The sequence below is a fragment of the Rissa tridactyla genome, chromosome 1, assembly GCF_028500815.1.
Source record: "Rissa tridactyla isolate bRisTri1 chromosome 1, bRisTri1.patW.cur.20221130, whole genome shotgun sequence".
Taxonomy (NCBI): domain Eukaryota; kingdom Metazoa; phylum Chordata; class Aves; order Charadriiformes; family Laridae; genus Rissa; species Rissa tridactyla.
Genome location: NC_071466.1, coordinates 171,418,236 through 171,562,414, shown reverse-complemented (window position 1 = coordinate 171,562,414; position 144,179 = coordinate 171,418,236). Strand labels below are relative to the sequence as shown.

At 41.9% G+C, this 144,179-nt stretch overlaps 3 protein-coding genes and 1 long non-coding RNA gene across 12 annotated transcripts; all 4 read right to left on the bottom strand.

The window, feature by feature from the left end:
* Nucleotides 1-44,574: 44,574 nt before the first annotated feature.
* DUSP6 (dual specificity phosphatase 6) lies at nucleotides 44,575-49,795 on the bottom strand. The gene is made up of 3 exons (XM_054187782.1): nucleotides 48,869-49,795; nucleotides 47,784-48,221; nucleotides 44,575-46,375 (listed from the first exon to the last, which is right to left on the bottom strand). The coding sequence occupies exons 1-3, from the start codon at nucleotides 49,269-49,271 to the stop codon at nucleotides 46,068-46,070; spliced, it is 1,149 nt and encodes a 382-aa protein (XP_054043757.1). The 5' UTR covers nucleotides 49,272-49,795; the 3' UTR covers nucleotides 44,575-46,067.
* A 21,542-nt stretch (nucleotides 49,796-71,337) lies between these two features.
* LOC128903903 (uncharacterized) lies at nucleotides 71,338-74,899 on the bottom strand. Its single transcript, XR_008464295.1, has 3 exons — nucleotides 74,722-74,899; nucleotides 71,934-72,058; nucleotides 71,338-71,535 (listed from the first exon to the last, which is right to left on the bottom strand). It is a non-coding gene; the product is annotated as an uncharacterized LOC128903903 (long non-coding RNA).
* Nucleotides 74,900-88,307: 13,408 nt separating this feature from the next.
* POC1B (POC1 centriolar protein B) lies at nucleotides 88,308-143,365 on the bottom strand. Of its 9 annotated transcripts, none has more exons than XM_054208404.1 (12): nucleotides 143,192-143,365; nucleotides 142,887-142,971; nucleotides 133,958-134,129; nucleotides 133,102-133,281; nucleotides 131,709-131,816; nucleotides 130,695-130,810; nucleotides 130,161-130,294; nucleotides 129,329-129,397; nucleotides 125,920-126,072; nucleotides 116,766-116,852; nucleotides 91,432-91,656; nucleotides 88,308-90,206 (listed from the first exon to the last, which is right to left on the bottom strand). In XM_054208404.1, the coding sequence occupies exons 1-12, from the start codon at nucleotides 143,204-143,206 to the stop codon at nucleotides 90,102-90,104; spliced, it is 1,449 nt and encodes a 482-aa protein (XP_054064379.1). In that variant the 5' UTR covers nucleotides 143,207-143,365; the 3' UTR covers nucleotides 88,308-90,101. The 9 variants fall into 9 exon arrangements, with proteins under 9 accessions (XP_054064379.1, XP_054064400.1, XP_054064389.1 ...); XM_054208425.1 differs by having other exon boundaries at nucleotides 91,432-91,614; XM_054208414.1 differs by having other exon boundaries at nucleotides 142,887-142,968.
* Nucleotides 135,763-142,600, bottom strand: GALNT4 (polypeptide N-acetylgalactosaminyltransferase 4). The gene has a single exon (XM_054208390.1). It carries the CDS (start codon nucleotides 142,352-142,354, stop codon nucleotides 140,603-140,605), a length of 1,752 nt encoding a protein of 583 aa, XP_054064365.1. The 5' UTR covers nucleotides 142,355-142,600; the 3' UTR covers nucleotides 135,763-140,602.
* Nucleotides 143,366-144,179: the final 814 nt, after the last annotated feature.

Here is a 144,179-nt window from a genome sequence, read left to right as displayed (position 1 = left end):
GGCTGAAATAACTCAGAGGTGAAAATACAAGATTTGTCTGTTGCCACTGTGCATCTAACACAGGTGTGGTAGCGGTGAAACTTGCCATGTCTCCAAATTCAAAGAATGCCAAATACTTTCTATTTAAATAGAGTGTTTTCAAAAACTTCACCAAATACGAGTCACTGAAGGAAGTGGCAAGAGGAGGGGGGGTGGCCATGAGATCAGGCCAGGGAGAAAGAAAGGGAAATTTGGACTATTAGAGAACAGGACAGGAAGAGTGAAGTCTGAGTCTGGATGAGAAGGAGGAAGTTAGAAAAGAGAGCTATAAGTAAGATGGAGTTACACATGTCACAGAGAGAAAGAACAGAAAGGGCCAGTGGGACTGGGATTTTGACTGGAAACCAAAGGACAGGAGGGGCTTTACAGCAGGCTCATCCTCTGCTCCAAAGACTAAAAGGGCACCTTTCCCCTGTTGTCAACAGAAACACAATTTTAAAGCACAGGTTTCAACCTTCCCAAAGCTAATTTGCATAAAACCCTGCCTATTTCATACCCTAACTGCCTGGTACCATTTATTCTATTAGCTCTGGAGGCTCCATAGGCATCTGCCACCAGAACTAATTTGTCTGTCTTCCTGTTGTAGAAGACAGTATAATACTAGATGATGGAATTTCACCTTGTCATTTTCTCAAAAACTAAGAAATAAAAAAAAAAAAAGCTGTATCCCAAGAACTTGAAGAAAGCAGAACAGCATACTCAGAGAGTTAGGAAGGTCCAGATGATTTCCTTGAGCAATCATACACATTACGATAGCCAGGAATTAGATGACTATACATTACCATATTTGCCTGAAATGCTTCATCTATCCTTGCCTAAACTATCAATACCATTTCAACAGCAGGTCTTCTGTATTTCGGTTTTCCTATAGTTATCCCCCCAAGCCTTATTTAGTGCTTACCACTCAAGATCTGTGAATGCAGAATAATTAATTGGCTTACCATTTTTTTTACGGCTGTCATCACTGTAGAAACAAGGTGTTACCTTTCCTTACACTGATATGTAGGGGGTGGGGGGAGAGTTAATTTTCCCTTATTTGCTTCAGAATTGTGGCTCAAACTAAGGTTAAAAACTGTCTACCAGGAAGGACTTTTCACCTGAGACATCTGCAGCCTGACTTTTTAGCCTACTTAACAACTCCGGATGTGAAGCCCAGCTCCCCTTGACTGTATCTGGGAGCGCTCAGCAGGCTCACATGGGTACACAGAAGATGAGGAATGTAAGTTTGGAGGCATCTCATCAAAGTTTGGTCTGTCACCATGTGTAAAGTCTCTGGTAGAGGCAGGAGTAGAGTTCCATTCTGCTACGAAAAGTCCAAATATCTCAACCATGGCCAGGTTGTAGGTACCTCAACTATGAGATTGTCCTTGCTGTTTCTGATGTTCTCAGCTTCATCCACTGCGCACCTAAATTTCTCCACAACTGAGGCAGGGATCTGGGAGAGTAGACTGCTCACTTTACACTCCTGATCTGTTCCTAGAGAAAAGCCTAGTAGTGTATGCTGTTTGGGGCAGGGCTCCTGAAAAAAGGAAATGATTGTGTAATTAAATATCATATTGAGCCATATACAACTTTAATTCTGTTTTAGTCTGCTCTTACAAATACTCAAATTTGCCATCTAACTGATCTTTTATTTTGTTTTCCATTGAACTAAATGCAGAAGAATGCAAAATTATGTCTGAGCGTTTGTATGAATTATGCACATCTCCTATTTCTTTTTTAATTAAGTATGATTTCAATGAATCTTCAAGATTCTAAAACATAATACTGGACTAATATATACCTTACAAGTGTCACTACACGATATGTACCTCCCACCATGCCTGAAATCTGTGTTTTCTTTCTCTTGCTCTTATGCTTTGTATTTCTTTTCGGTTCTTGTTTAAAATCCCAAAACATCTACAGGAGCTCCTCTTACTGCAGAGCATCCTAGCTCTTACATTGGGTGGTCTACCCCATTTTATCTGCCCCACATAGTTTATATGTTCATGCACCTTTGGTGGCAAAGTTTTCTCTTGACCACACTCAGTGCTTGGCAGAGTGCTGAGCATATGTTCCTCAAGTCACATAAATAATCCATGGTCATTTGCATCAAGCACTATAAGATAATGGCATCTGAAGGGATGCTGAGCAGGTTTGCAATGGGCATTACAGATGCTTTATCTCATCACGGCCCAGAAGACCTCAACATCATCGGTTCCTACTGTAACCACTTCTATGTAGATGTGACTCTAGCCCCCATAATGGCAGTGCCTGTGGAGTTTAGGGGAGATGTCTTCACCACTTTTCCAGTTTGCTCTAGCCTTCTTGCTCTGTATTCTGCTCAAGCTTGTGTCTGTCTTTATCACAGTTTCCAAATCTGAGAACAGGAAAAGTTCTCATTGTCGAGCTAGAGGAAAGACACAGACAGGCTGCAGGAGAAAGCCAACACATGACTGCTGTAGCAATACCAGACTTCTCCAAATAGCCAACAAGTCCATTCTAACAACAGTATGTAAGTCTTTGCCTTATTCAGAGTTTTCTCCTGTGTGATTGTACGTCAAAATTGGCAAGGGCAATCTTTGCGTGGGAGTATTGTGGGGGTTTTGAATTAAATCGCTTGAATTCCTTTTTTTTCACATTATTTTTATTTTCCAGAAGAGTAGGTGGGGAGACAGTCAAGCTGGGTGGAAAAGGTGCTACTGACTCATAAGGATGAGAAATAGCCAGCCTTAAGAAGGCATTCTGGATTTATGCTTGCTGATTCATAACTTCCTACATACATGTGGGGAAAAAAGTGTGGATTCTGCCCTGAGCTATAATCTGCAGGAAACCCGCCCTCCCTTCACAAAGTGAGACAGTAGTTTCAAAACTGTAGGAGGACTTAACTTCAACTCCCAGAATATGTTCCCATGAAAAATGCTTAGAATAATGGCCTGAAAACACTATGCCCAACCACCAAGTCCTTCTTTGCCTGCTTTCACAGAGAAGTCCAAAACCAGTTAAAACTCAAATTTCACAGTTAAGTCATCAAGTAAAACAGAGGTAGTAACCAAACAAATAACACAAGATGGTTGAATAGGAAAGGCACTAGGGGTTTTGTAGAGAACTGCTTTTCTTTCTCCATGCCAGTGCTACTAGATTGGTTCTTTCCCATATTTCCCAAGTAATTTAATAAGACAACATAAGAAGAGCATGAACAAAAACAAAACCAAGAACAAGAAGACAACAAATAAATAGGTACAAAAGGTGTTTCATTTCAAAGGGACTTAATTCTCTATTTATATCCAAACAGTTTATTGATTAATTGCATCATCATATGGCTGGTTGAAGGCTGAAGAAGGAAGATTCCGTAGGGGAAAAAAAAGAATTTTGGAAAAAAATTGGAAAGACTCACATTCTCACTGCTCAAAACTAAACGTGTATCGCAGATCATGTGAAACATGAGTAGCCACAGATCTCAACTTTCCTTACTTCTTGTTCCCTGAATATGGCTGCACAGTGGACATATCCAGCCAAAGGCACAGTCTCAGTAGTGTGCAAGATATCCCTGAGCTAGAAATAAAAACAAGATATTCCCAAGACCATGGACAAAAAGTCAGATACTGTGCCTAACATCTTACAGGCATGGCCACTCAAACTTAAGTCCTTTGTTAAAGTTGACTTGTTCCTGAAAATATGTGTTCAGGGAAAGATGATAATCAGACAGTTTGGTGTTCTGAAATCAGTTTCAGCTATGTAATATATGCCCATGGGAGCAGGGAAAGTTAAATCCAGACAGGCTTAAGTAAGTACTATGAAATTACTATATCCTTTTTCAGGACTCTGACATACACAAGTTTGAGCTTTCTTGTATTTCTGATTCAGGCCAGAATGAGGATCGGAAAAGGAAAATAATAATAGCAATGAGAAAAAGAGTCGTATTTGAGAAGCTGAGATGCGGAAAAGATTTTATGTAGCTTGTGCTGGCAAATTCAAGGCATAATTTAACCAGAATCGTCTTCAACTAGGGAAAACTCTATGAAGCAATAATGTGAGCAATGGAAAGCATTTGACATTGGTGGAATTATAGGAATGAACAAAGCAGAATTTGGCTTAAACTGTTTAAACACAGCGCTGCCATGGCAAGCGATTACGCAGGGCACAGTGTCAAATTCACAGACTTCTCTCATATCAGTTTATTTTACTCAGAAAATACTGTTTTTACAACTGTCCTTCTTGGCAAGCTTTGCTGTCACCTAGAGAGTAAGCAGACGAATATCTGGGTGATAATGGCCTCCAGCCAGCAGAAGAGGTTGTAGTCAGTGGAGGTGCCCTCACTCCAGAAGCCTTCAGAGGGGTGAGGCATGCCTTGACAGACCAGATGTCTGTCACCCTGAAGAGAGTTCATTGTTAACTAGATGAAAATGATACAGTTGTAATTGTTTTCCACCCATTTCCTAATACCTGCACCTCTTCCTGGTGTGATGCTTGCCCTCACACCAGCCTTGGAGGTCCTAAGGCCTAAGGAACACAATGGGTCATGAGCAGGCACTGGCCACTGCCACCTTACGGGGACATGGGGAGCAAACACCTCACTGGGCACCCACCAGGAACTCCATGGGGATGTGAGCACCCTGCCAGGATGTGGGGCCCTCTGCTTGGCATGTGGGCACCCACGAAGCACCTCACAGGCACAAATGCCTGTTCTCTTCTGCCTCGCATCCCACCACACATGGACAGCAGCTCTCTCTTGCACTGCTGCCTTTCATGTTGCCAAACCGCTGGATGCACACTCTAGCTGGAGTTGCACAGGGACCTAGAGAAGGCTCTCCTCTTGTTGCCTTTTTCTTGCACCTTTTTCTTGGAGTGTTGGTGACAGAGCTCTTTCAGGTGGAGGTGGTAGACATGCCTCGGGCTCCTGACCAGCAGGGTGGTGTTGGCCTCCAGCCAGCAGATCATGTTGTAATCTATGTAGGTGCCCTTTCTTCAGCAGTCTGTCCCTATGGAAGATGATGCTGTCCATCCTCTTCCCTGGAAATGACAGGGTCAGTGGTACAAGGAAGCGGGTGGGGACTTCGGGGACCAAGAAGTGTCCTGCTGGGCTTGTATTCCTCTGGAAGAACTCTAGCCTTGCAGGGCTTCTCCAGGCAGCACATTGGGATAAGGAAACCTCTAACGGGCCCTGTGTCGTGCTGGGGGCTCCTGGAGAGTTTCAGCCCTGAGGCTTGACATATCCCTGGAGAAGAGGCAGAGGACCTCTTGGGGCCTGCTGGGGCTTTCTCACCCACATCATTGTGTTTCGTTCTTTCATTGCAAGCCTTCTTGACCAAGGCTGTTGTGGTTCCCTGCTCCCCAACCACCTGCTATCTTCCTGTGTGACTGATCTCAAGTGATCACCTATCCCTGGGGTCTCTTCATATTTCTCCAGAGGCCAAGTTCAATCTGAGCCACGCAGAGCAGCCACACAGTTTCCCAGGCACTGCAAAGCAGCCAGGTCATGTCTACCTGGACAAAGTAGTCCCAAAGCTGGCCCAGAGGGTAAGGCAGGTTGGAGCCCATCCTCTCTGCACCAATGGGTGGTTGTTTCAGGCCCTCGGCAACATCTCTCCTGACCCTGACCCAGTCCGTAGGGGCTGCAGAGGCTAATGCTGCTGGGCCCTTCAGAGGCCATGCTCTCTGCGACAATGGATACTTGCTTCAGGTGTTCAGGAAGGACATCCATCCCGACTCTGATGCAGTCAGGGAGGATGCAAAGGCCAAGGCCACCAAGGAACAGAGAAACTAAGCAGAGGGCCATGGTTGGGGAGAGGAACTGAACTGAGCATCATCCTGCTCTCTCCTGAGGAAAAAAAAGCCGTACACATGAGCTGGCTTGGGCTGTCACCCTGAGCAGAGTTCAGGCAGTGACCACCAGTGTCCACCCCATGCTTCTGAACTTGCAAGGGTTGACGAGGACCCAATCTGCAGAGGGTCCATGTTAAAATAAAGTTTGGATTGCAACAACAACTTTTTGTGTCGTTGTTTTACCAGCAATCCCAAATAAATCTGCCCGTCCCCATAGCATTGGGTGACAGAATTAATTGGCATAGTCAGGATTCTCGGGTTAGAACGACAACTGATTTCCCTGATAAATGGTATCTGTTGCAAAAGGGGTTTATGGAAAATGGATGGCAAGATCCTAAGTGGGATAAGGAGTGACTAAAGGCAATAAGCCACGATCTGAAAGCCATATGGAATGAATTCAGTAATTGGAAGTATATGTGTAAAATAAAGACAGACAGAGGGATGGAAGGGATGTGCTGGCTGTTAGCTGCAATATGGAAAACTGAGAACTAAGGAGCTGAGAAGTTAGAAGAAGAAATTAGAAAGCGGAAGAGCGAATTTTCAACAAAGGATTGAGAATTAAAGCTAAATTAAAGCCTGGCAGCGAGTCTGGGAAAAGGGCACATCTCGAAAAACAGTGCCACAGGGTAAAGAGTAAGCAAGAAAACACCAAGAAACACTAGTACAAGGTAGTGATCTAGACCCCATAAAAGTCTGCACAGCTATGTATGATAGTGACTGGAATGGAGACATTTAGAATAGACCAGATGGATCTGATGAGGAAGTAAGTAAAATAAGTGACTGTGACGACTTGACCCCTGATTGAACAAGAAATCACTACTGATGACCCACTTGGAGACAAACTGCAGAGATGGGATACCACTAAAGTTCATGATTGTAAGACAGATGATCTGCAAAAAGTTCAGATAATGTGCCAAGAACAACCTGGGGAATCAATAGTTGAATGGTTATACCAGCTTTGGTGTGATAGGGCGGAAAGAGTGTCTGTTTGCAAGAGGCAGAAGATTTAGACATAGGCCCTGGAATTTTCCTCACTCTCCGAGAAGATGCCACTCAGACCTCATGTACTCTATCTATTAGATGAGGTCCATTATGAAGAATGGATTGAGGAATCCACGTTCTCTTGGCAGGGCCCAGATGAATCACAGGGAGCATTGTTACAAGCAGCTGTTGTAACATTGCATTAAGCCAAAGCCCAAGGAGATGAACCTAGTCCTTGTGACGTTCCTGCTACGTCCTTTGATTTGAGATCTGTTGGGAAGAGGGCCAAGGGGACACGAAAACTTGTTTTTATGCAGATATGTCAGGGGCTACTCCTTTCCAAAAGTGCTCTGACAGACCATTTTGCAAGTGCAAGAACTGAGCCCTGACCATCAAGATCATTAGTCATCTTGGCCTGATCTGGAAGTTGAATGAGTGCTCCACAAGACCAATGGACTAGTCCAATCAAACAAAACAAGACTGTTAGCGGATTTACCAACCAAACTGAGAGAGAGCGAGCCACACAAAATGAGTGGTGGTGCGCCTGTCTAGATCAGGGGTACACTCACAATTTACTTTATGTTTATAAATGACAGGATGAGAAGAAAAGGCCTTAAGTTGCACTAGGTGAGGTTTAGATTGGATATTAGGAAAAAAAATCTTCACCAAAAGAGTTATCAAGGACTGGAACAGGCTGCCCAGGGAAGTGGTTGAGTCACTGTCCCTGGAGGTATTTAAAAGATGGATAGATGTGGTGCACAGGAACATGGTTAGTGGTGGACTTGGTAGTTAATGTCTGGACTCTATGATCTTAAGGGTTTTTTCCAATCTAAATGGTTCTATGATTCTATGAAATACAGAAGAGTATTTGGGTCAAAATTATGGTTTTAATTGCATCTGTGTAAAACTGTTACTCACAGGCTCTTCTTCTGAATCAGAAGGTCATGTTTGGCCTGTGGGAACGGGAATTTAGAGCCATTGTCATCCCCCTGGAAGATTACTGGGCAGCCTGCTACAAGTTCTGCTGGTGCTTTTGCAGTCCCCAAGGAACTGCATTTTTTTTGAAGTTTGATATAGACTTGGCTCCTGTCACCATTTTAATGACCAGTCTTTTCCCGTATGTAGTGACTCTTGGAGCAGCTAGAATAGAAACTTTGTTTGTTAACTGCGATGAATAGCTTTATGAATGAACACAGCGAGAAGAATCTGTGGTACCACTTCTATTCTGCAGTTTCACAGAACCGCATTGCCCTTTACAAAGGGAGAAGGTCGTAGGCAAAATGTGAGGTACAGATCAGGTTTGCAAGTTGTCACAATATCTGGGATTGTTCAAAGATGAGGTTTTCTTTCAGGCGCCTCTAGATAACAAATTATCTTGTTTACTTTCATCACGCCAGATGTCACCAAAGTAATTTTGATGTTCAGTGGCTAACATGAAAGATTTACAGAGTAAAGCTGTGCCAACAAAACATTTGAAGAGCACAAGGGCTGCTTCAAAAATAGACATGGATCAATAGCAACAGAGTTCATTAAGACAACAATTTCTTTATTATGTTAGGAAAAGGCATGATAGTTTCATTAGTAATAAAAGGAAGACTCCCTAAAAGTTTAAAGCTTACTGTATTAGTGTGTATATTACTTGTAAGGAATTGGTATTTAGGCCTTTTTCTTGGCTTTATCCTAGTTGCTAGGTAACAGAGTTGCCTGTGACATGCTAATCTTTAACAATCGAGATGTAAGAAAATTATATCCAACAAAGATACCTATGAATGATTGCTTTTTTTTCAACCCCACTCTAGGAAATAGAGGAGCTGGGAGAACAGTTCTTGGAAGAACTCTGTTACGGAGGTTACGGAGCCCTCCGCCTGCTCCCCTCCGGTGAAGTTTTAATATCACATGACTGGAAGAATAAACTTTTTTCCTCACATTCCCTGAAAGAGACTGAAACCAGCACAAAGGCAAATGATCACCCCGTTTGCTCCGCTGCGGTGGGCGCTGGGCTCCTGGCACCCTGCCATTCTCCCAGTCACCTTTCCAACCCCGAGCGCCTTGTCCCGCCTGCCCGCGGCAGTTCCATCAGGCTCCATCCCTCCACCCCCTTGACCATGGAGCAGAAAGGAGCACCAAGGTCAGGCAGCATGGCTGCAATTTTGCTCCCTGGTATCCAGCTGCCAGCGTTGAGCTTTGAGATTTACGGGTGAGGCAGGCCGCAGTGGATTTTTCTTTCTCCCCCATGCCCTGGTGGACTGTCAGTCGCTCATCAATGCAGACAAAATACTGGCAGAAGCAGGTTTTAATGTCATCAAGCACAAGTCATTAACCTTAACTAGACAAGAGGAACAGCCTTCAGGGATCCATTGTTATCTCTAAAGGAGACGGAGGAAATGAAAATGTGACGTGTCTCTGTGGGGTCTGTAGATCTCCGAGTTCATTTCTTTTAGTGCCTTAGGAAAGGAAAACAAAGATGGATTTCAGCTTTTAGTGCTTTGCTACTAAGATTAATGGTTTGTAGCACTCATAACTATATTATTCTTGTAACAATAAGAATTATTATCTAACGGTTTTCGCATTGTGCTCCTGTTTTGCTTGCAGCTTTGGTGTATCTGTCACACACCTGCTTGGTTGGAGCAAGAATAATGACTGGTTTACTTGACAAATTCCAACTTTCTGCTGGCAAAGAGTGAGTGCCTTTCTGAGGTAAAGGGATCAGCACAGTATTTTGAGGGCTAGCTCTTCTGTTGATTGCTGGGACCTCGTTCTACCCCTTGTTCGTGTTGTTTACAAAGGTTTCCACAAAGGAAGGCAAACTGATTTCAGCAGACTTTTCATCCCTTAACTTGCAATGAGACATCAGCAAAGGCATCAGATTAAGGCCATCTATGACCAACTTGTTGAAAATACTGAAATGTGAACTCCATTTTGTCCTTGTAATTGGTTACAGAAATCATATGTATCATTTTTGTTCCACAGATATAGCACTGTAAGTCTAAGAATTACAGTACAGTTACAAAGACTTTTGTAATTCAGATAAAAAGAATTTCATCATTATTTTTGGAACATCCTGTATGTGAGGATGCATACCTATTTACAAGTAAACAAAAGAACTGGGGCAGGGGGGATGGAAGCCAGATCTTTTGTATCTGTATTTATGTATTTGCAGAGATCCTTAGCTAAATACCTAGAGGATGTAACTCATGAAGTGCCAAGGTAGATTAAGTTGGGTATTGCAATACCTGTGCTGTTTCACATGCCTGCGCCCCAGAGGAAAATCCCAAACCCAGAGTTAGGCATTTACCTCTCCTAACCAGCTGACATTCATTAAGATAAATCCCGGCTCTGATTAGGCAGTTACATAAACACAACCAACTAGAAATTGCACAGAAAAGTGTCTCAACTCACTCCCTTTTCTGAAGTTGAGTTCCCACTTCAGAGCTAACAGCAAGCACCTCCAGCCCCTTGGGATCTGGAGCCCACATCTTTTCTCCTACAGCTCTCTTTTAAAGAGCTGGGGAAAAAATTACTCTTTTTGTCTGTCTCCCTGCAGGAGCATGAGATGAAGATCCCTCATCCCACAGGCTCTTGCCGAGGAAGTGGGAAGCTGGGACATGGGTCTCTCCTACTCTGCCATGGCCAAAACCTCACCCATCTCCTCAGCTCCTTTTTCTCCTCTAGACCCCCAAAAGGTTCATATAAAACATGAAAACATCTGCGCCGCCTGTGGTCTCCAGGAGGTGCAGTCAGGGCATTGCTGGGGCTCTGCCTCCAAGGCTGGACGGTCCAGGTGCCTGCAGAAGAAAGTGGGTAGGGCTGCTCCTGCCAAGGCTGCTGGAGACAGCCCTGTGGGGACCAAAGGACCTTTGAAGTCACAAAACCCCAGGGCTTTGTGCTGTAACTTTAAGTGTTAACCCAGGTCACTGGACCTCCTGACAGCAGGATGGCAATTTGAGTTTTTAATTAACATCCTCCCACACTCTAACCAGTCAGAAGGTAACCACTGAATTTGTCTCTTTATTTTGCATCTAATCGGTACTACTGGCAAGTTTGGGAGAATTTATTCAGGTTGTCATAAAAACTAAGTACTGCAAGAAATTAGGAATACATCTTTATTGCTTCCAGATCAGGCTAAAAATACACAAAATCTTCCCAGTTTATAAAAAATTATTGCAGGTTTTTCATTTCTTCCTAGCTTAACATAAAAGGAAACTCAGTATAAAATCTCTTATGTGCATCATTTTATACTGCATCACTAAAACAGGCTGAGCAGATCTGCTCTATTTGAATTATACTACATTTTTATGCATATTGTCCAAGCAGATAGATGAATAAATATACACAGAGTGAATCACACATGCACTACTTTTTTCTAGTCATAAATACATCTTCCTTTCGGGACTATTATTTTCTTTTATATAAAGCTAGTCTCCCAAAATAGACAAATTTTCTTTAGGTAATCAGAATGACACGGAGCGAAATTCTGAATGATTTAACAAACTGCATAGAGCCATTCAGTCTGATTCTCCATTGTACGCTGCAAACGATGTAAAATGAAGGTGAGTGAAATCATAGCCTGAGTTCTTCACGCTTGGCTTGCGGAGAACAATTGCTTGAAGTGAAAAGTCAAAGACACTGGGCTTTTGGCAGAATGAGAAACGTGGAAAGGATTTTGCCCGTTATGCCCGTTATGATATCGGTAAATATATACGATTCCCATGACCGCAGCTGCTGATTGGACAAAAGTTGCAATGAACAATAACGGTGTCATTTTGCATTGTCTGGATCTGCAAGAAATTGCCCATTTGAGGGCCTGGGTTTTTTTAAGTATAGAGTAGGAGAAGGTAACATTTTTCAAGAGGTGACTTATACACTACATTTCTTTTTTTCAATGATGATTTCCCACTTAGATCTGCAATATATTTGAGTAATACAGCCACTAGAATCTTTCAAATTTATCAATAGGTACACTTACCTATGTATCTGCCCAGATATATAAATATGTCTGTCTATCTATCTAGAAGTATCTATCTGTGCATAGATAGATAGCCACAGGATTTACAGGATGGCATGTACACGTGTATCTATCACCAGGCAGGCCTGTACCACACACATCTTCTCAAACATTCAGAATAAACTTCAGAAACCTCACAGCCTGAAACCTATGGGAACACTCATCATTTCAAGCTTACCACGTCACCAAAACTTTCTTTTCATTTATCACAAAATATTTGCCACTTTTTAGCAATAGATGTAATACAGTGGCTTTATTGTTATTAATAATTATTCATACTATCTGGTGCAAATACACACAGTGATTATAATCACAGATTGGCCTGCTCACATCTTACCTTCATCTTGCAAGAGATTGAGCGCTTCTTACCCTAATGAAGCTGTTATACAATTCCGTATTTCTCATAGATTTATAAAAGTCCGGTGGTACTAGCTGATGACATCATTCTAAGGGACCGCTTAACAACTTACTCAAACACCCATTCACAGTAGTTACTATTAAAAGTGTCATAATTCAGCTTCTTTTGTAATGATTAGGAAACTTTCCACACCCTTTTTCCTGGGTCTAAATCTTGTTTTCCAGTTTTGCACTTTCATGAGCCTTGAATATTTGTCCTCAGTTTTCTCTGGAACAAAGGAAAAACAGTGATAAATTGGCTTTAAGGTTTGCCCTTAAAATCTTACACCTCCTTTGCCTGGGCACAGGAGGGTCCCAGTGTAGCCTAGGCTGTCACAGGGGACCTGAAGGAAATAAAGCCATTTGATAGAAGGCAGTGTTTTTTGAAGCAACACAGGAGTCGGTTGGTGAAAATCACGCTGACCAACATGCTGAGTGATGTTCATCCCAGAGGAGCTCCCCTAGGCACAGCTAGTTCCTGCATTGCGGATTAGTGGATCACAGCAGAAATGGTAGGTGATGCCCTCCAATTGGTGGCAATAATTTACCACGACTTGAAAGGGCTAGATTCTTTCCTGAATGAATTGGGAAAGATTTTTGTTGTGACCTGGAATTATGTCATGCAACTATAAGCCACCTTCTTCATGACCTGGAAACAGCCTCTATCACAGAAGTTGTTCAGAAGATGGGGTCACTCACGATGCACTCTGTACTGTCAAAGGCGCCAAAGCAGTCCTAAGTGGCCAGCTGCATGACAAAACAGGAACTGCACAGTGCCTTCATTGTAACCTAGAAAATTATGACAATCAGCATGGAGTTTTTTGTTGATTACCACTGAAGAAAGCTCAGTCACTTGCTCTGCCACACTCAGCTTTCACTTTCTTTCCACACTCGGGAAGTGGCTGCAGCTGGAAGGACTGAAAATATTTTTATTTTGCAGGCACCACTTGTAAGTGCATGCTTTGGTGGCCCTTTGGTCTCAGGAGACGTCAGATGACTGTGTACTGTTACACCAGAGGCTCAGAGGAAACACACAATTGTTATGTACTCCCCAAAAAACCAAAATCCTCCCCAAAAAGCCCTTTGCAAGCACAGAGCGTAGAGCTACAACAGGGACCGTCACAAGGAAAATCACACCCACTCTTCGGCGCCACTAGAGCACAGCCAGGTCTGTGCCTCCCAGACCTCATCTTTACAGACCTCCATTCTCCTTGTATAACTCTTCTATCCATCACGTCCATTCTCTGTGCCTTCACACTGTCCCCTTTTCCCAGTCTTATTCCTGAGTGTTTTCCACCAATCTCTCTCCTCAATTTCGACTTCAACGCAATTTTCTGTGATGCTTCGGTTCCCCTCTTGGGTCACCCGACAACAGCGAACACAGAGACACCAGACTTGTGAATCATCATGGAGATGCGCGGAGCGCTATATACCTGCTCTGCTAATCTACTTCTTTCTAAAAGCAGGCTGAGATAGTGATACTAATAAGGATTCAAACATCTGAATCATTTGAAGATTAGAAGCTGTGCATAATTCAGTGTTCAGCTCCGAAGAAAGACGAAGGGAGTTGCAGCGTTATGTCCTGACATGCACATTCACACCCACACATCACACATCTCATGGGTTTAATTTCAGATTTAGGTGAATAAAAGGGCAGTCTGTAGCTTGAGAGATGCAAAATTTGCCTCTATTTCTAGTACCCGCATAAGGCATTCCAAAAATGAATAAGTGTAGTTGGGATGAAGGAGTTTTTCCTCTTAGAGAATAGGCTTGTATTATTTTTTCTATGATTAATGACAAATCCATCAACTTGACTTCTTAATCACCTAGTAATAACCAGTCAGCATTCATACATGATACTGGACAAAATAAAATTCAGCAAGGAACCAGAGGGTTTCTCATGTTCCTTAGGGGAAAATTATTTTAAACACTCTGGAAAGTACTTTTACCTTTTGCCTTTCATTTGCTTTGACTGATTTTGAGGCTTTCATTCCCCTAATGATGACTAGAGGCAAAAGCAGATGACAGAAGGTTCTCACGTCAAGCAGAGCAGGTTCTGCTGATCACAGAAAGGAGACTTAATTAAAGCCCTGTCACTAGGATGGTGCAGTTATTTGTCACACAGGAGCGACTCCTCTACACAGAAATATTTGTACAGTCCGCTGGTGGAAGTTCAGGGACAAACACCCAGCTCTGCATCTGCAGGCAATTTTCACAGCAAGCGTTGATGTCAGTTCATTGTGAAATTTGAATGCACCAATCAATGAAGTAACAAACTGAAGTCAGACTATTGTTCCCAGCAGAGAGAAATTTCTGTCTTGAAGGAAGATAAGTATTATAAATCCAAAATAATCTGACCCTGGAAATATTTTTATAACATGCCTGTGAGTCTTTTAACTCAGGTTATCATTTTCTGATGAAGAATGAGATAGTTCCCACCCTCTGAAGTGCGAATTTTAAATTGATTCTTCAACTTAAGTAATACTGCAACTAGTTTGAACTCTTCTTTGAATTTTAAAAGTTTATTCCCGGTAATGTATTCGACACCAATTTTGAATAGCCAGTTCAGAACCTGGAACAGTCAAAAGTTTCTGCCTTTGGAGCAGTGGAATGCTACATGTATAAGAATTGCATATTAAGGCTGTGTAATACATTGTTCTAGTTACCATGACTACCTCTAATAAATGTTTGTATACCTCAGCAGTGTCTACATCCAGTTAAAAACCCTTTATTGACATTCGCTTCCTGCTGCACTTGGCACAATAAACTGAAGCCAGGAACAATTAGGATTTTAAAGGAAACAGATATCGCATGTTCACACTTTCAAACCTGTTTTTTCAAAATCCCAGGTGGTTAGAGTAGCACATACACAATTAGACCATGCACAATGATCTCAGTCATTTATGGAGCAGCCAGTGGGAGGGCTGAGGCCTGATCTGTGCATACAAACACATGCTCAGGCAAGCTTTAGTACCCGGCTAGGTAGTGTTAGTTGTGTTAAAGTACAGATTCCTGTGCAACCTGGAGCACAAAAGGTTTTGCAAGTCCTACTTCGTGTCTAATTATTTTGCCTGGGAAATATCACAGGCAATGGATACAAGTTGACAGTGGACTTGTAGCAAAAACTTCTTCATGAGAAGGGCAGTGCAGCACCGGAGCCAGGCTGTTCAGAGGAACAGGAGATCTCCATCCTTGGAGGTTTTCAGGACTTGGTAGACAAAGTCATGGCTGACCTGATCTGATGGTGGCAACAAGACGGCCACTTTGTATGGGAAGCAGTACACACTGACCACAAGTTTCTTCTAAGCAGCACTTTAATGACTTCTGTCTGTTTTTTAAAGATAAGAGCCCCTATTATGTGAAATGGGTGGTGTAAGTTTCATAGTCCCATACATTCATACAGCTGTATACACGCACACATAAGCTTACACAAACAGCAACTGCAAGTCGATATGCAACCTGTACTTTTAAGAACACTAAATATGCATGCATTTTCATTCATGCCTCTGCAGACAAGTAAGTTCCAAAACAGGACTTCTCAATATCCGCTTGACATATGTGTGTGCATTGTTTTTTTGCTCAGATTGTGGTTGTGGCCTCCGTTGGGGTTTGCAAGATGATTCAGGGAAGGGTGGGTTGCAAAACGTAGAGCGCAGCTGTCAGCAGCAGCTCAGGTCCTCCAGGGTGGAGGCATGAGGGTAACCAGCTGCTGCAGACATTTTAGCTGGCTCTTACTCTCCTGCCCAGGAGGAACCGAACAAATGTCTGCTGGCTCAGGAGATGGCAGAAAGATAAGATAGAAGCGTGTCACGTTTTCTAGGGGTTTGAGAGATACTGATGTTATCTGTCTCTTGCAGTGCAGAACTTCGGAGTTTTGAGGCTGGATGCATTGGATGGGTTTATTAGCATCAGACTCCAAGCCTCCATAAGGGTAGGCTGGTTTTGACGACTAGACCAGGCTGTCAGTAAGGTGTATTCAAAGAGGAGCAGCTCTTTTGAGCAACCTCAATAAATCTTTGGGTATCTGGAATGCAAGGAGAAGGGGAATAGGCCTCTGTGGAATAAGGCCAATCTTCCATTAAGTGAATTCTGCTGTGCTGGACTGATGCTAATTTGCAGTGTACATTTTGATGGGAAGAAACCATCATTTTAATTGAAGAGTTGGTTTTGCTCTAAGTCTTCAGGCACTGCAATGCCACTTGCAGAAAAATTAACTTTTGGGCCACAATTTGTTGTTCTTTAGTCAAAAGCAAAAGCTTCTAAAAGTTTGATAAAGTCTACTTTAAGAATAACAGAACGGGCATTTTATCTGCTTTCAGAAATATTAACTAGCCTCAAAAGACATCTAAATTGTAGATTTAATCACCTGTGTACAGAGTTTACAGAAAAGGAAACAAATCCTGCAGATCTGATATGTTTAGCACGCTCACTGCCCACAAGACTGGTATCCAACGTGTCTCTTTAAGGATCTGGTTTAAGGTTTCCTTATGTAGAAATCTTCCAGCAACCAAGTAAGCAGCAGTGGCAAGACAGCTTAAAAATTGTTCAAACACTGTCTAGCATTTACTCCTGGGACTGATTTGCAGCACTGCATAGGAATACATTGTTAATATATTTGTAAAATTCAAAATTTACTTAATATTAGTGTCATTGTTCTAAATGCTATTTGCTCCTCTCTCTAAATCCTTCCTCACAAATCCTTCTGTTTCCTGTCCTCTATTCCCAGCCAAGATAACCCTTGCAAAAGTGAGCTGGGACTCTCTGGGGCACACCAAATCACACACCTTTTCGTTCACCTCTCCCTGATCCCTGATATTTCTGGCTCGGCGCAGTCCTTCCTCTTTCCCAGACCTCAGTTTTCCAATACATCCCACCTACCTCAGCTGGTTTTTGGCAGAAGGGGGATGGTGGGAACTGGCAGCTGGCAAGCAGCAGCTCCCAGCAGATGCGCAGCACAGGGAAGGAAGGAAATTCTGCAGCAAATGGTGCAGATGGAGCCTGACCCCATTGTGTTCACTTGGCCCTGCTATTCAATGAACAAATCCTTTCCTTAGCCCTGAGCAGGTCTTTCTGTGGCTGCCACAAACCCAAGGCTGGTCAACAACTCATTACCTAACCGGACACTAAGAGTTTGCTTTCTTAAATGTCAGACGTGCCACAGGTTTAGTCTGAGGAACAGTAGCTTCTGCACATATGAAGAAGTAACCCTTAGAAACAGTAAAATATTGGGAAATTGCTAAGAGTTACTTTAACAAGGTGTTAGGTAGAAGGCATTCCAGATGAAAATGCCTGAACAGCTTTTTTTTCTTTGTTTTGATAAACACAGATATCTTATTGCCACGGATTCCTCACAGGCCAGGTGCACAAGCATATATTACACGTAATATGCAACAAGCTGTGCTAGCAAGAAAAAAAAAACCACTAAAAAGCCTAAAATCTATCTTCAAAAAAACATCAGAAAAGAGTTTTAATATTAAATTGTAGTGTTACACCCTCGTAAAATTGCCTCTAAGACAATTTCTTAAATGATGTTTTCTATTCAGCCTTAACCTACAACTTCCTGTTTACTTGGAATTGTAGTATGTCGTTTATTTTCAGCCTCGTGTTTGTTTTCTTTTCTTTTCTTTTCCAAATTATTTCAATGACTTGTAAAAGCTGATGGGGAAGTTCGTTCCAAGAATGAAGTTAATGAAGGCAGCAGATTTTGATTCCATACAGAGTTAGAAAACTGTGTCCATGGAAACAAAAAGAGAAGTAAAACCTGCGATTCCCCTTTTCTTCTCTTCTCTGCTGTATGACGTGACGAGAAATAACCAGTATAGTGATATCTGAGGACAAATATTTTGTTGTAGCAACTCCAAGACATGAGGTGCCAGGAAACTAGCATCAGACAAGCTCCAAATGATGACACATACTAAAAGGTAACACCTGCCGTTTCCCCAACTACTGTGTCCTGGCACGCAGGTTTGCAACGAGTATCCCTAAGCTATTGGATTGTGGTTTGTATTGGTTTTCCAGCTATTGGTTCTGTATAAAAATAGAGATTAGTTTTGGTACAGGCTTGTGGAAATATATCACGATAGCTCTCTAAACCACCAGTTAATGCATTACCATAACTTACATGTTGCTAATGTCCCAAACATGGTTTGGGAGATTATCTCCCTCACACAGCTACTTACGTTTTCTTTGTTGTTGTAAACTAGAAGGTCACAGCACATTTTGTGATCGTATGTCAGAAAGCCTGATCTGGGGTGGCTTTTTTCTCCAACTATGTTTTTCATCTTCACAGGTTTTTTCATTTTCTAGTTGTGAACTGTGTGCACATACTAGTTCGCTCAGGCGAATGCTGTACTTACAGTAGATATTTTTCAAATCTTTGTTTAAAGAAACGCCATCTTAGCAGGATAACTCCCCTCTCTTATTTCCTTCTCACATGATTCCCAACAGCCTTTTAACACCTTCTTTTCATTTACAAAAGTGGGCCTCCCACCCTTTTATTTTCCCAGAGAATACAGACCTGGTTTCCCTACTCTTTTCTAATAGGTTGGTTTTTCTGTATTGCTCTTGAAGCAGTCTACTGCATCTTCTCTGTTGCCACAAATATAAGTTAACCCCCTCTACTTTAACAACTTGTGGCAGACCTTTCATTTGAAACCTATGAAGGTTTATATCCATTTGGGAAATCTGGAGGAACGATTTAGCAAACATAGTCACAGCTAGGAAACATGAGTCATGTTGAGGTAAAATACACACACGCACTCCCCCACATACACACGCATACTAGTCATGAACAGAGCAGTTTGATTTAATTTTAGTGACCAAAAGCTAAGCCTCATCACTTACTCCAGGTAGGGTTTTCCTCTCAAAACTTTCAGTTCTTCCAAATTGAGACCACAGGGACAAAAGGCCCAAACTACATTTTGACCAGTGTTCTTTGACCACAAGATTACTACAGAGCTACTGTTTTTCTCTTTACTTTTTCAACTAGTCCACCCAGTCCAGCCATTCCTTCCTTCCTTCAGCTGTATCGGTACCTCCTATAACAGCAACCCTACTCGTTTAAAACGCAGAGCCCATTTATCCAGCTGTAATCCCTGATTACCAATCTGGTAGTGATCTGAAGCCTGACTCTATCTGAGAATAATCTGAACGACCAGATGAAGTACAAATTCAGCAAATGGTCATCACAAGAACATCAGTAAGGTCGTCTCTGATTTAAAAATCACTCTTTTCTCATTCATCTGCCCAACTGACTAGAACTGAGTAGGAGATACTGAGCTATAGCAGAAGTGATGGTAATTTTCCATTAAATTATGCTGGGTAGCTTGCGCTAACTTCATTGGAAAAATGCCCTGTTACTTCGTCCTAGTCTCAAAACATCCCTAAAGCTGAGTCTAGAATTGGCAAGGCCTCAGATGTATCTTCCAAGTGCACCAAAAAACCTGTCTACCCCATGGCAGTGATTAATTTCCTTTGCATAGACTTCAACATATATCTTTTCCTGAAAGAAACAAATGAGACAGATACTTATGCTGTAGCAAGAGCACATCTGGCTAAAAATGCTCCACAACCATACCTCTTTCAATTCTGAGCAACTTCATCTTTTAGATATCTTTGTGATACCTTCTACAGGAAAGTTGGTGTCTGTTCTTTAATGGAGAACACCCAAACACTTTTTCACACTATTTGAACATATTTAATGTTTAACCTCAGAGGGTCATTGCCTTCATTGCAGTGTCAGAGACACCCAGAGTGGGTGCTAAAAAACACCTCTCCCAAACTGGAAGCAGCATTAGTTATGCTACCACAATGCTCCTTTTGGGCTAATTAGCCCTGATTCAGGGGCACAACACTGTGCTAACAGCTGTGCTGCTGCCAAGGTCCCCAGATAACTCCTGCAGAGCTAGCTCATATACCTGTGCTGTCTAGACAAACCCATAGTGTAGTTTTCTCACTCGCACTCCATAGAAAACTTTTTAGACGTCCAGGATTATGAAGTCCTTGGCTTCCCTTTAAATATCTTCCTGGCAATTCCTCCAATTAGTCATGCGTGACTTCATATTTAATAGCTATAATTAAATCATAATTTATCCTGTGCTTTAACTGCGATCTACATGAACAGCTTTGCTTTCCCTAATAGGATAGTTACTCAAGTCAATAGTTTCCTGGCTTTTTTCCATAGAAGCGACTCACATGGTAGAAGCAAGATTAACTTCTGGAGGGTGCTGAAACATCCCTCATTCCTAAGGACAGTTAAAGTATTTGAACTTGTTTCTTTGCCTGAGGACAACAAGAAGAAATCTTCCTAGCACAAGAGCTTTATTATTCCTCCTAATTTTTGCTTTTTTCAGGTCGCTTCTGGTAACATATCAATTTCTTTGAGTAATTCTGTTTCCTATGGAGGAAAAAAATCTTTCCTGTATCTACTCCTTTTCTTTTCCTTATATGGTGAAAATTACTGTAATGTTTTAGCAATGTCTTTACAAACAAATTGCCACCTTTTGGAAGTCTGATAGCCTCTTTCAGATGTTTCCTGTTTTTTCTATAATAAAAATGACTGATTCATTATTGGTTTCTGTGCAGTCTTGCTTTCTTTTGGTACCACCTGGTTTACAGCTATGCCACTATGTCACTGCTAAGGTGACACTCTGCTTAGGCTGACTGCTAGAAGGAGAGACTGGTCCTGCCTAAAGGAGTGCAAACAGACCACACGCATGGGGTACCAAGGGCCAAACACACTACAAACTTGACTGTGGCTACTCAGAAAAGTCCACTGAGAGCAAAGGGAGCGGGGCCATGTCTCAAAGCACACCCAATACCTTAACCCATAGATCATTCTTTCATGGTGCTGCTGTGCTTTTTTTTCCCCATTTTTCTGTCCTTAAGGTCATTCCAGATTAATTCCAATGCTTCCCTTTATCCTTTGACATTTGGGCCCTGAATCATGATTACAGCAATCTGAAAAACAGCTTTCAAATCTACCATTATTAATCATTTTCAGCAAAGGTACCAAGCACATAGAACACAGGCTAAATACAAGAAAAGCTGAGCGTGCTTGGGTTTTATTCTTGCCTTTTTTTTTTTCTTTTTTAATCTTGTTAGCTGTTTAAAATTAATCTCAAATTACTCATCCATCTCTCCCCTGGCTGCTGGAAATGGATCCTCTTCTAATTTTTTTTCCCTCCCTGGCCAGTTCTGTTGCTTTTAGAATTCTCTTTCATCTTTCTTTCCCCATCCTTGAACAAAATGGTTAACACTATTAAGTTAGAGATTTGCTTAGGCATGATATATCAATGTAATCTTGGTTTACTGGGATCTTCTTGATCAAGGTCCATATTATAACTTTCCTGCTGACTTCCCTAATATCCCTTTGTCTATCTAACCATTTAGCAACAATTCATCATGATGAAAAAAATTTCAGTTCAAACGACACTTATTTCCTAGTTTGTCATAAGTTCTTTATTTTGAGACTGTGCATCTTTCACTTTTCAGTCATTTTTCTACATTTTTTTTTGCTATCTATAAAAACATGATTTGCTTGAAGTTGTTTCTTTGGCAGGCAAGGAGCGGAATATTAAAGTGTAAGAACTGATGTACTTTGGATGATCAAGTGTCTATCTAGCCCAATCTACCAATCTTGATAATGGCTAGCAAAAGTTGTTTAAGGAATAGCGGAAGCATATGCAATTAATTCAGTGATCTTTGCCCAAGGTATCCAACCTGCTTCTGACAGTCAGCTTACAGGCTTCCTGAGCCAGAGGTTCCATCCAAAATAGCTGGTAAAAATGTGTCTGATCCTTTTTTGCAGACATATAAACCTCTGGCTTCCAGAATATCCTGTGGCAATGAGTTCCACTATGTATATATGGGCTGCATGAAAACAATTCCTTTTTTGTGTGTGTTTTAAACCCAATCACTTAACTGGGCATGCTTTCATTTCCAAATTGCTACAAATAATGAATCATGATTTCAAATTTTTTATTCCCTTTACCATATAAAATAATAGAACTTCTTTCATAGGCCTCTTTTTTAAGCTCAAAACCTCAACTATTTAATCTTCCTTTATCTAGAAGGAAGTGAATAATCATTTCCAAAATGCATCCAGGAACGTCTTGAGCAGACCCGCAGAGTATTTGATTTGGGGACTCAGGTTCCAAGCACAACCTCTCATTTATAAGGTGATGGTGCCCTGCATCACTCTCCAGCCACCCATGGGGCTCACTTTTGGACTTATTACAATGTTCTTAAAGTCTGAAAAGCCTCAGGTTGCTTTGCAGCTTATCCTGTCAGAGGAGACTTACAGCTGTAAGCTGTGCATCAGGGTCATTTAGCAAATATATGTAAAGGGAGAGCACAGCACAACATGGAAAATCTTTCAGATCAGCACATCCGGAGCTGGACTGAGCTTTTGGGACATTCAGGTAAGCACCCAGGCAAGCACCTACTGAGTACTCAGCCATCTCTCTGTTACCACATTGCTTAAGAAAAATGTGTAATTACTCCAGCAAGCCGTTTTACACGATATGTAGGCAGACTGTCTGTGCTACACTTTAACAGCCTCTAGCTATAAATAACACTATTAGGAAAGCACATTGCCTTAGATGGAGAGAAGAGAGATAATCACCTTTCTTACTGTCTAGAAATATATTTAGATTTCATGTTTAAAGATTAAAAATAGACTCAACAAATGCATTCAGTTTTAGACATTGGGTTAAGCTTCCTACCCAAATGATACAATTGACACAATAATGCCAACAGTTTATTAGAAGTTTTAAAACTCATTAAAATGCTGGTCAAAAATCTGAGACCTTAAAAGGCTCTTGAATTAAAAGGTGAAAATTAGGGCTGCGACAGATTTGTTCCAGGAGGTAAAACTCAGGTGGCTGACACAGCTACTCCCCAGCTGTGTACACATACCACCCTCCTGATGGACACCACTGCCCTGAACCTGGCACAGATGAACCACCACGGATTTCAGCACGGGTTTCCACCCAGTATTGAGGCTGCTTTATGTAAAATGCCATCCTGCAAATTCTGTCTGATTTTGAGGGGGACATTCTGCCTGATTCCCTGCCATGACAGGGATGTTACGGGCTAAAGCAGTGTCCCTGCTGTCCCTGTTCCAGGATCAGATGGTGGGGCTACTTGGAGTGTCCTGCATTGTGCTCTATCATCTGGAGCAAAATAAAAAAGCAGTGACTGCAGCCTATCGCTCACGTCTTTCTTGCTCTCATACCTTCAGTTCCTCCTTCTTTACGTGATGGGAAGAAAGACCCCGAGCCCTGTGCCCCTGTTTCTGCTGTTGCGCCACTGAGCCCATTCTCCGCTTCAGGCACCACTAGCCCATAGACATACTGGCCTGCTGAAAAGGCTGACTGTCCCACCTGGTAGAGCCTAACCTGCAAAGTCTGAGAGCCATTTGCCCAGTGAGCTTCTTCCCAGGAAGCTGTGTAACCACACAGCACGCAGCTCCCTGTGGGTAGCCACTTCAGCATACCTTTTGACCCAAGAAAGCTGACATAGCTTTGTGGTAAGCTAAATGAGCAGGTTTTCACTGGAGCCAGATTAACCCAGCCACCCTGTCCTCTTGCAGTGTGTGGCCGTTGATGCCACAGCTTTCACTAGCATTGTTAGGGTGCATAGAAAGTTCTGTGCTGAGTGTCTGTGATGGACACAATCAGGACCATTAGAGCCCTTTACGTTATTTCTTTCAGTTTGGTCCATTGATGGTCCAAGCAGCCTCAGAAACAGCAGCTTTGCTTCTGCCAGCCTGACCTGTGACCAGCTGCAACCAACAGTGGGCAGTCAGGTGGAATTTTACCAAGCGGATATGCATGTGTCTGTGGAAAAAATTAATTGGCCAGACTTATCAAACTACCTATCAAACTGGGCCAACTAGGTTGGACTTCCACTTTCTGTTTGTAGAGATGCAAAATAAATGCATGCATACACTGAACCACAGCACCTTAGCAAACGAGCAGAGGACATAATTGGCCGGCAGCCCATGCAGGATATTCATTCACACAGGATACCTGCTCCAAACACTCCTCGCTATAAATTTTGTTTTGGTTGTTTTCTTGACAGAAGGGCTATCCCACACCCAGGCACTCCCTATATGTTCTCAGCAAAGTTGTAAAATGAGCTCTCTGAGTCAGAAGCTACACGTTGTGGGTAAATACACTTGATAACGTCCCACAGCCTCCCCAAAGGCTTACGTTCTACAAGGATATCTGGTGTGGAATTTCATTGGCATGCATGGTCTCGTGTGAGTGCCAAATCCAGATGAAATCTCCCACGTGGGATAAATTATTTTGATAATTTATGAAGAGTATAAATAAAGTAAAATAATCTGTATTTTTGTCTTCATCATTTGGTCCATCCGAAATCAAATATTTGCACCTTCTATTGATTATCACATACTTGCCTCTGCCCATCATCTGTTCACCTAGCCAGAACAATTGGTCCTTGGTCTTCATGCCTTTCCAAACTTCATAGTAGCTGGTTTATTATGGTCATTCATCTCGATTATTTCTCCAAAAGGAGAGAATGACCACAAATAGAGATGTGTCTAAATATAGAAACACTGAAAACATAAAAAGCACCTTTATGTTGATGGTTTTATCACATGTATACAATATTAACTGAGTAGCTGAGAAAACAAGTGACATCCAAGTTAAAAACAAACAGCTTCATTATAAATTGGGCAGTAAACAGACAGCTGGCTTCTAAAGGATATTCTACTTCCTGCTGCTTTCCACATACATAATGTTTACTTTAAATTTCAGCGGGCTTATGCAAACTGGACAGCTCTACAAACTTCTGATTAGATTGTTTAACTTTCTGGCGAATGAGTGGTACAAATCCTTCTCTGTGGCAAAAACCCAGAAGTCAAATCTATTGCAGACTCTTTCCATGCAGATTTGGCTCCTTAATTTGAACTGCAGAAGCTCAAGGTCCTGGTGAGATGGTGAAGAAAGAATCATCATCCTTGCTTACACACAACATTCAGCCAGTGGATAATATTTGACATGTGCAAATTTTGTTTGTTTGATTTTCAAAACATCAACTTTGTGATTGCTAAACAGGGAAATTAGAAGCTTCGTAATAAGATCTTTCTCCAGTTAAACCAATTTCTCCCTAGATGATGAGGCTGTTACCACACACTTTGATCAAATGCAGCGCCTCTAAAGCAAGGTGAGTTAAACAGTCCTTTTGCATAAGCATTTCTTATAGACTTTTTTGAGATTAGTTTTAGTTGCTATTAATTCCCATGAATATTCCTGATCTAATCTCCTTTCCCACTAGGGGCATGACCCAGCTCTTAGCAAAATAGATGGGAACCTTTCCATTAATTTCAGTGGGAACTAAAGTGATCCCTAAAGATCAATTAGCAGATCATTGTTTAGTTATGTGCAAAGCTCTGCGAGGGATGGATTTTACAACTATTTTGTAAAGGAGCCATCCAGAAACTGGAAGTTTGTTTCCTGTAATTCACGGCCCCAACGGGTAATGCAATAGAATGCATTATCAGTGCTAATGCGAGCACCAATATCTAGACAAATATCTCATTTAGTCACTGCCATCAGGGCTCTTGAAAAGAACACCCCATAAATTCTTAATGATAAGTACCTAAAATAAGTGTCACTGAGACACACTGGATCAGAGCAGAAAATAAACAAGGTATCATATTCTGAGATCTTTTTAGTACTGTGTAATTACTACACCTGAAGAGACTACTGTCCTTCTTTTTGAAAGAAATATTTTTCTAAAGGTGACATTTACATAATATGTAAGATCATAAAATAACATCTCTCAATTAGAGTTGATATGGGGAAATCAGTGCAGGAAAAAGTTTGCGTCACTGTTTTGTACTGTTTCCCAGCTTAGACAGTTAAAAACAGATTCCAATTTCCAGACAATCCACCTTTGTCCAGAACCAAATGCCAACACTTCTTGTGTTTTTTGTTAAATCAGTAATAGTATCTAAATAACATTTTCAAGAAATATTAGTTAGAGATGTGGAAAACAAGGAAGAAATCAAATAAAGTGCAATGTGTTTACCATGCCAGGTTATCCAGATATCTTTCTGTGATAAGTGTATTTCAGGACGAACAAAAGGTGGGTAAATCATTTGAGGAGTATCACTGGGAAATTATTAACTCAACACAGAGGTTTACTGCAAATAATGAAGAGAAGGTAATGGGCAACGTTGAAAGGAGAACCTCTGGCTAGAGGAAGACTAGCAAAGGATTTTCTAAAGATCAGACAGGGCCCATCTTGTTCAATACTGTCATCAGAGAATTTGGCACATTTCTATTGGAAATAGGAATGAGCTAATGAAAGCTGGTGACAATTCTTACTTGAAAGTATTTGTCATCACAGTGAGGGAGCAGGCTATTTTAAATTAAGAACTGGGCAACTTTGAGGTCTGGAGTAATAGAAATGGCATAAAATGCAACATTATGTTGGACTCGGTGACCTTAAAGTTCCTTTCCTAAATGATTCTGTGATTCTATGATTATGATCACAAAGTCTTTCAATTACTAATAAGAAGATTTTTTGTTAGAACACACTGGTTGGAAATAAATGAGAGAGAGAAATAACTGAGAGCATCAGTTTCTCACAGGATGGTTATGGTCCCTCAATGTGATCTGACTTTGAAGAAGGCAACTGCAATCCCCATAAATCCTTTTTCCAGGAGAGAAAAGAAACTATTAATGTCATTGTAATTGTGAAACCTCCTTTGTATATAGCTCTGATTGCTTGTGTTCAAGAAAGATGAATGCAAGCTGAAAGAAATATAGTGAACGAAGTAATGACAAGCAACTGAAAGTGCTTAGCTTGTCTAGCAAAACAAGAACTGTGAGGTGATATGTTTGCTGCATCTCAGGGGTAAAACAGAGGAGAGCGGAAAAATAGTAGAGCTAGAGGACAATGTCAGGATGATTAAGGCCAAGTATAAACTGGCCATGGGTGGACGTACCCTAGAAATTAAGAAAAATCTTGTAACCATCAGAAGGTTATGACTTGGAACAGCTTTTCTCCTACAAGTGTGGGGCCATACTTTCGCAGAGGAGCTTCATGAGTTTGTAAAGAAGATAATTTAATGTGGCCTCCTGAGATAGCAAAGATTTGCACTTCCATGCTAAAGTTTTATATACATTGGTTTCAGTCTTCACTTCACTTAAAACCTCCTGGGGTGTTTTTGATGAGTAGATAGGTGAATCTGGGTGATTGAGGGGCCCAGCTGTAGTTTTGTCACCAGCCCTTGAGGCTGATGACTGGTTGCAGAGAGTTCAAGAACAGATTAGCAATCAGACTGTGCGCCAGAGGTAGGATGGTTGTAATCTTTGTCAGAATATTTTCCCTTACTGCGGCACCACATGGTATAAAACACGCTGAAGAGGTGGAAAAAATTCTTTTTTAATTCCCTTCCCCTTCACCCCATATTTACCTTAATAAATGCAGCCCATTACACTGACTGATGTATAAGTATTCCCAAAGGGAGAAGCATGGTAATTCAGATTCTTGACTTATTCCTGCTGACAGTTGAATTTAGGATTATTTTCTGTGAACATTAAAAAAGTTTTCCACTGGTAGAAACTATAGTGATAACAGTGTTTCTTCAATAAACACTTCTTGGTGTCACCAAGGTTTCTGTTCAGATCTATAGTTCTTCTAGGCGTCTGTGTGGCTTAATTGTAAAAGCAAGAACCGTCTCAGGTTGTTGGAATGATTCAGATACCAGCAGTAATTTTTGTACAGTTTACTTTCATTAGCAATCTTCCCTTTTGCTGAAGGAATGCCGTGTGCTAACCCTCATGGTGTTATGCAAAGTGCTGTTACCTTTGTTTTACATGTAGGGACCTGAGAGACTATATGACTCACTGGGAAAAAAAATATAGAAATACTGTGAAGAAATCATGAGCAAGATCTCCCAAGGCCTGAAGTAGCATTCCAGCCATTGAATAACCCTTCTCTTTCACCCTAGAAAATTTCAGCTGAGGTTACCAGGGGTTCCTGCATGTGAAAGGCCAATGGGATTCATGCCTGGAATAGAAAGTACACAGTGAAGCCACATGTATTTCTAGTCTGTGCAGCTGAAATGACAAACAAAAAGCCATCAATACTTCCTACGACACAGAAGAGATGTGGCTACAGAAGGACTCTTGGCACTCAAGCCCGTTAATTTTGGCTCTCTGAATAAAGGGTTGTGCTGTCCTGCAAAAAAAGGCATTCTGTTTCTGTTGTAAAAGGGGCTGTGTAAGAACAGAGACAGGCAAATACACAAGAGAGCTTAAAGAAGGAAACCTCTGACGCACTATGTGTTTCAGATCTTTATCATTGATTTAACTTGTCCATGGCAAGGAGCTGTTGTTTATAGACCTCATGTTCCTCTCTGATGAGTGATTTGGGCTGCGTTGATTTATAGACTGAATGGTCTGACTATGTTTTTGAGTTATCTGCTCTGCCTACTTGCCCTCTAGAAGCCACCAAGAAGTTTTTCCAGTGAGATACTCTCTGTGGCTTCTTAAATTTTGGCTTACGCCCTCTGTTCAGGCTTAAGCACCTATTAGAAATACAGGATAAAGGTACACCCATGATGCTTTACTTTTAGGGACATGAGTCTGTCAGATACCTGCACATGCAGTACCAGCTGCTAGTTACACACCTCAGACGGGTAATCTAAACTGCCCACTTACTGAGGCAGTCATTTAGAGTTAAGCAATAAGAAGCACCAAGATTAGGGTTGTGTTTGAAATCACTTTTTCTTTGAGAGTTAAGGTCTCTGAGAGACACCTGCAAGGAAAGATCTTGCGGTTCCTCAAGGAAACCTCAAGGAAATATCCTTGAGGTTCAAAGCCCTAGATTCTCACCTCTGGACAGGGTGAATCTGCACTTTTTCCTTATGTGGTATCCCTAAAGAAGGAAACGATCTTTTTTATTATGGCCTAGTGGCTGTAGTATCTTTCTTTTTGTAGTATCTTTCTTTTGCCTGCAGAGGATGAGAGTCATATCTCCCCTGTAAAGTGGGATTACATGGGTGGGCAGGTTATCAATCAGCCTAAAACTGAGGAGACTTTTCTATCCTTCTGCTAAAGTATGAAGCAAAGAGGTAAAGCCTGGTGAGAAAGAGAAGGAATGACTCCATGGTCCTAGTCTCCTTATAGGAAAGCTCTGCAAAGTGACTGCTACTAAGGCACAGCAGTCCTGGTCCCTTTTTGAACAGTGGCATCACTGGCAAAATAGATGGGTCTTCCTGCGAGTTGGGTTTGAAATTTCTCCTGCTGAGAAGGGCTTTCTAGAGAAGAAATATAAGCCATTACACAAAAGCTGGACTCCTAAATCCCTAGCTTTTCAAAAGAAAGTGGCAAGCAATGCTTTTCTGAGGGGTTTTATGCTACCAGCGTATATTAAGGATGGCCTGAGCATAAGGTGTTTCCCGAGGAACTTAGATGATGGAGCAGCTATTGCTGGTCTCGGATGAGACCTGCATGTCCTTTTGCTCAAAAGAGATGTCTGTGACAAAGCACAGATATATAACTCTAGACACCAGGAATATTTCAGGTTAAAGAGATAAGCACATACTAAGGTCAGCAGCTTTTTCTACTAACAGGGTTTTCTATCATGATTTTAGGTTTAGAGTCCTCAGAAATTTTAGAGTCCTTTGTTCCTGCTTTAGGATTAAAATCCTCTGCAGGACTTAGTCCTTGGTCCAGTCACATGCATTAGCTGTAAAGTCCAAAAGCAAAACCAAACATGAATTGTCAGCTTTGTGCACACAAAAATACTCATCAAAACTGCAAATGCAAAAGATCTCTGGAGGCTGTTACTCTGGATATGAACCGTGTCAGATTTGGGACCCTGATGACTTCAGAGGCATGTAACTGAGAACAGATCTTCACCGTATGTATCTGAATGACTTTGCTTTATATGCATTATCATCAGTTAACTCACCCCAGATGACTTAAATATTGAAGGTGTAAGTGAAGCTAAAGTTGTAAAATAGTGTGTAACACCACATTTTTACATACCCAAAAAGCTTCTTGGCTTAATTGTTTGGACTCAACCCGTTGGTACTGGTGATATCATGGTATCGGTGTCTCCCAGACACTGCAGGGACATTCGTTGTGAGTACACCAACCTGGCAAGAAGGCATAAAGAAATCACATTTAGAGGAAGCTCCTTGTCACCCTGATCACACTACGTTTTGAGAAAAAGTGGCAGAAACCAGCTATGAGGAACAGCTTTGCCCTGCTTGGCAGCTGCGTTCTCTGTGCTGGCTGTCGGCAGAGCTCCAAGGTGATCTCACCATCACCTTCTCTTCAGCCTCATTTCCTGAGGAACTTGAGCTTCTCTATTCATGCTGTCTTTCCATTTGTATTTCAGTTTGTCTGTCATTCACCTCCTACTCTGGTAGCTTTTAAATCTGACAACTGCTGACAATCACATCAGGCAAAAAGGGAGAATTTCCAATGGGAGATGAGTTCCTACAAGCCTTGTGAAAACCAACAGGTGGGTAGACGAAAGCAACTAATGCAATTTAGAGAAAAGAGAGACACAGAAAAGGTTCAATATGAGCTCCACAAGACCTTCTGGCTGGACAATCACCGTGCATGCATCTGCTTTGTCATCGGTGTGTATACGGGTCGCAGCATCTGCAGCACTGTGCTACCTCAGCCTGTAGTTAAGGGATACAGGGGCGAAATGAGGTGAAGAAAAAATGAGGAATTAGAGGAAACAGGAGTAGGTAAAGATTAATTGAGGATGTGCAGCAGACGTGAGGGGACTGGGGAAGTCTTACAGACTCTTGAGAGAAACTGTGAATATCACGGGAAGGTCAGATGAAAATCCATAGGAAGCTGGTCTTCCTTGTTCTTCTTCTCATGAAACAGGATATGTGACGTATTTAAAACTGAACCAGTTCAAAGTATAGTGGCAAAAATTCAGGCCTTCAGAGTACAGCCAAGCTACAATTTCATTAGATACTGTCTTCACTCCAGATTAGGCCAATTTCGACAACAGATGTAGCTGCGCCTGTGCAGTAACTGTATTCAGAGGGAAAAGGGACTTGCAGCTAAGCTTGCGATGAAGGCCCTTGCCGTGTAGCTCCACTGCTGCAAAGTGAATACCTGAGTTTAAACTAAGGAAACATTGGCTGCATCGAATACTAAATGTGGGTTACTTCCAAGCGTAAGCAATAGCCTTGCCATGGATGAAACAGGCCTCCGTCAGAAACCAACAGACGTCTCCACTGTCACAGACTTCAGCTTACTGCTTGCTGCCATCTGATCCTCTCATCATTCATGCTGCATATATGCTCGCTCACTCCCAGGCTCCCTTCTGAAGCAAAATTACTAGTTTCCTTGGAGAGAAAGCCTGGACACAGTTGACAGAATAGTTTGCTCCAGGCTCCGCTCCAGACAGAAAAAATGGACTTGGACTGCAGCAGGTTTAACTCTCTCAGCCCATCACACTTGTCTGATGTTATTCCAATAGGCCTTGTGTCCTCAAATCCCCTACGTGCTGTCATGGCACGCCACAAGCAGGCAATACATACTTTGAATTAGTAAATCACAAACACTTAATAACAAGCTCTCAGGGACACACAGGGCCAGAGGAGTCCAGGTCCAAGCACTATCCCGAATCTGGCCACGCTGCCCTAAAGAGAGCAGTTACTCCTGAGCAACATGGATGGGAGTCATCTTGCACCGCTTGGCCGAGGGTCAGAGACCACCCTTGGGGCAGCTGCCCTGCTAGCACAGACGCAGCCCTGGAGAAGCCAGGGCAGATGCCGGAGCTCCCAACAGGAGGACTTTGCTGGGCTCACATCAGGCTTACGGCTGGAATTTGAACTATTCACACTGATAGGTGCCACCCCTCACCATCAGCTTTCACTGGGGAGACTCCGGCGGCCCCTCCAGCCCTTCTCCTCAGAGGCCAGTTAAAGTATTCTCTCAAAATAGATAATGAGGTAATAATTTTATTTTCCTAGTTGCTTAAGGAGAGTGTTAGAAGAGTTAATCCAGGGATCAAAGGTCTTTGTTAGCAGAGAGTCTTTTGAATCCCATGTGTGCTGGTCACAAAAATAACACAGAAAGTGTACAGATCTGAAAATGACAGCCAGGAAACCAAACCAGCCGCTACCTTCTAATGGCATTTGGTGTGTTTTAAATGTTTGGGTCAAGTTTGATTTCACTGGTTTATGTAATTTGTTGTGGGATTTAGCCAGCTGCTGAATCTTTTCATGCAAGTAAAACTTTCCAAAAGGGCTTTAAACTCCAGTGACGAGTACGGTTATTTGTATGTCAACTGCAGCTTCTATTTATAGGATGATGAAAATATCCCCCAATCAGTAGCTCTCTAAGAGACAGGCATTTCATAAAAATAGATTATAAAAAACAAACAAAAAAGGAGGCATGTTTTAGGTTAACAAAAACATCGGTATTCCAAACTGTCCTCATAACCCGTATATTTGAGACACTGATAAATTCACATGGTAAACCCATTCAGACACCACACACCAACTTTACATAGGATAAGGAATTTGGGTATTCAGGGAAAAGGAGTATTAATATATCCTATGGTGAATAAACACAAAAGTAAGTGGAGGCTTTTAATGACTCACATAAAATTAAATTAACTGCTTTCTGTGATACCCAGTAGAGCTTGCGTGAAGGCACTTACCAGAGGTGTATGTGCTTTTAAAGGGTGTTGATTTAAGACCTGATTTGTTTGAAGATTGACTTGAAAGAATTTCAAAGGATGTAGCTTAATTAAAAATATTCCAAACTTTGCATTCCTTGCAAAACCTTTTGACCTCTCATGACATTTAATGCTTGAAGGTGAGGAGTTGACTGACTGCTTCTCACTTCACCAAAGGCACTCCTGATCCTTCCCCCCATGCAACAACCATCATTAATTGTTGATAGGTGCTCATTACACCAACCTAAACCGGACATCTAGAGAAGTGGCGGGTTAGTATGTTGCAGGCAGCTACTGCACTGGGGGGTAATTTTTCCAGCTGTGCGTCAAACGTACCTCCTCCTTTCAAAGACCCCAAGAACAGAGCGTGCCTGCGAAGGTCTGCGCGTCGCAGCCATTGCGAAGTCTGGCATTCCCACCAACGGAGGAATCAAATGGAGCTATCCATTAACACGCCAGCGAGGAGTCATTAGAGGGACTCCGCTGACCCCCGCTGCCTCCCATGACGGATGGCCTGCTGTCACCCCCTCTGAGGGGGCCTCTCACCATGCAGGCTGTTTGCATTCAGTCAACACTTTGCTTTTATAGGCCTGTGGAGCCAAAGATTGCTAGACTTTTGAACCCCAGGCTAACTTCTGTCTGGCTACAGCCTCATTTTCTGGAGCCAAAATCTTTTTTAACAACTACACAATAACAAGTAATTAGGGTAAAGTCTGCTAATCTTCTCCTTTGGGCCTGGAGGTTGTGTATTCAGAATCCGTTGGGGTGAAGGTAGAATTACTGCCATCAAAGCCTGAGGTTACTTTGTAAAAGGGGTTGAACTCTAGGTCAAGGAAATGTTAACTGGACAAAGAGAGATCAGGGCAGATAGTGTTAAAATTAAAACTGTCCTACTGAGATAATGCAGAATTGACTGCTTTTGCTCTGGAAACTAGCTGAATGCAAGACGTGAAGGGAAGGCTAGAGGTTTTCTTTCAAAAGGTGAAAGCATAGTTAGCAATAAAGGATCTATTGACTTACTTTCATTTGGGAATTTATTTTAGTCTCCTTATTCAGTAAGACAAAAGTAAAAGAACTTATTCTTTACGTCACGTTGTATTTGGGCCACCCTATTTCCTAAAGCTGTTTGATTTACTGAATTAAATAAGCTATTTTTTAAATATCTTCTCTCGCTCTCTCCCAAAAGCCCCAGTGCAAAATTCATTAGAAAAGGAGAGGTTTCTGCTCTTGACTTAAATGTCCTGAGGACAAATGGGACTTGCTGGGTGGCTGGAAGGATAAACAAGCCCAAACTCACACGTACAGTGGAGGAAACATGCTCCAGAAGAGAGTGGTGTCCATCTAGTGTCCCAGATATAGCACGAGGCTGATTTTTGTGCCTCCGCTGCTTGCACATAATATAGGTTGAGGAGAGATTCCAGTTTTTCAAGGGATTAGAGCCCAACCACTGAAAATCTTTAAACATTCAAAATAAGATCACAGATTTTGCCTGGAAATCCGTCAGAAAGCAGGGCAGCCCTCATTCCACAGCGTGGAGTCACTCCAAAATTAATTCGGCTCGCTGCCGTCAAGGATAACAAATACGCTGCTACCCCCTCGCTGGTATCAAAGCTGACAGCTCCAACAGGATCGGCGGCACTTTGTTCTCCCTCGTCGCTGCGAGCAGGCCTTTGCCTGCTGCTGCCAGTGGATTTTGAGTCCCTATATGGGAGCGGAAGAGTGGAAATGTTGAGGCCAGCTATTTCCCATGCCAGGTCCCGCTGGGCTCTGCCACGGCACCCTGGCCGCCTCCCTCGGTTTCGGGAAATGGACGGAAATGCTTCGGCTGACACAGGCAAAGGGTATCTTTGGAAATCCTCAGTGTGTGATGGCAATTAGCACAGCAGTGGAATTACCTCGCAGTTCAGTTCTCAGGGCAAAGATGCATTTAATGGTGCTGCAATTGCCAGCTGGATTAAGCCAAGCACAATAAAGCAGATACGGCTTTCTGCTTCCAAGCTGAGCTGTCAGAAGGATCCTCTTGTGGGTCCTCTGCAAAGTTGAAGGCTCACAGAGTAGCTGGTACCAGTATCATCATGGCAGAAAAAGTGTTTTGCACAAGCCTAATGGTAGCAAGAACAACTCTCAGCTCTGTGGTGGGACACCTGAGAGCACAGGGATAGATATCTCCAGCCCCCATCTTCCTCCCAAGGAAGCAGCATCCTAGAGCTCTCTCCTGTGCTGTGGACAGAAGGAGACTTTCCAGTCTCTCCAGAAAAAAAAAAAAGACAATAGCCAGTCTTCTTAAGTTCCCTGTCATTTTGTTGGCGTTTCCCACGGGTTTTAGGAACCCCAGACCGGCATTACCTTCAGGAAAATGTAAGCTTTCTCCATACATGAGCTAAATGAAACAGGTCTCATCAGTAATAGCTTTCTTTTGTGATGGGTAGGTCTTGAATATATTTTCTTTTAATTATATCAGAGTAAAATAAATTAGTGGTGATGACTAATCATGGACACAAAGCGTTTTTTTTTTTTCCTTTTGAAGCGTTCTTCCGACATGGAGATAGAAAATCACAAGTGCATTTTTATGTTAATTATGGCCATGTGAATTATCCTGGATAGATGGCACAACAACAATGCTAAAAACCACCAAAGCGAAGGGTGCCTTCTTTTCTGAAACCTATTACAGTAGCAGTGTCCATGGTGCAACAGGCATTGGGATATGTTTCTTCAAGGATCAGATTGGAAGTAACTGCTCTCTGCTGCACTAGCAGCAACACAAAATCTAGTTAACTTTTCTCTGGTTTAAATGCCTCACAGGCTAAACTAAGCAGTGTAACTGCCCCATGAAGCAATTCTGTATCTGTGTGAATATAACAAATTAGTCTTTAGTCAGATACCTCAGACTGAAATGCAAAACTGTCTCCTAATTCAAATGCCTCCATCCGTACTCTTTTCTGGTTTAACTCTTCAAAATGGCATTTTGCGTCTGCGGTAAAAGCGGCCCATCAAAACACCATACAATACTTCCTCAATTAGGACAGCTTTTGATTTTAGAATACGATTTATAAGCATGCGTGGCTGTTACACAAAGGTCTGATCAAAATGGGAAGAAAAAGTAGACAGAAAATGATATTGCAGAATAAAAGCCTTCTTCCTTGAGAAACTTGTAGGTTTGCACACGGTTGTTACCCTGTGGGGTAGATAGCAAGCCAGTCTGGGCAACTTGCAAACTTGTTTCCTTTAGGAAAGAAATCAAGTGTGTGAGCCTAGTATGCCCTCTGGTACAATCCCCTTTTAATTCTTGAAGATTTTTTCCATGAACCCAACAGAAGTTCCCATCAGGAGGCAGTTTCCTTGCCCAGAAACCTCCCAGCCAATTTTTTATCTCTCCAATTAGCTCCATGCCCAGACACTGGGTCCATAGTTGGGTTTTATAGCTAAGCCAATCTCAGCTCAAGCTAATGTCAAAAGATTCAGTTCTGTCCATCCCCCTATCGCCCCTAATTGCATCCTCTGATTCCCATCATTACACCATGTCTGATACTTTTCTGACCTCATGGTGTGCTACATCAGGGCCAGATCACCAGAAGAAATATTGGTAAGTTTTGCAGAGCGGCAAGTGCTTTTGACAGCAAAGGAAGAAACAAGAGGACACAAACGAAAACTGAGAAGAAGGAGAAAGGGAACAGACTGCCTTTTCAGAGGCATCTGATCGTCTGATTGCCTGGCCTAGCATCGGACTGTACCCTGCATCCTGACTGTCTGCTCCATCTCAACGTGATGACCATGACTGCTTCCCTTATAGTCTGGTGACTTTTTTCTTTCCTGTACAAACAACGGCTTGCCCATCATATTCTTGTTCTTGCACGCACAGGCCAAGCAGTTCAGTACCGCTGAAGCTTTGTCACGCATTCCTTGCCTCAGGCCATAACCCATGTCTGCTTCCTACCATCTTTGTATAAAAGAGCATTTATTAAGTTCTCTGGTACTGTGTCCGAAAGAAGCAAACACGCTGTCTTTAGACAGGTCTGTGATTACCAACAGATCAAAGACCTGCCTGACAACCACTGTGACTTCTAGGCAGGCACTCAAGATACAAAAACAGCTAGAAACTTCCACACGGAATGAATCAATCGTCATCGTCACTGTAGGTAGAAGGTGCAATGAACAGAATCATTTGACATTCACTTTGGAACAATACAGGTTCCTTTCTATGCTTCTTGAATAACAGTAACTCACATTTATAAGAATACATTAGAAAGTCTATTTTTCCTTTTTTTCCCCCCAAGTAATGGCACTCATACACATAGCTCCTAGGCCTGATTCATCATGGTATTACTTCAGCTTTATTTCAGGGCCTTCATTTATAGTGCTGCAACAACACGAACTATGAGTCCTGTCTGTGATGCTCTCAAAAGCAAAAGGGTAAATGGACCTTTTAAGTGGCTCATGACCTAGGACTGAGTTGCCTAAGTTCCCTGTTTGATGCTCCTCTGTAGGACCAGCTCAACAGGGCATGAGGGCTCTGTACTTCCCAAAGAAACTGCTTCATCCTCCCTTATGCTGAGTAGTCAAAACACAAGGGCATTTAGCTCATTAGTTGATTCAGAAAATTCTAGTAATATGAGAAATTGCCCTGCCCGAGAATTCCTGTCTTCTTCAATCATTAGTCCGTATTATCAATTATTATGCATCCTGCAGTGTGCAACGTGTTTTCACAGCCAAAAGAATGCCCCAGTGTCTGATTTTGCCAATAGTTAAGCATGTGTATAACTTTACTGACAGGAATAAGCTCATTGAACTCTGTAATAAGACTCAGCAATACAAGGATGTAGATAAGAACTGTCATTCTGGAATATAGCAACATGCACATTATTTAAGTCAAGCTACAAGTCCTGGCTGTGCAGGACTCAGGAAAAATGGGAAATTTTCTCTTGACCACAGATAACTACCATATTTATTATTAACATCACAATAATGCCCCATAGCTCTAACCAGCTCTCATTAGCCAAGGTACTGTATAAACACACCAGATGATTAAATCCTTGCCAAAGGAAGCTTACATACACTTTGAAGCATAAAAAATGAGAATCCTGTTAATTTTATTCCACCATAATTGACAGGGTCTTTTAAAACCTTAATGCTGTAATAACAAACTGAGGGCTGGAGTGTGCTCTCCGCTACTCTTGTGTAAAGCCATAGGAATGCCATTCATTTCGATCTCGTCAGAGAGGCTGAAATATGTACTGCTGCCAGGAAGCAAAAAACACTCTTAGAAGGATACTATTAAGGTTGCAGTGTCAAGCACTTTGAAGATTACAGAAGAACTTGTGCGCCTAGCTGCCACCTGAGGCACCTCGAAGCATATAAAATCTAACTACGGATGAACCCCAGAAAGAGCCACATTTTCTCACCTCTTGCCATTCCAGCAACATCACTGTGGTACCCTGCTTTCTGTCAGATGACGTGCATTTTCTCCTCTGTCTAACCCCAAAACTGTTCTTAGATGACTGATCTCATCCATATTTTGCCCAGCGGAAAACAGGGATGTATAGTGTATTTATACGGCGCAGAACAGAGACACTCGAGGTAGCTGTGATCGGAACTGCTCAGGTACACAAACAGTATAGCTGTGCAATCAAACTTACCGATTTTGGGGCAGACTTACTGCAGAATCCTCTACCCCAATGACACAACACCACATACCCCCTCCTTCCTCCCAGAGGCAGCAGTGACGGGGGAGTCCCGCGTCCCCTCGCTGTCCTGGGGGAAGCCCGTGCCCTCCCTGCTCGGTGGGGCTGGCGTTTCCACCGGCTGCTCAACACCAGCAGCCGCTCAGCTAAATTTTATCACTGCTACCTGATAAAGAAAGTTCAAGATGCAGTTGCTTGGCACGTGCAAATCGCAATCTTCCAACCCCTCAAATCTCGGGCAAACCGAGCTTTTCAGGGAAGCAGCGCCAGGCACATTCCCGACACACCCTGCCAGATTTCGTCTCCCTTTTCCTCCAGGCACAGAGTGCCAAAGCTGTTCAAGGAAACAGTAACAGATTTTGTTACACAGACAAAAACCAAGGCATTTTCTTTAGGAAAAAAAGGGCCAAGTCTTTTAGGATGACATTTTCAGAAGGATATTCTTTTCTTTTCATCTTTATAGATCAGCCCGGGGCATTTATGTTCGAGTCCAAACAAAGTCTAGCAAAGTTGTAAACAACTGAAAAGAAAGTCCTCTTATAGAAGAAAGCACTGGTGCACCTTAATAATAGACATTGCTGTCTCCTCTGACAGTAATGTGCAAATATAAAAAAGCTTTTGTTCGCATACAGTAGCCTGCAAAAATCCACTTAAAAAAAAAAAAGAATGGATGAGGGATTGTAAAGGTGTGTGTGAAAGACTAATTTGTGGCTCCTGATTTGTATTCCCAGAAATCAGACACATTTTGTCTGTATTTGTAACAAAAACATCCTGCACAGAGTCCAAGTGTTACTGAATTCCTAATGCTCAAATGGAATATGAGCTCAGCGCTGGGCTTCAGCATGGGCTGAATTTCAGCCCTGATGAGAGGTGCTGCGCTACATTTCTTCACCAAGAGCAAGGTTGGCCTAGAAACCCCGCAAATAAACGTGGAAGAAATACTGGCACAGAAAATGCAACTTGGACGCTAATCAATCGAGCAATAGCTGAACTCTCATTGATCCTGAATTATTATTTTTTTTTATGTGTTAGTAGGTCCCCAAGACACTAAAATTATCATGTTTTTAAATGAGGAGAAAAGTTCTTTTTCACCGCATTGAGATGTTTTGACTTTCTAGCTCTATGACTAGTTCAGAATATAATAATATTACTGTATGCAGGAAAAAAGGATGTACAAAAATCAATAATGTCCATAATGGTCTCTATATAGAGGCAGATAATGTCTTCAAGGGGTTCAAGAGTATTAGGACCACCAGTCTGTGGTGGAGTCTCTACTGGTAGCCTTGGCTGCTATGCTGATTTACATCATTTGAGTGTCCAGGCCAACAACTGAACAGTTAATGTGTTTTCACAAACACTAAACACTAGTGCTTCCAGCCTGTTTTTGTAAGGACATAATTTCCCAGCAAAGGGAAAAAGCGCCACCTTTAAACTATAAAGAACTTTTGCCCTGAGTAAACCAAGTGTCAGCCATCAATCTGTTTTTCAGATGGTTTCACTTGCAGATGGGAATTTATTTCCTACAGAGTTGAGGCCAGCGGGAAAAAAAGATGAAAAAAGAGACTTCCGTAATGCCCCAAATCACAGCTTTAACAGAAAAACAGAGAAGTTCATTAAAATGAAAGTCTTAGAGTTAAGCAAGGACATTGCCCGTTTGGGAAGGTGGAAGATCTCGGCAGCAGGACTTTCCAAAACACTTGTGCCTCCAGCGAAATGAGCAAAGTGCTTCACCATGGTCTCCACATTATGGTAAACAGACCTCCCACATAGTATCATTTTATGTCGCTGGTATCTGCAGTGCTGGAACAGCCTAGGAATGGGAGAGCGCCAGCTTTTCTGTGCGCTTCCTGCGTCCTGGGGATCGCAGCTGTGAAATAGAGCAGGGCACGCTTTCCGCTGCATCTCTCAAATATAGTCCTGAATGCGACTTCTGTCATTAAGAAATATTTCCTAAACAGACTCCATACCCCCACTTTCCATCTGATAATCATCTCCTTGTGTTTGTGGTAAGTCAACATCCTTCATCTTTGCCTTATGAGGAAAAGCTATGGCCACGAGCGCTCCAAAATTCCCTCAGCGCTTGCAGATCCCTACGATAACAAACAACAGAAAGCATCTAACATGCTTTTTTCCTTTCCTTACAGAGACAAGCACTTTACTCAAAAGAGAGCGGCTCCCATACCAGCTTTCTGCCTGTGCTATCTACTAAGTTACAGCACGTGCCTATCTCTCAAATTTGGCAATGAAGAAGGAGACACATGAGGCAGCACCACCCGTTGCTGGCTGTTGGGAGCAGGGAGGAAAGGACAGAGTTTCTATACCCCAATGTCACCACAGGCCATGAGAAAACACCAGTGGGTAGCCTGTATTTCCCTTTGGCTATGAGGCGTCCAGAACAAACTCAGCCACCTTCCTTGAGCGCAGCATCTCGCTGGAGTCCTGGGAGTCACTCACATGCGCTGCTGCGTGATGGAGGGGTCTGGCCCCAACACTTGTGTTCCCGGGGTAACTGAGCAATGCTGAACACGCACACTCAAGGTCTAGGGGGGCACTGAACTGAGCTTAGCAATTTGTTCCACCATCTTCACTCAGGCAAAGCGTTTGGTGATTTATAGCAGTGCGGAGAGAGGGCCTAAGCTCTAGCCTTGTTAAGTGTTCACATGCCATTGTTTTTCCTCGAGCTCTGAATAAAGTGTCATCACGCTTCTCAACAGGGAAAAAAATTTTGCACAAGCTTTTCAGAGGAGCTGAAGAAATGCTCTCCAGACACACAATTGTTAAGCTCGGCTTCAGTTTTGCTAGCCGAGCCGCCTTTGGCGGCCACATTTTCAGTCTCTCCCCTCTTTCCTCACCACTCCCCAGTCCTCAGAGGGGCGTCAGTGGCGGGGTCAGTGGCCTGTGATGCAGGACGGCCCCGAGGAAAGGCTGCTTCCTCACGCCCACCTTCCCTGTTAATAGCGGCAGTGCTGGCTGCTGCATGGAGAGGGCCCAGGGAAGCCATGCGGAGCCACAGTGACAGGGAATGGAGATGGGGAAGAAGGTCATCTGCTAGGAAATGGCAAGAGGACAGCAGTGGTGTTTTCTTACTTCTTCCTCTCATATACGCCTTTCCTATAGCTCACTACAACTGACCGAGTCCACGAGACTCATCCTGTTTTTCTCTGAGAAAACAAAGAGGCTTAAGGCTGGGAGAAAGTGGAGTTGATTTAGGAAACGTGAGAGCAAGAGAGGAACAGGGAAAAAAGAGAGGACGAGAAAACAAAAGAGAAGTAGGAAAGGACCATGGAGCTTAGGAAAAAGTCTGTGGAAGAACAGAACACACACGGCGAAGAGCAGCATTAATAAAGGACAAGAAAGAGAATGGGGAAAGAGAAAATTATTGCTATAACAACAACAAAAACGAGAAAGAGTTGGAAGACATTGTGAAGGTGGCCATAAAGTGGTTTGAAAGAGTGTGAGTGGGACAGAAGGAATGCAAGAAGGGGAACCAGCACAATGAGCTACACGATGTTATTGCACAGAAAATGGAAAGCAAAGTGCTAATGTGCACCCAAACACTGAGGGGAACCTTGGCCTTACCAGAGCAAAGGGGACATGGATGCCACGGGGTACAATTTCACCCTTTGTGTTAAAGGCAGAGATGGGTCGTGTGAGAAAACTCTGATCACTCCTGAGGGTACAGTTTTCCTTCTTAATATCTCCATAGCTTCTGGAGGAATTCAGTACCTCACGCTCCTACATTATAATATGAAGCAGGTTGTGATTTTTTTTAGCTGCAAAGGGGGGATATTCCCCCCCCCCTTTCCCCTGTACACACCAGGCCTGCCCCTACAGGCACAAAGGATTTATTCTTCCCTTTACAAATTACTTTACCAGCTGAGGAACTGCAATAGCTGCCAAACCCCCCAGAAGCCCAAGACCTCTGCCCCATCCCAGCAAGGATCGAAACGACGGAGGGGTGAGAGGAAGTGAGTTATTTTGAAACAAGTGCTGGGGGGAAACTGCAGGAGCAAGCGGAGTCCGACCTCAGCAAAGCTGGCAAGTGCTTGTGTAGCACGAGCCTCTCCCTTCACCGTGCCGGGGCAGAGTTACCCGGGAACCCGTGCAGGGAAGGTGAACATGAGACCTCTCACTGCTTTTGCCTCCAAACCATTTGTAATTAAGAGCCGACCCACGAGCAAGTAAGAACACCCTCAGCAAAATCAGAGCTTGAACCAGGTTTTGGTTTGGCTCCAGTCCTGGTTTGGGTTTGCCTGTGACTGACGTTGTTCTCGACCAGTCCTGCTTCGAGTTCAGCCGAGGTTTCTGACTAACAGCCCTGGTTCAGGCCTCGCTTGAGGAACAATCTGGAACAAGTTTTCTGCCCGACTCCGCTGCGCGCGTGCGGGTGTGTGTGTGTGAGCAAAGCTGGTCGTCTCTGCTTGCTTGTCCTGAAAAATGATGAATTGCAGAAGTACCCATTTGGTGTTAGTCATTCGGTGAAGCAGGAAGGAAGCAGGAAGCCCTTGTGAGCACTAACTTTTCAAAGCAACTCACAAAGAAAGCCAAGCCCCCCCGCCCCCCCCCCCCCCACCTCCCCTAGGTTACATCGCTGCGTGCTGCTCTCTAACTCCTCACCTTACCGGGCCACCTAGTCACAATTAACATTTGCAACTCATTCAGCCGGAAATATTTGGCCGGTGCAAACAGCTGAGGCATTCGGCGTCAGTCCTTTTTCTCTGTGCAAGGCGTATTAAAAAAAAAAAAAAAAAAAAAAAAGAAAAAGGAGGGCGGGGAGGGGAAAGAAGAGGAACCCTACACTTGCTGAACGGGAGAGGCCCGATTGCGCTCAACAGGTTCAGTTCACGCTGTGACCCTGCCCGGCTTCCTGCTATTCAGATGTGTTACTTCCCCTTCGTGGTAATGGCCTGTGGCAACCGGCCAGAAAACACTATTAATTTCAGAAGTGGCCTGACAACAAACCCACAGCGAAACGAGAGGAAGTGGCGGGGAGGCCATCTGTTGACTTCAGCAGAACAGTAGGGACGCAGCTATGTAGGTTCTACAAGGAAAGCAGATTAATAATCCACAAAGAGGAAACTGGCTAAAATTATCCGCAGACCATATTAAAAAAAAAAAAACAAAACAGAGAGAGGGGGTGAAAAAAAAAAAAAAAAAGGGAGTCACTTGAGCTGCAGCTGGACAGGAAATTGCTAGAGCTGCTTGCAAATCTCCACTTTGAACAGAGCAGCACAGGGAATGCCAAGAGCGGAAACCGTTCAAAACTGGATTAGCACAAGCCAAGTTTAACTGCAACCCACTTCTACTTTCACAGCTTATGCACTCAATCTAGGCCACTACTGCATGAGACACTGACTCACTTTTTTCCCATGTTTTGTTTGCTTTTCATTTCACACACTTGCAGTTTCTAAAATTACTTGAAATGTGCTCCGGCTGCCAGGAGTTCTGCAGAACCCCAGCCGACAGCCCCAGCTGCGGCATCAGCCCATCACCCTGGTCCCGCATGCAGTCTTTGGCACCACCCCACCTTGGGCCACTTCTCATCAGGAAGGATGTTAATGAAAATAAGTTGCAGCAGGAAGTTTTGCAATCGCTATAACCCCCCCCCCCCTTTTTCCTTCTGCAGAGATGGGACTACTTGAACGGGCCAGAGAGGAAATGAGGCGACTACAGGTAGAGACTTTTCCTCCTTTCCTTCACCTGCTAAATTGCAGTGTGGCTGAACCGAATGAACAGGGGGGGGAAAAAAAAAAAAAAAATCATTTACAGGCTGCAGACTGTTGATGGATCTCAGTGAAATGAGTTCCTGCCAGACAGATAAGAAGAGCATGATCCCATCTCCTGGCATCTGTAATAGAGTGCCCAAAACTTGTAAACAAACCCAGAAAACAGCAGCTCCTTACTCTCAAAAAAAAAAAAAAAAAAAAATCCTTATGGCTCAGGGTCAGGTGCATCCCTGGGGTGGCAAAGGGGTGACAGAATATTTTGCAATTAACATAAAGGCCTTCAAAAGTATTCCCTTCACCAGAACAAGGCAAGAATCCAGCACATGCACTGTTTATTCATTTAGGCACCAGTGGACCAAAGGGGAAATCAAGGCTTTATTGTCGTAGGAGCTGTACAAAAGCTATTGAAAGCAATCATTACCTTTAAACATAACCATATGTGTATGTGCAATTAACCACACTCACACAGAGGGGAAAGGGGGAATAAACCAGCCAGGTTCTCAATAGCCAAAAATAGTTATTTATTTATTAATAATTTAAGGTTTTACATTCTTATAATAAATTCCATCTTAAAACTTTTACACCATGAATTAGACTCTCCCTTATTGGCAACCATGTGCAGGTTCACTGTGCGTACACACAGGTACAAATACTCGCACATACTTCCAGTTTTATACAAAAAAAAAAAGAAAAAGATGCAAAATATTGCATTTGAGGTGAAGCTCCCTGAAGAATTTGTACAGAGGTAATGCACTGTTTAGCACATCTGAAAGTTTTAAAAAGTGATCAAAAATCTTTCGCATTCAAAGACAAACCTCCTCCCAGATGATCTATTTACAAAAGGTAAGGCAAAAAAATTAATTTAATTTAAAAAAAATATATATATCACATGGAAACTACATCAAGAGTGTGAGGAGAAAAAAAAAAATCACCACAAGGAAAAGAAAGATATATGAAAGAAGAGACTGTACTTGCTCACAAAACATGATTTGCAAACTTCTCACCATTGCCATTTCTCCCTCATAGAAAGCTTGCTTCAGTTGAACAATAAAATTAAGCATGCTACAAATATATTCTTTGCAATTAAAAAAAAAAAAAAACAAAACAAAAAACAAATAAACCAGAATTTATGAAGAGAACAAAAACACAGATGTCCCTTGGATTGATTTCTTGAATACATCTGAATTCAAAAAAAAATTGCAAATCGATTTAAGATTAAATATTTACATTGATCAAGTAGAATACTACCAAGCTCCCGCCAAACAAGTACTCCAAATACACTAAGCTGAAATCTCTTTCTTTGGCTCCTCTAAATTAAAACAAACAAACAAAAATAACCAGTCTTCACTGAAGACAGAGGTGTGTGTCACAGATCCGAAAGCGGAGAGGGAAGCAGGACAGTCCCAGTCTCTAGAGAACACGTGCTCAGCCTGTCCAGCCTTACCCTACCACCCTGGAAGTCCTCGGACCCAAGCCACTGCGCAAGCGGGGATGAGCGCCCTGCCCACCTGCCGCCTGGTCACCACGGTCCTTCCCAGAGAGCTCACCACGTTCCCTCCCTTCGCAATAGCCGATTCCATACTGTGTAACCTTTCCTAGCCCGCGCTGGCAGCTGCTTTTTGGTAGCAGAGGCCACAAAATGAGAAAGCTGCGTTTTCTTTATCACTGCCAAAGAGAAACCATTGAGGAGTGATCCCATGAAACGGACAGGAGAAGGGAGGTGATGGGAGCTCACGTGGACTGCAGGGAATCCACCTGGAAGACATTCTGGTTGGAAGGGGTGGTGAAGTACAGCTGCTGGTTCGGCACTCGATTGTCACAGGGGCTGCTCAGACCCAGAGTCCGCTCAAAGTCCAGCAGCTGACCCATGAAGTTGAAGTTGGGCGAAATGTTGGACTTCTTCATCTTGACAATATCGTAGGCATCGTTCATGGACAAGTTGAGCTTCTGCATGAGGTAGGCCACCGTCACTGTGACCGAGCGGCTGATCCCTGCTAAGCAATGCACCAGGACGCCGCAGTTCTTCCCCCGTGCTTCATCTGTGCGGAGACAAAGAGGCAGAGAAGGACACATAAGACAGGACGTTGGTAACTGATCTCTCAACACAAGTGAGATTAGTATCAAGCAGGAAGAAAGGACGATTCTGCTCCCAGTGGCCAGCTGTGCGACGCAAGAGTTAACTTCACCGGCTTAAAACCAGGACAAGAGGAGAATCCACCCCCCTACGTACATGTACCCGAGTCCAAGAGCTAAGAAAACTAAGAATGAGACAAAGGGAGCAGGATACGCTGCATGACACTGTTTTAAAAGTCATTTTTAAAAGACATGCTTTCGCCTGGAGATTTGCCTTAAATTCTTACAGTCCCCTCGCCCCAGCATGGAAATCCTGCAATATGTCACTGAATGCCTTTTATACAGACCAGCAGACTGCAAAGGTCTATTAAATTATTCTCCAACTGTTGTGCAGCTAACAATGGAGGTATTCAGGCATTTTAAAAGAATGAGGGAAGTCACAGGGGACAGCCCATTAGGAGGAACAGGATGTCAACATTGGTTGAAAATGGGTTCCTTTGTAATAGGAAATGCATTACAATGCCTGGAGATTAGTTTCTTTGTGGCTTCCAGCCCACATTTCTTCCTGCTGGGCTCAGATTACCTACATTCTCCACTATTACCGGTATCATTCAACCGGATTACAGCACAGCTTCCCAACAGATAATGAGATGCCCACCCCACCGCACCCCGATGGGGTGATTTTAGTTCTCCCAGAAAGGAAGGAGAGTGCAAATTTTAACCAGAACTCCCTGAGCCCAAGGGGATGCGTTTCCAAAGCTGATGGATAACGTCTAAGGGCTGGCTAAACCAAAGCACCGAGCCCGAGAGGTATATCATTATTACCACGAGATTTAATTAAAGCTCTGACTATACATTTGCCAGGAATACCGCTTAAGAACAACTTGCATTTAAAAGCTAAAGTTAGCTTCCTGGATCGTTTCTTTTTATTATACTGCTTTTCAGTAACCTCAAGGAGGAAAAAAAAGTCCCCCCTCCAAAAAAAAGACGTATAAACCACCAGCCCCGGGTTCATTTGCTTCCCTCCCAACCCCGCAAGGAAGAGACTTAAAAAGATCCCCCATCCTGCGCATTGCTCAGTCCCCAGCTCCCACACAAACGGCTCAGGGAGGAATCCCACAGCCAGGCAAACCAGGTATGCGTTTGCAACCTGCAGCCGTCGCTTCCGATTCACCGGGGCTCCTCAGTAACCCCCCTAACAGCCCCCACCCGCCCCTCAACTTCAGCCGGCTTTAAAACCAGAAAGCGGGACAGCCCCCAGAGATGTTGCCAGAAACGCTGCTACCCCTTCTCGCCCGAAATCTCCTGAATTCTGCAAAAGAAATTGAATTCTGCCGCCTGACATATAGCTGTTAGCAAATAATCGGGTCTCACCTATAAAGGAGATAGCCTCAGGAAAGAACTGAGACAGATTTTGGCTCCAGTGGTCAGAGATCGGGATCTGTTTGTACTTGAACTCGCCGGCGTTTTCAAAGAGATTCGGCAGGTTGGGGGTAACATTCAAGATGTATTTAATGCCAAACTCTTCTAAAACGTCCAGATTAGTGGAGTCCTTGGCACAGCCTAAGTAGAGGTAGGGTAAAATCTCCACCGGGAAGGAAGGCTGGTTGTTGGAGAGAGGGCTGCCATCGGAGTCGGTGGCACTATTGGGGTCTCTGTCAATGTCAGATTCAATGTCTGATGAGGAATCGGAGCTGATTCGGAGGCCTCCCAAGCCCAGGACTGGCAAAGGAGGAGAGCTGCTGCTACACGAACTGTCTAGGTTAGTTTCGCAGTGCAGGGCGAACTCGGCCTGGAACTTGCTGAAACCACCTGGGGAGAAAAGCAAAGGGGAGGGGGGAAAAAAATGCAACCTGATATAAGATGGCAAGCCGACTTACTTCCCTGCTACAGCCCCGGCTGCAAAGGGGCATCCGTTTCTCACCCTCTGCGAGCCCCGGGAAAGAAAAAAAAAAGCAAAAAATATGTCACACACTCACGCAGACGGACTAACCTAAAAGAAGGTTTAAGAAAATCGCCCGCTGCGGCGGAGGGCTCAGCACATTCAAGATTAAAGCTCTGTGCCGCTTCGCCCTGCGGGGACCTCTGGAGAGATGTCTCGGCGGCAGTTGCTTCTGCCCTCCCCGGCTCATGCCGGGATCCCCGTTAGCTCTGTCCTCCCCTCGCCGCTACAGCGATTCCAGACCCCGAGGTATCTTTAAACAAAGCGACGACAAGGATGCTGGGGAAGGGGGGGAAAGGGCAAGGGGAAAAGCCCCCTGCCCAGGCTGGTGTCCTCCCGGAGCGTCAGCGCGCAATGCCCGGGGGACGCTGCGGACACCCCTCCTCCCTTTTCTTCCCCGGGCAGGGAACCGCACCGCCGAGCCGCGGGGCTCGCCTCCCCGTCACCCACAGCCCCGGGCCCCCAAGCAGGCAGCGATGTCGCCACCACCTCCCCAACCCCAGGCGGCCCTTCTCACCTTCCAGATAAAACGCCTTGCAGCCTTCGTCTTTGAGGCGCTTGAGGAGCAGCCCCAGCACGGACTCGCCGCCCGTGTTCTCGTTCCAGTCGCGGCTGTGCTCGTCGTACAGCACCACCGTGTCGGTGCCGCACCGGCGGGCGAAGCGCTCCCGGTCCTCCTCGCTGCTGGAGACGAGGGAGCGCAGGGGCAGGTTGCCCTTCTGCAGCCGCCGCAGCATGATGCCGGGGATGGCCACGTTGATGGCCGACTCGATGTGGGACGACTCGTACAACTCCTGCGGCCGACAGTCCATCAGCAGCAGCCGGTCGTTGCCCATCTCCAGCTGCTCGTTCAGCCACGCCACGGATTTACTAATCGCCATTTCCGACGCGAAAGGGACGGGTCTGAACGTATCTAGCATGAGGAAGGACGGGGGGAACGGAGCGTGCTCTGGAAGCGCCCCTCTCTCTCACAGAGGCATGCGGATGGCGCGGCGGGCGGGCTGCCCCCCTCCAACTCCGCACAACTTATCTCCCTCCGCCCCAGGAAAATGAATCACGCAGCCCCCCCCGCGCCGCCTCCCCCGCGCCGGGCGGCGGTGGAGTCACGGGGAGGGAGAAGCAGCCCCGGCCCCGCCGTGTGTGTAAGTGTGTGTGTCTGCGTGTGTCTGTGTGTATGTGTGTCTGTGCGTGCGCGCAGCCCGGTCTCCTCTTGGTTTTTTTTTTTTTGTCAATGAATCCCTGAATGAACCTGCCTAATCGCCGCTGCAGCCCGAGCCCTTGGGCTTTTCCTCCGCCCCGAGTGAATGAAATCCAATTAACGTGCCGCCGAGCGGGGCTCCCCCGGCTCAGCGCGGACACGCCGCGCTGCTGCCGGTGTCGGTGCCGGTGTCGGTGTGGCCGCTGTCCCCGTCCCTTCCCCGCCCGCCGCCCCTCGGCCGCGGCCCCGCGCAGCCCCCGGCGCCCGGCAGCTCCTCAATGGGTACAACCGCGGGACGCCTCAATGGATACATTCTCCGGCGGCAGCCAATGGGGGCGCGCGGAAGGGGCTGTTGCCGCGGCGACGGGCCGGCTGGAACAGGTTGTGTTGATGAATCGTTAATGAGTTTGTCATTCACAAAAACGGAAAGGAATTTCCGCTCCGGATAAGCCGAGCGCAAACAAGCGGCAGCCGCGGCGCGGCGGGCGGGGGCGGCGGGGGCAGGTGAGGGGGCGCGCCCCGGCCCTCCCCTCCCCGCCGCCGGAACAAAAGGCACCTTTTCCCTCCCTCCGTCTTTTCTCTCCCCAAAATCCGACGGCCGCGGGGGGGCCGGCCACGTCCCGTTCCCCCCCCCCCCCCCCATAGTTCCCCAGCGCTCATCGCTGCCCGGCTTTTTTTAGGGAGGCGGGCAGCCCCTGTCCTCAGCTGATCCCTCCACGGGTGAAGGGTAAACCCCGAGCTAATCTCTTCCTACGCAGCCCGGCTTTACTCGCCGCACTAAGGGGAGCCGGCACCGCCTCGAGAACAGCCCGCAGGCACCGCTAAAGACCGGGCGGGCCACCCCAAAAAACGTGACCGGGGAAAGCGGCCCCGCCTAGGCGCAGCCAGCCCTTCCCAGGTAGCCGGTAATCCAACCGCGCTCGCCCGGCTGCGGCGTGGGGGCGCCGCCAGCGCGGAGCCCGCAGCCACCCCCCGGCGGTGCGGGGAGCGCCCTGCCCGCCGCCAGCACGGCGGGGGCCGGCCCGACCTGGCGGGGACCCTCGCACCGGGCAGCCACCGGATCCTCCAGCGGGGCGGCCTCCGGGCGGGGTCCTGCCGCCGCCGGACGGCGCTTCCCCCCCGGGCCCGGGTGGCCGGAAGGGCACCGCGGCCTCCGCCGCACCGGGAGGCGGGGGCGGACGCGGGGGGGGGGGGGCGGCGGAGCGGCGCCGGGGTAGCGGGGGACAGGGGGGGACGACCGGGCGGAGCGGCGCCCGGGCAGGGGGGGCGGTGCAGCGGGGCCGGGGGTTGTTCCAAGGTGCCGGTTAGCAAACGTGTAAGTGAAAAGCGCGGAGCGAAAATAAATCGGGAGAAGCCCGGCCTGAACGCTAATCCCGTCGCCAACATCTGCCTGGTAGCAGAGTGGTTCTGAAGAGGCTAATCTCGTTTACACTGCTGCTGTGCTCGGCGGCTGATTATTTTTATAAGTCCTAGGTGAAGGAGCTTCCTTAGGTAGCAAGTGGCTGGAGAGCGTTGACCCTGGGAACAGATAGTGGCACGGACAGTCCTGTGTGTTCTGTGCAGAAAATGTGATGTTAATTAAAGTTGGCACGTCAGTCGCTGCGGTTCCAAGCAAGGCAGACACCCAGATGGCATTAAGGACATCCTCCCCAGCAGGGGTTTTGAGAGGATCCCTGCCGGTTACCCGTTTCAGAGGCTTGCTGTGGGACTGAAGCATGACACAAACCTTGCCCTGACCCTAAACAGGGGGATTTGGCCAGGCGGATGTGCAGCTCGCTGCACACACACCACACGTACTTTGTCCCACCGCTCAGTGGGGGCAAACTGTCCAGTCCACCTTGCCCACCACTGAAGAGTTTCCAGGCTGTTCTTACCAGGTGTTACACTCAGCTTTGTGTATTCAGGGTATGGTGTTTAAATGTTCAGAGCAGTGACAGATCAAAGCGGCAGCCTTTGATTTTTATTTATTTATTTGCTGATATCTTCCCCCTTCCTCCCCCCCACTTCCGTGCTATATATGTCTTCTGTTTTCACCCATATCAGGGCTCAAGCAGGACAGCAAATTCTTTGGGCCTGTCAGTGTTGGTCACTCTGTATTAGTGCAGCAAATAGCGCAGTCCTGGTAAAATGAATAATCAGGTCATAATTTAAGTCCTTTTTTTTTTTTTTCCTTAAAATTGGCACCAGTTTTATTCTTTACCCTTCTTCTCAAGTACATCAGATAAACTTTTGTTCAAATTTTACAAACTGATATAACCCAGGCCTCAGTCTTACTAACCATGGATTTCACTTTTTAAGTAGTGGGAGTTCTGGAAACAAGTTCTGCAAAGCATGAGCACCTGAAATAGAAATTCTCAAACAACCTCAACTGTAGTTATCTCCTAAGGTGCAGTACAATGCGATGATTGTCTTAGAGGCATCTCAAACCTCTCTTATTACTCATTTATTCTAATAAGAAGCTGCAATTTCTCTGTTAACCTTCATCCCAACAGGAGCCACAGCCAGAATAACCCTCAAATGATCAATTGTCACCTAAGGGGTCAACTTAGAAAACAAGCAGGAGTGCTATTAAACTGTAATCCATGTGACCTGAAGTTAAAGACAGGGACAATTTCAGTACAATGTTTTGACAACTCCCAGCAAGCTTGACACTATGACAAATACAATGTGTTCCTTGCAATCTATGTTATTATTAATTAACATGGTTGCATTGTACTTTGATTACATTTTTAAAAATGAAGATGCACAGAAAAACATCAGCACATTGCAGAGTTTCTAAGATTCTAAGAAAACAGAACAAGCCCCAAATTACTTCCATATTCGTATAAGGTAAACTTGCATCTCTGATGACTAAAATATTTTAGGAAGAAAATATGTTCTGATTATCGTCTTCAGGGCATTTTCAGTGACGTTTTATGGCAGTGGTTTAAAATAAAAATCTTAGTCATTCAGCATTTTAACTGAAAGCTACATATTATGCAAGCAGTTTATCAACCCCATTGAGATACCTGCCTAGTAGTAATGCAACAAGAAATAATGATAGCATTTAAAGAGATTTTTATCATTAGTACTGTCAGATCCGATTGAAATGTTATGAGCATTAAGGTTAAGTATATGAAGGCAATAAAATGTTAGATGAAGCGTGCTCAAGAGAGTTGTATTTCCCAAGCGGAGCTGGGGCAGAGACTTGTAATGGTGATGGCTACGGCCGGTTCATTGCAGGACAACAGTCAGATGGTGGCATTTGGTGAGTTGGGACCCAGGCAGGAGATGTTGCACTGCAGCAGAGTTAAACAAGTAAAATAGAAATGACCCCCTTTGAATTTGTAGTACCCCCCTCAGCGCACACCAGCCGAAGAACTCTGAAGGAGAATGTAAGCTACGTGGGACATTGTTATCTTTGTGTTCACATGTGTGTATGCAATCACTTTTCTTCTCTCTGTCTGAACCACCCTGTCCTGTCAGTCGCCGAGGGACACAGGAGTGGGCTCAGTTAACTACACTACCATTTGATGCTTTGTCAGAGACCAGATCTACTGCCCAAGCCTCACCAGGAGGTCACTTCTGCTTCAACTTCCAGAACTTTTCTTAGTAAACAGGCAGTAAGAAGAGCCTATTCCTGTTAACCATGATCCCCTCATTCACCCACTCCCTGGCAGAGTTAGATTTTGAATCCCGAAATGTGTTTTTCAGGGTGGGTTTTGTCTTGTTTGTCATTTGTTTTTCTTTTTATACCTCCCTGGCTGCGAATGAAACCTCTTCAGCCCAAAGCATATTCATCATGAAAACCCTATTTTGCTGGGTTTTGGACCATAAACCTGCTCATTCTTAGCATGTGTAGAGGCCTGACTAGATCTCCTCGAGGGTTTATAACCTGAGCTTGTCTTGGCCAGAGATGCAGACACAGAGGACAAGAATCTCTCACAGAGGATGGAGTTGAGAGATGAGTGTTGCTTTGCCCAGTTCCTTCATGTCTCTCCCTGTAATAGAAGCCCTGGCCCTGAATTCGTCAGACGGGCTATCTACATAGTGTAATGGGAGAGAGAAGTACCAAAAAGGCAGGTATTTATTACATTTTGAAACCAGGCCAACTGGCCACTGTGAGACACTTCACAGCCTGGGATACTGAGGCAGCAATGCAGAGGCATCCTCAAGAGGCTAAGTGCTGATGAAGTTGCATTAGACATCAGGGATGTGAAAGTTTTTTCCTTATATAAGAGCTTTCTTCCTCTAAAGGTGCAGGTTCACTCCTCTCTTCTGCTTGATGTGGAGCAGAATTCAATAGGAGCCTGTCTTCCTATGAGAAGATGGGCCCTAAAATAGGAAAGGCTTTTCTGCTTTTTTGGTCAGACCTTTCCCATGTTGCATCAATCAATATTTCGAAAGCAGGGACTCCAGCCTTGGTTTTCCATATCCCACTGATGACCTGAATCAAAGTGGCAGAGGCGCCTTCTGTCTTGGCACTGTTTGATGTCAGGTGACTGAAGTACTTTCTGGGATTGGCTGATGGAGAAGGCCAAGGAGCATGAAACATGCTGTCATCAGGATTTTGGTTGAGATGCCAACTCAATGCAACTCTGGAAATGCAGGTGCTTGGAAAATGTAGTGGAGACAGGTTTCTCCACTGATAGGTCATACTTAGGCATGAATTTTGAGGATCTTGACTGTCAACTTTGACTGAACCAGCAGATGCCTGTGATTCGGCTAGGTAGTCATTCAGCTTTAGATGTCAGAAGTTAGATGTTCACACTTTGGCTAGTGATTTCTCTTAACAATCACTTTCAGGAGGTCTTCAGAGAGGACAAACTGCCCTCTGGAGCCGCTCAGTTCCCTTCACTGTCTCTGAATGATGCCTGGTGTAACCAGCCCTTACTTTTAGGTGCTTACCCTATGGTCTGTGATTCTCACCTCTAGGTTTATCTGTAAGTCCCTCTCACAGTTCCTTTTAATTTCAATGAAAGTGAGAATTAATGGTCTGTGTGTGTTGGTTTGTGTGAATGAAATACACAAATCATCCTAGACCAAACTGGCCATAAAGTCCAGTGCCTTTGGTGCAGAACTGGTTAGCGCAGGGTGCCTCAAAGGGAGAACAAAACTGCCCTAGAAAGCATTTTACTTGTTTTATGTAAAGCACAAACAATTTATGGAAATGGCATTTAACTGATTATTCAATGTCCAATTATTCGCATCCAAAATAATTCCTGAAGTTGGAGAAATAAAACACTGAATGACTCCATTTAGGAAATCCTTTTGACTCAAGTGCTTTCCTTGAAACAGCAAATAGCTGGATGACCTCAAGCACATATTTAATTGTGCCTGGTAATAAAGTAATGTAATTAGCAATTACTTAGGAATGACGCTTTAAAATACTTAACAGCTACTGCAGGCATGCATTTATTCAAGAGGTTTTGTTTTTCTTTTGACTTCTTGTAGTATAAACTAAGCCCCCCTCTGAATGTAGCTCATACGTGACTTCTCCAAATGGTTCCTCAGGGTGTGCAAAGGTGAGCAGTTCTCTCTGACAGCAGATCACTAATGGCTGTAGGGTTCTCCTGTCTTACAGGATGAAACTAAGCTTGCAGGAAGGCAGTGCAAGGCACACATTTAGCCAGGCTCACAGTGTATTGACCAAGCAGACAGGCCAATACTCTAATCTTTTTTTTTTCCTCTTTTTTTTTTTTCCTTTTCCGTCCCCCCCCCCACCAGGTACTGCCATTGGTAGTGACAGTTTTGGTGGCACTGACCTGTGTATCATTTCACAGTGGTTTACGTTCTGCTGGCAACAGAAACACTGCACGGGTGGGCAGCTCTGTCTTAAAAATAATAATCATGAAGAAACAGAAGGCTATGTGTGTGCATAATTTTCTTATAATTAATTACATGTTAAATTGAAAGCTTTCTAATAAAAAATAGGCTGTATAATAGAGGCGAAAAAGAAAAGCAGAGAATTTTTAAAGTGGTGATGAGACTGTGATTGGATAAAAATACTGATGCACCCTTAAATTTGATGTCAGTGATTAAATTAATAAATTAGCTTACTAGTTGGAATCCAGATTCATATGGTTCCGTTACCTTAGCTCCTATTCAGAAGTCCTGATCCATGGTGCAGGAATATTATGCTATTTGGATAGGGATAACAATGTGCTTATATTCTTTCTTTGCCAATACCGAAGAGTTCAGTAGTCCCCAAAGCGTGTTCTCATGTTTTGCATGCTGGTGTGTCTCTCTCTGCCGTTGTCTGCTATTCAGGGACAGCCTGTATCACGCTATACTGGGCACCTACATCACACCAGATGAGGCCGCTGAGAAAATGCTATAATCTCTTTAGTGCTGCCCTTTTTGATGTGCTTGGAAGGGTTTACTAGGCACTAAAGTGTGGGCTTACCTGGGGAGGAGGCTTTAGTGCTATGGCTAAAGTATGTTCCTTCAATAGCACTGCCCCATTTTCATCCCGTTCACTCATCCTACGAAGAAGCAAACCTGACAGCATCAAGCAAGTATAGAAAGCAGCCCTCTCTTCCCAATGCTGAAAGACTTGTTTCCCTCTGCGTTTGTGAGGTCCCCTGATGCCACATCTCTGTCTTGTTCTGACCATGGGAATAAAGCCTGCCCCTGGCATGACTGAAGGCTTGCTCTAGACCATGAAAAGAGTAAACAAGGGCTGCGTTTGCACAGTGCAGGGGAAATCAGCTGTGCAGAGAGCAGAGCAGGGACAGCAAATTACGTAAGAAAAAGATCTTCATCCTGGGACAGGCATATTCAGGAAAAGAAATGCCGCGCAGCTATCTTATGTTCTGGTTCCAAAGAGAGGCAATTAGGAGTCCAATCCAGGCATGAACAATTCAATTTCCGCTGCCTGGTTTTCATATGGCCACTGGAATGTGTCCTGGGGACCTGAGGGAACCGAGCACACAGTTTGGCTCTGGGATGTCACAGGGGGAAGAGACGTGGACAGATATATGTCCTGGCACCTGTGACTCCCACTTAGCACATCTGCTTTACTTTTCACAGATGTCACCCGCATGGGGACCTCTCCTGGGCCAGGCAGGACCTGCACCAAATGGGGTAAATGCATTGACAGAGGCAAGAGTTTCCTTATTACCGGGGCTGGGGGTCTCCCTGGTGACCTGCCGCTGTCAAACGCAGTTTGGTAAAAGCTTATTGAGAGGCAAGCACCAAAGTGACGGCTCGACCTAAGTGCTAAAATGTCCTACTCTGTTAAAAAACAGAGCTTAATTCACACGCTGAATTTGAAGCACCAGTGGCGTTGCTGGCTTCCCAGGGACAGCAATTGACATGAGTCTTTGTGTCCTGCCATGCAAGGGCCTAGCTTTCTGGTTTAGTTTGCTACAGTTTGCACATACCTCACCCCATCTTCCCCACCCCCCAACAAAAAATTAATCAAGAGATGAAAACTGCCAAACTACAGTGGTCTCAAGGGGTCAGTCACCACAGCTCCTAAGTTGCACAGATCAACCTAGTAATTTCTTTTCATCTGGAAGCTCGAGAGACATTGGTCAGCGGGAGAGGGAAACCAGTAGGAAGAACTTGATGTAAATAGAACAAATGGGGAAAGGATAACGCCCTAAACATGGATCAGTATTAAAAATGTCCAGGGCAGTATTGGTTGGTGCATGTTACTAGGAAAGTATATATTTAAGGTGTACAGTCCCTTTGAAAGGCATACACCTCAAGGTATAGCCATAAGTGAGGATGGTAGTTATTTCTTCATCTTTGATTCAGCACTTAAGAGCTTTGCAGTATACAACATACCTTGAAGACTGGATGTGTACAAGTGTATTCTCTGCAAATGTTGACAAGAGAATTACTGCTGTTAAGTTCATCCTGGCTTTAGAATGCTTAGATATTTATGAGGACTTAATGGTAGAACTGTCCCATCCAAATACCAGGTCGTCACTTGGTATGTCAGAGCACAATGGCATGATGATTGCAGTACCGTTCGTGGTCACAGTTTATGTTACCCGTTTGGTACATTGGTGCCACCAGCATACTGCAAAGGTAAATTATATCAAATTATTACTTTCTCTCAGCAGTCTTGTAGTATAGCTGTAAAGTATAAATCATTTTCACAAAGTTTCCTATTCTGGCTAAACGGTGCACATAAATCTCTGTTCCAGTGTTCACAAGAGGTTGTTGTAGAGATGCCGACAGCCCTTTGCTTTCCAGTGACGCATTGGAACCTCCCCACTCTGTCTTAGAGGTTCTCCCCGGTAAATTATAAATTTTGGTTTGCGATTTTGGTTTTGCTTCCAGTCTCATTTCGCACCAATCGTCTGCTTCATTTCATGTGGCAGGCCCATCAGATCAGAGAAATTACTCATTCCTGGATTGTATCAGAATTTGAATGGGAATAAGACAGAAGTATGCAGGAAGCAAGGACCAGGATCCAGCAGTGCCCTGCTCCCTTTCCTGCCTGCGCCAGGTCAATGCCCCAGCACAGGGTTTGGAGGAGCCGCACGGAGGGGAGCGCTGTCCTGCAGATAAGAAGGTTCATGGCCAACTGTAATACCTGGATTCTGAAAGGCGAACATTACCCAGCACAGCGGGCAAAACTGAGTAGGTTGTAGGTACAGTTACTTCTGCATCTTGTTTCAGCAAGGAGAATCCAGAAGACCATAGCCAACCACATCTAATCCCAGCCCTGCCCTTATATGGGGCTTGGGCAGGTTTTTGGAAAGCAGATACCCTCCGCAGCGCTGCCATTCTTGGCTGCTTCCCCCGTGATGGGTGGGCAGGATCCCGAAGATTATCCTTTTTCTTTTTTTTTTTTTTTTTCTGAGTGAAGTGTAACTTTATTGAATCAGGGAAATCACATTAGAATTACGCTGTAGATGATGTATCCTAGATGGTTAGGTCTTCAGCTACGTAGAGGAATGCTCGGTGAGTCAGCCCTGCAATTTTTGGTGGAGTAGGTCTATTCCGGCGTGTGGGTGTTCGCAGAACAATTACGTAAGTGTCAGGGTAACGAGGAACTTTTGACGTTTCTGGCAGCTTAACTGAGTTCTTTTCAGTCAAAAATATACTAATTGTTGTTCTCTTGCATTAAACACACATCGTTGCCTTAACTGGATTCGGGGGGCATTTTTTTAAGCATCAGTTGTCAGGGCAAGATATTGGAGTGGTTTTATTCTTGAGAAAGCAGGAGATTTTTCACAGTTACAGTGAGACGAACATTTGTGAGCACCGTTTTAAATCATATAAGAGGGTGCGAAAGTTGCTGTGCCATATGCCTGGAATTTACTATGGTAAAGCTAATTACTGCCACTGAATGCAAGGGCCCGTCAGCATTTTCATCATCACACCCACCCTTAACACCTTTTCTCTTTTTATTTTTATGTTTTTTGAGTTTTAGTTTGCCTGACTTTTTGGCTTATATAGTTTTTGGGATAAAGAACAATGATGCAACCTCTAAACTAACCCTTGGAATGCCTTATGGCCTATATTCAAGGTGAGTAGGTTCGGTAGCCCACTGAAGTATGGTGGATTAAATTGCGAGGCAACTGCTTTTCTACATGTATTACACACGGAAAGAAGGAGAACTGGTTTGTTTCCCAAGAGCAAGACACCATAATTAGTCAGACTAGGTCAGTGTCCAAATGGCATTTTCAGAGAAGATTTCTCTCTAAAGATTAGATATGAAAGAAACAAAAGCTGATAGCTGTTTTCTTTCTTATTTGATCCAAGTCATGACCTCCAAACTAGCCAATGGACTTTTTTGATCTGGATAAATATGACATCTTTCAAATGATCACAACCTTGATATACCATCTCTTCGTAACAGGACGAGGGGTAACGGTTTCAAACTGAAAGAGAGTAGATTTAGTCTGGATATTAGGAAGAAGTTCTTTACTGTGAGGGTGGTGAGGCACTGGAACAGGTTGCCCAGGGAGTTGTGGATGCCCCATCCCTGGAAGTGTTCAAGGCCAGGCTGGATGGGGCTTTGAGCAGCCTGGTCTAGTGGGAGGTGTCCCTGCCCAGGGCAGGGGGGTTGGAACAAGATGATGTTTAAGGTCCCTTGCAACCCAAACCATTCTATGATTCTATGATTCTATGCTTCTGTGATTCTTCTACATGGTACAATTAATGAGCCAGGTCACAACTCTGAATGGTGCTGGGCATCCAGCTGACATCCCACACAGTGATTGTCTAGCAACAGGGCATTTGCCCATGGCTCTTGGAGAGTCGACAAAGAGCTGTAGGATGTTTTTCACCTAAAAAAGTATATTTTCTGAAGTCAGTCAGAGAGAAGGTCTCTGTTATGTGCTCTGTGGGTTCAGAGGGAGAACTGAACCAACCAGCTGTGTGGGTGCTTGTCCACACACACCACGTTGGCTGTGTTAGCAAGTCCTTACTGAGACTGGAAGTATGGAAAATGAGGAATCTACCAGTCACAGTATGTGGTGAGGAATCACTGGAATAACCTGTGTTCTTTGGGCTCCAAACAATATGGTTTTGGCCAGGAATTTTCCTAATTAGTGAGGACAGCTTCAGCCTGGATGTTCTGTCTTAATGATATGTACATTATGCCAGCTCAGACTCTTAGCATAAGGGGGTACATTTTATCACTTGTCTCTGAAAATAGCAGACTCAAAGTTTGAATATGAAGTTGCTGCAATCATCCAATTGCTTCTCCAAAACTTAGAAAATTCTGGAGATCTGCAGTGTGAATCCATGGCCTTATATCACTCGCAGCCTGGGGGACTGAAGGGATTCATTGTTCTGGTGTGTGCTGGAGGAATTGCTTAAATCCAATAAGCAAAAACAAAGGGACTCTCAGTGCCTCATATTTCCTCCCCAGGATTTATGCAAAGTAAATAAAGGAACCAAGTCTTCTGCACTGAGTGCTTGGGATGAGAGCACTCTTCACTGTAGCCCAGTGCTTTCAACCACCACCCGTGTCGATTTGTGTAGTTAACTCCAGGAAACTGGAGGCAACTAAGCATGAGTTCTTGCATACCAAGAGCTCTCTATGATCACTGATAAAATTAATGTCTCTTAGATTCAGACACAGACTAATTACTTAGAACCAATTGCTCCCACTCCTTTGAGACTCATTAACAGCACACGTGACGCCTCCACTATGTCAGGTGGACAAGAACTGTTACGCACAGGTAGGGAAAGGTCACCTACCTGCATCATTCAGCTTCACGGCAACTCAGAAACCTACAACAGGATATTTCCTTTGAAGTGTTTTGTTAGCTGGACTTTGGGGTTGTGTTTTTTTTTTTTTCTGAAAACCTACAAAAGTAAATGCATGAATGCTGCATTATTAATTGGTAAAGCTAAGAGATACGTTGCTGTGGGAAAATGCTGATTATAGTCTGCTAATTGCCATATGCACACCTGTCTGTCTCTATTGAATATTGCTTTATTCAACCACTTTCATGCTATTTATCTCATCTGAGTAAGATGATCAGTATTCTTGAGCTGGAGACTGGACCGGAAACAAACAGAACAGTAAGTATTGGGGTTTTAGTGGCGAGGCAACTGTAAATTGACCCAATTCCCTTCACCAGTATGGTCCACAACAAATAGCAGCTGTAACATTAAAATACTATCAAGAAACAGTAGGAAAATTCATAGCCATTAGAATAACAGCAGTCTGTGCTGTGAAAACCATTTTAGGTGTAGCGCTCACCTGCCTGTAGGCCGTGTTACAGCAGTTTTTCAAGCTAGGTTGGCTGACATAGTAAGGCAAAAGTAGTGCCTGGAATAGGACCCATGATGTTGATTGTCTCTTTGCTCTTACAAGCATAGCCCATATTGATTTTGCAACTGATTCCCCGCAAAAATATATTGCATATTACTTTAGAAGGCAAATGAGGCCAAAATTGCAGAGAAATTAAGCAAGGGCTTTTTATTCTCAGGGCTTGGAATTGATCAGTCGCTTTGATCATCCATTAGGCTGGATTCAGCACATTGCCTTTCAAAAGAAGGGCGAAGTGAACTTCTGACCATAGAGACAGTAGAAATGAGAAGGGAAAAACAAGCCAGAAGGATCAGGTCCAGCTGTGGCAAGGCGAGCTCCAAGCAGGGGTTACAAGTAAGGTGAAGGTGACCCGAAAACCTCCTCTATTCCAACAGCTGCCCTGTGGATCTGTGCAGCTCCAGCCCTGTGCCCTTTGTCTCCTTTCCTCCCAAATTCCCATCTGACCTTCATACTCAGGCTTCAAAAACGTGTGAACTGCCTACATTCACTGTGGGTTGAAGAGTTTGCCTGTGAGCAATTCCTGGCCATCTGATGTGTGTCCTACATGCACTGTTGTGAAGCACACTGATGCAGGGGCTACATGGGCCAGCGAGGAGGGAACCAAGCATTTGCTGAGGTTTTTTTTGCCTAAGGCCACCCCTTAGGGTAAGAACCTGTTTGGGAGCAGCCAGGAGACTTTTTGCTTGCTCAGGATGGGGGTTATGAACTGTGGCTGAGGTCAGGGAGGAAGGAGTGAGGTCTAGACAAAATGGGGCCACTGAAGCTGAGATAACAGCCCTCCATGAAACTCGCTCTCTAAGAACAGGCTGCCCACCTAGTCCAGTTTCTGAGCTCTTCTTACCGGCATGAGGAGAAAACACCTTAGCTGACGTATTCTTAGATAGAGACTGATTTCTTTAGCTCTTCATAAGCTGCCCAGCAAGGGCATCTGTTGAAACACAAGGTGTCTATTTTCATTTCTGCTGTTGGGTGAGAGGGCACCTCACACTTCTCTGTGGGCATTGTCTAGTTCACTTTCAGAGGAAGTACAAAATGCTTCTTGAGAAGTGGCAGGGAGGATTTTGTTCTCTGACTCCTTTCCTTCCCTCAGGTCTGAAGAAGGGTTTCTAGGAAGCAATTTGTGGGGTTTTTTTAGAGGACATAGAACTTCTAGGAACCTACAGTCAGAATGTACTTTGAAGAGAAAAGATGGGTGTATCATTTCAGAGGAATCAAAATGAATTCCTGAGATCTGTATGTCAAATATTTCCTCCAGGGTTTTTCTTAGCATGAGGTCCATGTTCTTCTGAAATTTCCCAGGTGTGTTCAGGGCTTTCATAGGAACATTTGGGCTATATTTGCTATGGAGTGGCCCTGGGACCAGAGGGAATTTTACCTTCCAAGAATCAACTTCAGCTGAAGCAACCCAAAGTTCATGTCAAAATATTTTTTTTTTGGCCCTGCTGTCAGTGACATTTGTGAATGATGGAAAACCATCCATATGGCTAAACAGACTATCTCCACTCCCCCACAAGTAGTGACTTAGAGGATGAAAGTAATATTCATCCTGATCATCTGTTTTGTAACAGGATATTTATCTCAAGCTTTCAAGAATGTCGTTATTATTGGGGGAGGATTTGTAACAGATTATTGATGCTGGGAAGTGGGTAAGCCTGAGGGAAGGAAACCTGCTTGAACCCCACCAGCCCTGCTGTTGCCCTGAAAGAAGGGCTGTGGGCCCGTGATAATAAGATAATACCAGGAGAAGGAAGCATTCTCACCGTGGCCAATTAGGAGTCCAAGGAGACTAAGTGTGGTTTGAAAAATGGTAGGACCCTGAAAGGGGGAATGTCGACGACACATCGAAAGCATGTGAAGAGAGGACAGGGACTAGGGACAAGGCTGTATATCTGTTTCTGTGAGCACATCCTTGAAAGCTAATCCCATTGCGCTGCAGGGAGGCTGGCAGTGCAGGAGCCTGAATCTCAGCTCTGGGACTCTGGTCCAGTTAAGCAAATAGCACGGTTCTGATTGATACTAGCCCAGAGTATGGCTCAGTGTTTGTGGCTGCCTAAAAACGACCTAATTTAAACTCCATTTCTGAACTAAGGAGCATGAAAATTTCAAAGCTTTTTGCTTCCAGTCAGGACTTCCAGGGGTGGTATTAATAGCTTTGGTGAACTGTACTTCATTGATTTAAAGCACCTGCGCTTCTGAAAGTCAGGATTTTATCAATTTTTTATCACTTACACAGGAAGCAGTGCTAGGCTTAATGCTATTTATCCAGCTGGACATATTGACTTTGACTTAGGAGATCAAAGCATTTGGGTTAGGGATTGTGTAACATCTTCCTATAAGAACTGTCAGGGGTAAATTTACCAAAGCCTGAAGCTTTGATTGATGATCATTTTGCATGAGTGTTCAGCATCAGGAAGCATACAATAGACCCTTTCTCTTAATGGAGCTGCGCACCGTGGCACCTTTAAACATACATATTTTGAAATACGTTTCATCACCTCCTGGAACATAACAGTACACAAAACCCTGGAGGTACGCTTGAAAGTGACCTTTCCTTGGGTGCCAACAAGGTGACCCAGGACCCTTTAAGATGCAGCTTGCTGTAGTGCAAATTGGGAGACAGTAAAGAGAATAACTTATTTGTCTTTTTTTTCTCTTTTTGCCCTTTTTTTTTTCTTTTTGTCCTTTTTATTTTTCCTTTTGCCATTTTAATAACAGCATTTCCCAATAGGTAGGAGCCTGGGAAGCGCTAGCTCAGGAGCTCAGAGATTCAGTCTTTTGCTCCGGTGAGTCCTCCTTGCAGCAGTGCAGGCAAGAGCACAGTCTGGCAGATAGAGCAAGACCTTCCTCCCAGGCTAGATAAAAGAGACTTGACTTCTTGTCCCAGCTTATGGCAAGACATATCACCGTCTGTGAACCGACTTCCCCCATCTATTTATATGTGAAGGGTACAAAATTGACTTGTTAAACACTTTGGCATCTTATATCAGCAATTATTGAGGGTTTATTCACATCTTCTAACTTTTAAAAGGTAAGACCTGGCCCCCTTCACTAGGGTGATGGGGAGAGACTCCACAGAGAAGGGCTCAGCAGGGGATCCTAGTTTAGGGGCATTAGCTTCCCCCCAACAGAGACTACCTTCTATTGCTGGCTATAAAGGGAGCCACAGAGAGTAATCTCCTGCTGCTGTCTCAAATGAAGCTGTGTAAAATATCTGTCCCAGCCTCAGGGGGATTAAAATTATAGCGGTCCCCTCATCACAGGTGTTGTCAGCATGGACGTACTTTTTGTATAGTTGCTCTTGCTGCAGTGGTAAGGGGCACGTACAGAATTAAAATAGATGAAATCTGGCAGACGGTTGTCTGAGTTTTTCCTCTCAACGTAAAATTAAAACCCAGCAAGTTGTATAGCATTGTACTGGCCCCGTTACTATCCACCCATGGGTTTGAAAGCCATGCCGAGCTTTGATCTGCTCTGAAAATTACTGCCGCTGTACAAGACCGTGCAGACTATGCCCAAAAGATGGGCCAGCCCCACTTTGGGTATCTTTGTAGCTGTGCCCTGCGGGTCTGCCCCCGGGGCTGAGCGTGGCTGCAGGGAGCCGTGCTGGCCAGCACTTGCCCAGGACTCGGGCATCTGCAGCCAGATTGCTCCTACCCAGAGCAGCAAGGGCATTTTGAGTAAAGGGGCTTGTCGCTGCCGCCGCCGCCGTTTTGTCTGCTAGTGGTAGCCTTTGTCCTGAGCGTGCTGCTGCAGACAGAGGTCTCCTGTCCTGCAGAAGGGTGGCAGTTTGAAACTGTTCTGTGGGCTTTTCCTTTCTTTTCCCTTTCTTTTTTTCTTTTTAGCTACAAACAAACAAACAAAACCTAAATATTTGGAGTGCGGATTTTATGGCTCAAGGACTCAGGATGATTAAAAGCAGGAGCTGTACAGGGACATCCAGAAATGATTGTTTTTAACAAGACAGGAACTTTGTCTGAAAACAGGATGACCTGCTGCAAAAGACGCCAACAAATCCCCATAGAGCTTCAGAAAAAACAAGCAGGCGCCTGAGTGTGCTTTAAAAAAAAAAAAAAAATCCTGCCTAGTAATAAAAAGGGATGTGAGGGTAAACAGGAAAAGAGCACTCCACACTGCAAGCAGCCCGGAGGAGGAAAGGCTGGGAAGAGCGCTGATCTGAAAACCTGATATGGAAACTGAAGGGAAAGATTTCTTAATATTCCCCAGGACAAACTCCCTGTGAAAACACAGCCTCAATGCATCTTTGAGCCGCAGTTGCCTACTAGCTCCCATGTGCCTTTATACCCGTAGCATGAAGGGTTTGGGAGGGTAGCACAGGCTCCGCAGGTTTTGTTGGCTGGCTTCCATGGCTGTAAAGAAGCGTCGTTTCAGACTTGCATGAATTACAGGCTTAAGAGACATTTCTACTGCGTAACTGTATTTCCTGACGATGAAGTTACACTGCAGTACGGTTCATTCTCCCCATTTTAGTGTGAATCTCATGGCGTGTGTTGTTTTCCACTAAGCCCTAACTCCTTCAAGTTTTGCAATTTAATGACTATCTTGGTTTTCATGCATCCGAATCAAGTCTTTCTAGCCTTCACGCCTAAGAAAGAAAATCTTGAAATCATAAAGGCAGCTTATCATAAATGTGTAGACCGAAAATCCTATTATTGCTATTTTCTGATGGTCAATTTTAAAATCAAATACTATTTTGAGGAATTAGGGTATTGACATTTAGGCTTGATCATGTTGACAACCGCTGACAGAATAGCTGGCAGAATATGCAGACTCAAATACTAAGCAGGTTTCCCGTTGCAACCCATCAGTCAGACCCCCGGGGCGATAAACACCATGGGATATGTGTGCAGCATCACGCCCAGCACCGACAAAATCCTTTATAGCAGGTTTCTCCTTGGTGCTGCTTCAAAGTCAAACGCTTCCTCAGACCTCAAATAACAACTTATCACAGCTTGTGTTCACACGCGGACAGAAACGGATTCAGCAGGACGTAAAATTCCCTGACAGTAAAAGGTTCATCCTCTCAAATGTAGGGCCTGGCCTGTACCAAAAGGCGGGCGAGTGGTTTGGGTTGGCATCAGCGGTTTGGCTTTGTGTTGGGGCTTTTGGCGCGGAGGTGGCTCCCCCCTGGGCACCAGAGAGCTCCGCGCAGTCGGCTCGGTGGCCGCAGGGATGCTCCTGGCCTCGCCCAAAGAGCACAGCTTTTCTGGTTTGGTGGCTCCTGTGGCAAACGCTGCAGTTCAGACGAACACCTATGGCCTTACAGGCAGTGATGGGAGTTACAGGGAGGCTGTTGGATTGCTTTCCCTGGATGCAGCCCTAATTCCCAGAGATGCACGTCTGGTGCTCCTTTACCAGCCCTGGTCTGGGAGCGCCTCCGTGTCCCTCCGTACCAGGCTGCCTTCCAGAGAGGCTCCGGTTTTTGGGTGGGGGTGGAGCAGGGGAGGAAGATTTGTTTGTGAGCTCTACAGATAATGGAAAAGACATTAGTCTCCACCCTCTTCTGGGTATTGCTTTAAGGTTGACAGAGAACAGCTTCTCCTGGCCCAGGAGGAGGATGGGCGCTGGGGAGTGCTGGGCGCAGGGCCTGCCCTGAAGTTGTCACCTCAGACTGGGGGCCCAGCTCTGCCGCCGGTCACGGGGGCGATGGCTACCCCTGCACACTTTTTTGGACCCTGAACCTGACACAACACTCTTCCCGCTCGGGAGCTGTTTGGCTTCCATTTGCGATCAGTTCACCTGCTCCATTGGGTTTGGCACCTGCTTTCTCAGGCAGCCCAGTACCTCGGGCACGGGTTTTTATTCATTCATTCTTTAATTACAAAACGGACACGTGGTTTTTTTCTTTGCTTTAGTACATGAAAGGTGATTTGCTACTATTAACGTATGTGACTGCCCATAGATCAAACACTTGGCCTGCAACACCCCTCATCACTGCACTACTTGAGATTAAGAATTACATAGTAGACACTATGATCAGAGAAATTTCCAATTTCCGAGAAATGAAATTAAAACTGAATTAATTTTTTATCTCATCAAGGTGGATAGAAATACCAGCTGCTTAGTCCACCAGTTACCGAATTATCTGATCCTCACACACACGCTCACAGGGACACAAACAACTGTAGCAGCACACTTTGGTTTGCCTCTATAGCTTCCAAACTCACTATGGACACAGAAGACAAGACCTACTTGCAGGGTGTAGATAAGGGTGTCTGTGAAAGGATCCTGAGAATTTTATTCTTACAAGAGGTTCTTGTCCTCCTCGGACAAGCAAAGGCATGATATCATTTATATTGGTCTAAGAAAAATTAATTCTGAGTAGACATGTCAAGGTGGTGACGGCTTGATTTAAAACAGTTTGTAAAATAAGTGTGCAAGATACAATCATAGAATCATGGACTTGTCAGGGTTGGAAGGCACATTAAGATCATCTAGTTCCAACCCCCCTGCCGTGGGCAGGGACACCTCCCACTAGATCAGGTTGCTCAGAGCCCCATCCAGCCTGGCCTTAAAAACTTCCAGGGATGGGGCTTCCACAGCTTCTCTGGGTAACCTATTCCAGTGTCTCACCACCCTCATGGTGAAGAACTTCTTCCTAACATCCAGTCTGAATCGTCCCATCTCTAGTTTTAATCCATTCCCTCTAGTCCTACCATCACCCAACATCCTAAAAAGTCCCTCACCAGCTTTCTTGTAGGCCCCCTTAAGATACTTAAATACATCACTGGGGCAGGGGTTAAAGTTAATTCCTTCTCCGTAAGCAAGAGATGCTTTAAACTCTGCCTTAAGATAAATATAGATTGGGTAAGATGTCCCAGGTCCCAAATTTGTCTCACAAACTGCCAAAGGAGCACAGCAGAAGCAGCGCCACTGGAGATCTAACATGGCAAAAAGTGTTTCATTTACGTTAAGAAATGGTGAGTTCAGGGCAGCTGCTTAGATTTCTGCAAATATATTTTTTTCCATAGCTCTGTCTTAAGTAAGAGGTTGTGGCTTCTCTTTATCACTTTTTATTTGGACAGTAGATCTTATGAGACGCTTTTTTTTTGCATGTGCATTTGAGGACATTTTAACTCTTGCAAATGAATTGTTCACCTCAGCCTCTTGGAAGGGAGTCATGGAGGACCGATACCATTAGCGTAGGATAACTTTTAGTCCATTCACTCTTTAATGGGCTATGAAATAATTGGCTATTTTGGTGCTGCCCGGTGGGTTCTCCAGCTTGGCCCAGTATTGCTCCCTCAGTGGCTGCCATGCCTGCACCCTGCAAGCGCCTGGAAGCACAGACCTTCTTCGCTGACAAAAAAAGCCATTCAAACCAGACATTTTGCTGCAAAAGGCTCACTGTTTTGGGTAGTGAAAACACAGCCTATTGACAACACCACCCTCTCTCCAGGGGGATGCTGCTATTTGCAGCAGGAGGGTGGTGCTGCGCGTGGCGAGGTGCAGCCCAATGCTGGTGTCCCCAGCAGGGCACGGTCATGGCCACCACTGGCCCCTGAGGTGGCTGCAGGGAGGTGTCTCCTAGAGAGAAGACAGTGGGGAAGAGAAGAAAGGGGAGGCAGGGTGTGATTAGGGTTTGGGGAAAGTGGCTATTATTTAAGCTATTTAAGCACCAGGCCAAGGCTGGCAGGGACCTCTGGAGACCATTCAGTCCAAGCCCCCTGCTCAGAGCAGGGTCAGCCAGAGCAGGTTTCCCAGGGCCAGATTCTGCACCTCTAGCTGTCAGCGGTGCAGAAGCAAGCCTGAAGTTTGAAGCCTTGAAGCCAGAAGTTTGGCATAGCGCAGTTTACGCCAAACATAGCACAGCTTATGCCAAACTCGTGCTGAGAGGTTCTGAGCTACGAGGGATGATGCTCTGAAAAGATCATTTCAACGAAGCTCTTTTTCTTTGTATTCCAACTAGTCACAGATTATTTTTTCTTCTCGCTCCAGATATTATTTTGCATCATCCTTGCCATATGGAAGAAAGGAATGATGCCGTTCTGATCTGCTGCCATAAAAATATGAAAAGTTGTTTGTGTGATCTTCAGAGTAGATTAGAACTGGGAATTTCCACTTTGGGGCGATTTTCAACATGTTGAAATTTGTTTTCCTTTCAATCTAGACAAGCTACAGTAGTGTCAAGTTTTCCTACAAATTAGAAATCCTGTCACAAATAGATTTGTAAAATGTTTTATTAATCTTCATGAACAGTGCTTCAAAGCAAGATGTTCTTTGGTAACTTCCTTTTGTTATTTTAGATAATTTGATTTTTAAAAGTAAAATTTGATATTTTTGGCCATCTAGATTCTCAAAACATTTAATGAGGAAGAACACTCAGTCAGCACCAGCATCGTTGGTCCCTCTGAAGTCCTCATTGACTTCTGTGAACAGAACATGACAAAAACACAAGTGCTTTTAGCAAGCCCAATGTCGAAGCATGCTATTTAGCACAAGGAGTTAAAAAAGAAATTCTGTGGAGATGGGAGCTGTGGGTAAGCGTCTCTCCAGTGATACATGTCCCTTGTGATCAGTTATACCCGAGTTGTGAGGCGTGATGATAGAGCAGCCAGTGCAGGGGTTACTATGAGGAGCAGCTGAGGGAACGGGGGTTGTTCAGGCTGGAGAACAGAAGGCGGAGGGGAGACCTCATTGCTCTCTACAACTACCTGAGAGAAGGTTGTGGAGAGGTGGGTGGGGGTCAGTCTCTTCTCCCAAGTAACAGGCAATAGAACAAGAAGAAATGGCCTCAAGTTGTGCCAGGGGAGGTTTAGATTGGATATTAGGAAAAACTTTTTCACTGAAAGGGTTATTGAACATTGGAACAGGCTGCCCAGGGAAGTGGTGGAGTTGCCATCCCTGGAAGTATTTAAAAGATGGGTAGATGTGGTGCTTAGGGACATGGTTTAGTGGTGGTTTTGGTTTTTTAGGTTGATGGTTGTACTCGATGATCTTAAAGATCCCTTCCAACCTAGATGATTCTATGATTCTATGGTAAGTATCTGTTTTTCCTAACATTATAAAACGACGTATGGATTTCCTTTACAGGAGGTTGGCTACTCCTGGTAATGGTAATAATACAGACAACACAGGTACAACTCCTCTTAATTCTCACAGAGGCTTTAGGTATCACTGTTTTACCTTGTCAGCACTCTGGTTTCTGAAGAGACACGTTGGCTGCAGTGGCAGTGAGACAGTGCTCCCCAGGCAGGTTCCCTGCTCCAGCTAATAAATCCTCTGGGAGCTGGGCTGGTAGCGCAGTGCAGTGCAGTGCACTGGCACTTAGGTGGCTTGAAGAAGAGCTGGCCCGGCTGTAGGGTTCATGCTCCAACAGAGCCACACCGGAGACAGCCTGGGTCTCTCTGCCCCATGCCCTGGCCACTTTTCCATGTCGGGAGGTGGTGCACTGGCATCCCATCCAGCTCTGCCTAGAACTGACGGGTTTGAGATTAGCCCCGCGGGGACACAGCCTTCCTAATTCTTGCCTGATGTGGCTCTGGAAGCAGTACAGGTATGTCTGTGTGGGCTTCCCCAGAGCCAGCAATCCCGTCTGGTTTGAGCTGTCGTCCCAATGGCTCTGTCTGCTCCCCAGACGGCTCAGTAACTCAGACACTAGAATAGAAACGGGCTCGGGGAGACCAACTGGCGTCGTTATACCTCTGTAAGAATTAGACTAGTTCATTACTCTTACGAGGGCACTTACAGTACAGGGGAGATTGGACTTCGCATCACTGCATTTATATTCTGTGCCCTGGATTGTGCCATCCCAGTCCCACATGGGGATGGCTCCTTACCCCTCCCCATCTTCATTTCTTAATCAGACATAAGCAATGCAATGCTGAAAGGTGCAAAGCAAAATGTAAAGTGATTTATTAGGATACATTATACCAGAGCTCAAAAACAACTTACTTACTTAACAAAAAGAAAAACAACAAACAACATGGAACTGTATCCACATGTATTTTGGATAAGAGTTTGCACAGAACGAGTTTCTGAGGCATTTGACATACGAAGTGCACCTTATGGCCTTCCCTGGTGTGAAATTCAGAACATTTTCAAAGTTTCTCGGCACTGCAGATGGCAAGTTACTGTTGACTAGACGAAGAGATGCCACAAGTGGGAAGTGATAGATGAGGAGACAAGGACAGCTCTAGGGGCGCAGACGGATGCATCTCCACTGCAGCGCAGGGACAGACGTATCATGTTCAGTCCAAAATTGCTTGTAACTTGTTATTGTTGTCCAGTGTCACCACTGAGTGAAGTAAAGCCAAACTGATTACTTACACAGTCTCCAGTCCTTTTCCTGTAGTCTGAATCTATACATCATAGCTCCAGGCTAAATCATATGTATTAGGGACGAACATAAAATAGCTACAGAGCTCAGAAGTGCAGATGACTGGGGAACTGTATGTTAATGAGATAAAAATTGTATTTTTCCTCCCAAATGCAAAGGGACTATTTAAAGAGGAGAATTTTCCTTGGGGGAAAGACCGCTTCTGAGGGTTTTTTTTCCCGTTGTTTTTCAGCATCATTCCAGCCCAGCCAAATACACCAAGCTACCAGGAACAGGTCAGTATCACCCGTGAGTGTTGCGGGAGCTGCTGGGGAAGGGGAGGAAGACGGTCAGGGATGAGTTGCTGGGGGAGATACCTGGGGCTTTGGCAGGGTGTTGAGCTAACTCCTGAAGAAAACCAAGCAGAGTCCAACCGGAGTTGACAGCTGCTGCATGAGGGGGAGGAGGAGACAGGGTTGGATTCACTTTCCCAAAAATTATCCTGTGGTAAAAGAGGACCGTTAACTATAAGGACAAAAGAAATATAAGGAACAAGTGGAGAAAATGCTTAGTAAGGGACAGAAAAGCCCAGGCCTTTTCATGGTCCGCTGACTCCCTTGCCAAGCAGCTGTGTCCTGCAGCTGATGGATAATCCTAGACCAGGAACAGCCAGCCGGGGAAGGCATTTCATGAGTGGCATGTATACGAGGCAGTACTTCACCTCCAAGCCTTGGTGAAGGAAAGAGAGCAGAGATAATGTCCTGGTGGGTAGTGACAGGCAATAGATGTGATGTTCTTTCATCATGCTTGTTTATGGTGTGGCAGCTGGGCTGAACACATGCATTTATATTGCTTTGCACGGTGTGTGAGTGCTCAGCAAACAGAGGCAGGTATCTGAAAACAAGGTATTAATAAAGGCTGCAGATCAAGAGCACAGTGAACTGAACCTGATCACAAATAGGCTTTAATATTGCACGCCAGGGCAGGAACTCCCGCACTAAAGCAAAGAAGGGGTTTGAACACATGGGCTGCTGGCTTCATGCACTCTAGCAGGGACCACCACACTGATGTTTATAAACCACCCTAGAAGGGGTCTGAGAATAGGACAGGGGCTCAGCAAGGGCAGTCTAGTTCTCCAACAACACACTGCAGTTGAATTTAGGGGGTGAGGTGACTGAGCTGGGCTTGGGCCACCCAGCAGCAGTCCAAACCTGGCCAGTCGTGCCGGACTACACACCTGTGTAGACCTGGCTGCAGCAAAATACTCCATCGGGACTACCACAGCTTGGGCAGCCTTTGCTGGTGGGACGTTCTGAAGACAGTAGAAGAAAAACAAGGTGGAGAAGCAGGGCAAGCAAGGAGGAGAGATTTCAGACTCTTCTGTAAAGAACCCAAACTATAGCAAAGCATCTGGAAACATGCTTCCTGAGAGCAAACTGTTGCACGTGAAATGCTATGTTATGATAGGGAGGTGAAGAAAAAAGAATCCATGACTTTACAGATGAATGACCAAAGTGCCGACATGAGAAAATGAGCTCTTGGTTTGCCATAAAAAAGCGTTTGTTAAGCTTTCAAGCGTTGAGCAACAGGAATGTAAAACCTCTTTCGGTTTGGTGGCAAGAGGCAGCTGAGAAGTAGGAGTACTTGCCTGTATTAAAAATTGACTTTTGCTAGGCTGGTGTTCCTGACAGGTTACACCTGCTTCCCACCCCATGCCTTGCTGCCACTCTGTCTGGAGCAACGTGCTCTCAACAATAGCTGGTGGCTGGAAGGTACAGCGTGTGCTGCACTGCTCATTTCCCCTTCCTCCCAGCCTGATTGTTATTGCAGCAGTCGGGAGCAAGAAGGGCTCTTTAACACCATTAAACTGTGAGAAACTGCGGCTGTGACAGTGAGGGTCTGACTTCACGCAATACGAAGTTGCAGAAAAATATTTAAAGAGGGAAGATGCCTTCCTGTAAGTACTTTGTACTGTAAAGCATATATATACACAAACACTCACATGCACATGCATCCGGGAGGAGGTGTGTGTCCATGGGGGGAAATCCTGCCTGCACCCAAGTCGATGACAAAAATTCCCACCGACCTTGGCAGGGCAGGGCTTCAGCAACCGTCTGTGCGTGTGGTGGGACATTGTGCAAGCGTTCAGGCACACGGCGAGCGCGTTTACTCAGTCACTCATGGGGGTGGCAGCCCATGCTAGCAACGAGCTGAAAAACAGCTGGGGAGCGAGGGCTCGTCCTCTAGACAAGCCCCACGGGCCGGCAGCAGGACCTCCCCGTGGCGTCATGTCTTTCTGCCTCACGTCTGAGCTGGAGCAGCTTTGTCTGCCTGCGAATCACGAGAGCATTCCCAGGCAGTGACCTTGCCTACCACAAGGGACTGGCCAGGGGTCTTCTGTTGCTTGTTTGGTTTTGGCTTGGGGGCTTTTTCTTGGTTTGGTTGCTCCCTTGTTTGTTTGTCTTTTTAACATTTGTTCGGATTAGTCTAAATATTGGTGAACTGCTTTCATTTACTCTGCTCCCAAAATAGGTAGGATAGTTTTCAAGGGTCGCTTAGAAGGGCCAACAGGCCCTTGGGTAACCCTAATCCTACATTCGGTGATTTCATCCAGTTTATTTTACCCTTGGCTCTGCCTTTGGTGAGGCAGACATTCAAGAAACCTACTTCTACAACTGACTTTAGTGGTTACTGTCTTGAAAACTACTATGTTAAGGTTGATTATAATTCTATTCCAGTGATTTTTTTTCAACTATTTTGAATTTGTGCAGCTCTAAGCATCTTTCAGTGATAATATACATGGAAATTTAAGATCCTAGCATAATGAATATAAATCTTGTTTTCCTTAGATACCTTTTGGAGATCCATTAAAAGTAATTTAGGGGCCCAAGGTTTAAAGACCTGCTCTAGTATGTTTAGCTATAACTTGCCAAAACTTAAGTGGCCCTTTTCACATCAATCCCCGTGGATTCCTCTTTTCACATCAATCCCCCCCCCATGCAGTGGGCCAGCCACCTGATTTTATTAACGTAAATGTGTATTGTATTTATGGATTCCTCCAGTTCATCACTATAATTTTGTAATAGCTGGAGTCTCATTTTGTCTGTCCTTCTCTGTCACCGCAAGCATCACAAACCAGCATCACCATATGTGACAAGCACTTACCTTCCACCTTCATCCTGACCACACACCACCCAGCCAGGATCTTCTGTGGGGCACAGAATTAGGTGATTCCCAAATTCAGAGCTGTGATTCCTGCAGGAAAGCACTATGTATCCATGCCTGGGACCAGATTTGGGGCAGTATGCCAAGTTCTTTTAAGAATTTGGCCCTAACTGTAATTACCATAGCTGATGGTTGCCTGCTTCTGAAAATCTGTTGCAATGTTACGGGTGCTGAACATTCAGAAAATCTGGTGATAAAGACCAGCCAGTCGGTGGAGAGCTGCCTTGGTTCGAGGGTGACGTGAGGGACAGCAGAGCAGGGGCCAGAGCTGCTAGTAAAGGAAAGCAGAAATGAGTTCAGAGCAATAGACAGTGTCTGTTCAAGATTACAAATACCTGGCGAGACCAAACCAAACCAGGAGTATTACTAACAAATGTCAAGCATACTTATTTCTGTCTAACAAGTATAAAACGCTAAATCACTTCCAGACCAAACAGTCTGAATTACCTTTGCGAAAGACTAGTACGTCCTCAGCTGCTGCAGAAGAGCTCTGAACCAAGGTCCCGAATCCAGAGCCTTCCTGTTGCTTTGGTAAATGCATCCTCACTTCCGTGCAGAGCCGTGGCCCCTTGGCCGTGCTCTGTGTTCCGCTGGAAGAGCTGGTAATATTGCAAGCCACTGAAGAAGAAAAACCACCAAGCTGCTTTGGAGCTCTGATGTCTGGGTGGGTGAAATGCATTACAATTTAATGAATTTTATTTTTTCTTTCATTCATTTGAAGATGTTTATGAACTCCTTTCAGAATGTCATTATCATCCGTAATTTTTTTTTCTTTTCTGTGAATCTTTACACTGACATAATTTAGATATTCTTTACGCTCTCCCTTCAGCACACCCTGCATATGGAAGCCTGTACAGGAAAACACATAAAAGATTGTGGTAACCACTCTATAAAGATGTAAAGTGCACTCATTGCCACAGTACCTACAAACCAGATTGTATCAAATCTACCTTCAAACAGGGATCTCAGCTGCCCCCAAACGTATCTGGATGACCCCCACATGTGTTAGCAATATGCTGCAATGACATACATGTGTTCCCGCACGGCCTATCCCCACACTGACGGCACAGGTCTCTTTGTTCAGAATCACATTATGCATGTGTTTGTTATTCATGTTTCTGCTTCCCCAACTTCCCTTTGATGTAAATTTAATACAACTTTTTTTCATCATTATTTGAAACAGAAACTCTGGGACAAGAGGACCATCAAATATAGGATATGCTGAATAACATTAGGCAACGTTTCATACTTTTTCTGCAAGTCTAAGTTATAATAAAAAATACATATTTTTCAGAAGAAAAATAAAAATCTCGGCTTTTATTCAGGAGATACAGACTTAGAATTGTGGTCAGGCTGGGATGCCACGGCATTGAGCTGACTGAAGTCTACCACAGAAGATTTGTATCAGGGGAGGCAGGAGGAGATTGAGATTGTCTTCAACCACACTGCAGACATTTTAAGTGGACATTAGCTTCTAAGTCCCCTGCAAGTCCTCTACTGTGTCATACACAGTTTTGGAAAATGAATGGAAAGATGCTTACCTAAAGGCTGGGAAAGATGCTTAATCTTAAGATTTACATTCCTCTAAATAATTCAGAGCCACACCTTCACCTGTTACTAGCTTGCACAGCGTATGAAGATAATGTTACTCTGCGCCTAACCTTTAAACAAAATTTCTGTGATTACTGGCCCTGGTTCCCAAAGCGACTGTGAGAAATGAACGGGACAGATGGGAGCAGGCTTTCCCAGTGGATGCTACAGAACATTTCTGTAATGATTTAAAGCCACGTTGAACAATAGCTTGTTCACATTCAGATGCAGAGCACCCCAAGATGCTGCATGAGGCAGGGGAGAGAACTGAAATTGCTTTTGCGGAGATGCTAGGCATAATTAAAGGCTTATGTCTGAATCTTACAGCTAACAAACTGCTGTACAACAAGGGAAACAGCTCCCTAAGTAGCTTTTTACAAAACACTAAATATACTATCATAACAATAAAACCTAACTACCCAGCTGCTGGTGAATTATGTGCATGTGGTACTGTGGACATCACGTCCCCTCTCTCCCCTTGAATTCATCCCTTTCTGCTGCTGGGAAATAGCAAAGGTCCTCCCAGGAGCAGCTGAAAAGTTTAATAAAAATAAGTCGGAGCTGCTAAATCTGCTTTTGCAATCTGGCTGCACTTTTTCCGAAAATCATGATTGTTCCTTTGGCAAAGTTCAGGGCGAAGTGAGAGCTGTTAGCATGGCCACAAAGAGGGGGGAGAAAAAAGCCGCTTGCTGTCTCCCCTTTTGACATGACAAATAAAGGCAAATGTGTGAAGGTATTAGAGCCCCACTGCAGAGCAGGAAGAGGAAAACAAATGGCACCACACCATATGCCCGTAATTCCAATTAAAATGCATTCAAATTCATTTCTCTTCTCCTCAGCTTCCCTTTTCCACACCAGTGAACAAGCATGTTTGACAACAGAGTGTGGGAATTTCTAGTTCACTGAGCAGGGTTCCTTTCTCTTTGCCGCTGCACCTACCTGAGGCTGCTGCTCCAAACCCTCGCCGTACACTCCAAAGCAAAGCCCTGTCTCCCCTCGCCATACAGCCAGGCGTTGTGCACTGTGACAGGGACTCCGGGAGAAGGCAAACTGGGAAGCAGCAAACACAGCTTGAGGTAAAGCATTCTCAGTGTCAGTGCTGGGCTTTGTAGGAAATCAAACCCCTTAGGCTCCCCGTTGATGCTGTGATTAGCTCACCACCTTTCCCAGGCATGGAGCCTGAGGAACAGAATCATAGAATCATCACAGAATCATCAAATGCTTTGGGTTGGAAAGGACCTTAAAGATCATCTTGTTACAACCCCCCTGCCATGGGCAGGGACACCTCCCACTAGACCAGGCTGCTCAAAGCCCCATCCAGCCTGGCCTTGAACACTTCCAGGGATGGGGCATCCACAACTTCTCTGGGCAACCTGTTCCAGTGCCTCACCACCTTCACAGTAAAGAATTTCTTCCTAATATCTAATCTAAAGCTACTGTCTTTCAGTTTAAACCATTACCCCTTGTCCTATCACTACACTCCCTGATAAAGAGTCCCTCTTTACCTTTCCTTTAGTCCCCCTTTAGGTACTGGAAGGCTGCTACAAGGTTTCCCTGGAGCCTTCTCTTCTCCAGGCTGAACAACCCCAACTGTCTCAGCCTGTCCTCATAGGAAAGGTGCTCCAGCCCTTGGATCATTTTTGTGGCCCTCCTCTGGACTTGCTCCAACAGGTCCATGTCCTTCTTATGTTGGAGGCCCCAGAGCTGGACGCAGTACTCCAGGTGGGGTCTCAGCAGAGTGGAGCAAAGGCGGAGAATCACCTCCCTCAACCTCCTGGCCACACTTCTTTTGATGCAGCCCAGGATGTGGTTGGCTTTCTGGGCTGCAAGCACACATTGACGGCTCATGTTGAGCTTCTAGTCAAGCAACAGCCCCCGGTCCTTCACCTCAGGGCTGCTCTCAATCCATTCTCCGCCCAGCCTGTATTTGTTCATGGGATTGCCCCAACCCACATGCAAGAACTTGCACTTGATGTTGTTGAACTTCATGAGGTTTGCACAGGCCCACCTCTCAAGCCTGTCCAGGTCCCTCTGGATGGCATCCCTACACACGGGGAAGCATCCAGCAGGTGAGTGGGACCTCCTGCCTCTGACAGGCACAGAGCAGCAGGCACAGCTGTTAAGGTGATACCTACTCAGTGCCACTGGCAAGAAAGGGGCAGGGGAAAAATGCCTCAGGGTACTTAGGAGTCTGGAAAATGCCTTGGAGTCAGCAGGGTCGAGAACACATGAGAGGAAGGCAGCACGGGCTGTTCATTAGAGGCTGAACAGATTGAGAGAGGGAGAGGATGTTAGTGTGGCAAATCAATCTGCAAGCATCAAATTGATTTTAAAAAATGCGAAAGGATGTACTCACCATTATAAAATCAAATAGGAAGAGCAACAAATAAACATGGTGTATGGTTCATAAAGCCATGGTTAGATAGATAGCAGAACCTTTTTCTTAGGCACAATAGCAGGCAACCTCATCTGCAGCTTTTCACATTTCTGCTTTTCACAGTTCTAATGCAGAACTAATTATTTCCCTCTAAAGGCCCTTTCCTCTCCTCTTCATCTTCCTATTGACATGAAAACTATTGACTGGACCTATAATCATGGCATTGCTTCTCACTGTTTCTCTCTTGCTGCAAACTGTGTTGCTTTTTCCTTTGTAGTATCTCTCAGATCTCAACCAAGAATTCAAAACACTTGCTTATAACTCTGCAGTCTCCAGGTATTGGGTTTTACATCCCCCTCCTTGCCAGCCATTTCACATCTCCATCCCACTGCTTCCTACACAAAGTACAGCTGCCAGGTTGATGATACAGATGCAGAGATAAAATTCAATTCTCAAGAGCCGCCTTAGTAAAATGATTTTAACATACAGTTCCGGATAGTTTTCTCTGCATGCATTTTCTTTATGCATTTAGGTTTACCATATCGACCTTCGCCTCTTGAGCAGGTGGAGCAACCAGTGGCAATAGCAGGGTGTTATCCTCCATGCTCACTCGCGACACAGGGAAAGCGCACAGTTGGGGAAGATACCAAACAAGGGGATCGACAGATGTTTAGTCGAGCAAGAGGGTTCTCTGCAAATGTTTCCTACCCTTCCTAGTAGGAAATGGGGTCTAATGTTGCCCCAAGCTTGACTTCTCCCAACACTACAGATCTCCTCGGTCCTGCTTGAAACTCCTCGGTGTCTCATACCCTCCCCATCCACTCAGCAGTTCTCAGATCTTCTCTTGTGTCTCCTTACCCCGGTCTCAATCTCCACGCTGAGCTAGTCTTGGTCCCACTGTATCCGCATTTCATCTGGCCTGGGCCACTCTCTGTGATAGCTCTCAGTGAGCTGCCTGCCTGTGTTCTCCTACACCAGTTTGCCTCCATCAGCTGTCCGTATGCTTCCTGATGCCAGGTGGTCTCCAGGAAAGGTCCAAAGGGGAGTGGTCACATATTATCTCATTCTTCAAAAAAACTGAAATTGTCTAGAAAATTTCATCCTGAAAAGGATACCCAGCATGGAAAATTTCATTCAAATGTTGGGAAATTTGTGGGAATGGCCTCTAACAAAAAGAAATGCAGGAAATGAGGGCTATTTGTGGCACTCCTAGTCCGTGGTTGAAATAATTCTAGGAGCTCTTGCCCACTGCTTTCCTAACAAGGATCAAGGGCTCCCAAATGAGCTAAGTGATTCTGTATGTCAAGCCATACTAGTGCTGTATGAACTGTAATATTTACTTAAAATCCTCTTGCAGACAATGTACTGATTCATACTTCATCCAATAGCTGCTGCAAACAATGTCATTATTATACAGCTCGTTATCCCACGACAGCTGGCAGAAACGAGCTCGGTAATTCACACACAACTTTTTGAAAATGTGCCTGCACTTGTAACTGTGTTACCCATCATACTTCTTAATGGCCACTTGGTACCGGTACCAACGCCTCAGGCCGATCAAAAGAACCGGTGAGCACAAGGCAGATTCCTCCCGGTGTACACCGAGGTTATGCCCGTGGTCATCTTTTGTTGTGTGACTGTAGAGGCCATGGTGTCTCTATTGTGTGAGGTAACCCACGAGAGAAATCTGCGAGCAGGCATAACATTTTGAGGCTGCTTCACACTATTTAGGGTTTGGCAGGCCCATTGTTTATACAACATTAATACCAAATTGATGCTTTTGGGAAACTCCACCCATGAGTGATCCAGAAAACTTCCTGATATGCCCAACAAGACTTCAGCCAAGTGCACTAATTGTAGGCTGCAAAATATTTTTTCAGAGGAAAAGGACAGGAGAGAAGAGAGGGTGAAAACATAGAGAGGAAGAGATAAGCAAAGAACCGATGGGCTACAGCAGGACAGACAATACAGGCAGGACAAAGTATTAGTGCAGCAGGAGGCAGAGATTGTGGGTACGTTTGTGAAGACGGTTCAACTAAATTATCAGAGGCTGTACTTAAGCAGAATGGGGTTCATGTTTGTCCTCTCCCTATCTCTCTCTCTGCCTGCATTCAGCTTCTGCTGGTGTTGCCTCTTCCACTTCTTCTTCGTGGAGGTTTCAGGGTCTGGCAGGGCTTACAGCACCGCCTAGAAAATTACACCGGGGCACATCCCTTTCTTTCCCCATTCTTTCTCATAGCTCCTGGCCGTGCTGTGACAGCAATACAGTCTGATCCTGTTGGCTGTGCCAGCCTCTTGGACAATCCACTTTCAGATGTAACGGGTTTCCTGACAGAAAATATCATTAAAACTGAGAGGTCTGGAAAAAATGAGATACTGTAATGCTTAAAGAGAATATTAAAATGATGCTTGCAGCTGGATTCTGTTGTTTGGTAACACCAAGACCAAATCAACTCCAGAGTTTAAATCGCCAGATCTTCTTGATGTTGGCCAAATGCTTCATGCTTCTTCTTAGTCAGATGCTTTTCAAAGCCAAGTTAACCCAAGTACACAGACACAATTAATGTACTGATGAAACTCATGGGCTGAAGGAAAAAAAAACATATAGGAGGTTGTTAGAAGTTGAGAGGCTGGAGTACAAAGGCAGATAAAGTTGATTGCCTACGGCGAGAACCTGAGGTGAAAGAGGAGTTATCTGCCTTCCCCAGCTTGCTTCACCTATTGAGCCCCCAGGATCCCGGGCACACGCCTGCACAAGGTCCTGCCCTCAGATAACCCCACATTAAAGAGAAAAAAATGAAGCAACCGGCACCCCCCAGGTGATTCAGACTGAAGTGCAGAGAAATATCTCTGGCTCCAAGGGAAGACAGAGCAGACAAACCAGGGAGCAGAAGCCAAGGCACAAGCAGCTGGCCACTGAGGCGGCTTTCTAGAGTATATCTCTGTGCCTAAGGTCACAAGAAACCTCCTCACGTCCACAATTCCAGCGACCACAGGTGCCCAGAAGACATTAGAGAGGTTGCCGCAGCCTCTGTACCAGAAACTGGCCTGGGAGAAGTGAGTGAAGGAGACAGCGCCGAAGGGCACTGCTAGTACAGAGAAACCGCAATGCAATTAAGCATTTTAGAAAATAGAGAGGAGGAGACAATACTGGCACCGGGAGGTCTCCTGAAAATGCTCAGAAATGAAGCTCAATGCGGTATGAAAAATATTTCACTTCCAGGGCAGTTTCACCTGAGCAGCATCTCTGGAAGGGAGGAAAACTGCCCTGGGTCTCCCACGTAGCAAACCAAGAGACTCTGCTGTGCAAGGTCCTTATTATTAAAACACCTAATTCTGAACAATCAGAAAAAGCCAGGCAGAGCCATTGTGTATTCCTCCTACGACCTTTTCCCTCTAACTAAAAAAAAAAAAAAATAAAAAAAAAATAAAAAAAAGAAGTCAGGAAGAATCCCAGGTTCAGTCCAGAGCCGTCCCGGAGCCACAGAGCCTGGAGAGCTGCCAGGCAAGCTGGCAGGAAATCAGGCGGGCTTGTGATGGAAACCTGCCTGTGTTCCATCGGAAGTTCATCCAAACAGAGACGCTTCTGCGAAACATTTCGCTTACGACAAATCGGCATTCGCTGACAAAAACCTGCGCTGTTGGAAACCTCCCAGACAGCGTTTCTTATGGCGCACTCGTTCCTTAAATTAAAAAAAATAAAAAAAAAGAAGAAAGAAACTGGTGTGTCATAGCTGACATTAATGGCCTACGTTATATATAGTTTTGTAAGTGACTCCTTATATGGGGCAAATCTTAAAAATGTGACCTCAGGCATTTCAATCTGTTTTTTCACAATGAGTGCTGAGGGCTCAGCTTTGTTACCCTACAATGTACACAAATGTAAAAGTAATGGCGAGATGCTGGGCGAGGATAGAGCGATTTTATCGTATCCATCGTATTTTCATTGTGAATAACATTTTTCAGATATTACAGCTTGTTAGTTTTGTATTCCTACCTGTTCCTCCCAAATCCATTAGACAGAAAAATACCAGTAATTCTCTCCCAATTCTCAGATTATGCAACGAGGGCATAACTCTCTCACTTTGAAATGACTAACTGGAGCATTTAGAGAAAAGAGAGAAATGTGGAAAACACATACACAACTTGGGATCGCTGAATAGCTGAGAGCATTTTTCTGTACAAAAGAAGAAAAGACAAAGCGAGGGATATTTCCTCTTCTGTGGTTTTGAATGGTCCTAGAAACCTCTCTCATTCTAGCATCCCTTCCAACGGAGTACCCAAAAGGCTGTAGGATAAGGTCTGCAAACAAACTGGGGGCTTGGTCCTGCATGCTCTTCATTTACCTGAGCGCCAGAGCCAGAAGTGGGAGGCTATAATTCAGATAGCTGTGAAATAAAGAGCAAAGTACCCTTTCAAACTAACCAGAAGCACAAGTTATAATGGCTGTATTTGTTTTCCATGTACCTTTGAAAGAAAGCAGCCACCAGCTGCTGTTCAAATTTTCTTCCTTTGCCCCCCCCAGTTACGTGAATACAGCGCACCAGATTAAGATAATTTCAGCATGCTAACTTCAATCATGTGAGAAGTCCCACTGATTTCAGCCAGCGACTTCCCATTGACTCAGCAAAGTACTTATGCCTGCGTGTGATTTTAAGATGACTAATCTCCCTGGCTGCGTCTGCGCTGGCGGGTAGGTACATCGGGCAGGATGTCCTGCGGCCCCGGCCCCCAGCATACGCCCCGGCGGCATCCTGGCTCTGGGCTGGGACAAGATCGGCGTGACCGCGGGCTGCCGCGTGCCGTGCTTTCCTTTGGAAAGAAATCCCTGTGCCCGGAGCCGGCAAGAATTGAGAATGGGCAGCCGGGGTGGTGGAGGGGATGGCTGGAGGGGCATCTACTCTGCGGCGTGGCCAAAAGCCCGGCTTCGTGCGTAGCGTTACCCACATGCTGAAACTCCTTGGTAACTTGGAGTGGTACTAGATCAGCCCCGGCTCAAACGAGGCTGTCACAACTTCTCTAATGAACCTCTCCCAGTTCTTTCAATAATGCGGCTATTTATAGGCCAGGTCTATACTGAATAGATTGCAGAAGCTGCACAAAAGCTCCCAGTGTTTTAGCAATGAGGCTGTAGAGAGACATCAGCGCAGACCAAAAACCACTCAGTACGGTTACGTACAATTAAATATTACAATCTACTGTGCTTTGCCTGATTACACTCACTGCTTAACTGAAAAGTTAATGGCATCTTATTACATTTGTAAAATTTTCTTAGTAGTGAAAGTTGGTCTTGTGAAGTACGGGGACTTTCAAATCTTACAGATTAAAAGCTAAACCCTGCTTTTGCCCGCAACATCAATTTTCAGGTGTAGCATCACTTAATTTTAACAGAATATTCCCACTACTCAGTGCAGAACTTGGACACTGTCAGAAACCATCAGCAAGCGTCTCGTCTGTCTCTCTCAAGTTGCTCTTTTTAGGCTCAAGCAAACGTCCTGGCTCTTGAGCTCACAGCATGTATCGTAGGGTGAAAATATTAATAAAAAGAATTATTAAAAAATGTTCAACAAATGCTCTCATGAGGAAGAATTGCTGCCGGGAGCATTCTGTCCTTCTCACCACCCAAGCGCATTGCATCTTAAATGCTTATTTTTGAGATGTGTGAGATGAAGGTAGCATGAAACAGCAGGACCCTTTGCACATGGCTCGCCTGAATCTCTCTTAGAAGGAATCAGAGAAGGGATTTTACTGCTTTGACCTTCCCAGACTTCTGTCTCTATGACACTTGTTCATAAAGTCCCGATAAACAGATCGCTGCAAACATGCCTTGCTTATGAATTTTATAAATCTTCTTCTGAATCTTACGAGAGAATTGACATTCAATGCAGGTGTTGGAATAAGCCTTTGGCTTCCATCCCCATGGCCAGAAAAGGCTTCAGCGACACTCTACAGTACAGACACTGGCAATTCCTGCTACTTTCTCTTTGCTCTAAAGTTTTATCTCTCTAAAAAAGAGCAGAGATTTCCTCTGGGGATTAGGAGGAGGAAAAAACTTGAGACAGAGGTACTATTTCATTACAATACAAAGCACAAAAGGATGAAAAAAAGACAGTCAATGGTTGTCTTTTCTTCTCCTCTTCTGGCAATTGCTTCCTCTTTAGCAGCTTTGAAGAGAAGTTGGGTCCCTCTGTTTTATCCTGGTCTGTAAGGGCACAGGCCATAAAGGGAGCTAACTACTACTCTGCGTTGCAGAACCCTATATTTGGATGGCATTGAGACCCGCAGCATTTCTTCTCAGCCCACTCCTGCCTCTGCAAGCGCACCAAGTCCTCTGATGCCCGGGTCCCTGCTAGAGGCGTGGGAAAGTCGTGTCACCCCGGTCTCCGGCAGATTCAGTGCCCCCGTTACTGCCAAAACTCCCGGGGGATTCCTGAAGTAGATGTTCCTGCACCGATCTACACAGTTGCTGCTTCCCAGAGACAAAAATTTTACATTCAGGCTTTCTCAGGTGAGAGAGTGGCTTTTGAAGGACGAGGTGAGGTTGGTTAGGCACATAGATCCAAACCGAAGTCCCCGCTCCAGTGGACTCATATGAGCAGCCTAGAAATTCCCAGAAACTCTTGGAATCAAACTATTAAACTATCAAACAGCAGCTCTTCTGACCCTGACACACCCAAATGTTCTCTTTCCACTTCTTTTATTAATTTTTGCTTCCGAAGACAGGGAAAACGAAATGAGGCAAGGTGAAGATCTTAATCTGATTGCGTAGCTTCGTGGCAGAAAATGCGTTAGTGAAAATAAGCAATTTTTCTGCTTTAAGTCGCATTTACAAAAACAGTTGTGGTACTGTGTCTAGAACAGTCGTGGTAACTTGCCTTAAACTGCCGACTCTTTTTACTAAAAAGAAATATTTTGGAAGGGATGACATATTTTATCTTGCGTATGACTCCTCGGTGCTCACCAGAAAAAATTCTTCAATACCGATACATAACCAAAGGCCTTATTTTAATATTATTAAGATGATTAATTACAATCCTAAGTTATAAATATGTTCTGTAACAGGTAATAAATGCAGCTTATCGCTCACTGACTAGTTTAGAAACTCTTTTTTTTTTTTTTTTCCTGCTGGATTTAAAATATCTGGTGAACTCGGTGAGGAGTGTAGTCAGCACATCCTGTTAGCTGAGTCAATTGAAATTGCACCTGTTCTTGGATGCAAGTCATAACAAATGCAACCCATATACATTGTAAAGAAAAGGACTCGTGTGCACTTTTTCCAATTAACATCTGCCTTTTGGCAAGTCATTAACCTATTTTCTCACAAAGAAACGGCTTCAATTGTATTATGCATCCGAAGCGTGCAAAAGTCCCCGAGGGGACACCCTGACAAAAACATACTGTTCCTGGATCCAATGTGAACATACATATTCATTAATTGTTTGGGGCAAAGAGTACAGAATTTCTGATTTTTAAGTCTTACAAGGTAAACAGGTTACATAAAGCTATGTCCTTGGAAATACATTCACATCCCAGCCACCCTCGGTCACTACAAAACTCAAGAGTGGTTTTGTGCTGTGATATGGCAAAGAAAATAATTCAGCAACACAGTAATAAGACTTTCAAGGAAGAAAAAAAACCCCAAAACTTTTTACCCTAAAAATAGCACAGCATATTTATTTATTTAAATAAATATAAAAAAAGGTGGGAAGTTGTATTTCTCAAATCCCTCATGCTACAAGGATCTGTTCAGGCCATTATAAAACGGTGAGGAGAACCTATTCTACCACAATTTTTCCAGCCAGAAGATTAGTTTAATCAAAATTTAAAACTACAGTTTAAGCTTCTCGTCATAAAGATAATGATAATGAAACAATGAATTCTTATCTCACACGTGTAAAAGCAAGAAACAACAATCCCCCAAAGACAAGGGAGTTGTTCATATCCATTCGCCTCCAGGAACTGGTTTTCCAAAACTATAAGTTTATAAAAAATGTCAGCAGTAGTAAAAAGTAAATACTGAAGATTTTTGGAGAATGTAATGGTGTGTTTAAAAAACCAAACCAAAGCAAAAAAAAAAAACCCAGCAAACAAAAAATAAAACAACCTCCAAAAAATAAAAAAGAGAAAACCCAGAATACAGTTTGAGTTGTCAAGTTGGTCCATAAGGCACAACGGATTTTTGGCATAAACTGATGTCTCGGTCTGAGTTTGTCCTTCTATTTGAAAACCTCGATGTTCAGATCAAAAGAAAAAGTGAAGTGCCTTAAGGTCCAACGTTGCAACATTTCACCATTCGGTGTCTGCCCCCACAATGATAACTAGGAACCTCTAAATGTGCTCCCAAAGGAAATGCATATTGCCATCCAAAATGAAAAACTGAGAAAAATATTAACTTTATTGCCTCACCATCATGCTTTACGTAATGTCCAAGATAAAAGTTCCACTAAACTTTGATGGGAATTACAAATAAAATTTAAAACACAGTAGTAACTGACAATTTGGAAGGGCGGTTTTGTTTCAAAACATCTGCAGAAGCACCTACGATGAGCTTTGACACTTGAGGAATCTGAAGTTGGGTTTCTCCAGAGACAGTCTACCAGCAACACTAGCAAGAGGGTCATTCCTGCTGCCATCTTCTCTCTCTCCCCCCCCACAAACCTTAGGGATCTACGGGATGTCATTCAGACATTGGTGGCGGTGTTTTGTTTTTTTTTTAATAAGCAATTGAGACATTTTTGCAGTAGCTGGCCTGGCTGCTGGAAGCAGTCTTTCTCCAACAGCGTGGCCTATTTACATTTACTGTCAGAGGGATACCTTTGCTTGAGGTATCAGGTACGTGGTTCAGCTTGTTTAGGACAAGTACGGATTTTCAGTACTTCACTGCAGTCTGCAATACAGATATACTTTTTGTAATCATTTAAAGACCTGTGCAATTACCTCTTCACAGGGTGCAGAGCCACGACTAAGGCTAAACAGCAGTCACTTTCCTCTAGCTCTGTAAGATAATTCAAATTTGTCAAGTCACCAGTGATTTGACAGAGCACAAACCCTAGAGTAAATGCTTCTGACAGTTTAACCAGCCTCTTCAGGTGCTTTTAAAGGAAGGTTTTTCTATTCCATAACTTTATTTGAAATTATATGGATCCGGAGAATGAGATAATGAGCCCGCATTGATGTTCCTTTAAAAGAAACATCACGTTAGCTGGTTGTGGTTGTGTTTTAGGAGAGCCATCACTACTTGAGGAAAATATCTCCATCCTGTTCTCAAACAACTATTTCTAGTTATAGAGACATGCCCAGTGCCATGCATGTTGAGTTTCAATATCAACAGACCACCTGACAGAATGACAAGAACATATCTTAACTCGGAAATGTTGTGTTAGTTCACCAGATCCACAAACAGCAGAGGAATAAACTGGATTAAGTAGTAAATGCTCCAGATAATAGGTACTGAAAAGGAAGAAGGATTAGCGATAGGAGCTAAGGCAGAAAGGAAAATTTCAGCAGTGATTTTATTAAAAAATACAGAAGTAAAAGAAATTTCCAAATCTGGTTGATAAATAATCCTGAAAAGCTTAACAACAACAACAAAACTGTAGAGATTTAAAACGGGTATATATATATAGTCCACTCAGAGAAAACATGAAACAAGCAAAGGATCTTAATAGCTACATGGTTTTGTGTCTTCCAGTGGAGCCAAGAAAACACAACGACCACAAGAGTATTTGCAAACGCATAAAGCAAAGTACATCTGACCTAAAAGACAGTATTTACATAACTATGCGTTATATAGCATTATAAACAATTGCATAATCAAAGGTCAGGTTGTTTACATTGCAATATGCAAGACCGTCCTTTCACAAAAAAAACTGTGCTAGGACGTCGCAGAGAAATAGTTGCATCTAAAATTTTCACAAGAAGAGACTGCTGCTCTGCGATAAACGGTACTACTTCAGATCGATCTGAAAATACATAGTACTTGTTGGTAAAATTCAGAGCTTACCAAGCAAATGAGGTGGTATCTGGCTATCTGAAGGCGATTACTATGAGAGAAAATGAAAAGTTATAAAAGAAAAACTGACGGCTCATTGCTCTGGCTCGAACCGCAACAATATTTGCTCAGCGAGCTTCTGTACTTGAGCTGAACCCTATTGATGTTAATGAGGTTCAGCCCAGGAAATGGGCTTTATCTATATACAGTCAGATGCAGAATTGGATTAAAATGCTCCCCTCATTTCAAGTGTCCTATTTTTCAACATACAAAATCTGAAGTTGCAGAAATAGATGACTACCTACTTTTGATTGTGGATTTACAATAGGCGTTCTGCAATTGCCATTTAAAAAAATAATAGGTAGACATAAAGAAGCCTAGGAGCTTCCTATTAAAAAAATCAAGACGCACAATCATCTAAAAATTGCATTTTTATTAAAAATAAACCCCAAATCATCATACATTGCAAAGTCTTTCCTGATTTATGGCTTCATTCATAACACATTAACTGATGGGGGACTTACAAAGCACACAAAGCTTGAGCACCTGTGGAAGTCCTTGGAGGATGAGAATCTTTTGAATTTATGATAGAGATTTCCCATCCTTTTGTGTTTGGTTCAAATAAATTCCCCAGAAGTATGAAGCTGATTTTTATTTTTCTAAATATGAAAAATGAATTTTGATGGGGATGAGATAAGCAGAGGTACTCGGCTGCGTCAGTCTTGCAGCTGAATTTACACAGATGCAATGAGAGTTTCGAAGCTTAAGTGACTTCATTTTCATATTTGTAACTAAAAGTTTTTACACTACATCTTCTTGCAATCCACTAAAGTGTTCAGAAGCTACTTTTTTGGTAAAAATATTTGAAATTATGTAAGGGACAAAGAAAACCTCTGGCATTTTTGGAGTCAGGACTAATTAGGTCTTATTTCATTTAGGTGCTTGAGTAACATTGGCTTATCACAAAGAGCATTATTTTCACAATCCTTACCTGATTTAAAAAACCTACGGAGAGCACTTCCATAATAATTGCTATTCATCTAGAAATGCGTAGTTTGTTGCTTAGTTGTATTCAAAGATCTTATTAGGTTGAAATAAGAGTTCTGTAATGTTCAATGGGAATGATTTTAGAAAATATTAGTTTGGTCCAGGCTACACTTTATTAAACATATAACCAGAATATCTGCTTGCTCCCGATGTTTAAAATGTGTTGTACTTTTTTTTTTCTTCAGTTTTTATTACATTGACTTGTTAGAAAAGGAGGAATTGTTTTTTCCTTATAGCAAAATCCAATGAAGTAACATTTCTTATTTCCTTGTGAATATGTGAAACATATTCATCAATATAGTTCATTTTCATCTTTTATTCTTCCTGTCTTCCCTCAAGTAACATTTTTTGCTGATTTTCTAAGCATTCTTTCAATTTATCTTCAGTCAAAGTCAGACGTTGTTCCAGGATTGAAATAGTCTGCATGAAGAGGACAGTAATTTCAATTTGTTTTTATATAAATCACACAGTATTATAGATTTGTGTAAGACAGTAACATAAGAAAAATCTTTTTAACTCAACAGGAAAAAAATATTTTAAGATGGCTTTTCCTGAGCTATTCCACTACTTACCACTGTATTTTAAAATAATAGCTTTATATCTATGGAAATTGTCTAAAGGTTTAAAATTGTTTTCACAAAATATTTTCTCTGAGAGAGAGAAATATATATGTGCATATATAAATTACTCTGAAATGCTATGTGAAAGTTGCATCCATATTTCAACAGAAAACCAGCCGTCACTGGGGACCCCAAATGGTGTCGTCCAAAAACCTAAAAGAAACTTCTAAGGCATTCCCCACCACCCCCCCCCCAAAAAAAAGGAAGTAAGGAAAAAAAAATACTATTAAAAGGTATTCTCCAAGAGATTACCTTCATCAGAAAAGGTAGGTTTCTAGACACAGGCTGGCAATTTCTTTTTAGTCCAATTTACTACACAAATTTTCAAGTGATGACTTGACTCCACACTTCTCAAAACTTATTTCTTGAGTTGCAGAATGCAGAAAAAAAAACCCTTAGCCACTCCTTTTTAATTTGGTTTAACGTTAATACATTACAGACTACAGAGTAGTAATTAAAACATAGATTGGATAAATCTGGATTGCTAGAAAGAAGTATTGAGCATTTGCAAACAAGTGACTCAGAGTCACTGACTGAGACTAGTATTTGTGCAGTTTCACTGACACTAAGGACTACTCCACTGCTCAGATTCCTCCCTAAGCCAACACCTTGAACACTGAGTTTGAAAAGGGATTTAATGGTCCACCGCCAATTTGTTTTGTTCATCCCCTCCTAATGCATGACTGTTCAAGCTGGAATCTGACAATGTCTGCTAAACAACTGGCTTCTGGCAAATCTACGCTACATCTCACTACTGAAAAACAGGGATGTTTTTCCTCCTGAGTTAAAAATACAACAATCTTTATGATTATATAGCAGGAAGCTTTCACTTTAGCAAACACAATAGACGTGATCAATATTTGCTGAAAGAGAAAAACCAAAACAGTCACTTGACTATATGACTACTCAAAATAACCCCATAGACACTAATATTCTGATTTATGAACATGGCTCCTGGGTTTTTTTGCCCATTTGACGGCATTATCATTTTCCACTGCAAGCGTTATCTGTTATTGCATACTTACTAGAGTTAAAACATCCAGCTGCTCCACAATGTGCTCCAAGGCATTACCCAGGGAGGGGGAGATGCCCGTTTGCTTGTCCATGTTATGCACAGCTGATTCGCCCTCATTCTCCGACTCCCTTTTTGAACTTGTTGCCAAGACTGAAGCAGGAGGATGCTGCAGATCTTCACTGCTGACATCATCCTTGAATACAGAAACACCATTTGAAGATTCAGTTGCCTTTGTCTTCATGTAATTGGAACCATACAAGAAGATAGGCAGGAAAGTCTGGTTTTAATGTTGTTTTTTTTTTAAATAAATCTATTTACACATATATGCAGACACACAAGGGCCTTCAGATTTGCTTCTTGTACCAGGTCCAATTCATAACATTTCAATTCATTCTGACCTAAGAGAGAACTTCAGCTGTGATGGATGAGGCAAGAAGAGAAATCTCAGCAGTCTTGAGGTACGTGTTTCAGATATGTATGATTGAGGAACTACATGCTGTACTACTAGAGCTTGAATTAAAGCTTGGATAAATACTATCACTGACTGGAGTTTTCTTCAAAAATATAGCTCTAGTTCACAAAGAAATTTATTCACAGCGGTCATATGGATGAAAAAATCCATACGTGACTAGATGATCACAAGGGTTCCTTCCAGCTTCCATAATATGAAACCTCTGATTAGCACAACATCTTCTTTCAGAATAAAAAAAAAAAAAAAAGTAGCTTTTAGTTGTTTATTCAGTGGCATTGATTCTGATTTCTTCAGAAAATGGGAGGAGGAAACAACAAAGACCCCCACAATGCAAAGTTAAGAGACAAATAACTTCGATGTATAAACGTTGCTCCAGGGTAAGTGAGAAAGCATGATCTTCCCAATCACTTCTGCTTTTGTTTGTGCCTTGAAGTTCTTAACTGCACTTTTGAGTCACAAAAGGTTAAATCATCACTAATTCATTAAGAAGGTCCTTCTGAACATCTTTATCTGATTTATTAATGACTTTTTGAGATTTCTTTGAAAACTTTTTATACCTTCAGATGATTTTATTATCACATAAGTTTATTTTTACACTAAAATAAACTGATGTAGTCAGGTTTTACTATCCCTAGCTATATTTCCAACATCCGCAACATTTACAAAATAAAGCTTTTAAATGGTTACAATTTAACTGTTTCTCGGAAATTTTATCGACAGCTGATGAAAATATCCATTAGCTACGCAAAGGGAAAATTTTAGTCTTACCTGATGTATTTAAAATACACAATATTTACAATGTACACAAAATATATTTATATTGTAAAGCTGAAAGGTTTGCAAAAAAAAAAAAAAGTCTTAAAATCATTGTCAGCCATTAAAATAAAATCTCCTAAATCTATAAAATAATCTTGTAGAACGTAAATTGCTAGGCAGAATTAGTGGCAAAACTTTACAAGATTACCTAGGCATGTTGATGAGTTTCTGTCAAGAATGATTTATGTGTAGCTGACCCTGCCTTTGAATCAGGTAGGATCAGAGTGATGGAGGAAATACTACTACGATAATGTCATGATTTTAAATATAAGCAATACTAAATCGTATCAATATTATCAGGAACTTATACTGCTGCGTTATCTGAAATACTATTCCTGTGTCTTCAGTGCCATCCTGCACAGTCCTGACCAACTAACACCCTCTGTTCTCTGGACTCACTGTTGCCGATTCTCAAAAATCTTTTCTTCCCTAAGTGCTGGGGTTGTGCTCTCTACATCGATGAGGGAGAACTAAGCAAGAGACAAGTTGCGGCCACCATCTATCTGGAAGGGCTTTTCTTTTTTATTAGTAAAGCACAAGAGCAAACCAAAAACGCCACACACACAGAGTCAGTAGAAGACCGCGAGTCTAGGGAGGGGAATGGCTGAAGGCAGAGATTATGGTGGGGTAAGAGGGCTTTGTATCTTTGGAAGAGGAGGACAAAGAAGAAAGTCTCACCACCCTCTCTGGGTTACAAGCTGCATTGTGCAGTTAAGTTCTGCAAGGACAGGTCTCAGCCCCCAGGCAAGAACCCATGTAGTGCAGAGCATGGGGTTGACAGGGACAGAGGGACATACCCATGCATGTACTTCAGACCTTAACTTACAATGCTACAAAACCACATGGAACCCTCCTCAAGGTTTGATAGTACCATGGTAGTTGGTGATATGTCACTTTCATTGGTTTCATTATGATAAAAGAAACAGATACATGAACTAGAAGATACCTCCAGTCCCCTTCAGCCCTCTTTTCTGTGCTTGGTGACTGATTTATGCAAATGAACTCAGCATGTCAAGTAAAAAAGGTCTGATGCAACTAATAGTGAAAGCCATCAGTGATTTGTATTGATACTGGCTTGTGTCAAAAAATAAAAGCCTGCTAGACATCAAACTACAGATTTCAAACATTAAATATCTGAGCCTGTTCTCCAGAATGTCCTAATGGTTACAGCATTTGCATTGGACTACAGAGAACTGGCCTTCTCAGTCTAAGGCTATTTAAACTCATGTCTCATAGCGCAATGCTTTGTCAGCCATGGATCTATGGAACAAAGGGTACTCTCTGCAGCCATGCTGTTTGAGTTTTGCCACTGGTCAACAGAAAGCAGCTTTAGTTCCGTGGTTAGGACGCTCAGTCAGGAGTAGGACTCCCATTAGAGGCTTTATATTTTATATATAAGGGGATAAAATGAATAAAAACTCCACAGGAGAAAGGATTTCAACCTAGAACTTCCCCACTCCTTAGCAGATAGTTCAATTATATTTTTCTCTCCAGTACCATAGATTTCAGTTTCTCCTCAATGTAAAAAATGTTGTGATGTCAACTTCAAACTATTCCAAAGAATTGTACATTGTGAAGAGGTCACTTGTTAGTATAAAATGAAAAAGAATACAAATGGTTTGATTTTTGGACAAGGTAGGCAGAACATAAATTTCCCATTTAATTTTGCTTTGCTTTAGCTCCTTGCTTTAAAGTGTTAGAATTCCTCAAAAGAAAGTGTTCTGAATATCTCAGAATATTCCAGCTTACAATGTATCCCGTGTACTTTTAGATGAGCTTGAAGTACATAGGATTACTGCATCTTAAGACTGTCCATATCTTCCCTTTGCAGATTTCATTATAGGAGATACCATTCATTCAGTCCTAGAGGAGCTCAGATTCACTGTGTTATTTCTGACTTACCAAGTTGTATCTGAGGTCCTTGGGAAACAGGATGAATGGAGGCTTTTTGGCACGCTTACTAAATCACAAGATGGAGATAGTCTCAAATGCTGATTAACACAGAAAAGATTAAGCTCAATTTGGCATTCAAATGTTAAATAAAAAAATACTGCCATACATTAAAGAATTCCTCCCTTACAACCAATCATACTCTGAAGAACATCCTTGTATTTAATGACAACAGGGAGTCTGGTAGAGTAGACTTCTTAGGGAGATCTTTACAGAAAGATAGTGAGATTACAGAAACCTTGCTTCTGTCTGTAAATCTCGACTGCTTGCCCAGAAGCTTCCAAACCTCAACCAGGATTAGCTAAATTTGGCAGAGAGGTAGAGGGCTCACTGATTAAGCTGCAACAAATTTCAGGAAAATTGGAGGCGGCGTAGATGCAACACGTTGCAGGCAAGACAGGCAGAACTCAAGCATTGTACATTCTGCACAGCAGCAGTAAACCTGCCTGGTTATCACACGCCGTATGAAATGCAGGCAGTTGATGAGGGAAGTTAAAAGTGTCAATGAAAAACAGCCACTTGGTGCAGGAACAATTTGTAAAGCTTATGCAATTATTCTTTGCAGACACCTGTATGTGTCCTCTGAAAATTTTGGCACATTTTGCTGATTTTAATCAAACCTAGTGAAGAGGTTGGGGTCTCAGAAGTAATTAAGTTCCTGAAAGCTTCAGGAAATGGTATGCCAGAGTTTCTCACCTGAAGTTAACGCAGCTCTACAAGTTCACACTCCTTAGCTCCGAAGGGGAATAAGGACGTGAGTTCCAGAAGTGCGAGAAAGACCCAGGCTGGAATCCATGTCTTCCCAGACACCAATATCAATAACGTCATTGGAAATAAACCTCGCGTAGTTTGTCTAATGTTAACAAAGACACTTGTACTGATGTTTTGAGAAGTACATTCATTTTCTTGCTCTTTGAATGATATCAGTAATTAAATAACACAGCCAAAACAGATATAACTGTAAACTTGAACTGATACTCTTTGACTTTGCTTAAAGGCATACTGCTTTGCAAGTTCAGTGTCCTACAGATAATCTATTAATTCTCAAGTACTTAAAAATAATAAAAAAATACATTTAACACTCAAATTTTTGCTGTTTGTGATTTGAAGTATTAGAATTTAAAATTAATTTAAATTAATGGAGCAGGAGAGAAAAACAATCTGAGGTTATCAGACATTGTCAAGTTGTTCTAAAAACAGTTTAACTCTGAGGTTGGTGTTTCTCAGTTTCTTTTCAAACAAGCTCGCTGTACTTCAGACTGAAAATAAAGTATGAGATTTCAGTTTAAGTTCCCACAAAGTAATCACAAATTTTGCCATTAAAGCCAGCCTAAAGAGATTCTTCCAAACCAAGGAGGAAAGCTGTCAATTCAGGTAAACAGAGTGAATGCTAAGCTACTAAAAATCTCACCAAACACTATTTTCTTATGTTGACTTTTGCATCTATTTTACTATATCTGACAAATAGGCTACGAAAAATGCTTTGTAGCTCAGTAAATTGCCACCTACATTGCCAAGTCAGAGTACTGGAAAAGTCTTCTTGTAATTTACTGGGTTAAGCAGGAAATTGAGATTCTTCTGTTATATACCCAAAGACATATAGCGACAATGCGGCACAGAAGTGCTTATATAAATAAAGCAAAGGCCTCAATGTTTGTCAAATCTGAAAGGATCAAATACAGATAAGCAAATAATTGAACTCTCAAAATTAGTAAGAGAGAAACTAAATGAGATAGTTTCAAATTTTCAACTTATCTAAGTTGTGCCAAAGCGGTTGTTATTTTTATCATATTCCGGAAATTTGTAGAGATTTTTAAATGTTGTCAGACATCAAAGTATGCTGCTATATCCTTAGATGCCTGCTTTATATTTTAATTTTTCGTAGTATCTAAATTTGAAATCTCCTCCAGCTCAGTGAAGGGTCCAAACCTGCTGGAATCTAAAGGAACACTTAAATGCCAAAACCTCGTTATAAAGGAGCGACACTAGTCTCAGTAGATTTCCTTTACTTTTGGATACAGATCAGTTCGTGTCCACCACTTCCATTCAGCATAATTTTTTATAAAAAAGTTCTTTTTAAAGAAACTCCTTCTACCCAACAGCCTAGTTTACATAAAGTGTTTCAAGAACTAGATGTTCCCTTTCCTTCAAATTAGCCCCTTTCTAAAGTACTTTAAATACTACCAATTCATAAACAACAATTCTATACGTTGCCAGCAATATAGTAAAAATGCCTCATAATTCAAAAAACCCAAACTATTCTGAAAGACTTCAGAGCTATAGCTTATTTTGAGAAAGTAAATTTGAATAAGGCAATCAATTTTAAGTCGTTACTTCTGAGCAAAGCTAAAAAAGAAAATTAAAATGTGTACAGTGCTTCCATTCACATCCCGTTAGTAATAAAATGGACTCACATTTGGGCAACTTCATGTGAGTTACAAATAAGGAGGAGAAGGAACAGATTTAATTAATCAATAGGAAGTTATTACCATGACATTACCAAGCGGATGTTCAGGAGAAAATTAAATTTAGCCTATAAATGATGTCACAAACAGCAAACCATAATTGCTCATCTTTGTTTTCTGTCAAGCAAAATCGCCAAAACTCTGTGGGTGGTACTTCATCAGTTTGTGAAAAATCCTTACACATAACCTTATCACCTCTGCCTATTCCCAAATGTTTTCCCATAAAACATTCACAGATCAGATAGAAAAAAACCACTGAATCTCAGTCTCCCTTCACTTCCCGATGTATAAGAATAGAATCTGAGTAAAATGCATCCATATATAAAGATGCCTGAGCAGTTTTATTTATAGAGAAAAAAATTCCCTCAAGGAAAAAAAAATAATTAAAAAATACAAGTGTCTGTCATTCAACTGAAAATCATTAGTCTTCAATCTTCTAAGAGCCTCAAATTCAGAAAATATACACAACAGCTTCCAAATGAGTATCTTAATGATGTTATAATTAAGATGGGCTTATATGAAAAAATGACATTGGTAAGCTTCCTAATGAATCACAAAAATTGGCATGGTCTGCGTTTTAAAAACAATCCTTTAAATTTTCAACACATGGTACATTTGCCTACTAATACTAAAACATTTCTGATACTGTGATTCAAACAACTACAAACAATTAGTCATAACTAGGGCATTAAGCTCAAACAGACCAAAGAGCAAAAGCATAACCATAACAGAGGAGTCCCCCATCTTACCAGACCTTGATTTCCTGTGGTTTTTTTTTTTTGTTTTTTTTTTTTTTAAATCATGGGAAGTTTCTCAGGAGGAGTAACAGTACTATCATTATCACTGCTTTTTCCTCCATCTTGTGAGCCTACCCTCGAACTAAAATGGTTCACTGTGGATATGCTAAATTGAACTGTACAGGAGATGGCTTTTTTCTCCTTCTTTTTTTCGTAGGCCATAATTATTCACAGATCGCTTCTATTGCTTTGAAATTATTTTTTTCAGTCAATAAGTGATCCACATAAAACAGAGCTCTTTGATCTATTAGGCTAACCCTGAGTATGCTAAATCACAATCTGTTTTATCAGTTTCTACTGCCGAAAACTTCCCTGTAGTTTCAGCTGATGACAGCACGCTTTGCTTCCTCTCCTCTCGCACGTACGTGAATCAGCATGGCAAAAACCTGCCACGTGCCGAACTGTAGCCTTCTGCCCCTTGCTATCTGATGAGGTAGTTCTGCTATAATTTATTCACAAACTTTAATCGAGGCTTTGCATTCAAGCAGTAAAACACAGCTAAACTATGCAGCGCGTCTCAAAGTTCTACCAAGCATTTTCTAGTGTGAGCAGCCCTCTTTCAGAGCAACTCCTAACACAGAATTTCACGCTTAATGCAAAGTCTTGCATGGCTTCTTACGCATCTCAGTCTTCTCTAGCTTTTAAGAGAATGTCCAAGCTAAACTCAAAAATTTAAAGCACTTAATGTAAGCGTACCTCATCCAATCTGACAAGGCAATATTTAGCCTCCTCCTCTCCAGCCCAAGTATCGTCACTGAAGGCAGCACATCCTTCAGCTTAGAACCCGACCGTGACTGGTGGTATCATGATACAAACTTACAGCTGACAAACCAAGCCAGACTATCAGACTGTACCGCTTAGCAAAAAAGGCATTTTCACCTAAAATGGAATAGCACTTTCTCAGTCTTGAAAACAATGAATTCATCCTTAAGCTAGCTGAGTTTATAGAGGTTGCGAGGCCAATACAGCGCAATGAAAACTAGTTGCTAAATTGGTTTTTTTTTAAATATCAGTATGAAATTAACTGAAATCCTGATGCACTTACAGCCACGGTCTGATTAATCAGATTTATTTATGGTCTGATTCATCAGATTTATTTATTTCTACCAGGATTACAGCTACATTAAATGTAGCATTGCTGTGATGACATGAAATAACAAAAATTCTTCTGTTCACAGGCGCATCTCAAGATATCCTGAATAGATAGCTTTATGTAAAGAAATCATATCATACTTTACAAGGGTTCTTTCACACACATAATGAGAAACTGGCTACGTGGTTTTGTTATGTCAGCTTCTTCCCAGAAGTTTTATTTGTCATTGTTGCCGTAGGTCTGAGAAAACGCTGTAAAACAGTGCACCAAGTACTTCGCAATTCCATGTGTACAGAATCTAATACAGAACAAAAAAATTTTCTCCATATTGCTTTCATGTCAAGAGAACACTTTTGCTGTGAAAAGAACTAAAAATAAGCCTTGTTTTCTCCATGAAATATAAAAACTGTATTTCCCCAATAAAAAACTTACAGAAGTCCACAAATATCTGAGCGCACCCAGTTAGAAATGAATATTTCTGAAATACTTTCCTAAACTTTTTCTAAACCATCAGCAATACTCAAGCTTTACCTAAAACCTGAAAAAAAATTTTTTTTTGAGTTTGCTTATTGACGTTGATTTCTAACATCATTAGTTCCCTGCATGGTCAGAGTCCGATTCAGTAAAGGGATCCACAAAAACTGAATAGCTGTGCTCTGTTTCCACTGGATTTAGATAAACTTAACCCTTAAAATGAAATACACTACCTAAATACAGTAGCTATGCAGCTAGGAAAGGAAGAAAAAAAAAAACCAACCCACAGCCCTATCAAACATGTTCTAATCAAACCGCTACATTTTGAGCATTTAGAGGAAGCTGAGGATTTCCCCCATAAAACAAGCAATACTGCTTAAAAGTATGTAAATAAATAAATGCCATTAACATCCCACACAAACTAGACAGAAATCGCTAAAGGTTCAATTTCCAAAGATAAGAAATTCCCTGCCAGGAAGTCAGTTCTAAATTTAACAGTTCAGGAAGACCACATTCAAACACTTTCATAAATTACAAAAATACTTGCACCACCGGCACTAAAAATAACAGTATGTACCCTATGGAATAAAGGTAAAAGAAGGTAATAAATAATCTTCAAGGTACCTTCAGCTTCAGCAACAAGCTTTGTAAAGCTGAGGGCAGATAATGTGAAACCATAGAAACGTTCCCACTTTTCACAACTACAAAATAAAGTAGCCAATTTTAACTTAGGCAAATTACTTCGGACTGCGTGTGCACACGTCCAAGGGAACATCTTATAGCTAAAATCAATGCTAAAGTTTCAAGTGATGACTTCTTTTTATCCATATAGAGTCCTAATAAAAATTATATCACATACTCTGCTTGAACTTCTGATCCATACTAGGGCAGGGAAAAGCTGAGGGCAGGAGGAATACTTGTAACGGGAACTGGAAACACAAGGAAATAGATACTAGAAATGAAATAATGACAGCAAATGTATAACCCTATATGGACAATGCCTCCTTTCTAATACTATAAATAGAATATTCTGCTATATTTGATACTACAAATACTAATGAATAAAAACAGAAGTAAGAAAACCCTAGGATTTTCCTGGCACGTGGGGAAACTCCCTATACTCCAAGTAGCAGATTGTGGAGGTTCACAGAGGGCATCAAATCTGTGGAGGGCGGGAGGCAGGGTTACCTCAGAACACGAGCGGGAGCACAGCATCCTCCCCAGGATCACAGCTACTCAGAGAAAGGACAGCCGTGCTTCTGGATTGCCCGCGCGTGACTTCTTTCTGTCCTCTTCCGCCTCCTTAAGAAACTGACTGAAAGCCTCTGCTTCAGACCAATAGCTAGCTAAATAAGTCTAACTGAACTTTACAAAGAAACAATAGCTGGTAACAGTATGATTTATTGTGCAGGGCCTTAAAATATATCTAAAGGGCTAGCACTTCATCTGTCTCGTTCAAAGGGCTGGCAAAGTCACCTAGCATATTCATTGGTACTGTTCAAAGTGAATTACAATGAAAAGAGATCGTTCAACAAACCCAAAGGAATTTCTCATTCTTGAAGGCACGTTTACTCCTAGAAAATCAAACCAATGCCATTTTTCTTAAGTTAAAATTTTCAAACTAAATCATATATTGTAAGTCATATATTTTACAATATGTAATTGATTTCTCTTAGATAAGTGTCTCATGCTTAACCTCTTGGGGCAAAATAAACCTTGACCAAGTGACACTGTATGTAGACAAGAAGAGCTAAAGGAACACACTTCTGTCTTAAACTCTACCTCTCAATAAGAATGAACAAAAGAATTACCGAAGACAAAATCCTGAAAAGACAGGCTCTGCCAGGACAAGAAGGTTTGAAGGACCTGGGTAACCTCCTCCTAAACCCTACAGTCCCTGTGCTCCAGTCTCCACAAGGGGTCTGGTGCTTCAGGAGGGTGGGAGACTGTTGCACAGGAGAACCGGTGTAGAGCTGTGTATGCTGCAGAGCATCCCTTCATGCACATAGAGATACTACATTAGCAGAGCCCCCTGCTGTAGAAGGAGCACATAAGATCTTTTTGCCAGCCCATACATAAGTATGTATTCATACACGCTATACATGGCCTTCTTTCAAAGTTATGGGCAAAGCCAACAGAAGGTCCTTTCTGTTGGTATGGCTGCACCCGTACCAATGGGTTTTGTCAGGATAACAACATCAGTGCTATGGTACTAATATTTTTATTTTGGTACTTCATACAAACATAACTTGTGTCAACTCAACTTTGTTACATAGACAAACCTAGCTTGCCTCCCGTGGGGGGATGCTAGGAGGTGCAGGGTGTCCACACAAAGATTTCACAGTGAAATCTTCTCTTGTTAGCTGAGAACTGGCAGTTTTGACTTCCCTTCAGATCAGGGGTAACAACAAGAGGGTATACCACTTCACCGGGTGGCTACTGACAATACCAACAGGTTTTTACTCCTACAAAGAAAAAGAATCTCCTCCAATTCAAATTATTTACAAGAAAATAGCAAGGAGCAAAAAGCACTAAAAACTAAGTTAGGAATACAGCATAGTAGAGCCCCAAGTCAAATCCAACAGGGCCAGCACAATTGCTTGAAGACTTTGCCAAAGAGCCAGATGCTACTATTAGGAAGAAGAAAAAAAAAAAAAAAAAAAAAGAAAAGATGCCCAATATTTCACAGCTTGGAGCTGAAATCCCTTGACTACAGCCAGAGAAAAAAAAATATTTTACTATGTAATAGAGGAACACTGCTCGTCAGCATTTGACCAAGGCTTTTGTTAATAAAATGTTACACCTATAATGGATGATGAAGAAAGGTTTGACAAGGACATCAACTACTTCAACAACTGTGTCACAGAAAACTCCTGTAAGGATAAAACAAAACTTCAAAATTTTCCTCGAGAAGTCAAATTTAACTGCTTTTGTTAGGTTTCATTTAATACCTGGAGAAAGAAGCAAAAGTCTACACTGAGTTATTTTGGTGCTCAGCATTAGTAATACACTGAAGGTTTGGACAAGTTCTCCAATTTATCCAGGTAAAAACAATAATCAGTGCTGCTGAGCGTAGTTCAGAGGTGGGATTTTAAAGAACTGCTTTAGCAGTGATAGCATAACTTTGTACTTAAGTGAGTTAAGTCTTACAATTTACTGAGATAAGAATCAAATTAGGGAACTGCAAAAACTGAGAAATTTGAGAATTGCCTAGAAATATCCAATAAATGTTAACTTTGGAGCGGTCTGACATGCCTGTTAAACCCTTGAAAACTCATTTATTTTAATTAGTGTTCTATTACAAACTTCTGTCAAAATACACACATTGTTCAGCACCAATCAAAATGCTAAATGTGTTGGCACATAAGATTGGTAGGTAGATGGCTTCTACTTGGCTGTATTAAAAAAGGAATTCAACAACGATAAAAATTATAGTTAAAGCATTAAGGTTGCCAATAATAGCTTTATTTTGAAATGCTTCATAATTTTCTCCCACTGTTGGGCTGTGACAGTTGGAACTTTGAGGAAACCAAAATAAACACCTTACTGATTTAAGAATATGTTCTGCAGTTCTGCCAGTTCATTAAAATCAGAATTTAAAAAAAAATAAAAAAATCTGTGTGATAATCCGAGAGAGTGGGTTTCATTGCTCAAGCAATTCGTTAGCTACCAGGTTCTAAAAATTTATCTTCTCCCCATTTGACACTTGGTATTTGTTTTTAGCCAATTTCTTCCTACCTAAAGTGACAAAAATTAACAAACCATTGGAGGTGACTAACAGTTAACAAGGGATAAATGGCAACACCACTCTGACTGAACTTGTAGTCAAGGACAGGGGAAGGGTAGGGATGGTGACCAACTCAGTGAGTTACAATTCCAAGAATATTTGTTATCCTTAGATGTGACAGGAACTTACTACTAGAAGAGGTCTTGATCACAGAATCCGGTCCTTAGGTATGAGAAGGACAAATATACAGCATTCTCATTGAGCAATCTTTTATTTTGGAACTGACACCATCTCCCATGGTGAATTTCTTTTATGATGATTTATTTATTTATTTTAATTTTAAAAAGCATAAATATGAACGAAACAGTTTATACAGATTATGTTTTAGCCCAGTAAAAGTATAAAACCTTCCCACTTCTGCCTCAACAGATGCTCTTAATATCACAATGGTCACATCCACACTCCTGTTAACTTTTGTTAAAATAAATATGGATAAATATTTACTACTGACTACTACAAAGTAGTCATCAGCTAAAATTTAGGGGTTTGTTCTCCACTTCTGCAAATGATGCTGGAAGAAACCCCCGTTTTTCCTTAGTTCTTTGTGTGAGAATGTCTTACAGATTGAGATTCTGTTTCTTATTATTAGTGACATGACAGGGCTGGCTACTTTGGAGTCAGCTTTTCCTCCCTGCCAACCCAAAAGAAGAGGGGAAAAAGAAAATAAATCTAGCACGACCTCCTGCCTCTCTCAGCAGCAAAATGCTACAATGCCAACAACTTGAGAAAACTCTGCCTCGTGATTCTTATAGGATTCCTATGCCGCCGAGCTGCAGGGAAGCCGCTGATGAACACAGCAGAAGGGAAGCAACTGGTCTTGTGTCCACAACAACTCACAGCTTCATGTTCCACATCCAGTCGCTCTCACAGCTTATTACTCTTTCTTGGTATAAGAGAAAACTCCACTTACAATTTCCATTCTCTGTAGTGATGCTTACTTGACTAGAAAAGCTGAGGTACTACAAGCAGATACACAACTCCCATTCAGCAAGGTGTAGCATCTTTTGCACAGAAGAGGTTCTGAAGAACAGGCTCACTGTGGATTGGCACATCTCTCCATTTAATGTATAAGTAGAAAATAACTTATGATTTTTTAAGAAAATGGCATATATAAAAGGCTATATATAAACTTTTATATATATGACCTTTTCTATGTGTGTACATATATATACACACAGATATATTCATGTATACGCATACACGCACACTTATATAAAACACCTTACAAACTTACTACCTTAGAACAGAAATAAACTACAGCTCTGTCCCCTATAACATGCAAAGCTGTAAAACTATATGTGTGTGTGTGTTAGGAAAATAAATGGAAAAGACTAAAGGGTTTACCATTTGAAGATTAATATTAAATTCCACTGGTCACAGTGTATTATTTTATTCATACATCTACCCATGTTTAAAGTAATTTGTTAAACATCCATGCAATTCTTCTGCACACATTCCATATTTAATTATGTTTGCTGCTACATTGCTAGCAGTTGCTGTGTGTTTGGGGTTTTTTTGTTCATTTTGAACAGCCAAACTTAAAACATTGATTAACATTAGTATTCTGTATGTGTTCAAAATGGGAAAGACATGACAATACAATTATATATACTAAGTCATTGCTTAACTTGCTCACATTCCTATTGCCCTAGCATACAGAAAGTGTCTTGGAATTAGATTTGTATTAGTGGCATCCAGATCAGAAGCACCACAGTCTAAAATAGTATTCAATATCAATTGTCTTTATCCACATCTACACAATTCAGTATATTCTTGTATGAATGTTGTAATAAAGTCCTAACAAAAAAAAAAAAAAAAGAGTATACATCATCAACTGTTTCTTTCTGGTGTAAAGGAACATTGTTTTAACGTCACTAATCACACTGGCACCCAAAACAGGAGCATCAGTATGTTCTGCAAGTAAGGCTGAAAGCCACCGTACACATACAACTTGGAGCTGAAGCACAAGGGTAGAACTTGCTCATGTCACTGTATTCAATAAACTACTGCAGCCTGTTCTGGAAACCTAGTCCTCTGGTTAGACCAGGACAAAGGAGAACTGGAAATTTTTCTTCTATTCCTGCTTGCCATTAAGGCCTGGGATGCTTTACTGAGGAACAGAATGGAAATTCCGTTAAGAATCACGACAGATTCAGATTAAAGCCCTCTTGCTTTGTAATGATGACTAAGTTGCACTCCCTCTGCAACTTTTCTGTTTTTAGAAAAATCTCCCTTACTTGTACTAGTATTATGATCTTTTAAAACTTTTGAAAGGAAGGTTACTACATTACTTTGGTATCTTCGTATTAACAGACGCAACCTGGTGATAGCAAGAATTCATGGAACTGTGTGTCTATGCAAGGCACAAGAGGATGTATCATTTCCCATACTCTAATGAAAACGCAGCGCCACTGGCACTCCCTGTCATCTATGTCCCTGCATCTTAAGGAAAATAATTTCTAATAATAATAATGGACAACATTAACAAATATTTTCTAGAGCTCGATCATGTTAAGCGCATAACACTCACATATAAGATACTCCTGCTAAGAACAGCGGCTCAGATTCTGAAATGTGCTTGTTCTCCCTTGTGCCCACGGTGACGTGGCGCTTTCTTCGAAAGCAAAGCACGTTTCTCTGAATAGTTTGGTTGTACAGGTTAGAGTTGGATTAGGGATGTAACTTAATTGAAAGAAAAAGATGTAAAGATGTAAGTAATATTTAAATAATTCACTAAATTAGCATTAATGAAAAACTGCATTAAATACTAATCACCATGGTATAGATAAGAAATATAAACACTGCGCTAAAAGATGCAACAGAGTATCATACTTTTATGTCCCCTTTATTGATTTCATTTGATTAAGGCTGACTGTGTGCTTGCAACTGTATAGAAGAGCTAAACAACATGTTATCAATTGTACAGTATCAGTTACGACAGGTAGTGGTCCAGTCCAGATGTGGAGATGCCCCACTCAGTGGGGTATGGAAGAAGGCATATCCCTGCTGTGTGCCACGCTCCATACTTGATGTTAAAATGACAATAAAAAACAAAAGCAGTTGGCACTTTAATCCCAGATCAACAGCTGGCATTCCAGTCCTGAATGCCAAATTCCTGTTGGGGATTCAGAGCCTTCACAGATAAAATATACTGTTGCTTTTTACAATTGTAAAAGGCAGAATAATACAAGTGACCATAAACAAGAAGTGATAAAACGCAGTCGATCAGCATAATTGAAGGCCTCCGTAAAAACTCTATAGCCATTAGAATTAGGAGCAATAAAAAGGGCATTTAGCCCACTTTCCTAAGGAAACAATGCTGAGACTACCATTTCCATCTGCTTGTCCCCACACTTGACTTTTAAGTTTTGAACTTAAGATTTAAGAGGGTCTGATGGAGGAACAGATATCCTAGAAAAAACTGATTTCATGTCTGAGATTAGATCAGCAGCTAAAGGAGAGAAATCAGTAAGTACTCCCACCGGCAGAAAGGCTCTGGCATAAGTTTACACATTATTGGAGACCAGAGAATGCATACAAAAGAAATAGAACTTATAATTACCTCAAAGCAAGGGAAAAGCTTCAAATAAAACATTACAGTCAGCCGTGAAACAGATTTGTAGGAAGCTAGGCTACATTATTTCTGCCAGTCAAGGATTATTTGTACTTTACAAATATCAGGAACAAAGTAAGTCCTAGCAATGGCATACTTATTAGTTAGAGATGTTAAAGAGTGATGCAGAAATTTTTTGAAGTGGTTAATGAAGTATTGTTCTCTTCCATTTTGGAAGATAATAAATGTTGTAATTGTATTTCTGGCAAAATACTTCCTATTCCAACTGTGGCGAAAAGAGACAGTTAAACAATTTACACTGTATGTAAACATTTTTAAATCCTGGGTTACATAGTTTGAACTCAATGGTTTTGAAATAGCTTCACAAGTAAGGCGATGATGTTGATTTTTAATATATCCTGGAATAATGGAGAAATACCAGGGGAGTGGGGAAGCTGACATTCCATCAGTAGTTTGAAAGAATAAACAGGATAACTGTGTGGTCACAGGTCACACTCAGCTTGAGAACTGTGTCCAGGAAAAACAACGAAGAGTTGATTTAGAACATATACAGCAAAGATTTAAGGCATAATGTCAAGCAAATCAATACAGTTTGAGAAAGAAAATAAATGGTCTGTTAAACTAAAGACCTCTCTAGTGAAATATTTAGTCAAATTGTTCCTGATAAAAGCACTTTTTTTTAAATCCATTACATGCACGCTACAATTTCAATTAACACATTTTAGGTTGTAATGCAGTATGAAGCCAATTATCTAGCTAGCGTTTCTTCAAAAACAGTTAAATCAGAAGGTTACTACAGAATTATGCTGGTTTTAGTGATTCCACTGAAATCTGTTCTTGTTTCAGTCCCCTGCAAAACATACCAACGATCTGGAAGATCAAGTTTACAGACGACACAAAAAGGCACACTGGAAACTACTAAAATAGCCTGGGTTACTTGGCAATCTGACTTCATTCAGATGGCCAAATACAACCTTATGTACACATGTAAGATCTCAGAGATGAAGACACTCTATAATAATACCCTATAGAAAGCAGAAGTGTGGAAAAGCATTACAATGACATAATGTATAACTGAGGGAAATGATAAAATTTTGATGTGATAAGGTTACTGAGTGAAGAATTACAGTGAATTCTTATACGTAATTATAACTAGCTGAAAGGACTGAGGAAGAGGTAGTATTGTACTGTTACACTACACTGGCAAAAGTCCGAAGTATAGACACAGAATTACTGTTTAAGAGATGCGTAAGAAATAAGGTAACACCTACAAGAATGAATCACGGCTTGGAAGAGTAATCTTTTCAGTGAGGAAAATTTTATACTGGTTCATCTAGGAACAGGTTAAAGACAGAGTTAATTAATTCTTTTAAATCTCTGTGTCAAGAAAGGGGTCGTCCTCTACAGTAAAAATACTGTAATAGTCATCTGAGAGTTGCATTGCAATACCTGTGCTTCAGGTATCTGATGTGCAGTGTGGAACTGACAGCGTAGTATTCAGTAAGTACAATCTCCACACAGTTAGAATACACCAGAGGACAGCATCTATCTACCCCTCTCTCTCTCCCTTGCACCAATTCAAGCTGGTACAAACAGAATACCATAATGTGAGGCGATACACACAAACACAAAAAAAAAAGGGTATAATTTGTCCAAACAGCGAGGCCATGTATCTCCACTTATGGTGGCAGTCACACAGCTCCTACTTTTACCTTTACCTCCCCCCAAATACCATGTATCGCAAAAAGCATAAAGGCAATAGAATCTAGTGTTTCCCTTCCAGAAGAACACCCTAATCACTACTCATGGACTGCTTCTCACTCGCTCTCCTCTGATGCCATATACTTTCAGCTTTTGCTTTACAGTGCTTCAAACTCAAGCATGGAGCTGCCTCCATTCAGCCTCCGTCTCGGTTACCTGAATCCAACACACCGACTGCCTGAACAAAAGGAAGCCATTACTACCACCTCCTTTGCTTGTACAAAAGATGATGTTGAGAAGCGTCGTGCATGTAACACACCTGTATATGTTATAGCACAATCACATCGGATACATGGCTCCACGAACATCGGTCAACCTCAGTTAGGTTACAGCCAGCGCCAATCTCCTGCTTAACCTCCAAATAATTTTTTCTCATTATTTCCTTTGTGCTGTTCTTAGTGTTTGGATAGCTGAGCAGATCAGGGAATTGACTTGGATGGAATTAACCAGACAAAAACAGTCGTTAAGTTAAAATGACTGTGAAATTGTTCTTTAGCATTGTCCTACTTAATTTCTGACCCCAAAACTATTTTGGTGGAAGATACAAGACAAGATACTTTCAGAATTTTTCTATATCAAACATCTATCTGACGAAGCAACATTTTTGTCCTTGGTACTGAATTTTATTTGAAAAAAGTCTCAGTCTCGTTTTAAGCAACCTATGTAATTTTGGGATGTGGCTCGGTGTTCCCATTATCTCACATGAAGCAAGTAACTACACCTCATACAGCAAACTAGACAATAATGAGGCAAGGACTGCAAGGAGAGATGTGTTGTATTAGAACAGTTGATATATTTGGAAAACACTCAAACAAGCTTTTAGGTAGAAAGCACCCTCTGGGTTTAGATATCACTGTAATCTTAGTGATAAATAGAATTTGCTTGTTCAAGCACTGTCATTTAGGAAAAATAAGTTTTAAACCATATTAAAGTGTTTGCTTTTGTAACAGACTTGCATTAACCATTTCGAATAACATAATGGTTATATATATATATTTCATTTTATATTCAAGGTTCTACCACACAGCTGCAAGCATGCTGTGCTAAAACTTAGACTCCAGTAGTACCTAAGGACAAAGGGTAATTCAAGGCAGTATTTTAGCTTTAGCATCTTGTTTTCTGACATGCTTGATCTGTAGCTCTGCTTTATTATCCAACTTAAGATAAACAAAAATAAAACCTTGCAACCTTCTCTAAGAGAGTCACACACTATGAACTAATCTAAACATTCCCTTGTTTCTCAGTCCCACAAAGTGTGATTTCAGAATTATTAGTCCCGTTCAAGAAGTTCAAAACTTAACTTGTGCTACTGCATGAAAAAAAAAAATTAAAACAGGTGTTTAGAGAGTAACAGAGCTACTGAATGCTAACTTCATTAACTTCCATTAAGCTAAATGACTCACAAATGGCATTTAGATCAGTAGTAAATCATCATCTAGGTCAGCAGGAAGCTCATTACAGACTGACAATCCAAGTGACAGAAACACTTTTCTACAAGTGCTATAGTAGTAATTTCCTGTGTGAAAGGCTTGCTGCTGTTCCTGCATTCCTCAGGGGATGCTTCTTCTCAGAGGATGTTACTCTTCCCCAGGAAGAGGAAGGAAGCAGTTGTTATTGGATGTGTGGGCTGATAGCTGTCGGGCATTTTCTGCATGCCACGGAATCAGCTGTGAGAACTGTGAATACAGCTTAGATTCCCAGCCGCAGCAGGGGAAAACACTGCTTGAGCAGACAAGGTCAGAGCGTACGCATACAGTATCTCAGGAAGTTGAAGCAGAAATAATACCTGGAACTTCCATCCCTTTAGTTCCCAGAAATGTGCTGATTTGCTAAAGGAACAATATACAGACGTGGATCAACTTGAAAAGCATTCCTGAAGCATTGCACTGTTGCCATGAGTAGGACCCCATGCAAAGTAAAATATTGCCAGTTCTAAAAGTCATCTACAGCAAGCCAGTTACCTTACAAAACAGTACCAATAGGCCAGCAATAGCATCTGTTAATAATGTCACTATGGGCAAAGCCAACATAATTAAAAAAACTGCCTTGTGAGGAAACTAAATATTGAAGCTTAATCTTTTATACGGCAGGGGGTGGTAGTGCTGTAGATTTTTTTTTTTTTTTTTTTCCTGTTAGGTCCCTTTCCTGAGCTTCCTATCCTACAGTAACACAAGCTCCCTCCGTATGGGCTGTGACACTCTTTCAGGGCAGGTCACCAGTAGCTAGCCCATGCCTAGTCCAGTATCAGTGAATTCAGTATCACATCCCACCGGCTTTTTCTTCAGTGGCAGCATTAATAAGTTTCCTTACTCTACTAACTCCTTATTTCCAAACTTGGTCAAAAAAACCCCAAGACACCAACAACTACATGATTGAAAAATTATTAAGGAGATAGGATAGAGACAGACAAATAAACAGTACAATCTCACAAGGTACAGTTCCTCAGGAAAGCAGGCTAAAAATAGTATAGGAAATATTATATTCTTGCACTCTCTAGTGCCCAAATTCAGAATTCTGTCTCCAATGAAAACCTGACTTTCTCTCAAGCTCCAGTTCACTCAAAGAATATAATGAAGCCTATTAAGGAACATCAAGACATGTATTATTACCTAATTATGTAGCGGCACAACACATTTCCTGTTCTCTCCTTGTAAACCAGCAGTACACGCTGTGTTAGAATAGCATCACTGCAAAATGCAAGGGCCATTTGGATCATATTCTCCTTTTATTACAAATATTGAGTTCACCTTCATGTATCTGATCTTTAAGTGTTATTTGATGCTAGTGGTATCAAAGCATATTGCTTTTAGGATTAAATACACAAATCTTTTTAAACATGCCTGCGCCTCTACAGAGGCTCAGAATGCAAGCTTAGAAATTCACTGTTCAATATGCCAAATGATTCATCTTTTTGGCACTTGTGACAGGTGATGAGCCATTTTGTTCATATATACCATACCTTCTTTGGAAGGCCCCAAGCTGGGCAAGAGAAAAGGCTGTCTCTACTGCCTCATGGCTGTTCCAGATGGATTAGGTGTAGCCTTTGGGAGGGATGGGAGACTTTCCTTCCCTGAGAGCAGCTGAACATGTTTAGCCACAGAGCTGCGGGGAGCAGGCAGCCTATCCTCTTCCCTCAGCCCCACACACTGCACTTGCATAGAGTGCAAAGAGGAGAAAGGTCTGTCTGGAGTGTGCTGCAGGCCAAGATGACACTAAAAATTGCTTGTCTAAGAGCAAGATTGGACAGAGAAAAGGATTCATTTGCAAAGACATATGAGTGGAGTTTACAAGTTTTTTTTTATTCTACTGCACCGAACACTTCTGATTTCCTCTATTTATTGTATTTATTCTATGTGTCTATAAGACCTAGCATCAGAGGTTCAGAGCCTGTTTGAGAGTTTTTGTATGTTCATCTATGGAAAAGGTGTAGACAGTTTTAGCTCAAAACTTTGGAGAAACAGGATCTCTGCACATTATACCCCAATTTCATTTCATGTTTGTGATCATGGAGTTGGCAGTTTGTTCAAATACGCATTTATGGTAAACAGAAGAATGGCAGTACATGAAAAAAATCCATAGCTATTCAGGAAGAGGCTTTTCGTATTTCTCTCTCTGGGGGCAAGGAAGGTAAGGTGATGGGAGAGGCTGGGAACTGTCAATTTTTATCAAAGCCCTTCTACTGGTGTGATCACTTCTCAATGCAGAGCTCAGTCTAACTGGCAACGGAGTGCTGGACAAGGAACACAAGCAGGACATTTTTCTCCCTCTTTTTAAAAAAAAAAAAAAAAAAAGAGTACAATGATTCCAGTCTTCGTTTCAAAGGGGTGGTGCCAGAACTTTTCTTTGGTAGAGAAAAATGTATGAATATCATGCAACGATCAGAGTTTAAGTGAAAGGCTAAATGTCTGCGGTCCCAAGAAAACTTGATATTCATGAACTACAGAAAGCTGTTGTGCTTTCAGATGAACTATAACAAGCAGTAAGGGCAACCACTGTGCACACTGAAGGGCCATGTGAGTTTTGCTCTACTGGCTGTTCCCTTCTGAATGGGGCTTGGGCCCCAAATTCCTATTCTTTCCTTTCTTCCTTTTCCCTTCCCATTAACCTCACTGAAGACAGTTGGCGTTTATTTCCATGTAAGGCTGGAGCCAATAAAGGATGTAAATTAGAATAAATTTGAAGTTGCATGGTAAAGAAAACATGCAGTGTTTTTAGCTTTTAAGATAAAACTTCTTTTGTCGTCCTCTTCTATAGGATTCTGGAGTTGTGCTAAGCCATCCAAGGAAGCGACATTGTCCAAAGTCTTTTCAAAAGTTCACATGAGGAATAGTTGTGCAAGCCTTCACGTACACGGAGATGAAAGAATAGATGCAAATTTTGCATTCATAATTGCTGTCTTTGCAAAATATATGAGGTGGGTTTTAGGTTTTTTGTTGTTGTACTCCAAGGCAGAAAAAAAGCATCAAAAACACCTAAGCCTGAAATACATACTGGGGAAGCAATGCGTATAGGATAAATTGAGAGTACAGATAGTTCTACTTTTTTGCATCAAGACACCTACTACAAATGCAGTACAGATAAACTAACAATGTCTTACCTTGAGGAATAAGAAGTTGCACATGCTCTTATTTGCTTTCACATATTTTACAAGTTTGGGGGGGGGGGGGGTTGAAGAGGAATTTATTTGGCCACTTTCTATTTTAAAACATAGTATGTTCCTTTTGCTCCAAACAGGAAACAACCCTTATCTTTCCCCTTCCAATAATTAATCCAGTTTTAACTTCGTAGAACTCATACTGCAAATGAACAACAAACATGTCTTGTTTTCGGTGTTAGCTAGCACTGGAAGAGAAGGAAGAGCAAACATCTCCCAGGCAGCACAGACGTTCTGACTTCCAGATTACAGTACATTGCTTTGCTTCCTCCAAATCCTGTTTACATGAGCAAGGTCAGGGGATGGAACATTAGAGAGCCTCTACAGTGATTTCCTGCTGCTGTCAGTAAAAACTACCGAGACATCATCAACTTTCCCTCGTTCCCAACAGCTTATCAGGGACCGGAGGTTACCAATGTATTGCCTTACAGACTTGAAAAAAAAAAAAAAAAAAAAAAAAAAAAAAAAAAAAAGGAAAACAGCTCAGCCTCCCTCAAAACTAAAAGTAAAGTCAGAGGATGGAACAGAAGGAAATAGTCCCAAAGGGAAACAACACTTCCAATTTTTCCTTTTCAATAGTTCAGAAAACAAAGGCAATATCAAGCTGCTTACACACAGAGAAGAAGGGGTAGGAGAGAGGCAGGAATGCTTTCAGAGTCTTCAATGAGATAAAAAGAAACACCAACCCCAGCCCCCAAACCTTGACCCCAAGTCAGTGAACATTTCCAGAGTGTAAAAGGCTGGAACACACCTCATTTTTAATAACTGCAACATATGAAGGCTCTTACCATTGGAAAACTCAGGGCATTACGCAAATACCAATTAGTTAAGTATATATAGCTTGTTCTTATACTTGTTTCAGTAACGCATCAGCGAAATTAATAAATGAATCAAATTCAAAGCTTTTTTTCCTGACAATAATAATACACAGACAAGAATTCTTAATGTTTTTGTAATTATAGTCCAAGAGAAAGCAAAGCAGCTCCATACTGAAGACTACACTAAAGTTTTTCCACCGACACAATGACCACATTCCCTTCATTATGTTTACAAGGAAGTTGCATCAGTGTGAATCTGAGATGAAAACAGGTTTTTCACCGTGTTCAGAAAGAACTGGCCTTAAAGTTTTAAGCCGTTTAGAATGCAGGGAGTTTAATAATTTAAATGTTTTCTAGCAAGAACCCTACAAGAACATTCATGCTGCATATCTTGGCTTGATTTTTGAAGGAAGAAAATACAAGTACATTTAAAAAAATCCACATAAGTAGGCATTTTAAGCGTGGAAGTTGTTATGGATTGTTGGCTTTGATGAAGCAACAAATTAAAATTCCTTGAAAGGACAAGGAGGAATTGGAGGAAGAGATAACACCAGTATTTCCTCATACAGATAAAGCTCAAAATACACATGAATTGCTAGAGAAATATCTAAACATATATTTTAAATTCACAATAAAGAATCAAGAGTGTCAAAATTTTAAATATTTGTTTTTCAAATCTTCTCCAGGCAGACTGTTGTCAAGAACAGATGACAGTGATACTTAGCTGCACCTTAATTATCTGGAGTTGCGTGTCCTGTTTTGGGCTTCTCAATACAAGACAGACATTGACATCCTGCAGCAAGCCCAGCGGAGGGCGAGCAAGATGGTGAGGGGGGCTGGAACACATGATATACAAGTAAAGGCACAGAACCAGGTTTGTTCAGCCTTAGGAAGGAAGGATACAGGGAGATCTTACTGCCATCTCAAACATTTAATGGGTGGACAGAGAGAAGAAGACCGAGACAGATGCTTATTAGAGGACCACTGTGAAGGTGGCAGCAGACATGTTAGAACATAGGAAATTCTAGCTACATATTGTAAAAATAAAGTATTTTCACCAGTCAAACACTATAGCAAACTGCCCAGAGAGGTGGTGGAATCGCCATCCTTACACATATTAACTGAACAAAGCTTTTTGGAACCTGATACAAGTTGGTCGTGCTTCAAGGGGGAGGTTAAATGAAATGACTCCAGATATCGCTCTCAACCTATGCTGTTCTATTTTTTTTATTAAAAAAAAAAAATCTTTACAGAAGGGAAGAAAATAAATATATTTTTGCTCTGCCACAAGTCATCTTGTGGCAGAATTTTGAAGGCATGAATTTTGAAGCAACACTTTTGTAATGAAGACTGTAAAGCCAGCCAGCAATCAAAAGGATGCTGTCTCTAGCAGGTCAGCTTATTCCTACTATGAGTTCTGGGCACAAAGTTTTATACACTGTTCTCATATCAGAAGAATTAACAAAGGAGATGAAGTGATTGGCAGATTTATAGGTATATAACAAAGAATTACAGTGTAACTATACATGTGAATTCCGTGATCAGTATTAAGATCAGGAAGTAATGAACACAGAGTATTTTAAAGTGATCAGTAGACAGTAAATTATAGCCACCACAATCCACTATCTGTCAAGCCTACTAAAGAGATTTCTGAAAGGCTGCAAATTACTTTTGACATAAGTTATCTTAAAGAACCATACTTCCATTGGGAAAACACAACATGATGACTGCTAAGCCTTAAAATATATGAAATTATCATCTCTCAAATAAAAGCTATTACATGATTATTTGCTTCAAATAAAAGGTTTCTCTTCGACATCAACCTCTGTCTTATGATCTTCAATAAATGCTCTTAAAGCATTTTATAAAGTACCTTCAAACATACCTTTTCATAAAGCATTCATGATAAAATAGAACAGCAGAAACCACACCTGCTGTCTATTCACACGTATTAACCCTTCAGCCACACAAACTCTTGTTATGGTATCTAAAATTACTCAAGATACAACTTACACCTTCACAGGAACAGATTCAGAACTAAAGGAGAAATTCTCATTTTAACCTAATTCTAGAACAGTACGTCTTTTAGATCTCATACGAGGAGAGCATATTTCTCCTCCTACGAAACCACTGTTAAAACATTGCCTTCCTTTCCTCCCACATGCAATACCAATGTCATATGAAAAGCTAACACTAGAAGTATCTAATCCTATGGTTCTGTCTTAAAATGTGCTACTTTTTTTTCCTCCTAGAGAACTACTAGATGCCTTAAAAGGAGAAAAATTAAAACATCACTTTTGCAATTTTATCAGTGAGGCAATTATTCTTTAGGTTTCCCATTATTTGCACATAGGGACAGAGTTACAAAAAAGTTTGAGAATAAGCCACATATTTTACCAATAATATTTTGATATAATTAGCATGGGCTTATAATTGGCATTTTTGCTTAGCGTATGGGTACAATTACTAGTATAACGCGAATGCGTTGCTATTACACCATCTTCTGGTTAGCCTCAGGAACTGTGAAAGAAAGCTGAAGTTGAGAAGTTCGGATATTGAGCTCTGAGCAGCTGATAATTGTTAAAAAAATATATGCCATTCATACAAACAGAAAAAGCGCATTTCTGACAACATGTTATTTTAAGCTATACCCTATCTTCCCCTCCGCCAGAAAGCAACTTACCAGAGTACTGAAAGTGGAAGACGAACTAATCTCTATGACAGGTGGGTCAAGTGTTTGTGTATTAGTCACATCAAAGTTAGGGTTGACCTGTTGAAAATGAATTATAATATCATTATTTCAGCACCAGTAAAGAAAGGGAAATAAGACGGAAATAAGAAGGACCACTTGCTGCATTAAGGCACCACTATTCACTAAGGACTGGAAATAGGCTTTAAAACGTGTAAAAAAATAAAGGTAGGATGTTACCCTCCAACTGTGTAAAATGCAATAATAGAATACGAAAAGAGAGTCCAGATAAGCATTTACTACAGAAATACAATTTATACTTCATAAACATCCATCCCCGAAAACTAACTCAGAGAATTCCTACCACAAGAGGTGCAAGTATTAAGAAGTTCAGTTGTATGACAAAACAATAAAAATGAAATTATAATAAATCCATTTCAAATTAGTTTTTAAGACAGCTAACTCAAAACCTGCCCAAGGCTGAAGCCGTACAACTAACAGAGTTGCCAATGATGCTGCTGGAATATTGAACAGGAAGAAGTATTCAAACAGCTTCCCAACTCTGTAACTGTCCCTTGCAGGTGCTTATGAGCTTTTTTGCATGTGCACAACAACTATCAGGGCTCCTGAAAGTCATCTTTGAGTTTTACTTTCCAGCATCAATCACTTGTGGGTGCAGTTGTAGGCCATCTTTCCCATTCCTCCTTCCATGAGGAGGACTGTCGCCAGCAGAAGTGGTGTATTGCCCTGGGTAATTCTGGACTTGAGAACCATCTTCTAGCAACAATGCTCAATTAGCTTGTTATAGTCCAAGGACAGCAGTAGCCCTCTACTTGTGGAGGTTTCCATACACAACTAGGCAGCGCTCTTACCTTACACTGGTCCCCTGCCTGTTGTAGCTTACTTAGGGCACATCCTCACTCACAGTTTCATACCACAGCCTATAAATCCCACTACCATTCAGCATGAGCTAGGATCAATGTGGTTGCAACCACTCTGGCTCAGCAAAGCACAGGGAGGTGTGGGCCAAGCCTGTCCCTGAGCCTGAGTTGCCTTACCGACGTGGGTGCATCATTAGCACCAGAGCTGAAAGTGAGCACGCACTCAGCAGCCCAGATCCATCAGTTCCTGACTCACACTCAGGTTCCCCAAGTCATCTATCACAACCAAACATACATACTGTCGACATGCTTGCTTCCTACATGACAAGTCCGATTGTCAAAATAACTTGAAAAACACTGTTGTGGAAAGCAGGTAGGAGGTAACACTGAATCACTAATCTGTGACAAGTTAACTGGCCAAACACAAACCATGCTGTTCCTAAAAACACAGGAAAAACTGCTTTATATTGGGATAATGTCAGAGGCTGACTGATATTTCAACACAATATCTGCTATTTTGTCATCTTGGTATCACAGTTGGACGACTCACTTATTGTTGGTAACAGGAGTTAATCTATAACTTTAGCAGTATTTTGCTAATGTCCTTTCAGGAAAGTGAAGCATTAACAAAATATAAGAGAATATAAAGTTTGAGAAAGCTGCTGATTTTATTTATCTTATGGTTTCTACCTAAGGATCAGAATAGTCTCCCTGTAAAAATACACGTGTGCATTTTCCCTACCATTGTTATCATCTAGGTATATGGCAGCCCAATACGTTTGCCCTCTCAGCGTGATGTATGGAAGTACTGTTCTTATTATTTTATGAACTGACAAAATTCACAGAAAGACTAGATGACTTTAAAATCACCAAGAAGTCTGGTGTAGCAAAGAGAAGTGAACTTTTCTCGTTTCAACCTTTTATCAGTAACCCAACAGCAGCCTTATCAGAGACAGCATTAATTCCAACCATCTTACTTGAAAGTGGGGGGAAAAAAAAAAAAAGCCCCAAAACTTACACTTGCCTAATGACAGGGGTATATTTTAGTTGCTGAAAGTTTATTAGATACAAGGGTCATTTTATTTTGCCTTTTCAAGGAGAAAGAACTTACTATTTCACCTGAAGACTGTCAAAACTCTGGCTCAGCCAGAGCTGCTCACTCAGTAACAGCTTCAGTGCTACTTCCACACGCAAAAGTCCCTGACACAAGGGTCCATACATTGGAATATAGACTTTTAGGTCAGAGATCCATTTGCGAAGTAGCTACGACGAGATCTTAAAACTGGAATTAGTAGCCATGGAAGGCAGGCAATAGCATCTTGTACTGCCTGAAGCGTTTTCATTCAGTTCATTTGGATTTCCATAACTTCCATGCAGAAATTTAGGTTAAAACTAATAGAAGCAAGATCTTCCTTGGTAAATGCGGGTGGAAGAGGGGCAGGGAGGAAGATGATGAACAAAGTTTACTAGCACGCTAAAAGGTAAAGAGACATTTAGATACAGATGTTGCCTGATTATTCAAGGTGAAAGTGATCCTCGCACTTTGCAGCACTCACAAATCAGAGACGACAAGCTGTCCTTAAGGGGAGATCTTAATTCTGTTTTTAAGCTAGTTCACCTTTCTGAGTAGCAGTGTTTATCTCTTTCTTAGATTCAGTTTCAACAAGCCATTCTTCATCCATGAGGTCTTTTTTGTAGGTAGTCTGTCTTTTAATTCAGATTATAGGTGCATCGATTGAGAATGAGCTACCCAGAGACAATCAGGAAAACTCATCCTGCTACAGAGCCATCAGAGATGATGACTTAAGTTTTCCCTCAATTTGTAGAAATTAGAACCAACTCCTGCTTTCTTCTAATTTTGTCAAAAAGACTTTGAGGAAAAGAAAGGGAAAAAGGAGAAGTAAAACCAGGTAACATGGCCTAAATAATAACCTTCAATTTATCTCAAAGTTCTACCATTTTAACTGGACTTCTCCTTTAATTTCTTCTCTACAGAAACATGATTAGTGACAGTGTCCTCTGCATATATTATTGCTTACCACTTTATCAGAGTTAAAGTGAGGAAGAGGGGAAGAGCAAACTTTACTTCCCCAACCCCCCCATATATACCCTGTCTATTTGATTAAACAGACAGATGTCCTAAAGAGCTTACATTTGTTTAGTGCCCAGCATAACCAGGGTCATTTGCTTCTGATCTTCAGTCAGCCCTGCAATAAATATAATTAACGCATTCTCTGAATATCAATCATACTATGGACAGCTAAGCCTGAAGTCTTTTTCTGACATACATCATTTGGGTACTGAAAAGAAGAGAGGACAATGCACCTGCAGGACTCTGCAGAACAGGGACAGCAGGTGCCTATCACCTATCAATACTCTAATGTAGAGGAGCTACTATAGTATTATTACTAATAACTCTTGAAACATCTTCTTTGAGATAATATCTCCGTGTTATATACATCAGAGATACTTAGACTGAGTTAAATGCTTTTCTTGATACAGGGTTGCTAAATAAATAGATGGTATGATTAAGTTAAGAAAATATGCTCTTTACATGGAAGTGTCACATCCTGGAGCTGGAATGAGTGTCTCCTGCATATAGTTCTGCCTACTGCTTTATCAGAGATAAGGGGAGGATGAGGGGCATTGCAAACACTGACTAGGGGTGCAGGAACTGTCATTGGCCATATTAAAAGATATAACTATATATATATAGAGAGAGATATAAAATTGTTAAGCAACAAGTCAGAAAAAGCAAAGTGTCTAAAGAAAGCACAAAAACATGAAGGCTGTAGCTAAACCCTGCTTGCAAATACTCATGTTTAATATTGCACTAAAAATTAATTTGGTAATGGAATGAAGCTAAGTGTAGAAGTTTCACATGACTTGATACTAGAAGAGGTTGCCCAGAGAGGTGGTGGAAGCCCCATCCCTGGAATTTTTTAAGGCCAGGCTGGACGGGGCTCTGAACAACCTGATCTAGTGGGAGATGTCCCTGTCCATGGCAGGGGGATTGGAACTAGATGATCTTTAAGGTCCCTTGCAACCCTAACAATTCTATGATTCTATGATATTTCCTGACAAGGTGATGTAGTTAGTTGTCAAATAATCTTGCCAAACAAATTTGGAAAAACTTAAATTTAAAAAACAAGAAAGGAAAACCAGAACACCAGAAAGCAGGGCAGCAGGAGCTGTCATGTATTAAAGGTTTTCAAAAACACTCTTCCAAAGCTTTCTTTTAATTACCTGGTAAACTGATATACCAAGTATTTTCATTATCTTCTTCCAAAATGATGATACAATTATCACATTTTGATCCATAGTACAAGAAAATATATTTGAAGGAAGGTTTACACAGAACCTTTCATTTAAGGAACTACAGATTTCTAAAGACTGAAGTGGAGTGAAACCGAAATATGTTATTTAAAGAAAGTGAGAGGCAGGATTAGGATCACTGCTTAGGACAGAGAACTAGGGGAGTAACAAAAGAAGCAGGCCCAACTGTGTGATTGACAGCCATATGCTACGAGTAAATGACTATGCCCCTACAGCTATCCCTCCATTGTTTTTAGTAAATTATATCAATCCCCCCCCCCAAAAGCTACCCTTCACTTTGTTTTTATAATGCATTTCATAAGATATTGGTGTTATCTCAAAAAATTAAAAATCAATAAAATTAAAAGAAGAATTTTTAAATGACTCACACAAAGTATTTCCTAAGAAAATGATGTAGCTAGCTGTGAAATAGTCTCTCCCAATAAATCCAGAGAAATTTAGCTTTCAATTGGATTAAACACTGTTCTTTGTGCTAGACTGGAGTCCTCAATCCAAGTAAGCCATATATTCTTATTTCTACTGCCACCTAGTGTATGTTTGGATTTCCTTCACTTAAGAAAATATACGACGGAAAATTTTAAGGTGAAACTAAATCAACAGTAGCCTTTCATGATCAAGATATAAGCTCTACATATCTTAATATGTCCAAACCCCAATACTACACTTTTAAAGGAAACTATTATTTCTATCTTCCATCCACTTTAAAGAGATCTCTAGTATATGAAAGATTAACTATGTGCAAACATAGGAAATTCAGATATATAACTCATCAAGCAAAGTGCATTTCTTTTAGTATATTGCACTAAAACTCTATTACTGATTAAACATACTATTTTCAAATATCTCCAAAAGCTCCTTATTGCAAAGAGAGACAATGACTGATTTATCTCAGCTAAATTTAGACATACTGCTAGACACCTGTATTTGAGCTGGTCACCCAAAGTGACCTCTACAGTCAATGGAAAAAAGTAGGCTCCTTCAGAGAACAGGTAATTTACTTACATTTCCAAATTGTCTGAATAATTGCAATGAGTATAATTGTCAAACTTTACAACAAATCGTCAAACAATATTCTACTTACTTGAATATTCAAGAATCATATTGATCAATGCAGTTGGAGAACAGTTGTACAGATTTATAAGTCAAGAACATGAAATTCTACCCTGCATTAAAATTCAGGCTACTGCTGGTCTTAAGAGGAGGAGATATAAGTAAGGAATTAATTGTGAAAGTTATTTATGCTTCAAAAAGTAGGCAGGGAAAGAGAAAAAACTAGAGAAGGTATCTTAAATATTACTGGCTCTGTGTATAGCTTTGAAGAGTGAATAACCAAGAGTTCTGAGAAAAGGTGAAAGTACACTCAAGCTCCATGTTTCAGTCTATCCTGAAGGCAAAATACCAGGTGATACCTGCAATTCTTAACATCCTTGTGCAAGCTGTTTTGTTCAAAACAGCATTTCCAACTGCTCATGTGTGAAAACACTGCGACTGTGTCTGAACACAGATGAATAAATTCTGACGTAAGCTAGCTGCATTTCACATGTTCTACTTTCCCAGGATCAAGTTCTGGAATAGCCCGGACCTTGCCACATTGAGGCAAGCAGCGATAGAGAAACAACGAATATCCAAAAAGCATTAGGAATCCTGGAGAGGTGTGAAACATTATGTATTAAAAATGCACAGACAGAATTATTTCTCTCTTGAGCTCTACCTGTACATCCGTTGAACCTTTGGTGTTCTATGAATTCAAATTTTATCCTAAGGGAATCCATCTTCATTCCTTCTACAGAGGGGACTAAACCTAACCAGCACAGCATAACTCAAGGCAACATATTATAACACATCTCAAGTGTCTAGGTGACATCATAGTGGCTTGTAGCAAACCTTAAAAGGTCATTTATACTTTTAAATATCCTGGATTTGAACTGCCTCCTCTTCCTGCCTGTAACTCTTGCATACGTTACCAAGACTCTTAAAATACTGTTATTTCAGTTCAGTTAAGATCAATTATCTTCCCCATTTCTCATGAAAAAGAAAATAAACAGAAGGCAAACAGTTCTGCATTTTATTTGAGGTGCAGATGAGATACTAGGGAAAAACTGTGTCATTACAATTGCTGTGCTGTGGTGGAACAGATCACCCAGAGAGACTGAGGAATCTCTGCCCCTCTTCAAGGCCCCCTAGATACACCCATGTGTGATTTGACGTACCACTGGCAACAAGACTAGATCATCTCCAAAAACTCCCTCTATCTGACATGTCTGTGATTTAACTCCTCCTTTCCCTGGTATATTAGAAACATGGTAAGTCATAGACTGATGAGGGTGGTGTGGCAGTGGAACTGCGTAGTGCTAAAATTCTCTCTATTGCCTGTTGCTTAGAAAGAGGTTGGGATGGTTAAAAAAATAATTAAAAAATGTATATTTGCGAGAAGGACAAAAATATTTTTCATGTTTTTTTCTCCACAGTACAGCACAGTGGAGCTAGAAATGCTGGGGGTTTTTTTCCAGTTATAGGAGGAAATATTTAAGAAGATGGAACACTGAAAAATTTCAAGCATAGTTAGTGCCACTGAAGCATGTTACTGCTGGTAGTAACCTGATACTAGTTTTGTCTGGATTAAAAAATGTCTCTGTCCAGATGGTGAGGTCTGTTCTTCCTCACCACAAGAAAAAACCCAACCATAATTGTTGTTGAGAGAGAGGAGGGGCAGTAAAATAGGAAAAAAACCATATGGAGCAACAGAACTTGATAACTTCACTTCAACACTGTCTAAACTATTACATTAATTCTGAAAATAAGCTGCAAAAGAGATCTTAATTATTATTATATTATTTAATTTACAAAAGTATAGTACATTACAGTAACATCAGTTTTGTTGAAACTACCACTGTTCTATATCAAAGAATATAATACAATTCGTGTTTATTTGGGAGCAAGATATTCTATAGATAATGTGATGTTAACAGAAAACTAAACACAGCAATCTGATTCTTATAATCCTTAAGTCAGGCCAGAAAACATACCTCAAGAGTCCAAGACTTTGCTGTAACAAATGACACAGCCATAGAGCCCTTTCACTACTACAGAGCAGCTAACCCAGAGCCTATAAGCTGCTACAAATGTTACAGCCATGAAGAAATGCAGACATTAGGTTAAGTGAAATGTGTCAAAGCTAACTCATGAATACCATCTTGACATTCAACTATCAAATTTCCTTTATATGCCCTTTCAGTATTGGTAATGAGGTGCTTCCTAGCTTTAGTTTAACTTTAGCCTGAACTCATCAACACTTTTCCAGAGCTTCTCAACTATCTCATCTTAACTACCAGAGACAAAAAAAAAAGAGAATCTGGAAAATTGCTTTATAGTCTATTCATACCTTTGCCAAGCATCTGAGCAGTAGAGGTCTGGAAAAGTTGACCTAAAACGAAAGCAACTGAACCCTACAGCTGTAAGCTACTGTGTGTGCTTAGTACGCCTTATAAACGAGCTGCAATTTGAATGCGTCTTGAAGCAAACTGTTGATGCAGCAAAAGTGGTTTAAATCTGCTGGCAAGTACTGTGACTGAGTTTGTTCCAGCACTGACCACCTACACTGAAGGCTGCTACAGGAAATTTAATTTCATTCATTGACCTTACAATGAATATGACAGAGAACTAGTCTTCTGGCAGAGAAGTTTATGAAGCTTGTCATACATACAGTTGCACCGCTCTTTGACTGATCAAAACACTAAGTAACAAACTTTCACATCTAACTTGACAAGAGAACTAGACACATGAAAATACTTAATGATGGATTCTATCAGGGTTCCCTTCACCCACCAAAATACTGACAATCTTTATACTACTCATATTACATATACACACACAAACCCCTCAATATCCTCAAATTTCTAGGTTTTAAAAGTCTAAGAAGAAACAAATGTCATGGCAGCAGTACTTGCATTTTATAATGCAAAAAAGGGTAATGGTGACTTTCTATAGGGCTCTATTAGTATATAACAGCAACCAAAAATTTCCTGGATTTATATCAGATACAGCGTTTGGATACTGGAGTTATCTGGAGAATATCAAAGAAGAGATAGAAGTACAGGTAAGCAGAAGATAGCCATGTAGAAGCTATCCAGCTATACCAAGGGCAATCAAACATATCCCTGGGGCTTTAGTGTATAATCATAGAATCATCATGGTTGGAAGAGACAATGGTTTTGTCTAAGGCATAGCACTGTTTACCTGTTTAGCATAGCTTTCAGACAACCTGACAAACACAGCATTTTTCAAATACTGATAGAATATTTTACATTTTACTTCGGTTTCTTAATTCCCAATACTTCCAAGGGTCTTTGGGAGAAGGTTTGACAGTAAAGTAGCTGCAAAATGAAATTATCAGAAAAAAAAAATCAGACTACACAGACCTACTACTCTATAGTGACATAAAACACACTTCCAGCCTAGAAAGGCTTTCTAAACTTTGATAGACATCAATATCTTCTCACAATACATAAAAGTCTTGGAAAGAGGGACAACTTGGGACAATCAAGTATTTGACTTTCAGTAATAACACCACCTTGTCCTTGCTTATAATGACATATTTTGAGTAGTATCCTAAAGCTCACTGAAGATTCAGGTATCTTCTGTAACAGTTTAACATGTTACCTCAGCATAAATCAGAATATCACCTATGTTTTGTTTAAATCAGGCGTAGAGTACAGACCTACACAAGAAGTATAAAAGGAATTCACCAGGATAAATCTGACAGCTTCAGCTAGCCTAGTAACCTTAATGTGGATTCATAAGCTATCCAAAATACTATACATAACAACAAACAGCTATGTGGTGTACATAGAACGCATTTAACTATAAAAGTTTGACAGATAGTGTTTACAAAAGTTTCTGGTTTCCTCTATTACAGTACTTATTGCTCTCACCTCAACTGACTGAAGTTTTTCATCATGGAGATGAGGTGACCTCGGGTAAATATCAAGAAGATGAGGAGGATCATCAATGTGTGTTCTTCTAATGTGGTGTTTAAGAACTTCTTTATAATCAAATGAATCAAAGTTGGTTTTCCATAGCAATACCTGTAAGAAGCCATCGTATTAGTAACTACTTGAAGCCTATTCAGTACCCAGAACATAACTATTCAGTGAAGTCTGTTATTACTATCAGATCACACCAGAATGAGCCTGCTGTCATCACTCAGTCTGATCTCTACTACAACACAGGCACCTCCCCAAAGTATCTTGTACTTTGAGTCTAATAGATGTGGTTCAGCCTATTTAAAATAATAATTAAAAAAAAAAATCTCGAAAAAGATGTTTCAGTATTCATAAAACAAAGCAAACTTCTGCCCCACTAGCCTGTATTAAGTTATTTTTCTGCCAAATCAAGGGGTCCTATACTATCAAACTTCTTTCCCCTATAAAGGCTTGCAGGTCAAACGAGAAAGTTTGAGGGGATAAGAGAAATGACAGAGCTCCACAGAACTCTAAACCCCCTGGGGTTCCAGTGTTTTAGCAACAGGAATCTGTTTTCTGAACCTCCTCCAATTACATTCAAGGTAGAAACAATACACAACAGTCACACCATGGCCAAATGCAGAAGAAGAGTAGCAGAATGCAGAGGTAAGATAGCAGAAGGTAGTCTATCCAGCCTTATGGATAGACCAGGAAACCAAATCATAACACACAATGTTGCACTCTCATATCACAAAACAATTGTATATGTACATAATTCAATTAAGTTTACCACAAGTTTACATTATTTGTGTCATCTTTATTACTTTAAGTGCTAAGGGAAAAAAGAAAACAAAAAAGGAAGTTTATAACACTAAGAAGAGACCATGATCTGACTTAAAATTAGTTGCTTGTCCAGACAAAAATATTTTTAACAACCATTAAAAGTATTTTTCAGAAATTAATAAGCTATACATGAGCAGCACAAATCAGATTTGTTCACAGAGATTCCAAGCATTTATTTAATGTATTCCTATATATTTAATATATTTTTAAGTAGCTGCATTGTTAGAAACTACCTTCCAAAAATAGGTATAACTTTGCTCTTTCACTTAAAAGTAAGGGTAAAAAGGTCTTATGCCTTCCATGAAAGCAAGTAAATGAAATCATTTTCATGTGCACATGAAGATGAACTTCAGAACTCTACACGTTTGAGTTTAGGTTTTTTTGATTGAGAAAAGAAGCAAAAAAAAAAAAAAAACAAAAGAAGTATTCAGTGCTTGTTTCAAATACTCAACGTGCTTCTGAACAAAGCTTTCAGCTGGCTCTGTACCAACCAGAAAGAAACTTGAAACTAGAAGCGGAGATACTGGTTTTCCTTCTTTGATGGAGGAAAAACATATTTTATCTGTTGTTTGAAAGTGTATTAGTCTCAAAATAATATGTGTATAGAGCAAGTAATCTGTGGTAAACTTATAATGAATCACCTGCCTTCAACTCATGCTGTGGACAGACAGTAGCTTTTGGATACTGCACAAGTGGTAAAAGATGATATTTTTAAGACCAGTCTGCTCATCAGCTTGATAGTGCTGATCTGTCAGCAGAACTTTTCCAGAGGAATACACCCTACATTTACAGCAAACCAACTTAATTCTAGCACAGCGAGTTGAGAAGAGGTCCCACAACTATCGTCCCGGCAGACCTGGAAGAGGTCTGTGGACAGGTCAGCAAAAAAAAGATGTTTGTGAAGTACATGTGTATACACACCAACAGAAAATGGACATTGAGGAATAAAGTTCTTGCGTTTCCTATAGATAAAGATAAATACATAGGCAGCTACCACACGTGGTTAGCACTGCACATTTGAAAACTTACAATACAAAATTAAAAGTTACAGCAAAATTAGTAGTCCCCTCCCACCAGAACCTTCTCCAAAAAAAAAGGAAAAAACTTCAATAGATAAAAACATGCCTTTCTGTAAGGTAGATAAAACCAGGATTACTAAACCTACCATGACTACTTTTAAGTTAACATTTTCCTAAGAAAGCACTTCTTGATGAAACTGGATCTTCCCTCTCATGCATTCATCATGAAACCACTATACCAAACTGCTGAGAAACATGAGTCATTTTAGAGATTTTGCACTAGAATACCTACTCACTCCACGATCACACGTCCCACCAGCTCTACAGCACAGAGTCAGAGCAGGAGAAAGGCAATGACATGACTGCACTGCTCTTGCACGTCATCCAGGGGGCCCCAAATTCAAAGGAACCTTGTAATAAGACAGGCATTCCCAGGGTATGCTGGTATTTATTTGGGAGGTTGAGTTGGGCTTCATACTGTAGGTCCTATCCATCATCACAGCTTCTCAAATTAACCTTCTGTCATGTCACCTAGTTTATTACATGTACTTCACTTCCTCCCAAGTTAAGTATAATATACCAATCATCATAAAACTCAAAAGAAAGTAAGGTCATGAAACTCATAAAACTCATTAAAAGTAAGGTCAACAACTCAGGAAAGAAAGTTTCATTTTGGAACTGAAAAAGTCTCGTAAAAAAACTTTAGCATGGAAAATAAAAGATTAGACCAGTGGTTCAAGGAAAAAATACCTTTTCTCCATTTTGTTTTCCTTGCTTGTAAAATTAATATCGGAAGTTTACTAACATTTTCACTTTTCCACTAACTGCAGGCCTTGGCACTGCTTCTTACTAATGCCTTGTGATAGAAAGCAATTTTAATTTTTTTTCTTTGAGTGCTTTTAAGTCATTCTAGAAAGTGTGCTACCTGAAGCATCAAGTAAAAACCAGGAACAGACCGTATTCTTTCTAATGATACCGCAGTTTTTAATTGAAAAGTATTTATTTTCCAAGACTGTCTCTGTCACTAGACAATTTCAAACTCCACAAAACAGAATATAAACATGATTTATGGTAAATTCATATCTTCATTTCTACTGCATGGCTTTCTGTGTCTACATTGAGCTTTTAGCTTTTTATAACAGGAAACAATGAAAAAGATAACTAATATTAAGGAACATTTCAGACTCAAACTCTAAGCCTTGGGCTACAAATTGCAACACTTAAAATACTTCTATTTAAAAATCATTATTTTAATACTTAAAAACAGAAGTGGCTAGTACTGTGGTCTTTCAATTGGATGTTATGGCGAGGAGAAGTAAAGATGACGTTTTTTAAGTGTATGTACCATTTTTCTCCTCAATTTAACTTTAGGTTAAACAAAGTCTATATAACACACTACTAAACAGAATGCATGTCAGCATACTGTAATTAGCCTGTTACTGTAATACACTGTATTTAAGTCCCATCCACTGCAACAAACATTAAGACATTTAACATAGAGAGACAATACCACAAACCTGAGAATCTGCTCCACCTGAGGCAAATTTTTCACCACCTTTTGAAAAAGCCACAGAAAGTACAGGTCCCTGAAAGAAAGAAAATCAGCATACAGTAAAATTATGCTATTGCTGTAATCGTAGTATTGTAATGCAAGAAGAAAAACACCTATGCCATTATCTAATATAAATAGATTTTTCAATTTTAATAAGGAACAATTTAACTGTTGTGAAATTTTTGCAAAACAACTTGACTGAAGAGTTAATATTGCACATCTTTGTAAGATGCTGCACTACAATTACTACAATCAATACTAGGAAAATAGTGGCATTTCCCTTAGATTTCATGCTTTAACACTGCAATGAAAAATTATCAAGTATGTATTACATTACTCAAGACAATGCACTTGAGTGATTCATTATCAAAAGTAAGGTTTGTTTTGCATTAACAGGAAAGGGATAAGATGTCTGCCATTCTTCACAAGAGTTATCTTCCATAAGCTTTCCCCCCCTTAGAAAGCACTGCTTTTCAAAAGACAAAAAGACTAAATGTGCCAAATAACTGATTTTGACAAGCAAGAAAGTGAATTATTAATTAATTCAGAGCATTATCTATTACTTAACATTAAGCATGCATACAATAATAACAGATTAACTGCATGGTTGTAGGTAGAAGTGATGTATTTCCTTGTGTGCTTGTGACAAGGTGTATTAATACAACACTTTGCTGTCCACTAAAGTTTATCCACGAGTTGCAAGATACAAGACATAGTGACATAAATGTTACTTTCCCTTTGAAAAGGCACTGAATAATCTATTAAATTCTTCATTTAAATAGGATTATTGTGTATACCTTGTGTCCATGAAGAGTGTAAATAAGTCTTCCTTCTAAGAGATCCAAAATCTTAACGGTACCATCAGTAGAAGCAGTGATGAGATAGTTACCAGAAGGATGGAACGATACACAGTTAACCCCTGCTCTGTGAACTAATTTACAGAAGACAATATTCAAATACTATAGATACCTACTAACAGCAAATGTACACTTTACTAACAAAAAATGTACACTTTATTTCTTCACTCTTCTAATTCCCAAAGAACAACCTACTTCATTTAAGTGGAAAACAACCAAAGTGCTGGGGCATAGCAGACTCTCCGAAGTATTTGATTAGTTCTGTTTTAAAATTAAGAGAAGCATTGCAAAGGAATAATCAGGATTCATTTTGGGTTTTTAGGGTTGCTAGACTACAAACATTACTTGCAAAATGTCAGTATGACCTGTTTGTCCACTTTCCCCAGTAAGGAATGAAATCATATAATCTAAGTAAATCACATTTTATTGCCAAGAGCTCCATTCTAAAGAAAATACAGATTATGTTGTTTTTACCTTTGTAATGCTGCAGTAACTTGTTCATTCGAATATCCCACAGTTTCACTGTATGATTGGAACCTGCAGAAGCTATACATGTACCACTTGGGTTGAAATCCACAAAATTTGCAAATCTAAATATAATTAATGAAGATAAATTGATTACATGTTTCTATGGAAATAGAGAGATATATACGTATGTGTGTGTGTGTAAAAAATACTAACACTGAGTTAACACAAACTTATGTGGAATCCACCTGTATGGAAACTCAAATAAGGTTATTTCAAGCATTTGAAATATGCATAAGAAAACAAGATGTGCACAATATATCAGACTGTATAATCTGGCTTTTGTTATAAAGATAGTATAATTGTCCTGACTCAAACCTTCACAGTTTGTGTTGGAGTATGAAGTTCCTAGAAGAAAGTGCTGCAGAGTTTGTAAGCTGCAAGTAAAATAATTTTGTCTAAGAGCAAAATATCTAGCTGTAACATTTTTAGCTTGGAAAAAGGACAGAGACAGCAGTCACGAAATTAGCAAAGCACACATACAAGATTAGTATTCCATTGTATTTTTTAATTAAAACTCTGGTTCCAATATGTTTAACAAAACTGCAAATGAGTAAAAGCAAGTATTTTCTAAACCTAAATACAGCAGGTCACTAAAGATAACAGAATACTGTTTTCACCAACAAGTGGAGAATTCTTAAGCTTCTCTTCCTTGTTGAAACATCCAATATCAAATAGTGTTATCGAAATAGAGGAAAAACAGGAAGCGTTCAAATATCCAAGAACAATCTGACTTCTCTCTGGCCTATTTCTTGACTATAGGAAGACAGCAGTGTGCAGAAAAGTGCAGCCAATTAGTCTCTTCATAAAAATGTGAAATTAATTATTTTAGTTGACATGGGTGGTAAAAGAAGTTTGATCTATTTTCAGATAAAAACATATATATGTTAACACCACAAAACATGAGTTTAATCTCATTAAAACGACACATTTACATTTCCCCATTTTTGCAGTAACACTTACCCTCCATAATCTAAGAGGCTATAAATACAAGTTTTATTTCTTGTGTCCCAGATCTTAACAGATTTATCCTCACTGCAAGATGCTATTAGTCTTCCATCAGGTGAAAATCTGGAATATGCAAGCATATACATTACTAAGCAACTGACACTACCTAGATTAGCATTAGAGATATAAATTGCAAGATACCAGTACCAGGAAAGCCTGTTTGGAATTAAAATGTGTAACACTCAAAGAACATTTGAATTTCTCATGGAGTAATAAAACTGAAAAGCTTCTTCACCCACTTCCCCCCACCCCATTTCACAATCAACTACAACTAAAACCAGCCATAAAGCAAGAGAAAGTGGCGGTGGGGAGGTAACAGCAGCCTAAGGTTATCACTTCAGATGCCAGAGATTATTATAGAAAACTATAGGCAAAAAGACAAAGAGGACACAGTAGAACCTTGCATTCAATTTTAACCTACATATATATTCTCCTGTGAGTTCTCTCTAGACACACAAACTGTCAGCAAAATATTCATGATTATTCATAGACTGTCGGACTAGGTTTTTAAACAGGAAAATTGATCTGTCTGTAATTTCACCAATCCTTATTATTTTTCCATATTGAGCAATTGCACAAGGACATTAGAACACTGTTCAAGAACTTCCACAGATGATTTCCTAGAGCTTTAATTTTTCTTCTCAACGATCAGATACTTTGGAACTTTGTAAGGCTCTGTACTTCACCAGTGTTAAATTTCTTTCTCAAGAGGTTTAAATGAGGCCTCTCAGCTGCAGATTTTCCATTAATATGGGAAAAAAAAAAAGAACACCAGCAAAAGAACAATCTTTTCTTGTCTTTGAAGAGCTGCCCTGACTTTAAATAGAATGTGATCTTAACTTGCAGTACAAAGACCATTTCTTTTACCTTTTCCAATTACATAGCTTAACTCATTTTGACTCATGACCATTATTTCACATCACTACTGTTCCAAGTATAGTTGAGAAAACTCCCATCATGCATAATAAATATAGAAACAAGTGAATGCTGTGAAATAAGTTAATAGAGCACAAAAACATATGGGACTGGGGAAACAGACAGGATACTTACTGAAAATAAACACAGAAGACCTTATTTGTCCTTTAAAGTAAAAGAATTAACAGCCAGTAACAAATTTAATATGTGCAGATATTAACACAGAGCAAGCTTTCAGACTTCAACTAGGAGATATGACATGTGCGTGTAAGACTGATTTATTAAGATGTTGTTATTATTAGTGATAGATGATCATTTATCATCCACAGATTTTTCTTCTTAAGAAATAGAAGAAATAAAGACATAAATAAGAAATAAAAACATCTTGTTAGGAGTTCTGCTTCTTTAAAAAGAGAATAAAAATAATGCTTACTTGGCACAGCGAACCCAGTGAGTGTGTTGAAATAGGGAAAACAAAAGGCTCTGACGGCGAACGCTCCATATTTTTATTGATTTATCATTGGATGCTGAAACTAGAAAGTGGCCATCATGCGAGAAGTTCACACTACGAACAGATGCTGTATGACCTTTCAGTACTGATGATTCTCCATGACTAGGAAAAAAGCCACCAAACCAAAACTCAATTATATTAAACTGAAAGAGTTTAAAACCCTGTAAAACTCAACATATTTGGAATCTTATCCAAATGGAAAAGCAATGTATACAGGCTAAATCTTAGTGTTGCTAACTAGCAGCATTAGCCTACACGCAGTATTTGGAAGAGAATTTATTATATTTTTGATATAGTAATCTACAAAATGCTTAAGACTTAAAGAAACATCGGTCTTTCCAAGATCATTCTGAATAACTCGTAATCACTACTACTTGAGAACAGTCTAAGATGACAAGTCAATTAAAAAATATTTTTTTTCCCCCAAAATGCTATTTTTTTCCTTCATCACTTGTCCCTTCAAAATGAAGTGCAGCCATTCAATGCTTATTAAAAGAAATATATCCTTTAAGCCAGAGGAATACTACCAAGCATAGTCCTACACACGTGAAATTATGACCTCTGAATTACTGTATTTGTTTTCAGAAACTACAGAATATTCAGTAAAGAACAAAGTAACACAGTAAAGAACTGTGTTGCTTGTGCTCCCAGTCTCTGTTTCTGTCAAAGCCCAGTCAGGGATGTGGGAAGGAAAGAGAAACTTTTCTTGGGTAAAGACTCCAATATTCCTGTTGTACATTAATGAAACACATAGCCAGCATTGCCCAGTTAGACTCACATGCAAGGAATCCATAGTCTGACAGTACGATCTTGAGAAGCTGAAGCAAGGAGCTGCCCATCTGGTGAGAACTGTACGCTGGTCACCGCTTCCGCATGGCCTACAAATTTGTAAACTCTGCATTGCGTCTTCAGCTTCCACACCATAAGAAACCTATCCAAAGAGGAGGTAGCTGGCAAGAAATAAAAGGTATTAAAAGTCCGGTCTGTGTTATTAGGAAAAAAAAAACCAACCACACAAACACAGAGCTAATGACTATGGATCTGGATTCACCAGTGAACTCACCGGGTGTTAGGGGTAGGGAGCAGTTATTGGGTTTTAATGGATACTTGGCCTGAGCAGAAGCCTGGCAGCCAGCAATGCCAACATCAGGCTTTTGGAAGAACATCAGAAGACTGGGAGGTGTAAAAGATAATTCTTAACAGGTAACTCCCACACACATTAAGCAAACTGGCCTACAAGTACTTTAAAGACAGAGAACAAAAAAATCCAAAGCCAAACATCATGCACATGTCATTAAGTATGAATCCAGATTTGGTGTTACCTAATACTTCGAACAAGAGACAAATTCTTCAGTGATCTCCCTTTGATCTCCGAGATGGAATTTGTTTCAAGCATCAAGTGCTTAACTCTGAAAAGATGGGTCAACTTAAACTCAAGAGATCATTTCTAAAACACTTCAGATATCTACACTAGTGAATATGATAATTCTGTAATCTGAATTAAGTACCAATTTTTTAGTACTAACGTGTCTAGTTCAAAACACAATGTGAAGTTGTCGGTCTGAAAATAGAAAGAGATAAATTTATTATTTTTTTTGTAATCACTTTACAGGTGGACCATCCTATCTACATTTGACAAGGCAGAAATCCAGACCTTGATCATTTTCAGGAAACTGTAAGCAGCAAAAGCAATGAACAGTTGAATTAAACTGATAAGTGTGATATCCCTCCACTCCCATTATCTTCACATCTTAAGTGCTAGCACACAGGTCACAAATAAAAACAAGGGATTCACACTTCCACCTCGCAATTATAAAATTCCTAGCCCTAGTACAGAAAAGGAGGGAGAGAAGGAACAGGGACCTCCTGGAAGTTGAAGACATGGTTCTTCCCTTCCCAACCTCTTTCACGTACCAACATAGCACAAAGGAACAAAGTCTGTTTATTAGCACATGTATCAAGGCAAGCCTCAAACAAAATATCAGATATTAAAATCTCCTTAGGAATTCAGCAGAGATTATTTTTACTCACAAAAGGCTAGCTTCTGGTAAAAGACATGGGACCAGACTATCCCTATGCCCATACCAATAGGCCTAAATTTGACATAGAAGTATAGGATACTCCCCCTCCCACCTTTTCAGAATTCTCTTTTACAGCAGGCTCTTTCTAATTGTACTTGAATGATTTCTTTTTTCCCTTTGATTCAGAAAAATGTGACCTAGAGTGGCATAAAATAGAAAGGAAAAAATGAAATGTAAGCCAAAACAGAATTTGAAGGCATCACATTGGGAACACGGAACAGAGAAGATCAATGGTTTCTAAAAAGAAATAATGCACAAACTGCCAATTACCTGTGGAACACTAAGAGGTGCCTTATGAACTGCACAAAGGCCATGTAATACCAGCCCTCTTTGCTTTCAGTTCTAAAAACTGAAGGAAATATTTTAAAAGGTGATAATACAATAAATTCAAAACCCAGTTTCTTGCAGCTTACTCTCTCACAGATGGATTATCCCAAGGTTAATGAGACACAAGCAGTGTCCCAGGGAAAGGAGAGCTTCAGGTCATCGACAAGCGTCTTCCTTGTTCTCCCTCTGGACTCCCTGTTGTCTAAGCTCACACAGCATCCTGAAATAGGCTTCTGCCTTGAAGCCACCCGCTCATTACCATGACACTCAAAGGCTGTTATTATCTCCGATAATACAGTTCCAGCCCAGCAGACACCACCCCAGGGGTGGTAGAGGGCAGGGGTTCAAGACCTGCATGGGAAAGAGGGAGTAACTGAGAGATCCGTTGCAGAATTATTTTCCTAAGGCTGATGTGAGTCTTTATCTGAATGGTATGAGAGGCATAAACTCAGAAAAGGGAACTCCAAGACAAAACTCTGAATTTACATTTAACTATGGCCCCTATCCTGCCAAGGATGCAGCCAATGCCCAAGCATTTTGCTGTATGTTAAACATTTTATCTTGGCTAACCACAGGCACTAAATACAAGGGTCTACAAGGTAACAGTGTTGCCAGCAATAATTCCTATTATCAATACTAATCTTAAAACAGTTTTATACATGAAAACTCTACTGTAAGTTTATTACTATCAAATAAACTTCTCAGTTTTTCTTTTAATTCCATTTAAGGGATTTTGCCTGCTTTATAACAATGCTTCTCCGATTTACTCAGGCACAGTATCTTAAGAATCGCTTCTTTATCCTTTTACGCATTTTTCTCCCCTCAAGTTTGTGTTGTCTATGCATTTAAGTGTTTGAAAGGAGGGGAGCAAGGACCTTCCAGGACAGATTACACACGGGGTCCTACAGCAATGCAGACCGGCCCCAGTTGATATGTTCTGTCAGCACTTGCTAAGTACACCAGCACCCTGCAGTCTGACTTTCAACTGCCAGACCACCAGTAAACGGTCCACAATGGATCTCTAAGGCTAATTTAAAGTACCGGAACTGAGACAGAAGAAACACAGAAGGTCCAGAACAATTTTTTAAGATGGTCTGCACCATAAACAGGTCTGTTACACATGCTCCTTGGAGAAAACACGACATAACCAGAACCTTGTTTATAAGGGGAAGACAAAATTTGTCCTTGCTGTAGTAACAAAAGTATTTGATCAACTGCAAAATATAACTAGAAAGAAAGCTGGAAGTTTTCACTGAGCGGATTCCAATACGCAATTTAGTCTAGTTTATAAGCTCAGTGAAATTTATTTTTTTTTTTTTTTTTTAAACGTCAGTGCTTTCTGTACACACCCAAGTACAGCTGATGCATCTCTAGGTAATTTGTTTTTCTGGTGATGAGTCATAACAGAATTGAACACAAAAGAATAAAGACTTGGCCTTCTGCAAAGGCCAAGTTTACACACCACTTTGCTGCAGTTCCCTAAACAAGCATCTGGACTTCGCATGTGCCACCAAAAAAAATTTTTTTGGTATTTGCAATGAAACCAAGTTCAACTTATAAGTTGTGAATGTTGATGGTATACATTTTCATATATACACGTATATATAAAGACACAAGTTGCTGCAATATGGAATTACCATTACGCTCTACTATCCAGAATACCACAGTAGTGACTATAAGAAAGTTTTGCAAAGATCAGAAGAGACGTGCTTAGACAGGCTTTAACAGCTAGACGTACCCCTTGGGCACCCTTTCCCGGCCTCCCCCAATACTCCAATCTCCAGTATAATTAAATCACTTAGTGCAAGAATTACAGGTCAGATGGAGTACAGGGCTGTGCACATGATGTGCGTGTGAATATTCAACCACCACCAAAAAAACCCACACACTTTACAGGAACCTTGCAAATCTCAGTATGGTAAGGTGCAACATCACTATACAAACACATTTAACAGGTATTCACAAGATTTCCTATTGGGAGGAAAACAATTATTAATTGAACCTCTGTCAAGGGAACCAATCTGGAATTCTAAGCACAGTGGATAAATTACGAAGAATTTTTCATAACTCCCATAAGTTCAAGTTCACGGCAGATTTTATTGTATACTGTATGTACTTACGCAAGTGAAAGAGAACTGAAAAGAGTCAGCACACTAGCCAGACATTTAATTATCATTCTGGATTTTATTTTTTCCAAAAGAAACCCCAAAGCCCTCCCACATTTCTTCAGTGTTAAGTTTACATTCAATTTCTTTTAAGTCACTTAAAATCAGTAGTTTAAAATATATACAAGTGTTCCCCAAATTTTCAAAGTCTAGCAGAATAGAAAAATCTTTCAGAGTTTCAGATTTTCCAGAAATCTTTACACACTGAAAAACAACTGGAGTATTTCTGTAGAATTGCTGCAACTCAGTTCAAAACTAGGGAAACTTGAAATGGCAAGTTTTGGTTTGGTTTTTTTTTTTTTTTTTTTTTTTTTTTTTCCTTCTCTGCCTCTCTCCTTCTCTAGCCCCTCTTCCCCTCTCAACCTTTTTATTCCCATTCAGAAGAAATTTAGTTTTTCTAACTTTAGGGCCAGGTTATTTACTTTCGGGGTTTTTTTCTTTTAGTTTTTATATAACCACAAAAATAGAATAGGAGGTGGAGGGAGGAAGAAGTGTTCAGATACATACAAGTTTTAAGAGGCAGATTCACTTAGACTTATTGCTTAAATAGATAAGGAACACTTCAAATGTCAGTTTTAACTTGAAGGTAGTTCTTTATATGAAATTTAGTTTTTGCCAAGTCCTAAAAAAGTTAATTGTATAAAAGTTGCATAGTCTATATTCACACCATTTAATTACTTTCATCTGAGGAAACATGCATTGCACATACAATTTATGCTCTGCCATGTAGGAGAACCCAGGCCTTTTTCCTGTCATTTCTATTGGATATAACAATCTACAGCAAGCTTTTCACAAAAGCACATACTTTTATATAATTTATTGCCCCAGTACATAAGGACTGGCTGCCTTTTAAAATTTGATAAATGGTTCACAACTTGTAAGTCCACAAAAGAATTCCTTGCTGCAGAGCGGAATGGAATTTTTCAGGAATGTCACCCTTATATAGTAAAGAAGTGCCCTTTTTAAAAAAAAAGTCAGCTTAGGGAAAAAAAAATAATCAAATTGCAAGTAAGCTCCTAAAAATAAGTTAATGACTTAAAACAACCCATGCCACACAGTGGCAAACAATTTTAGCATGATTCAACGCTACATCCTCAGCTCCAAATTTTCTTCCCCCTCTATCTTAGCCTGCTTCAACCCAAAGCTCTCAACTCTTTAAACCACTAAAATTCAAGAATATATCTTAGTTTACTCTCGCTTTATTTTTGGCAAGTCTTCACTTATTTCAGGTCTCACTTGCTCCCTTTTAATCCTTCTACCTACTAACACCTGCAGCAAATGCATAACTACTACATTCCTCAAGCGTCCAGATTCTTAATGCTCAGTAGGCTCAAATTCCTACCTACCAGCTCCATATTGAGAATTACTACGCTGTGGCTACTGAAGAACATTTATTACTTCAGTGAAAGTAATCAAAAAAGCTGGAATGCCTGAAACATTAAGACAAGTGTTCAAGTTAAATCATATAAATCTAAAAAACACTGATATTAACACAAGATTTCTTTTCAAGTACACAATATATCTATCACATCTACTGTTTATAATCACACTCAGATTAGTGACATGATTCAAGAATCAATATTCTTCAAAACTCAGCAAATAGGATACAGAAAACATTCTAAATAAGTTGTTCTGTAAATCACCTAACCAACAAATCTTGGTTTTCTCCAAGCTGCCCTTTGCCTTTTTAACTGCCTTCACTTCAGGGACTCCAGCTTCCCAACCTTACCCAAGGTCTCCCATGGTACTATTGTGACTAGCAAGAGGCAGCATATGCTGCATTACTTCAAAACTCTACCTAGGGCTGATGTATGCCAGCTGTTGTCAAAACACACGATGCAAAATAAAACAGCCCAAGTTTTCCTGTGTCTCCTTCCTCCACCCCACTGACAGACAAAAAAAAAAAAAAAGAAAGGATGCATGGTATAGTCCCTAGGATACCAGGCTTAACATGGAAAAACTTACACAGAGGCAACATAAATATTAAATACATAGCTACAAAACAGCAGTAGCTAATGTTATTCTATGCTTTCTCCCCTTCTCCATTACCTTTAAACAGAATTCTTACTCGTAGCCATACCTATTTCTTCCCATTTGTGGTACCGCCAGCATGTCCTCAGTTCCGCTGCTACTACACTCTTCTCTAAACGCGTGAGAGCTCCTGAGTCACCCTCATGAGGTAAGTTTTCCAGAATAGGCACAAGACTGCAAAACAGTGCCAAAGCCCATCTACTAGAAAAAATTCTTTTTCTTCAATGTAATATAGCTAGTTGTCACCCTGAAACCCTTAAGAGCATGCAAATTCCCAGAAAACTGCAGAATATTACAAGGCTTAAGATTCAACTTTCCACATCAACATGAGTTCAATCACATGCTACAGCAGCATTACTTAGGGTGTTAGATACATGTGTTATAAATGTATCTGCAACATAGGTCAGTTAATTCCACTGCAAGGACCTTAACTTTTACTTCTGTTAAGTAAAGAATCTTTACTTTCATGTAACATTATCTTGCAAGTTTAATGTGTATAATTTTTTTTAAGAAAAAAAATACCTCCTCATTCCACGCAAAAGCCTTTGTTTTACTGTAATGAAGACAGACCGGAGTAAGAAAATAACAGATCAAAATTTTACAAAAATAAAAGGCATTAGATCTGTATTCAACATTTTAGAAACTAAACCCCAGTATTTACTTTTTCTTTCCATACAGTTCACCACAGAGATAGAGCTTCTACACCACTATAGACGCATCTGAAGACATTCCAAGGTATACAATCAAGCATCACTATCTGCTCACGCATGTAAAAACCTTGGAGATCACAGTCCATTAGATTTGTACTACCAGCAATTATTATTTCTCGTATTTCCAAATCTGATTTTTATCTGCAGCATTACAAGTTCTCATTTGCACATCAGCACGCCCCTCAGTTGTACGATAAGCTGTAAGGCACTTTCCTGAATGAGGATGATAGATAGTTCCATCTTCTTTGAAATGCCATATAATAATTTCTGGGATAGGAGATCCATCTTTTGGGCAGTTCCTCATACCTATAAAATCTTCATGCTCAGGGACTTCAGCACATAGCTCAGTTACAGAGTTAAATCTAATCTCCTTATTTGACGTGTATTCAAAAAATTGATTGCCTCCCTGACCATGACATCCGAAGAGAGAAAGGTGAGCCCCAGTAGGATGATGTTCTGGTAAGACATAGTCAAGGCATTCCGAAGGTATTCCTGCACTGCGGATAGCACCATGCCAGCCAGGACGATCTTCTGGTACATGCAGCTCAGGAAATATGTTTTTTAAATACCAGTTAAAACTCTTGCATTTCAAACGCTCCCTTAGTATTTTTCTTTCAGAAATATCTCCATAGTTTTCTTTTCTGGCTGAAGGATTTCTGTTGTAAAAATGCTCTTTGTACTCATCCATCCACACCTCAGCAGCACGTGCCGTGTTCTGCAGGAAATTCGGTCTAGCATATGGTGCACGCTTTGGAAACACATGGCCTACATGGGAGCATGGATGAATTTCCAAAATGCCTCCACACTGCCAAACCCTAAATGATAATTCTAAGTTCTCCCCGCCCCAAACATCCATTCCTGTATCATAGGTACCCAGGTACTCAAAATACTTCTTACTGACAGCAAACAAGCCACCAGCCATAGTTGGGGATCTGATTGGGTCGGTTTCAGATTTGCGCCTGAGACGTTCGTGTTTAGGCACCGAGTGCCACTGGAATGTTAGCCGCCAGTCAAACCCCCCGATCATGGGCTCTGACGTTTGCATGTAGTATTCAAATGTTTTCCAGTCAATGGTGTCAATGACAGGACAAACAATAACAGTCTCATTCTCAGCAATCCTCTGGAGCAGTGGTTCCAGCCAGCCGGAGACACATTCACAGTGACAGTCCAGAAACGTGAGGACATCACCAGTAGCAAAAGTAGCGCCAATTAAACGTGCACGAACCAATCCTTCTCGTTTGTTTGTTCTTATCAAACGAACTCTTTTCAGACTGCTTATGTATTTTTCAAGTTCAGTCTTCAAATACACTTTGTCACTCAAGTCATCCACCAGTATAATTTCTTTTAGAAGCACTGAAGGTGATGTTTCAAGAACACTATGTATCGTCCGTAGCAACGTTGACCAGGCTTCATTGTAGAAAGCAATTATAACAGACGTCGTGGGCAATCTTCTGTAGTCATAAGATTTACTTTTACAGCCACTCAGTCGATTATCTTCAATGTGCCGGTGGAGGGAGATTTTATCACTCAAGTAGATATTAATCGCATACTTCTCAATCAGCTCTTCTTCCTGTTTCTTTTCCTCGGGACTCAGCTGCAGGCGAGAGGGCTTACCCCATTCTCCCGGGGCATAAGGATCAGGCGGGGATTTGTCATAAACTGGACGAGCCAAATCCACAGCCTCGCCTGCTCGGTCAGAAAATCGCCTCTCCCATTTCCCTTTGGTGATGCTCTCCACACCGAGGGAGGCCCCGAAGGAAGAAACGGACAGCTCGACCACAAAGTAAGCGATCGTCAAGAAGCCGAGAAACACGCAGCTTTTGCGGACCCACGTCCATCTTCTAGCCAGCCGGATCCTCATCGCAGGCGATTAAGAGCAGCCCCGAGCAGAGAGGGGCTCCGCGAACTGCTGCTGGCTGTCCCCCGCGTCCCCAGCAGGGAAGGGGCTGCGGGCACTCCCGGCCTCGGGCTCGGGCGGCCGGCCGAGTTCGCAGCCAGTCCCTCGGTGGCGGGCCCAGAGGCCTCCCGGGGGACGGCGGGAGGTGCGGGGCAGCAGCGGAGGCACGGAGCAGCCCCCCCCCGCCCCTCCGGCCTCGGCGCTCCCCTCACTTACTTCCTCCTCCTCCTCTCTCGCCGCGGGACAAACCCCTCCTCCCGCCTTGTGGTTTGCTCAAAAAGTTGTCGCTTAAGGAAGGGGCAGAGACTCCTCGGCCCGCCCGGCCGGCGCGGGAGCCCGCCCCGCCTCCGCGGGAGCCCGCCCCGCCTCCGCGGGAGCCCGCCCCGCCTCCGCTCCCGGACCAGCGTCCGGAAAGGAGGGAGGGAAGGGAACGAGTGAGCCGCCCCGCCCGGAAAGCAAACGGCGCCCTGCCCCGCCGCCGGCCCCCCGCACTCACCCAGCCCCGCGCCATCCGAGTTGAAGGCGACGCCCGTCACCGCCGCTCTGTGGCCTCGGAGAGGCCGGATCAAGACGGGGTCCTGCTGGGGGAGAGGGTGCGCGCCGTCAGACCCGGGGTGCGCGCGGCTCCTTTTCCCGCCCCCCCACCCTCAGGAACCGTTAACGTCCCGCACGCTATGGCGAGGGCTCCCCGCAACCCGAGCGCTCCCACCGGCGGGCGCGGCGGCCGCACCCGCTGTAGCCGCGCAGCCCTCGGCGCCGGGCGACACCCGCCGGCCGCGCGCCCCAGAGCCTGGCCCTTACCAGCGGGGAGGCCATGGGCGGAGCGGGGGGCGCCCGCGACAACGGTCGCTGCCGGAGCAGCGCGGCAGCCCCTCAAACACCCCGCGCTCCAGGCGCGGCCGGCCGAGCCCCGAATTCATCCGCGGCGCCCCTTGCCGGCCGCCCATTCGCCGGCCGCCCCGCGGGGGGAGAGGGGCGTGGCCGCCGATCGGTGGTGTAGGTGCTCGACTCCCTCTTAAAGGCGTAGGGCCGCAGCTCCCCGTCCCCTCACCCCCGTGGTGCCTGGCGACCGCGGGGCGCCGCCTCAGCGGTGTCCGGCGCGGGGAGGTTTCCCCGGGCGGGCCCAGGTTTCCCCAGGCGGGCCCAGGCCCGGGGCGGAGCGGCCTCCTCGGTCGGGCCGGGGCAAATAATTACAGTGTCTTGTCTCCGAGTGTGTCCGTTGGTGAGGACGCTGAGGTGCCGCCGAGGCGTTTAGGTGGGGCGTTCGGTGGGTGCTGCGGCAGGAGGCGGGAAACCCGGCCTGGCGGTTATTATTGAAATAAAAAACAACCCCAAACTGCAGTTTTTCCTACCAGCCTGTGAGGGAAACCCCCTGGTTCTCCAGGCGGGTGGCAATGGGGTGGGCTCAGCGGCACCGCCGGTGCTTCATCTGGCCTTTTTTAATGCTCTAAAAAAGTACAATGCCTTTTTTTTTTTTTTTTTTTTTTTTTTTTAATAAAAGCCCACAACACAGAAATAGTGGTGTCAGTAGTGCTGTGAACGTTTAGGCAGCTTCGTGATAATTTAGATAAGGGAACCAATCTCACTGAAAAAATACTGCTCCAATAGCAATGCTAGTCAAAAGAGGGTTTTAACATCAGTTAGCAAAAGGGAGGGCTGTGACAGCAAAACTGTCATTCCATATGCAAGTGTTCATGAAGAAGTAACTTATACCGCAATTACCCTTTTTTTTTTTTTCTAATCCATTTAAGTCTGCATTTTACAGAGTTTTATCTGACATTAGACTCTT

Coding starts and splice junctions, on each gene's coding strand:
- POC1B (XM_054208404.1), bottom strand. Junction 126,073..129,328: donor CAGGTGGAGCAGATTCTCAG/GTTTGTGGTATT, acceptor GGCTTCTTACAG/GTATTGCTATGGAAAACCAA. Junction 116,853..125,919: donor AAAAACTTCAGTCAGTTGAG/GTGAGAGCAATA, acceptor CATTTTCAACAG/GTCAACCCTAACTTTGATGT.
- DUSP6 (XM_054187782.1), bottom strand. CDS start 49,271: ATGCTAGATACGTTCAGACCCGTCCCTTTCGCGTCGGAAATGGCGATT. Junction 48,222..48,868: donor CAAGGCGTTTTATCTGGAAG/GTGAGAAGGGCC, acceptor TTTTCTCCCCAG/GTGGTTTCAGCAAGTTCCAG. Junction 46,376..47,783: donor TGAGGCTATCTCCTTTATAG/GTGAGACCCGAT, acceptor GTCTCCGCACAG/ATGAAGCACGGGGGAAGAAC.
- GALNT4 (XM_054208390.1), bottom strand. CDS start 142,354: ATGAGGATCCGGCTGGCTAGAAGATGGACGTGGGTCCGCAAAAGCTGC.